The sequence below is a fragment of the Mustelus asterias genome, chromosome X, assembly GCF_964213995.1.
Source record: "Mustelus asterias chromosome X, sMusAst1.hap1.1, whole genome shotgun sequence".
Classification (NCBI taxonomy): Eukaryota; Metazoa; Chordata; class Chondrichthyes; order Carcharhiniformes; family Triakidae; genus Mustelus; species Mustelus asterias.
This window is the reverse complement of record NC_135834.1, coordinates 17,554,487-17,698,665: the sequence shown is the minus strand read 5'-3', so window position 1 is coordinate 17,698,665 and position 144,179 is coordinate 17,554,487. Positions and strand designations below refer to the sequence as shown.

General features: G+C 46.4%; 3 protein-coding genes across 3 annotated transcripts; 1 reads left to right on the top strand and 2 right to left on the bottom strand.

Annotated features, from left to right (window-relative positions):
* Positions 1 to 88: 88 nt before the first annotated feature.
* On the bottom strand, positions 89 to 5,421 carry LOC144481929 (uncharacterized). The gene is made up of 2 exons (XM_078201098.1): positions 5,347 to 5,421; positions 89 to 2,078 (listed from the first exon to the last, which is right to left on the bottom strand). Exon 2 carries the CDS (start codon positions 1,720 to 1,722, stop codon positions 628 to 630), a length of 1,095 nt encoding a protein of 364 aa, XP_078057224.1. The 5' UTR covers positions 1,723 to 2,078; positions 5,347 to 5,421; the 3' UTR covers positions 89 to 627.
* A 21,366-nt stretch (positions 5,422 to 26,787) lies between these two features.
* Positions 26,788 to 35,525, bottom strand: LOC144481932 (uncharacterized). Its single transcript, XM_078201101.1, has 2 exons — positions 35,367 to 35,525; positions 26,788 to 31,361 (listed from the first exon to the last, which is right to left on the bottom strand). Exon 2 carries the CDS (start codon positions 31,000 to 31,002, stop codon positions 30,496 to 30,498), a length of 507 nt encoding a protein of 168 aa, XP_078057227.1. The 5' UTR covers positions 31,003 to 31,361; positions 35,367 to 35,525; the 3' UTR covers positions 26,788 to 30,495.
* A 26,257-nt stretch (positions 35,526 to 61,782) lies between these two features.
* On the top strand, positions 61,783 to 123,256 carry LOC144481864 (uncharacterized). The gene is given in 7 exon segments (XM_078201011.1): positions 61,783 to 61,909; positions 62,016 to 62,364; positions 85,013 to 85,530; positions 101,964 to 102,396; positions 108,942 to 109,199; positions 119,654 to 119,809; positions 123,196 to 123,256. Coding segments are annotated over 7 exon segments (1,902 nt in total).
* Positions 123,257 to 144,179: the final 20,923 nt, after the last annotated feature.

The window sequence follows — 144,179 nt, the reverse complement described above, 5'->3', positions numbered from 1 at the left end:
GCCTGGTTCCTGCTTGTGAAAACCAGTAGTGATTCTCACCGGTGTGACACTGCATCAGAAACAGGGGTGGGGGGGGGGGGGTGGGGGGGGCGGCCTTCCCGGCTCACCGCACTGATCGAGCGGCGAGTCGAGCTGGTAAAATCGCCCCCTGTATCTTTCTTTCACACTCAGATTGAACAATCAGCTTTCGTCTTGAGGCAGATTTGACAGAATATAATGTCCTCCATTTGATCAAGGTGAAAGAAGAAATACTTATTTCAAACAATTCCTGCTAGCTACGCAGATTCCACAAGCATTTAGGTGAAGACAGTGTTCAGTTTTCAATAAGGCTCCAGTCACAATCGAGTTGTGGAATACCTCCGCTCAGTCCACAAGAATGACTCTGACCTTCCGCCTGCTTGCCATTAGAATTCACCACCTTGCTCTCACGCTCACATTTCTGTCCTTGGCCTGCTGCAATGTTCCGGAGAAGCCCAACACAAGCTGGGTGAACAGCCACTGGAAGCAAAGTTGTGAGACTGGCCAGTCCAGCAGAAAGAAACCTTCCGAGCCTCCCACTTCACCAACTGTCAGAATCAACATGGTTCCTTCCTGGATGTGATTAACAGTAGAATCCAACCCCTGTGTTCATTTGTGAACTTGCTGGTGTCTCCGCAGGTTGGATGAATCATTGAATCCCTTCCCACACTGAGAGCAGGTGAATGGCTTCTCCCCGGTGTGAACTCGCTGGTGACTCTTCAAGAAGGTTAAAACAGTGAATCCCTTCCCACACACAGAGCAGGTGAATGGTCTTTCTCCGGTGTGCATTCGCTGGTGCGTCATCAGGCGGGATGACCGAGTGAATCCCTTCCCACACACAGCGCAGGTGAATGGCCTCTCGCCAGTGTGAACTCGCTGGTGTGCCCCCAAGTAGGATGATGTTCGAAACCTCATTGAGCAGTGCGAGCAGCTGAACGGTCTCTCCCCGGTGTGAATGCGCTGGTGGTCCCTCAGAACCGCAGCACGATTGAAGCCGCTCCCACAGTCAGAGCATTTAAAGGGTCTCTCATTGCTGTGAGTGCCTTTGTGTTTCCTCAGGCTGGATGAAGCAGTGAATCCCATCCCACACAGAGAGCAAGTGAATGGTCTCTCCCCGGTGTGAACTCGCTGGTGGCTCCGTAGTGCGGATGACCATTTAAATCTCTTTGTACAGTGAGAGCAGCTGAACGGTCTCTCCTCGGTGTGAATGCGCTGGTGGGACATCAGATCCTGAGAGCTTTTGAAGTCACTCCCACAGACAGAGCATTTAAAGGGTCTCTCCTGGGTGTGAGTGACTTTGTGATTCAGCAGGTTGGACAACTGAGTAAATCCCTTCCCACACTCAGAGCAGGTGAACGGTTTCTCCCCAGTGTGAACTCGCTGGTGTGACTGCAGTTGGGATGACCATTTAAATCTCTTTGTGCAGTGAGAGCAGCTGAACGGTCTCTCCTCAGTGTGAATGCGCTGGTGGGACAAGAGATAACGAGCGCTTTTGAATCCGCTCCCACAGACAGAGCATTTAAAGGGTCTCTCCTTGGTATGTGTGCCTTGGTGTCTCTGCAGGTTGGATGACTGAGTGAATCCCTTCCCACACTCAGAGCAGGTGAACGGTCTCTCCCCAGTGTGGCTGCGTTGATGATTTGCCACCGCAGATGGGGATATGAATCCCTTCCCACAGTCCCCACATTTCCAAGGTTTCGCCATGGTGCCGGTGTCCTTGTGACTCTCCGGGTTAAACAATCAGTTAAATCTCACACAGAAAACTGGAACAGTCTCTCCCTGCTGTGAATGCTGCGATGTAGTTTCAGGCTGTGTAACTGGTTAAAGCTCTTTCCACACCCAGTGCACTGGAACACTCTCACTCAGGTGTGTGTGTGTCTCGGTGCTTTTCCAGTCACCATGCTTTAAATATGCAGAAGCAGACAGAACAGAGAAACATTTCTCCTTCTAGATTCAAAGGCCGATGATATTCAGGTCCTGATGAATTGAGTGACTCTGTCAGATGTTGCTGTGACCTTTGTTTCGAGATTTCTGTCTGTAAACCCTCAGCTCCTGATATTCTGAAAAGGAGTTTACAAGATTCATCAGAGTCAGTACAGATTAGAAATTCAGAACAGACAATTCTATTTTCTATGGAACACTCTTTCCTCTCTCATTCCTGCAAAGCTGTAAAGCACCATCCCATATACTCTCCCTCCATTCTCACTCTGCTGTATCTAATATTCACCCTCCCAATTCTCCTGAAGGTGCTGATTCAGGCTGATTGACAGATCCATGCTCACTGCTTCCTGTCCTGGACACAGAGAACTGAAAATCTCCATGCAGGCTGCCAGCTTAACAGAAATATGGCTATATTCCTCGACTAAAAATATTTTAAATGGTTTGTTTCAGTTAGTGGAGATACAGGGGGTTGTGATGGATGACGATGATCTTGAACTTGCTGCCGATGAGGGTGGTCAAAGTTTCACAGCACAGAAAGAGGCCCTTCGGCCCATTGTGTTTGTGCCGGCCATTAAGCATCTTTCTTTTCTAATCCCATTTTCCACACTTGGTCTGAAGCCTTGTGTACTATGGCATTTCAAGAGCTCATCTAAATACTTCTTAAATGTTGTGCAGGTTCCCACCTCTGCCATTCTTTTAGGCAGTGAGTTCCAGATTTCCGCCACCCTCTGGGTGAAAAAGGTTTTTCCTCATATCTTCCATCAACCTTCTGCCCTTGAACCTAAATCCATGCCCCTGGTAATTGACCGCTCTACTAAAGAGAAAAGTTCCTTCCTACCCCCCCTATCTGTGCCCCTCAGAATTTCATACACCTCAATCAGGTCCCCCTAACCCTTCTCTGCTCCAAGAATAACAACTCCAGCCTATCCAGTCTCCCTTGATAGCTGAAACACTCCAGCCCAGGCAACACCCTGGTGAATTTCTACTGCACCTTTTCCAGTGTATTTACATCCTTCCTATAATGTGGCAACCAGAACTGCACACAGTACTCCACCCTGTGGCCTAACCAGTCTTTTATACAGCTCCATTATATCCTCCCTGCCCTTTTATTCAATGCCTCAGTTAATAAAGGCAAGTATCCCATTTGCCTTCTGAACCACCTTATGTACCTGTCCTTTTGCCTTCAGAGACCTCTGCACACCAAGGTTCCTCTGATCCTCTGTATTTGCTAGGATCTGACCATTCAATGAGCATTCCGTTGCCTTGTTTGTCCTCTCAAAATGCATTACTTCAAACTTTTCAGGGTTGAATTCCAATTGCCACTATTTTGCTCATCTAACTAAAGTTTTAAATTTTATTTATTAGTGTCGCAAGTAGGCTTACATTAACACTGCAATGAAGTTACTGTGAAAATCCCCTAGTCGCTACACTTCAGCGGCACCTGTTCGGGTACACTGAGGGAGAATTTAGCAGGGCCAATGCACCTAACCAGCTTTCAGACTGTGGGAGGAAACTGGAGCATCTGGAGGTAACCCACACAGACACGGTGAGAATGTGCAGACTCTGCACAGGCAGTGACCTGAGCTGGGAATTGAACCCGGTTCCCTGGCACTGTGAGGCAGCAGTGCCACCCCGTTGATATCAAAGAACAAGGACAAAGAACGAAGAAAATTACAGCACAGGAACAGGCCCTTCGGCCCTCCAAGCCTGCACCAACCATGCTGCCCGACTGAACTAAAATCCTCTACCCTTCCAGGGACCATATCCCTCCATTCCCATCCTATTCATGTATTTGTCAAGATGCCCCTTAAAAGTCACTATTGTATCTGCAAAATCGACAATGGTTTCATGGTCATCATTTGATTTTTTTGTTTAATTCCACAATTTTGGTGAATTCAAATTTCACCTTCTGCCATGGTAAGATTCGAACACAGGCCCTTGGATACCTGGATTACTAGTCCAGTGACAATACTACACCACCACCTCCCCTGTCCTGTCATCTAAGGCTTTGCTCCTCAGTATTTACCACAGCACCAATTTTTGTGTCATCTGCAAACCTACATTCACACCCAGATCATTAATGTACACGACAAACAAGGGGCCCAGCACTGATCCCTCCGGAACACGATTGGACAGGGGAATCTAGTCACAAAAACAACCTTCAACCATCACCCTCTGCCTCCTGCCACTCAGCCAATTTTAGATCCAGTTTAGCAAATTGCCCTGGATCCCATGGGCCCTTACCTTCTTCATCAGCCTCCCATATGGGACCTTGTCAAAAACCTTACTGAAATCCATGTAGACAACATCAACTGTACTACCCTCACCTACACAACCAGTCACCTCCTCAAAAATTCAATTGAAATTGTCAGACATTATCTCCCTTTGCCAGAACCATGCTGCCTATCCTTGATTAATCCTTACCTCCTCAAGTGCAGATTAATTCTATCCCTTAGAATTTTGCCCAATACTTTCCCTGCTGCTGAATTAGACTCACTGGCTTGTAATATGCAGGATTTTCCTGACTTCCCATCTTGGCTAATTGTACCACATCATCTCCAGTCCTCTGGCACCTCTCCTGTGGTAGTCACGGGCATTCAGCCTCTGATCTTCAGGTAAGCGTTCTCCAAGGCGGCCTTACGACACACGACAGCGCAGAGTCGCTGAGCAGAAACTGATAGCCAAGTTCCGCACACATGAGGACGGCCTAAACCGGGATGTTGGATTTATGTCACATTATCAGTAACCCCCACAGCTTGCCTCCTGGGCTTGCAGAATCTCACTAGCTGTTCTGTCTGGAGACAATACACATCTCTTTAACCTGTGTTTAATGTTCCCTCCACCCACATTGTCTGTACATTTAAGACCTGGCTGGTTGTAGGATTCGCATTCTAATCAGTATTCTGTAACTTGATGTTGTGTCGCTGTGCACTGTTTGAGAGCACATTTCCACTCCATCTGACGAAGGAGCAGCACTCCGAAAGCTTATGGTATTTGCTACCAAATAAACCTGTTGGACTTTAACCTGGTGTTGTGAGACTCCTTACTGACCTCTCCCATGGCCAGAGATTTGAAAATTGTCAAGTGTCGCTACAATCTCCTCCCTTGCCTCCCACGGAAGCCTGGGATACATCCCATTTGGAGTTAGGGATTTATACAATTTTAGGCCCATTAAAAACGTTATTACATCCTCTCTCTCAATGTTAACCCCCCCGCGCGCCCGTTTCTACACCTAAATCATCCTGCCCCACAGTGAATATAGATGCAAAATATTCGTTTAAAACCCTCCAATGTCTCCTAGCTCCACACACAATTTACCACATTAGTCCCTAATGAACACTACTCTTTCCCTGGTCACCTCCTGCCCACAATATACTTATAAAACACCTTTGGATTTCCTCACAGATGCTGCAGAGTCGGAAGCTTAGTCTGAAGCTCATTGGCCAACTTCCGCATCCAAACAATGGGGGAGCTCTGATTGGCTGGGAGGACAAGAGTCCTTCCGGTCCTCCAACTCTTCCCATTGGCCAACATCTCAGCATGAGGGTCAAGGGGGTCGGCGCTCTACCGCACATGCGCAGAATCCCCTTTCACTTGGACATGCGCAGTCCCGGGCTGGAGGGAGAGAGAAATCACCGAACGGTTTCTCGCTCTGGCCGGAGCCGCCAGCCGGTTGCCTGGAAACCTGGGCTGGAGGAGGTGCAGGGGGAGGGGAACAATGGGTGGGGGCGGGGCTCCCGTGCGCTGGGCCTGTGCACTGGACGTCACCGTGGAGCAAAATGATTGCTATTGGCTGCTTCAGGCAGGGCGCCATTGTGCCATAACAGTGATTCCTTAAAGCGCCAGGGACCCGGGTTCGATTCCCGGCTCGGGTCACTGTCTGTGTGGAGTCTGCACATTCTCCCCGTGTCTGCGTGGGTTTCCTCCGGGTACTCTGGTTTCCTCCCACAGGTTAGGTGAATTGGCCGTACCAAATTGACCCTAGTGTCAGGGGATTAGCAGCGTAAATATGTAGGGTTACCGGAATAGGGCCTGGGTGGGATTGTGGTCGGTGCAGACTCGATGGGCCGAACTGTGGGGATTCTATGATTCAATGAAAGCCCAGTGAACTATTGTTCTATTCCAAGTGCAGGTCAGTGGGACTAGGCATAAAATGGTTCAGCACAGACAAGAAGGGCCAAAAGGCCTGTTTCTGAGCTGTAATTTTCTATGGTTCTAACTTCAGACTGAATAAAAGCAAATTACTGCAGATGCTGGAACCAAAAGACAAAATCTGAAACCAAAAGAGAAAATGCTGGAAAATCTCAGCAGGTCTGGCAGCATCTGTAAGGAGAGAAAAGAGCTGACGTTTCGATTCCACATGACCCTTTGTCAAAGTGAAAAGATTTTGAAAGTGTGAGATGTTTATACTGTCGGGTGAGGAATGAAAGATGAGCCATAGCCACAAAAACGAGGGGAAAGGCTGCCAATGGCAGTCCATAGAGAGAATAGAAGGTGTAAAAGGCCAAACGGCAGAGAAGCTGAAATCCGAGGGTAAGTTAAAGTTTATTTATTAGTCACAAGTAGGCTGACATTCACACTGCAACGAAGTTACTGTGAAATTCCCCTAGTCGCCACACTCTGGCGCCTGTTCGGGTACATTGAGGGAGAATTTAACATGGCCAATTCACCTAGCCTGCACATCTTGGACTGTGGGAGGAAACCCATGCCGACACGGGGAGAATGTGCAAACTCCACACAGACAGTGACTGAAGTCAGGAATTGAACCTGGGTCCCTGGCGCTGTGAGGCAGCAGTGCTAACCCACTGTGCCACCCTGTGCTGTGTGACAGATGATGAGGGGGGAGATGGGTGCGAGAGAGTTAAAATTGAGAAAAAGGGGGAAAGGGAAGCAAATGTAAGAAAAGGGGATAAAATAGGGGGAAAGAATGAGGGGAAGAAAAATAAAGAAAGGAAATAAAAGGTTGAGAACAGTTAAAAATTAAATAAAATGAAAATAAAAGGGTCAGGGTGGGGTGGAGCTAATCAGCGGAAGTTGTTGAATTCGATGTTGAGACCGGAAGGTTGCAATAAGCCCAGCCAGAAGATAACGTGCTGTTCCTCCAGTTTGCATTGAGCTTCACTGGAACATTGCAGCAGGCCAAGGACAGACATGTGGGCATGGGAGCAGGATCGCAAGCAACGGGAAGATCGGGGTCCTGATTGTGCACAGGCCGAAGGTACTCAGCAAAGCGGTCACCCAGTCAACGTTTGGTCTCTCCGATATAGAGGAGAGCGCATTGGGAGCAGCGAGTGCAATAGACCAAATTGAAAGAGGTGCAAGTGAAACGCTGCTTAACCTGGACCTGTTTTTGACTCGTATTTAGTTTTCTGTCCATCCTGTACTTTCCCATTGTAGACGGGGGCTTCCTCTTGAGGCTATGTATAGCTACTAAAGCTAATACAAAGACTCAAAATGCAGTGTACTGATATTGAAGATGTGATTTTATTTAACCAAATGATCGAACGGGAGAATGATATGAGGAAGCCCTGAACTCAAGGTATAGAACGTGGGCAGCCAGATATCAGTCTGAAGAACAATGCCACCGTGAAGGCAATTATAGATTCCCAAAATCATATTGCCCACCTTTCCGGTGGGCATTATCCAGTTAACATTAATACAAAGCAGTCAATATTCATCCTGTCATTAACTCCAGCCAATAACAATACACATGACCTAATGGGATTTCATTTGTTATTAATTACGGACGTTACCTCCCTTCTGTTGCTCAGCAATATGGGACACTGGACAGTGAAATGGAAGAATGATTCCCATTAGGAATGAAAAATAATTTTAAAAATTAAAAAAAAAATTCCTATTAGACAGAGGGAGAGAGAGACACACAGAGAGAGAGAGAGACAGACAGTCAAACAGGCTGCGATCTGGCAGCCTGTGGAGAGGACTGAGGAGAGAGAGCTAGAGTTAATAGAGAGAGAAAAACCCAGTGAGAAATTCTCAGAGAGGGAAGTAAGGGGTTAAAATATGAGAGCAGAGAGGGATCTGGTTTGGAGAGAGAGAGAAAGGTTGATAGGCTGTGGGTGAGAGCGAGAACACCATTGTGTGGATGCTTGGGAATTGCAGGTGACAGCAGAATTAAGACGAATGCAGACACTTTAAAATCAAAGTAAGATACTAAAGTCTTGAATTCCTCATTTTTGGGGGCTGATCAATGGCCAAGATCATTCTTTAAAAAAGAAGAATTTAACAGAGATTTGGCTCTTTGTGTCTGCATTGGTCTAAAAATGGCAAAATGTTGCGTCTGAAAAGTTGTAAGTCGGTGAAGAGAGTGTTATAGTCTTCAGCAGGAATGGTTGAGAATCAGGATATTGAAAAGTGATGATAAACCTCCACACAGAATGGATATTTATGTTTGAAAATTTTGTGGTAGTTTTCAAATAGTAAAATCATTAGCTTAAATCAAAGCATAGCAGAGGGGAGAGACAGCATTCGGGCATTTAATGAAGAGTTACAGAAGGTAGAATGGGAGTGCGAGTTTAATGATTGGTAGATTGGTGATAAGAAAGAGGTGAGAGAAATGATCGAGTGGAATAAATGAACACTCAAAGAAAAAGAACAGGTAAGCGAGGTACAGATGAGATGTGGGAAGTGAACAGGGTAATAAAAGAGACATTATGGAAGAGATGATAGTTGACAGAGTAGGACAGGATTCAAGGTGGGATTCATTTGGTGAATACAGAGAACAATATTGGGAATAAAAAGAGATATTTAGAGGGATTCTAAGAAGTAAAATACAGTTTAGATGATAGCTAAGGAAGAAGGAACAAGCTTTTCAAAAAAGAGATAAGATAAACACTAATGGACAGTTGAAAACTCACAACACTGTTTTCTGAGCTTGGGATCATTCTTAACAAATGATGGTGCTATTTAAGAAGATGAATGAGCAGCTAAATTAAGTTACTGCCCAGAATCAAATTGAAAGGTTTGATTTCTGTTTCAAGGATGTTATTATGTTGTAGAAGTCGCTAAGGAAAAGAGGAATTCCAGAGGACTGCAAGAAGGTCATATTTTATGGGCAAAGTCTTCTCATCAGGAAGGGGTAAGACAAATATTGGAGCCTTTTAACTACTGCAGAAATGTTGTGGTGGATTACGCTGTATTTGCCAAACCTTTACAGGACCTGATTAAGGGAGGAAAGGCGAGTGGTGAGGAAGTTGTATGGGGAGACAGGAAGCACAAGCCTTTTCAGATTTAAAACAAGCCATGGCAAGAGCCCCAGCTCTGGGTCTACTGGAACTTACCAAGCTATTTCACATTTTTTGGCAGGAGAGTGATGGAGCACAAGCTGCGGCAGTAACCCAACGGCATGGGGATAGATAGATTCAGTAGCCAGGGAAATGCATCAATTCGTAAGGGCTTTGGCATGTGTCCCCTGGGCTGTGAGAGTGTCCAAGCCACTTACCTTGATGGGAAAAATAATTCTCTACAGCCCACACATAATCATTCAGCTTTTAGAAGCAGGGAGGTTAAAAAGAGTTTCTGATGGAAGATTTTCAAAGTGGGAGGCAAATTTTTTGTCAGGAGACAAACTTGTAGAGGTCAGCAGAGATGTAAGAGGATGGGAAATAGATACAGGAACAGGCATCAAGAGGGTTAACAGTGCAAGGAACAGAGCATGAATGTATAGTGGAAGTGACAGAAGGAGTGAGCGAAGGGTTAGCAAAGGAACCACTCACCGGGGAGGGAGTGACTAATCTGTATGTAGATGGAGCCAGGAAGAATGTCAATGGCCAACCCCGCACGGCATGGGCGGTGGTGAATGACGAAGGAACAGTGATTGCAGGAGAACAAATCCCAGCGAGTAATTTAGCACAAGCAGCAGAGTTGTTAGCTTTGACCAATGCTTTCGAATGGGGTAAAGGAAAACAAGGAAATGTGTTCACAGACAGCCGATACGCCTTTGGTGTGGTCCATGACTACATGACAGCTTGGGAAAGAAGGGGATTTGTAAAATCTAGCTGGGGACATGTTCAGTATGAACATCTAATCAGCAATTTACTCCAGGCAGCTCACAGTTCCTTAGAAGCTGCAGTAATAAAAATACAGGCCCATCAGATGATTTCCACCCAGGCGCAAGAAGAAAACAGCAGAGCAGATAAGGCAGCTAAAAACCTGTTAGAACAGAATTTGGAAGAAATCCAAACAGTAAGTGTGGCAGCAGCACAAGCCAGGGAAGTCCCAGACATTGATGGGGAACAGATACAGGAACAGTCGTCAGAGGAAGAGAAACAGAAATGGGAAAAACATGGAGGACAGAGAGGTTGAGACAGCATATGGAGAAGGGAAGGCAGAATAGTCCCAGAAGTAATACAATGGGCCTCATTGGAAGCATATCATGGATTAGCACACACAGGCAGGGACTGCATGTACAATCTGATAAGGACATGTTGGTGGTGGAAGAATATGGGAAGAGATGTGGCAAGATATTGTCAATGGTGCCTGCAGTGTGCCGAGTGGAACCAGGTCATCCCTGCAAGGTCAAGATGGGTAATCAACCACGGCCTAAAGGACCATGGGAAAAGTAACAGATGGATTTTACAGGGCCCTTACCCAGAGTGCAAGGAAAGACCTGTTACCTGGTAATTATTGATCAATTTACCCGGTGGGTAGAGGCATTCCCATGCAGAGATGTTACAGTCAAAACAATGGCTTTGATATTAGTAAATGAGATAATACCCATGTGGGGTATGCCTCTTCAGTTAGATCAGATTAGAAAACCCACTTCATAGGGAAAGTTTTAAGTGAAGCCTGTAGAATATTGTGAATAAAGCAAATATTTCACATACCATACCACCCCAGAGATCAGGAATGGTAGAACGGGTGAACAGGACGTTAAAGAACAGTCTAGCCAAGGCTATTTTACAGGAAGGAGACAATTGGGTGTGGGCTTTGCCTGCATTATTGTTACGACAAAGAGCTACTCCTTCTCGAGGAACAGGGTTATCCCCTTTTGAACTGATGACGGGAAGAGCAATGCACCTCCCAGAGGATGCAATAACGGGTAGGGGGAACTTGAAATTAGCTGAAGCGCAGTGTTTCAGTGCATGAGAGAATTAATTAATCATTTACATCCTCTTAAAATACAGGTGGTTACCCTACTGCAGCACAGAGACTAGGCAAAACTAGCAGAGGGGAACATTCCTAAGTTACTTACACCAGGGATAAGGTAAAGGTGAAACTCATGACAGACAGAAAAGGGTTGGGGGTCAGGTGAGGAGGCCCTCATAATGTAATCACTGCATGACAAACATGTGCCCTTATTGATGAGAAGCCCAGCCCGCGATGGTGACACTGGACTCAGTTAAAACCTCATCTCAAGTAATCCTGAAGTGGTCAGTATCAGTAGATTGCCCCAGTGGATTTATAATCCTACTGAACAGAGGGTGATACTGGTTCTTGTAGTAGCTTGAGAACTTCGCTGGAGTAATTTGAATTTGTAGATTAGCAATTAGGTTAAGTCGGACAATAGTGCAAAATTATCAGGGTAATATTCGAGGGAAAGATTTAGGAATGATTGAATTGATAAGGAACTAACTTAATGCTGTGAGGCATCAGTCTTATGTTTTCTCGAGTTGTGAGAGCTCTTGAAAAAAGACGACAAACCAAGCCCAAGTCCACATCCCAGCGGCAGGACAACGGAACTACACCCAACATTGATTACAAGGAGACCACACCAAGTGTACCGTGATGTAATGCGAGATAGAATTGAATTTTGTTTGTTTAACATTGACTAATGTTCGAAACTTGTGTAAAGGGAGAATTACGGTAATTGTTATAATGAATGTATGTGTTTCCATTTTTCTAGTACTGAATATGCAGATATTGGCTCCAACAGGAGCAGCATCTAAGATCATTCAATATCTTCTTCAGGAAACAAAGGTTAATACTTATATTTGGCACGCACATTACATATTAGGATTTTTAAGTTAGGAGGTCAGGGAATAGTTTCACAACAGTGAGGCATGTGCAGGAAGGCTAACTGTATGTCGAGGTACACACTTGTTTATAATTTATTAGGATCAGCTCCTAGTCTAGATTTAAAGCAGCACCTACACCAAGAAAAATCTATTGCGCAGAGAAGTTCATAGAAAGATCCTAGAAACCCTACAATGCAGAAGGAGGCCATTCGGCCCATCGAGTCTGCACCGACAACAATCCCACCCAGGCCCTATCCCCGTCACCCCACATATTTACCCCGCTAATCCCTCTAATTCACACATCCTGGGACACTAAGGGGCAATTTAGCATGGCCAATCCACCTAACCTGCACATCTGTGGGAGGAAACCCGAGCACCCGGAGGAAACCCACACAGACACGGGGAAAATGTGCAAACTCCACACATACAGTGACCCAAGCCGGGAATCGAACCCTGGTTCCTGGAGCTGTGAGGCAGCAGTGCTAACCACTGCGCCACCATGCCACCGGTAAGTTGGGAGGTTCTGGGAAAACTTAGGGGTAACAGAAAGTGATTACACAGTAAGCCCAAGGAGTATGCAATGCCTGAACCCACCCAGTGATGACCAGCCATGTAATACATCGTATTGCTTCAGTGAACCATAATATCCAACTTTAAAATGGTACATTAGATTCATGGAGATAGAACCTACGCTTGGCTCCCTGTTGGATGGAAGGGATCCCTAAAGAAACTTCCGCATATATAAACTCCCTCGTCTGCCAAGATGCCGGCAAGCTATGACAGAAGGAGAACGGTTTTCGGCAGAATATTTGCCCAATATGGAGCGGTTAGAACAAAGTGAGAGATAATTGTGCGCTCCATTGGGAACAAGTTGCTAATACAAAAGCTGCCCTCGAGATGATCAATGGTGAGATGGTTGCCATGCATACAGAGGGACTATAATGGCATTGGATTGCGTCTTGGCAGCAAGGAGAGGGACATATGCAGTAATTGGATCAGCATGTTGCACTTACATACCAAACAGTTCAGTAAACATAACTAATCTGGTTATACACATCAAGAAGGAGGTGGAGAAACTCAAAGCCCCTGAACCATTTACCTTGGGTGGTTGGCTCTCAGGCTGGACAGGCTCTCCAGGAACATCAACCCTGGAAGAGATTATATTTTCATTGTGATCCTGGTGTTAGTAGTAATGTATACCTGATCAAATATGGAAGTGCACAACTTTCCAAGTCCACAGGAGGAACAGATTCTGAAGTTGAACCACTTAGTAAGGACTAAGATTAGTTACTTAGATACATCAATTTAATGGCCTTAGTTGGTCCTTGGCCAATGGCTAAAAGGGGGGACTGATGTAGGGGGGCTAATTAGGCTAATAAACACATAACCATAGATTTAGGAACACTAACACGATACTAACTTTAGAATGAACGATCTTGGACTATGGGAATGTAAGCCAGCCAGGGCTGTTGCCATGGAAGACAGCTCTGCATAATTAACAAATATTTCTCATTTAAAACATGTGTTTTGAATTTACAAGATGGATGTGTTTTGCTTTGGGTTACATTTTGCAAAACTTCAGTCAGTGACAAAATACAGGGAGAGGGAAGGAACAATAGATTCACTGAAAGCAGTAATGTTATCAGCAGTGGTTGGGAACAAGATGGCTACCAATGTTAGCCGTATGAATAAGGTTATACAACTCCGAGAGATAACACAGGTGGCGAGTAGACATAAGGGAGTTCTCAGGGTCAGACAAGAATCAACGTGGGTTCAATTCAGTGGGAATCATTCTCCCATTTCACTGTCCAGCGTCCCATATTGCTGGGCAACAGAAGGGAGGTAACGTCCATAATTAATGACAAATGAAATCCCATTAGGTCATGTGTATTGTTATTGGCTGGAGTTAATGACAGGATGAACATTGACTCATTTATATTAATGTTTACTGGATAATGCCCACCGGAAAGGTGGCCAATATGTTTTGGTAAATGTATAATTGCCTTCACAGGGGCATTGTTCTTTAGACTGATATCCGGCTGCCCCCATTCTATACCTTGAGTGGAGAGCTTCCTTATATCATTCTTCCATTCGATCGTTTGGTTAAATAAAGTCACATCTTCAACATCACTGCACTGCATTTTGAGTCTTTGTGTTAGCTTTAGTAGCGATACATAGCCTCGAGAGGAACCCCCCATCCTCCCTACCCCCCACCCCCCTGTCTACACCCACTAACTCACAGACAAAACAGCCCGGCCAGCTGTAACAGTACTGTGTATAAATGTATGTTATTGTAACTGCTCTTTGAGATGCTCCAGTTCACTGAAGCATTGCCCTGCATGTTTGTAATAAAGATTCCTAAACTTTCACCAACTCTGGACTCTGAGTGACATTTGTGCCACAGCAACCTGGCGTCAGGAACAGGATCCACTGATGGCTCTGATTAAAGGGAAGTCCCCGTGGACAGCAGACACCGGGGTGAGTACTCTTTGGTTCCTAACACCCGGGTTTAGTTGGGTCTGACTGAGCGCTGAAGTCTCATAGGGTCATAGAGGTTTACAGCATGGAAACAGGCCCTTCAACCAAACTTGTCCATGCTGCCCTTTTTTCAACCACTAATCTAGTCCCAGTTGCCTGTGTTTGGCCCATATCCCCCTATACCCATCTTACCCATGTAACTGTATAAACGCTTTCTAAAAGACAAAATTGTACCCGCCTCTACTACTACCTCTGACAGCTTGTTCCAGATACTCTCCACCCTCTGTGTGGAAAAAATGCCCACTCTGGACCCTTTTGTATCTCTTCCCTCTCACCTTAAACATATGCCCTCTAGTTTTAGACTCCCCTACCTTTGGGGAAAAGATATTGACTATCTAGCTAATCTATGCCCCTCATTATTTTATAGACCTCTATAAGATCACCCCCAAGCCTTCTACGCTCCAGAGAAAAAAGTCCCAGTCTATCCAGCCTCTCCTTATAACTCAAACCATCAAGTCCCAATAGCATCTCGTAAATCTTTTCTGCATTCTTTCTAGTATAATAATATCCTTTCTCTAATCGGGTGACCAGAACTGTACACAGTATTCCAAGTGTGGCCTTACCAATGTCTTGTACAACTTCAACAATTCGTCCCAACTCCTGTATTCAATGTTCTGACCAATGAAACCAAGCATGCTGAATGCCTTTTTCACATCTCTGTCCACCTGTGACTCCACTTTTAAGGAGCTATAAACTTGTACCCCGAGATCTCTTTGTTCTATACCTCTCCCCAACACCCTAGCATTAACTGAGTAAGTCCTGCCCTGGCTTGGAACCCCAGGGCTCTGTTTCTGGTCTGTCTCTTTGATGTCCATTCACTGTCAGTTCAATAATTGGAACATTGCAGACATGGAATTGTTGGTTTTACACTAAGGATGTGTCTGGGTGCGATGCTGAAGTCTCAGTGAACCAGAGGGTTTTGTAGCTGCTGACAAGTGAGGGGATAAAGCCGCACGGGAGGCTAAACAGAAACAGTGAGGCAGTTGGAGAGAGTTTGGCGTGTGTTCAGAGGGTCCAGATAGGGGCTCAGCCAGCATTATCGCATTGATGGATCGGCACAGAAAAAATCCAACCCGATGGAACCTATAAGGCCAAGGCTGGGTTAGTGTCCTAGGGATTTGAATAACCCACAGGAGATAAAGAGGTCAGAGTGGACTCGGCCACAGTGGGAAAAATCATTCTCATTTTTATTTGGCCATTTTAGTGACATTTTCTTGGGAATGTAAGTCAATATACATAAAAGCTGCTTTTGGGAAACAGTGACATACAAAGACACTTGGTGTTTATTTTATTATTTGTTTATTAGTCACAAGTAGGCTTACATTAACACTGCAATGAAATTACTGTGAAAATCCCCCAGTCGCCATACTCCGGCACCTGTTCAGGTCAATGCACCTAAACAGCACGTCTTTCAGACTGTGGGATGAAACCGGAGGAAACCGACGCAGACACGGGGAGAATGTGCAAACTCCACACAGACAGTGACCCAAGCCAGGAATCGAACCCTGGTCCCTGGCGCTGTGAGGAAGCAGTGCTAGCCACTGTGCCGTCCCCTCGTGTCTGGTATCTGGACTGGTGTCCTCGTACACCAGTCACTGAAAGCAAACATGCAGGTACAGCAAGCAGTTAGAAAGGAAAATGCTCTGTCGACCTTCATTGCAAGAGGACTTGCATACAGAAGCAAGGATGTCTTACCGCAGCTGTACAGTGGCTTTAGGAGGCCACACCTGGAATATTGTGCACAGTTTTGGTCTCCTTATCTAAGAAAAGATATACTTGCCACAGAGGGAGTGCAGTGAAGGTTCACCAGACTGATTCCTAGGATGGCAGGATGGACAGAGTGGACTCACCCACAGTGGGAAATTTGAAAATGACCCTTTTAGCAACATTTTCTGAGGAATGTCAGTCAAGAAACATAAAAACTGCATTTCTGTGAGGGATCACGTCCAGAGGGCAGTGTTGCTGCACCCTCCTAAGAAGGTGCCAGATGCAGAAGGAAGACTTTGGAAGTGCAATAAGTGTGTTGATGTTCTGAAATGTGCTTCCCGAAGGAATGGTACTTTTCAGTTAGAGCACTTCTGTTAAAATCAGGTTGTCTCCGCCCGTAGGCAGATGCTTCCATGCTGTATTGGTACCATGGTGTGAAAGTCTCGGGCATCTTTATGATGTATGTTGATGATTGCCAATGTGGTGGTATAATCAAGTTCCAAGACAATGATATTGACAGGATCAGAAAACCATTGAAGGTTGGGAGTCAGGCTTCAGGGCTCCTTAAATGAATTGGATTGGAAATCAGGTGGTTCTGAGATTTATGAGAATGGCAGCAGGAATGAGGGACTTCAGTGAGTTGGACAGATTGGAGCGGCTGAAATCGTTCTCTTTGTGTCAGAGTCATGAGGGTAGTGATGGCGGCCATTCAGCCCATTGATTCCCTGTTTGCTCTCTGGAGCAAACCTGTCAGTCTCAGTCTATCCTTTTATCTCTGCAGGTTTAGTTCCCTCAAATGCCCATCCAATTTCCTTTTCAAATCATTTATTGTCTTCAGTTACTCCCCACTCCTAAGCAGCGAGTTCCAGGTCATTACCACGAACTGTATCAATATATTCCTCCTCGCATTTCCCCACACTGCATCTCTGACCCAAAACCTGAGTCCCCCCTTGTCCTTGTCCCATCAGCTAATGGGAACAGCTTTTCTTTGTCCATCTTATCTAAACCTGTCAGAATCTTGTCCACCTCCATCAAATCTCCCATCAACCTCCTTTGCTCCATGGGGAACAACCCCAGCCTGACATCGACAATAAAGAACAAACTAACAGAATATGTTAATATGTGACATCAAATGGGAATGTTTAATTTCTGTTTTAAATATATTGTTAACATATTGTCCTGGACAATAAATGAATTGGGTTAACTCACCTTGAATGTATCAATCTGGTATCCAGCTACATTCTAGTGAAAGTCTGGAATGTGTCAATGGGATGAATAAGTTGATCACTTTCTCTTGGAGATATTTACATTCTTGTCCATGAAATTTATTTAAAAGAAATCCACATTTGAAAGCCCGGCCACTACATAAAATATCAGCACCATAACAGGGGGAGATAAGAAAGACAGACACTCACTTTGATCTTTTCATCAGCACATTTGAAAGTTAAGAATATGTGACATTGTGGGATATCAGAGTGAGTGTACAGATGTGATTTGTTACATGTGAAAAATAGCAACCCTGAATTCATGGTGAGATGGAGTGAAGAGCGGGTCCCAAACACACACAGCTACTTGAGACACAGCAGGAGATGAAATGGTTAATGTGGTCAGGGTATTGAGACAACATTGTGACTCCATCAAGGCATTGATACACACTCCAGGGAGAAACTGAGTTTAAAACAATCAGGATCCAATTAAACACACTGCACATGGACACAAAGTGAGGAAAATTAAAGGACAATTAAGATTTTGGGAAAAATAAAACTGAGTAAGAACAGTCCACAAGTTGGATAGGGGTAAAGAGAGAGCTGGAGAATCTTTTACATCCATGCTTGATCTGTTGCTTGAAGCATCTGTCCTTATGTATTCGTAACCTAGAACTCACGGTGCTCCTTCAGAAGAAGAAAAGTTCGAGTCGATGTTACCCCAGGCAGGGCCAGAATAGAACTGGAAAATAACAGAGTGAAATTGAGTGAGGGGTCAGAGAGAGAGTTCTCCTCCCCCTCAAGGTGCAGACTGTAAGAATCCTGGGGGGCCCCCGATTTCGGGTTTTCTTGCTAATTGGTGAACATTAAATTAAATTCTATGACTGGCTGTGCATTGATTTTGATTGTTGCACTTCTCCTGTTTTTATTCCTGTTGTGATGATGCTCTGGGTAAGGATGGTTGACAGGCGACAGGATGGGAAATTGTGGTTTTGGGGCTTCACTGATCAAATGTTTTATTGATCCAAAAAGTGTAAAAGGGGCCAAACCTCAGCCGAAATCTAGCAGAGCTGAGAGCAGACAACTTCCCGTGTGTGGACAAGGAGATAAACAGCTCCCAGAGGACAGAGAAAACAAGAGTGCCTCGAATGCTGGATAACACCTGGGTGTCAAGGCCACCATGTTTCCACTGCTTGGCATGGGAATGCTGACTTCCTGTACCAGGGACAGTGCATGGGAAGATGATTCTTTGAGAGTTTGATGTGGCTTGGGTGGGTACAGATGGTTCAATGGCAGGTTTTGTAATTGGTCCGTTCAAATGTTAGCTCGGCAATGATTGGGTTAATTCAATCTCCATAGTCTTTGTGATGTAAAAAAGTGTAAGAAGGGATTCCCCGAGCACAGAGATTTGTCGAGGTTTTATATATTGCATAGACTGGTGCCGTGGCATCTGGGACAGAGCAGGGAGCATTTCCGTGGAGGTAGTGCTTTTACCCAGAGTGCAAGAGTAATGCTGATGCACTTTGATATTACTGCTCAGATATTAACATGTGTCAGTTCTTATTGATACTGAATAAAATCTAACCACTGTCCCCAATAAGGGTTATCACTGTGAATCATTTCAGAGGAGTTTGGGAAAAGGGAAGAAAGGGTTAATTGACTCCCTGAACTCCATTTTCTAACATCGCTGTGTCAAAAATAAAATCACATCTCCTCCAGTGGTTCCTTTGCCAATGACCTTAGAGGGACTAACTTTCTGTTAAAGAGCCTACCAACCCCTCTCATCCACTTTCCCTAAAGTGCATCAATCTCATCAGGAAAAGTCCAGGAAAATGAAATATTTTTACTGATAAAAGTTTATTAATGAAACAGAACATGGTTAAAACAAACAGAAAATGACTTGAGGACCAAAGACAACCAGAGTAAAAGGATGTTCACAATATTCTGGACACAAATGGTTTCTATTCAGCTCCTCTGTACCCTGTTCCTGTGACTCCCCACTTTGGATGCAGGGACAGTGAACCCCGGGGGTCATGTTGCCATCAGCCCCGGTCACCCCCTCCTATGCCTCGATTGGTTGGGGGCCCATTTCCCAGTCTGTCCTCCAGCACTTTCCTGTCTCTCTATGGGTGTGATACCCAGGACAGTTTCCCAATTATGGCGCAGGCCCTGTTACTCTCAGCTAAATTCAGCCCTCAGCTCCGTCGCCTGGCTGTCATTGGCACGAGCAATAGAGACAGAAAGGTGCCCAAGGCTCAAATGGGAAGATGAAACTTGTGGCTCTAAACCGACACTTCAACATTTGTCAGTCAAATCCATGTTATTTATACTGGGGGGTTTTATGATGAGATTAATTGAAGTGTTTGGCTAGTCAGCAAGCTCGAGAAGCACTGATTCCAGGTTGTTCAATACTTCCACATTGAATCGCAAAAGCTTCTGACTTTATTCCCTTCCTGAACTGAATTCCATCATCCTTAGCAGCTGTGGGTGTCACCTATCTGTGTAAACTCCTGCCTCTTTTTATAAGGCTCTCGCATTCCTAATTGTGGGTCAATTCTTCAATAGTTGAGGATCGCTCTGCGATCTAGCGAGCGTTCATCTGGTCAATCAATGTTTCTGCTGTCAGTCGTAACGTCCATCATTACTTTTCACCTGTTTCTTACTCTCTGTTTTAACAAGATAAAGTTTTTAAACTTTTACAGACTGGTCAGTTTTAACGTTTCTTTAGTTCGTGTTGAGGTTATCCAAAGGTCAAAGGCTTTCTCCTTCCCGTTTAACTAAGGGTTGTGCGGAATATTCCATTCAGGAGGAGGTGGTGGGATAGCGGGAATGTCGCTGGCCGAGTAATGCAGAGACCCAGCAAAGGATCTAGAGACAGTCGGCTGGTGGGATTTGAATTCAGTGAATCAATCTGGAATTATATAAAGTTAGTTTCATGGTCACCGTCACTGAGACTATCATCAATTGTTGTAAAAACCCATCCGGTTCACCCTATTAATGCTCCCTGTTGGGGAAGGAAATCTGCCTTCCTTACCCAGTCTGGCCTACATGTGAATCCAGATCCACACAGCATTGTGGGTGATTCTTAACTGCTCCTCTGAAATTGCTGAGCAAGTCACTCTGTTCAAGGGCAATTTGGAGATGGGCAATGCATGCTGGGGCTTTGCCAGCAGTGTCCACATCCCAGGAAAGAATAAAGAATATTCCACAGAAAGCAATGGGTGATTTGAAATGAATTGAAAGGTCAGGAGGTGCTCGGATCGTCCAGAGCTGCTTTTCAATGGATCCTCCTGTTTAAAATAAAAACACATCAGTGTGTCCCTTTCCCACACACAGCTGACCTTGGAATATCACAATGCCGTTTTTAACATTCCTTTGTTAAAGAATCAGTCATTTAGAATTGTGAAACAGACAGAAATTAAATGTTGTGTTTTTCTTGGGCTCCTCCTGTGCCTGACACCGGTGTCCTGAACAAGGTTATTAACATTCTCTGGGTTAAAGGTTCCTCCTGGTTCTTGCTATCAGTTGTGGCCTTTGTCACAGTCGGTACCAGGACATTTCTATTGAAAGGTTGTTGAAAAATTCCAGTGAATTCCAGTCCCTTGTGTAACGTTCCATTTGGTGTGCGTCAGATTCAGAGATGTCCACGTGTGTGTGAAAAGGGTTCTGGGTAAGGGTTTTAGTCCTTCTTTATCTGTTCATAACACTGAGTCCTTTATTCAATTCTGAAGTATAAAGTCCTCATTCAATATCAATTATACTTGTAATCTACATTTCACCGAACCAGTCTATACTTTCATCACAAGACCACACTGGGAGTACTGTCAACATCTTACTAAGGGCACGGTGGCACAGTGGTTAGCACTACTGCTTCACAGCGCCAGGGACCTGGGTTCGGTTCCTGGCTTGGGTCACTGTGTGGAGTTTGCACATTCTTCCTGTGTCTGCGTGGGTTTGCTCCGGTTTCCTCCCACAGTCCAAAGATGTGTGGGTTAGGTTAATTGGCTATGCTAAATTACCCCTCAGTGTCCCGGGATGCGTAGGTTAGAGGGATTAGTGGGTAAATGTGGGGATCGGGCCTGGGTGGGATTGTGGTCGGTGCAGACTCGATGGGCCGAATGGCCTCTTTCTGCACTGTAGGGTTTCTATGAACTTGATTGATTTTATCGATGAAGGTGATCGATGAGGGTAGAACATGCCTTATGAGGATAGGTTGAGGGAGCTTGGTCTCTTCTCCCTGGAGAGACGAAGGATGAGAGGTGACCTGATAGAGGTTTACAAGATGTTGAGAGGTCTGGATAGGGTAGACTCTCAGAGGCTATTTCCAAGGGCTGAAATGGTTGCTACGAGAGGACACAGGTTTAAGGTGCTGGGGGGTAGGTACAGAGGAGATGTCAGGGGTAAGTTTTTCACTCAGAGGGTGGTGGGTGAGTGGAATCGGCTGACGTCGGTGGTGGTGGAGGCAAACTCGTTGGGGTCTTTTAAGAGACTTCTGGATGAGTACATGGGATTTAATGGGATTGAGGGCTATAGATAGGCCTAGAGGTGGGGATGTGATCGGCGCAACTTGTGGGCCGAAGGGCCTGTTTGTGCTGTGGCTTTCTATGTTCTATGTTCTAACAGTGGATGTTGTGTTGATGGATTTTAGTAAGGCTTTCGACAAAGTCCCTCGTGGTCAGTTCATCCAGAAGATTACGATGCAAGGGATCCACGGTGACTTGCCCCTGAGATTCAGAATTGGTTTGCCCGTAGAAGTCGGAGAGTAGTGGTGGAAGGGTGTTTTTTTGGCTGGAGGTCCGTGACTAGTGGTGTTCCCCAGGGATCCGTACTAGGACCACTGCTGCATGTGATATATATAAATGACTTTGATGTAACTGTGGATGGGTGGGTTAGTAAGTTTGCAGTCGACATAAAGCTAGGTGGAGTTGTGGACAGTGTCGAAGGTTGTCAAAGGATACGGTGGGATATAGATCAGCTGCAGTTATGGATGGAGAAATGGCAGATGGAGTTTAATCAGGGCAAGTGTGAGGCCGCACTTAGAATATTGCGTTCAATTCTGATTGCCACATTACAGGAAGAATATGGAAGCTTTGTTTACCAGGAAGCTGCCTGGATTAGAGGGTGTGAGCTATAAGGAGAGGCTGGACAAACTAGGGTTATTTCCTCTGGAGCAGCAGAGGCTGAGGAGAGACTTGATAGAAGTCTAGAAAATTATGAGACTTATAGAGTTGACAGTCAGAATCTTTTTCCCAGAGTTGATATATTTAATACTAGGGGGCATGCACTTAAGGTGAGACAGGGAAAGTTCAAAGGGGATGTGAGGGGCAAGTTTCTTTTTAAAACAGAGAGTGGTCGGTGTCTGAAACGTGCTGCCAGGGGTGGTGGTGGAGGCAGATACAATAGGGGCATTTAAGAGGTTTTTAGATAAACACATGAATATGGACCAGGAGTAGGCAGAAGGAATTCATGCTCGACACAACATTGTAGCCGCAGGGTCTGTTGCTGTGCTGTTCTATTTGTGATCTCTGTTTAGAAAAAGGAAACAGAGGCACTGGAGAAGGGGCAAGAAAGATTCACAAGAACAATCCCAGAACTGTAATCACTTGTGAACTCGCTGGTGTTTCACCAAGTTTGCTGACCGAGCGAATCCCTTCCCACAGTCAGAACAGTTGACCAGTCTCTGCCCAGTGTGAACTCACTGGCGGGACAGCAGTTCCTGAAGCCATGGTCAGAGAATTTAAAAAGATGTCTCCTGGGTGTGAGTGATGTTGTGTCTGCACAGGCTGAATAACCGAAAAAATCCTTTCGCACACACCAAACCGGTTAGTGGTCTCTCCCTGGTGTGAACTCACTGGTGTTTCAACAGTGCTGAAGATATTCTAAATCTCTTTGTACAGTGAGAGCAGCTGAACGGTCTCTCTCCTGTGTGAATGCGCTGGTGGATCATTAGTTTCTGAGAGCTTTTGAAGCCATTCCCACAGTCAGAACATTCAGAGGGTCTCTCTCCTTCATGTGAATTACTTTGTGTCAGCAGTTTAGATCACTGAGTGAAACTCTTCCCACACAAAGAGGTGAACGGTCTCTCCCCGGTGTGAACTCGCTGCTTTCTTTGCAGGTTGGATGACCATTTAAACGTCTTTGTGCAGTGAGAGCAGCTGAACGGTTTCTCCTCAGGTGTGAATGCACTGGTGGGACACCAGTTCCTGAGAGCTTTTGAATCTGCTTCCACAGTCAGAACAGGTGAATAGTCTCTCATTGGTTTGAGTGAGATTGTGACTCAGCAGACTGGATGACTGAGTGAATCCTTTCGCGCACACAGAGCAGGTGAATGGTTTCTCCCCAGTATGATTGCGTCAATGAGTTTCCAGCCGAGATGGGACCCTGAATCCCTTTCCACAGTCCCCACTTTCTCCATAGTGCAGATGCCCTTCTGATTCTCCAGGTTTGATGATCAGTTGAAGCCTCGTCCACACACACAACACGGGTACGGTGTCTCCCTGCTGTGAATGCTGCGATGTTTATTCAAGCTGTGTAACTGGTTAAAGCTCTTTCCACAGTCAGTGCACTGGAACACTCACTATTGTGTGTGTCGCAGTGCTTTTCCAGTCACACTGATACTTAAAATCTCCTGAGGCTAACAGAACAGAGAAACATATCTCCTTTTATATTCAAAATCCGATGAATCGAGTGAATCAGATTCTGATATGACGTTTGGATTGAGATTTCTGTCTGTAAATCTTTTGCAGTTGACATACCGATCAAATATTTCTCCTTCTGATTTGAAGGCTGATGATATTCAGTTTCGAAGGAATCGAGTGACTCCGTCAGATCTGGACGTGACATTTGAGATTTACTCTGCGATTCCTCCTCTTCTAATATACTGTACAAAATTTACAAACGTCATCACTGTCAGTACAGGATATTAGTTTAAAATAGAGAATTGTAGTTTCTATGGAACATTCTTTCCTCTCTCATTCCCCAAAGCTGTAAATCTCCATCCCACACACTCTCCCTCCATCCTCACTCTGCTGTATCTAATATTCACCCTCCCAATTCTCCTGAAGGTGCTGATTCAGGCTGATTGACAGATCCATGTTCACTGATTCCTGTCCTGGACAGAGAGAGCTGAAAATCTCCATGCAGGCTGCCAGACAGATATATGTCTATGTGATTAGACTAAATATGTGTGGAATATACAGACTGGATTCACTTCCTTTCCCTTCAGTTGCTGCAAGTGAGACAGAAATCCAAAGACTAACAACTCTGAGGGAAGTGATTACTGGAAATTTATTATGTAGTTATAGTACAATATTACAAATCTACAAATAATAAATGTAGTTTATTACAGAGCCATAAATCTGTACCACGTAACAGCACTAGATATATCTCTGTCCTATATTAATTTACAGTTCTGTTAAATGTCAGCCATCTTCTTTAATTGTGATTAGGAAAGAGACCATCCTTTTAGCCAGAAAAATAAATGTGTTAAGCTGAGGGAGCAAAGGAGGTCAATGCCTTTAAGAGAGAGAGACGTGGGCCAACCTTTCCAAAGTCTGCACCTTCTCTGGATTCACTTCCTTTCCCTTCAGTTGCTGCAAGTCCCCAATTTCCCCCAGAATGAGAAAAGAAATGGAAAGGGGGAGAAAAGAAAGTGTTTTACTCACAGATGTTGGAGACAGGAGGACGAAGAAATTTAAACTGTATCTTTCAAAAGGTTACTGGACAGATTCAAAATGAAACATGGGATTAATGGAAGAGCTTGTTCAAAGGGATATCATGAGTACAATGGGTGGAAGGGCCTCCTTCTCTGTTGAGTCTCATTTGCATTTGAAGAAAGTGGTAAATATCTGGAAACCACTTCCGATGGCGGGGGGGGGGGGGGGGGGGGGGGAAAGAGAGAGAGAGAGAGAGAGAGAGAAAAAGAGGAGGAGGAAAGAGAGAGAGAGAAGCAGAGATGATGGAATGTTTCCAAAAGGAAATTGGATGGGCACTTGAGGGAAATAAACCTCCAGGGATAGGGGAAAAAAACGGGGCCAACATGGACTCAATGATCCGAATGGAACCATTCCCAATCTTAATGCCTGACTGATCTAAAGAGAGTGTCACCTAATGAGTATATCCGTAAAGCAAATGTAGGCAGCAGCAAAGGCTGATGGTTAAAAGAGCTCACTCTGTATCAGACTGAGGGAGCAGCAGGCTGAAGGGCTTCTGCAGTGAAGACCAGGTACAAGAGCTGACTGGATGGTGGCTGTCGCTCTGCCTTGAACAGAGATTGAGTGAACACAGACCCCTCTGTGTCGTGCTCCTGAGACAAATATCACCCCTTGAGAGAGGCATGACTCCCTCAGCCTACATGACTAGAGAACAGTGATCGATTACTGCCTATTCTGTGAATGTGACTGAAAGCACATCTCAGTCAGCGAGACCCCGCAGAATAAGCCGACAAACGGGTTTTGCCAGCATTATACGTTGGTTGTTTATGCGAAGGTTAAAGAAAGGTTCCCCCGAGTCTGGCACTCAGAGATATTGGAAGAAAAGCCCATTGGCAGGGAGCCTGATCAACTCACCTCACCTTGCAATGGGTAGTATTTGAGTTCAAGCTGTCAGTTTTGTGTTTTGTTTAAATTAGTATTTTAGCAAGTGTTGAGTAAAAAGGCAGTTCAAGTGTTTATTGAATGTTTGAAGATAATCGGTATTCCAGCAAGTTAAAGGAAAGAATAGTTCATGTTCATCGAGTGTTTATCTTTAACCTTAATAAAGATCGAGTTATGCAAAATATTCTGTGTCAGTGTTTCGTTTTCCACCACATTGATTAATAGCCTAGTCCGAGGGTCAACAAGAGAAATTTCAGCTGCTCCAGTCTCTCCAACTCACCTGAATTCCCTCATCCCTGGAGCCATTCTCGTAAATCTCCTCTGCACCCTTTCCAAGAACTTTACATCTTTCCTAAAGTGTGGGGCCCATATATAGGGTTCCATTCTCGAGGGATAGAATTGTGTTCAATGTTCAATGTGTTTGGAACCAGGTTTAGACTACACTGAGAGCACTGTCAACATTTGTGATCTCTATTTAGAAAAAGGAAATAGAGGCACTGGAGAAAGTGCAACAAAGATTCACAAGAATAATCCCAGAACTGAGAGCATTTAACCCTCAGGAAAGGCTGGGGCTGCTTTTATCTGGAAAAAAGACTAAAGGGTGATCTGATGGATGTCTTTAAGATTATGACGGGGGTTCAATAACCCAATAGGGATTTCAGGAGAAACCTCTTTACCCAGCGAGTGGTGAGAATGTGGAACTCACTACCACAGCGAGTGGTTGAGGTGAATAGCATTAATACATTGGAGGGGAGGCTAGATACATCCATGAGGGAGAAAGGAATAGAAGGAGATGCTGATGGAGGGAGATGACGAGGGGTGGGTGGAGGCTCATGTGGGGCATAAATACTGACATAGACCAATTGAGCCGACTGGCCTGGCCCTGTGCTGTAAACTCAATGGAACAGAGACAAATATATTGATTTTAGCTCTACCTGTAGTGGTAGGAAAAGCACTATTTACTATCCAGGATAAAATAAATGTTCTTCATCAGCTTGTGGATCATTTCAGTGGAAATGTGTTCTCCCAGGCTCAAAGAGCATCAGCCCACTGGAAGCAAAGTCGTGAAACCGGCCAGAATACACCCATTGTATAGAACCTTGATTAGGCCACAGCTGGAATACTGTGTGCAGTTTTGGACCCTTACCTTAGGGAAGATATTACTGTCAGAGAGGGAGTTCAATAAAGGTTCACCAGACATGTTCCTGTCCTATGAAAAGAGATTGGGGAAACTGGGCCTGTGTTCTCTCGAGTTTTAAATAATGAGAGGTGATCTCATTGAAACTTATAAAATACTGAAAGGAATAGACAGGGTAGGAGCAGCTGAGATGTTTCCCCTGGGTGGGGAGTCTAGAACCTGGGGGCACAATTTCAAAAGAAGGGGGAAGCCACTTGGGAGCGGTGTCGGAGGAGACATTTCTTTACTCAGATGGTTGTGAATCTTTGGAATTCTCTACCCCAGAGGGCTGTGGAAGCTGAGTCATTGAGTGTGTTCAAAGCAGAGAGCGACAGATTTTTAAATACCAATAACACAAAGGGATGTAGGGATAGTGTGAGGAAAAAGGCACTGAAGTGGATGGTCAGCCACGATCATATTGAATGGTGGACCAGACTCGATGGGCTGAATGGCCACCTCCTGCTCCTATGTTACACAGATAAGTAGGGAAGTAGGTTGTGAAGAAATAGGGAGATACAAAGTGATTAGGGATAGGTCAAGTGAGTGGGAAAAGATCTGTCACATGGAGTGTGATGTGAGAAAATGTGCAATTGTACATTTTAGCAGAAAGTGCAAAGAAGCTCATTATCTAAATGGTGAGAGATTGCAGAACTCTGAGGTGAAGGGGGATCTGGGTGTCCTAATGCATGAATCACAAAAGGCTAGTATACAGGTACAGGAGGCAATTAGAAAAGCTAACAGGCTACATGAATAGGGAGGGATACGGACCGATGCAAGGTCAGAAGTCATTTTTAGTTTAGTTAGAGCATCATGATTGGCACAGGCTTGGAGGGACGAAGGGCCTGTCTCTGTGCTGTACATTTCTTTGTTCTGTTACTGTTTATTCTGATGAGAATTGAATACAAAAGTAGGGAGGTTATGCTTCAGTTATACAGTTCACGACACACGACAACGCAGAGTCGCTGAGCAGAAACTGATAGCCAAGTTCCGCACACACGAGGACGGCCTCAACTGGGATCTTGGGTTCATGCCATATTATCTGTAACCCTCACGACTTGCCTGGACTTGCAAAATCTCACTAACTGTCCTGTATTATCTGGAGACAATACACATCTCTTTAACCTGTGCTTAACCCTCTCTCCACTCACATTGTCTGCACCTGTAAAGACTTGATTACCTGGAAAGACTCGCATTCCAACCATTACCTTGTAAATTGAGTCTGTGTCTTTATATGTCCTGTTTATGAACACAACTCTTCACTCACCTGAAGGGGCAACACTCCGAAAGCTTGTGCTACCAAATAACCTGGTTTTGTGAGACTTCTCACTCAGTTATACAGGACAGTGGTGCTGGAGCACTGTGTACAGTATTACTCTCATTTAAGGAATGATGTAAAAGGATTGGAAGCAGTTCAGGAAGGTTTACTGGATTCATACTTGAAATTGGAGGGTGGTCTTATGAGGAATAATTGGACAGGCTGGGCTTGTGTTCGGCGGAGTTTAAGTGACTTGATTGAACCATATAAAGATCCTGAGGGACCTTGACAGGGTAGATGTGGAAAGGATGTTTTCCACTTGTGGGAGAGTCTAGAAATTGGAATCACTTTAAAAGGAATAGCTTGCTCATTTGAGACAGAGGAGAACTTCTTTCTCTCAGAGGTTGGTGGTGGAATTCTCTTCCTCAAAAGGGCAGTGGAAGCAGACTCTCTGAATATTTTGAAGGCAGAGCCGGATAGATTCTTGATAAGCAAGGGGGTGAAAGGTTATCAGGAGGTTAGCGGGAATGTGGAGTTGAGGTTACAATCAGATCGTATTGAATGGCGGAGCAGGCTCGAGGGGCCGAGTGGGCTACTCCTGCTCCTAATTTGTACGTGATCACATCCTTTATAATAGCTTGTAGCATTTTCCCTCCTACTGATGTCAGGCTAATGGGTCTGTAGTTCTCCCTCCTTAGACAGTGAAGTTACATTTACCACCTTCCAATCTGCAGCAACCATTCCAGAATCTATGGAATTGTGAAAGAATTACAAAGATATGTGGAGGGACAGGTAGTATCGAGGAAGCAGGGGGGCTGCAGAAGGACTTGGACAGGTTAGGAGAGTGAGCAAAGAAGTGGCAGATGGAATACAATGTGGAAAAGTGTGAGGTTATGCACTTTGGAAGGAGGAATGGAGGCATAGACTATTTTCAAAATGGAGAAATGCTTAGGAAATCAGAAACACAAAGGGACTTGGGAGTCATTGTTCAAGATTCTCTTAAGGTTAATGTGCAGGTTCAGTCGGCAGTTAGGAAGGCAAATGCAATGTTAGCATTCATGTCGAGAGGGCTAGAATACAAGAGCAGGGATGTACTTCTGAGGCTGTATAAGGCTCTGGTCAGACCCCATTTGGAGTATTGTGAACAGTTTTGGGCCCCATATCTAAGGACGGATGTGCTGGCCTTGGAAAGGGTTCAGAGGAGGTTCACAAGAATGATCCCTGGAATGGAGAGCTTGTCATATGAGGAACGGTTGAGGACTGTGGGTCTGTACCCATTGGAGTTTAGAAAGATTGGGGGGGGGGGGAAGAGATCTTATTGAAACTTACAGGATACTGCGAGGCCTGGATAGAGTGGACGTGGAGAGGATGTCTCCACTTGGAGGAAAAACTAGAACCAGAGGCACAACCTCAGGCTAAAGGGACGATCCTTTAAAACAGAGATGAGGAGGAATTTCTTCAGCCAGAGAGTGGTGAATCTGTGGAACTCTATGCCGCAGAAGTCTGTGGAGGCCGGGTCATTGAGTGTCGTCAAGACAGAGATAGATAGATTCTTGATTAATAAGGGGATCAGGGGTTATGGGGAAAAGGCAGGAGAATGGGGATGAGAAAAATATCAGCCATGATTGAATGGCGGAGCAGACTCGATGGGCCGAGTGGCCTAATTCTGCTCCTATGTCTTATGGAAAGATGACCATCTATGTATCCACTATTTCTATAGCCACCTCTTCCAACACTCTGGGGATTTATTAACTTTCAACCACATTAATTTCTCCATACTACTTTTTCACTAATACTAATCTCTTCCAGTTCCTAGTGCTCACTACTCCCTTTGCATGCTTTGCGAGGCTTCCAAACAGTACTGCCAACAAAATATCTTTTAACTTCTTCACATCCTTTCACTCTGTGATCCTTGAGAATTCCAAAGCCAGATATTGTAAACAAGGTTCAAAGATTATCAGTCCAAGTGAGGCAAAGTCATGAGTCCGACCAGTCCAGCATCAAGAAGCCCTCCAATTCTCCCCGTTGACCAACTGTAAGAATGAACAAAATGTAGTCCAACAACAGCAGAATCCAACCCCTGGAATCACTTGTGGACTTGTTGGTGTCTCCGCAGGTTAGATAACTGAGTGAATCCTTTCCCACACTGAGAGCAGCTGAATGGTCTCTCCCGAGTGTGAACTCGCTGGTGTGTCTGCAGGGTGGATAACTGAGCAAATCCCTTCTCACAGTGAGGGCAGGTGAATGGCCTCTCCCCAGTGTGAAACCGCTGGTGTGTCTGCAGGTGGGATAACTGAGTGAATCCCTTCCCACACTGAGGGCAGATGAATGGCCTCTCCCTCGTGTGAACTCGCTGGTGTGTCTGCAGGGTGGATAACTGAGTGAATCTCTTCCCACAATCAAAGCAAGTGAATGGCCTCTCCTCATTGTGAACTCGCTGGTGTGTCTGCAGGGTTGATAATCGACTGAATCCATTCCCACACTGAGAACAGGTGAACGGTCTCTCCCCAGTGTGGCTGCGGCGATGAGTTTCCAGGTGAGAAGGGTATCTAAATCCCTTCCCACAGTCCCCACATTTCCAACGTTTCTCCATGGTGCCGGTATCCTTGTGACTCTCCAGGTTAAACAATCGGTTAAATCCCACACACAACACGGGTACAGTCTCTCCCTGCTGTGAATGCTGCGATGTATTTTCAGGCTGTGTAACTGGTTAAAGCTCTTTCCACACTCAGTGCATTGGAACACTCTCACTCAGGTGTGTGTGTGTCCAGGTGCTTTTCCAGTCACACTGATGCTTAAAATCTCCTGAAGCAGACAGAACGGAGAAACATTTCTCCCTCGAGATTCAAAGGCTGATGATATTCAGGTCCCAATGAATTGAGTGACTCTGTCAGATGCTAACCTGATGTTTGGTTTGAGATTTCAGTCTGTAAAGCCTCAGCTCCTGATATTCTGAAAAGGAGATTACAAGATTCACCACTGTCAGAACAGGATAGAAATTCAGTACAGACAATTCTAGTTTCTATGAAACATTCTTTCTTTTCTCATTCCCCAAAAGCTGTAAATCTTCATCCCACACTCTCCCTCCATTCTCACTCTGCTGTATCTAATATTCACCATCTTCTCTTCCCCCCCACCCCTGGAGGTGCTGATTCAGCTGGATGCGAGATTCATGTTCATTGCTTCCTGTCCTGGACACAGAGCCCAGAATTTTACCAGCATGCCCGCCCTGTTTTGGGGCGAGGCTCGGAGAATGGCAGGATCCTATGAACCTCTGGTGGACATTCCAGTACAATTCCGCCCAAAGAGCGGTCTGCAGGCTGCCAGACAGATCTATGTCTATACAGTTGCTTAAGATCTAGGGGGTTCTGATTAGTCATGATCTTGATCTTGCTGCCTCTGAGGGAGGTCAAGCAGAAACGATCAATAATTTCTAAATGAAATTGAATGGTGCTGCAGGGTTACAGAACGGGACCCACTCGAGATTGACAGAATTACTCAGAGTCAGCATGGACTCGAGTTTCCAAATGGATTCCTTCTGTGCTGCAATGAGTCCATGACTGGAAATATATAACGTAGCTTCAGTACTATATTACAAAACTAGAAAGAATAATAAATAAATATAAATATTACAGAACCACAAATAATATATCTAATATGTGCCATAAAACAACACTCGACATATCTCTGTCCTATATTAATTTACTGTCCCCTTAAATGTCAGCCATCTCCTGGGGAAAGCAGCTCTTTAATTGGGAGCATTAGGAAAGAGACCATCCTTTTGGAAAGACAAATAAATCTGTCAAGCTGAGGGAGCAAAGGCAATGTCTGAAGAATACAGGGAAAGTAGAAAAGAGCTGGTGGCACGGTAGCACAGTGGTTAGCACTGCTGCTTCACAGCTCCAGGGACCTGGGTTCGATTCCCGGCTTGGGTCACTGTCTGTGTGGAGTTTGCACATTCTCCTCGTGTCTGCGTGGGTTTCCCCCGGGTGCTCCGGTTTCCTCCCACAGTCCAAAGATGTGCGGGTTAGGTTGATTGGCCATACTGAAATTGCCCCTAGTGTCCTGTGATGCATAGGTTAGAGGGATTAGTGGGTAAATATATGGGGGTAGGGCCTGGGTGGGATTGTGGTCGGTGCAGCCTCGATGGGCCGAATGGTCTCTTTCTGTACTGTAGGATTTCTATGATGTGTGGTTTCTAGCTCAAACAGGGAGTTAGGAAGGCAAGAAGGGGGTCACAAAATGTCCTTGGCAGACAGGATTAAGGAGGCATTTTATATGTATATTAGGAACAAAAGGGTGGCTAGAGAAAGAGTTGGTCCACTTAAGGACAAAGGAGGGAAATTATGTGTAGAACCAAAGGAAGTGGGTGAGATCCTTAAGGAGTACTTTGCATTGGTATTCACAAAGGAGAGGGACACGTCGATTGATCGTGTCTTGGAGAGGTGTGTAAACCCTTTAGAACAAGTCATCATTATGAGGGAGGAAGTGTTAGGTGAATTAAAAGGCAATAAGGTAGACAAATCCTCAGGGCCAGATGGCATTATCCCAGATTACTGAAGGAGACAAGGTGAAATTGCTCGAATAGAAATCTTTATTTCTTCATTGACCACTGGTGAGGTACCAGAGGATTGGAGGATAGCCAATGTTGTCCCAGTATTTAAGAAGGGTAGCAAGGATAACCCGGGTAATTATAGGCCAGTGAGTTTGGCATCAGTGATAGTGAAACTGTTGAAGAAGATTCTTAGGAATAGGATCGATACATATTTGGAACTGAATAGTCTTGTCAGCGACAAACAGCATGGTTTTGTACTTGGGAGGTCAGGTCTCACTAATTTAATTGAGCTTTTTGAGGTGGTGACAAAAATGATTGACAAGGGAAGGGCTGTAGTTGTCTACATGGACTTTAGTAAGGCATTTGACAAGGTCCCTCATGGCAGACTGGTGCAAAAGATTAAATCTCATGGGATCAGCGATGAACTAGCTGGATGGATTCAGAACTGGCTGGCCATAGAAGACAGAGTAGTGGTGGAAGGGTGGTTTCCTGAATGGAGGTCTGTAACTAATGGTGTTCCACAGGGATCAGTGCTGAGACCTCTGCTGTTTGTAATATTTATAAGTGACTTGGAAGAAAACATAGCTAGTTTGATTAGCAAGTTTGCGGATGATGCCAAGACTGGTGGAGTTGTGGTTAGTGATAAAGACTGTCAGAGAATACAGCAGGATATAGATAGGCCAGAAAATTGGGCAGAGAAATGGCAGATGGCATTTAATCCGGACAAATGCAAGGTGATGCATTTTGTAGATCCAATTCAGGTGAGAGTTATAAAATAAATGGCAGAACAATCTGGACCATAGACACAGATCTGGGAGTACAGGTCCACAGATCCTTAAAAGTGCACAGGTGGAAAAGGTGGTGAAGTATATGGCATGCTTGCCTTCATTGGACAGGGCATCAAGTATAAATACAATAATCTCTCCCTCAATGTCAACAAAATGAAGGAGATTGTCATCAAGTTAAGGAAGCATAAAGGAGAACATGCCCCTGTCTACGTCAACAGGGATGAAGTAGAAAGGGTCAAGAGATTCAGGTTTTTAAGTGTCAGGATCACCAACAACCTGTCCTGGTCCCCCAATGCCGACAATATAGTTAAGAAAGCCCATCAACGCCTCTACTTTCTCAGAAGACTAAGGAAATTTGGCATGTCAGCTACAACTCTCACCAACCTTTACAGGTGCACCATAGAAAGCATTCTTTCTGGTTGTATCACAGCTTGGTATGGCTCCTGCTCTACCCAAGACCACAAGAAACTACAAAAGGTCATGAATATAGCCCAATCCATCACGCAAACAAGCCTCCCATCCATTGACTCTGTCTACACTTCCTGCTGTCTTGGCAAAGCAGCCAGCATAACTAAGGACCCCATGCACCCCGGACATTCTCTCTTCCACCTTCTTCTGTCGGGAAAGAGATACAAAAGTCTGAGGTCACGTACCAACCGACTCAAGAACAGCTTCTTCCCTGCTGCCGTCAGACTTTTGAATGGACCTACCTTGCATTAAGTTGATCTTTCTCCACACCCTAGCTATGACTGTAACACTGCATTCTGCACTCTCTCCTTTCCTTCTCTATGAATGGCATGCTTTCTCTGTATAGCATGCAAAAAAACAATACTTTTCACTGAGTGCCAATACATATGACAATAATAAATCAAATCAAAATTTAAATAAAAGTTGGCAAATTATGTTATAATTGTATAAAATGTTGGTTCGGCCACATTTGGAATACTGTGTCCAATTCCGGTCACCACACTATCAGAAGGACTTGGAGGCTTTGGACAGAGTGCAGAAAAGGTTTACCAGGATGTTGCCTGGTCTGGAGGGTTTTAGCTATGAGGAGAGATTGAATAAACTGGGATTGTTCTTCCTGGAAAGACGGAGGCTGAGGGGGCGACCCGATAGAAGTTTATAAAATTATGACGGATATAGAGAAGGTGAACAGTTTGAAGCTTTTTCCCCAGGACAGAAATGACAATTACAAGGGGGCAGAAGTTCAAGATAAGGGGGGAAAGGTTCAGTGGAGATGTGCAGGTGAAGTTTTTTTTACACAGAGGATGGTGGGGGCCTGGAATGAACTGTCAAGTGAAGTGGCTGAGGCAGTTACATTAGCCACATTTAAGACTTATCTTGATAGACATATGAACAGGGGGGGAATAGAGGGATATAAGCAATTGGTCTAGATAGGTAAACGTGATCGGTGCAGGCTTGGAGGGCCGAAGGGCCTGTTCCTGTGCTGCACTGTTCTTTGTTCTTTAAGAGACAGACCTGGGCCAACCTTTCCAGAGTCTGCACCCTCCCTGGATTCACTTCCTTTCCCTTCAGTTGCTGCAAGTCCCCAATTCCCCCCAGAATGAGAAAAGAAATGGAAAGAGGGAGAAAAGAAAGTGTTTTACTCACAGATGTTGCCGACAGAAAGAAGTTTTCGTTTGTCCAAAGCTCAATCGCACAAAACCCGCGCTCTGATTGGCTGGAGGACCAGAGTCCTTCCGGTCCTCCAACTCTTTTTATTGGTTAACGCCCCAGCATGATGGTCAGGAGGTGGGCGCACATGCGCAGCTGCCCTCTCCCTTGGACATGCGCAGTCCCGGACCGGGGGGGGAGGGGGAGATGACCGAGTGGCTTCTCGCTCTGGCCAGAGCCGCCAGCCTGGAAACCTTGGCTCGAGGAGGTTCAGGGAGAGGGGAACAATGGGTGGGGGAGGGGAACAATGGGTGGGGGAGGGGAACAATGGGTGGGGAACAATGGGTGGGGAGGGAAACAATGGGTGGGGGCGGGGCCCCGTGTCCGCGCGCCGGACCTCGGAGACGTCACCGCGGAGCAGAGAGATTCCTGCTGACTGATTCAGACAGAGCTCCATTGTGACGTCACAATACGGAATTTGTCCAATCAGCTTCAGACTAAAACTTCCTCCTCTGGGAGGAATCACAGAAACCCTACAGTGCAGAAGGAGGCCATTCGGCCCATCATGTCTGCACTGACAACAATCCCACCCAGGCCCTATCCCCACATATTTACCCCGCTAATCCCTCTGACTGGGACACTATGGGCAATTTAGCATAGCCAATCAACCTAACCCGCATGTCTTTGGACTGTGGGAGGAAACCGGAGCATCCGGAGGAAACCCACGCAGACACGAGGAGAATGTGCAAACTCCACACAGATAGTGACCCAAGCCAGGAATTGAACCCAGGTTCCTGGAGCTGTGAAGCAGCAGTGCTAACCACTATGCCACCATGCCGTCCCACGCCCCCAGGAAATAAATGTTTCTCCCTTTCCATTTATTTTCTCATTCTGAGGGAAATTGGGGACTTGCAGCAACTGAATGGAAAGGAAGTGAATCCAGTCTGTATATTCCACACATTTTTAGTTCAGTCATAGAGACATCTGTCTGTCTGGCACCTTGCATGGAGTTTTTCAGCTCTCTTTGTCCAGGACAGGATTCAGTGAGCATGGATCTGTCAATCAACCTCAATCAGCACCTTCAGGAATTGGGAGGGTGAATATTAAACAGCACGATGGCACAGTGGTTAGCACTGCACCCTCACAGCGTCAGGGACCTGGGTTCGATTCCCGGTTTGGCTCACTGCCTGTGTGGAATTTGCACATTCTCCCTGTGTGCTCTGGGTGCTCCGATTTCCTCCCACAATCTGAAAGACATGCTGGTTAGGTGCATTGACCTGAACAGGTGCCGAATTTCACAGTAACTACATTGCAGTGTTAATATAAGCCTTACTTGTGACTAATAAATAAACTTTACTTTAAAAAATACAGCAGAGTGAGGATGAAGATTTGCAGCTTTTGGGGAACAAGAGAATAGTTCCATAGACACTACAATTGTCTGTTCTGAATTTCTATCCTGTACTGACAGTGATGACGTTTGGATATCAGGAGCTGAAGATTTACAGACTGAAATCTCAAACCAAGAGCTGACAGTGTCTTCAATTCATCTGGACCTGAATATCATCAGCCTTTGACTCTGGAAGGAGAAATGTTTCTCTGTTCTGTCTGCTTCTGAAGACTTTAAACATCAGTGTGACTGGAAAACACCGACATACACACACATACCCAAGTGAGAATGTTCCAGTGCACTGACTGTGGAAAGAGCTTTAACCTGTTACACAGCCTGAAAATACATCGCAGCATTCACAGCGGGGAGAGATCATACATTTATTCTGTGGGTGAATAAGGCTTTAACTGATCGTCAAACCTGGAGAATCACAAGGACAACCGCACCATGGAGAAGTAGTAGAAATGTGCAGACTGTGGGAAAGGATTCAGTCACACTGGAGAGAGGCTATTCACCTGCTCCACGTGTGGGAAAGGATTCAGTTTGACATCCAGCCTGCTGAGACACCAGCGAGTTCACACCGGGGAGAGACCATTCATCTGCTGTGTGTGCGGGAAGGGATTCACTGAGTTATCCCACCTACTGAGTCACAATGTCACTCACACCAATGAGAGACCCTTTAAATGCTCTGAGTGTGGGAGCGGATTCAAACGCTCTTAGCATCTGATGGTCCAGCAGCACATTCACACTGGGGAGAGAAAGTTCAACTGCTCTCATTGCACAAAAAGGGTTAAAAGGTCATCCAACCTGCGGGTACACGAGCGAATTCACACTGGGGAGAGACCATTCACCTGCTCTGTGTGTTCGAAGGGATTCACTCAGTCATCCACCCTGCAGACACATCAGCGAGTTCACTCTGGGGAGAGACCATTCACCTGCTCTGACCATGGAGTGGGCCATATTCAACTTGATATTGGGAAATGAGCTAGGTTAGGTGATTGATGTTTCAGTGGGGGAGCAGTTTGGGTTTCGCGACCATAATTCTATAAGATCTCAGATAGTCATGCGTAAGGACAAGGGTGGCCCTGGGGTGAGGGGGCTTAATTGGGTGAGGGCCAAATATATCCAAATTAGACAGGAACTGGGGAATGTGGATTGGAAGTGGCTATTTGATGGCAAATCCACGTCTGGCATTTGGGAGGCTTTTAAAGGCTAGTTGATTGAAGTGCAGGACATGCATATCCCCACAAAAATGAAGGATAGAAATGGCAGGATTTGGGAACCATGGATGATAAGGGAAATTGTAAGCTTAGTTAAAAGGAAAAAGGAAGCTTACGATAGGTCTAAGCATCCAACAACTGACGAAGCCCTTGAGGAGGACAGTGAAAGGAGGAAGGAACTTAAATGTGGAATTAGGAGGGCTAAACGGGGTCTTTAGCAAACAAGGTCAAGGAGAATCCCAAGGTCTTTTATGCATATATTAGGAGCAAGAGGATAGCAAGAGAAAGAGTCGGCCCACTCAAGGACAATGGAGCGAAGTTATGCATGTTGCCACAGGAAGTGGGTGAGATCTTTAATGAGTACTTTGTATCGGTATTCGCCAAGGAGAAGGACATGGCAGATGTTAAGGTCAGGGATGGGTGTGTGGACGCTCTAGAGAATGTCAATATATCAAAGGAGGAAATGTTGAGTATCCTAAATTGCATTAAGGTAGACAATTCCCCGGGGCCGGATGAGATCAATCCCAGGTTACTGTGGGAGGCAAGGGAAGAAATAGCTGGGGCCTCAATAGATATCTTCACATCCTCTTTCACAACAGGCGAGGTTCCAGAGGACTGGAGAATAGCCAAAGTTGTTTCCTTGTTTAAGAAAGGAAGCAGGGACAATTCAGGAAATTATAGGCCAGTGAGCCTGACGTCAGAGATGGGGAAGGTTTTGGAGAAGATTTTGAGGGACAGGATATCTGCACATTTGGAAGAAAATGGACAAGTTAGTGACAGGCAGCATGATTTTGTACGGGGAAGGTCATGTCTCACCAACTTGATTAAGTTTTTTGAAGAGGCGACAAAGATAATTGAGGGGAATATAGTGGGTATGGTTTATATGGACTTTTGTAAGGCATTTGACAAGGTCCCATATGGCAGACTGGTACAAAAATTAAAAGTGTATGGGATTCAGGGTGGGCTGGCTCGATGGATACAGAACTGGCTTGGTTATGGAGTAAGCGTTCTCCAAGGCGGCCTTCACAGCACACGACAACGCAGAGTCGCTGAACAGAGACTGATAGCCAAGTTCCGCACACATGAGAACGGCCTCAACCGGGATCTTGGGTTCATGTCACACTATCTGTAACCCCCACGATTTGCCTGGGCTTGCAAAATCTCACTAACTGTCCTGTCTGGAGACAATACACATCTCTTTAACTTGTGCTTAATGCTCCCTCCACTCACATTGTCTGTACCTTTAAGACTTGATTACCTGTAAAGACTCGCATTCCAACCATTATTTTGTAAATTGAGTTTGTGTCTTTATATGTCCTGTTTATGAACACCCACTCACCTGATGAAGGGGCAGTGCTCCGAAAGCTAGTGGCTTTTGCTACCAAATGAACCTGTTGGACTTTAACCTGGTGTTGTCAGACTTCTTACTTGGTTATAGAAGACAGAGAGTAGCGGTGGAAGGGTGTTTTTCAGAATTGAGATCTGGACCGAGTGGTGCTCCACAGGGATCTGTGCTGGGATCTCTGCTGTTTGTAGGAAATACAAATGATCTGGAGGAAAATGTAGGGGGTCTGATGACACGAACATTGGTGCAGTTGCTGATAGTGTCAAGGATTGTCAGAGGATAAAACAGATTATAGATAGATTGAAGATTTGGATACAGAAATGGCAGATGGAGTTTAATCCAGACAAATGCGAGATGATGCATTTTGAAGGATCGACTTTAGGTGTGAATTATACTGTAACTGGCAGAACCCTGAGGAACATTAACATGCAGAGGGATCTGAGTGTGCAGGTCCACAGTTCCCTAAAAGTGGACAAGGTGATTAAGAAGGCATATGGCATGCTTGCCTTCATCCGCCCGGGCATTGTGTACAGGAGTTGGGAAATTATGTTGCAACTATATAAAACCTTTGTTAGGCTGCATTTGGAGCATTGCATGCAGTTCTGGTCACCACATTAGGACATGGAAGCTTTGGAGAGAGTGCAAAGAAAGTTCACCAGAATGTTGCCTGGTCTCGAGGGTGTTGGCTATGAGGAGAGGTTGAATAAATTAAGGTTATTTTCTGGAAAGACAGAGGCTGAGGGGAGACCTGATAGAGGTCTACAAAATTATGAGAGGCATAGACAGGGTGGCTAGTCAGAGGCTTTTTCCCAGGTGGAAGTGTTAATTACAAGGGGCACAGGTTCAAGGTGAGAGGGGGCAAGTTTAAGGGGGATGTGCGGGGGAAGCTTTTCACGCAGAGAGTGGTGGGTGCCTGGAACGCGCTGCCAGAGGAGGTGGTGGAAGCAGGCACATTAGCAACATTTAAGAGGCATCTGAATGGGGATATGAATAGGGAGAGAGTAGAGGGATACGGAATGAATAAGGGCAGAAGGTTTTTTTTTAATTTAGTAAGGTTATCCTGATTGGCACAGGCTTGGAGGACCAGAGAGCCTGTTCATGTGCTGCAGTTTTCTTTGTCCTTTGAATGTGGGAAGGGATTCACTCGGTCAACAAACTTGGTGAAACACCAGCGAGTTCACAAGTGATTACAGTTCTGGGATTATTCTGTCAATCTCCTTCTGCTTGTTGCTCCTTCTCCAGTGCCTCTATTTCCTTCCTCTCAATGGAGATCACAAATGTTGACAGTACTCCCAGTGTGGTCTTGTGATGAAAGTATAGACTGGTTCGGTGAAATGTAAATTACAAGTATAATTGATATTGAATGAGGACTTTATACTTCAGAATTGAATAAAGGACTCAGTGTTATGAACAGATAAAGAAGGACTAAAACCCTTACCCAGAACCTTTTTCACACACACGTGGACATCTCTGAATCTGACGCACACCAAATGGAACGTTACACAAGGGACTGGAATTCACTGGAATTTTTCAACAACCTTTCAATAGAAATGTCCTGGTACCGACTGTGACAAAGGCCACAACTGATAGCAAGAACCAGGAGGAACCTTTAACACAGAGAATGTTAATAACCTTGTTCAGGACACCGGTGTCAGGCACAGGAAGATCCCAGGAAAAACACAACATTTAATTTCTGTCTGTTTCACAATTCTAAATGACTGATTCTTTAACAAAGGAATGTTAAAAAACGGCATTGTGATATTCCAAGGTCAGCTGTGTGTGGGAAAGGGACACACTGATGTGTTTTTATTTTAAACAGGAGGATCCATTGAAAAGCAGCTCTGGACGATCCGAGCACCTCCTGACCTACTTTCAATTCATTTCAAATCACCCATCGCTTTCTGTGGAATATTCTTTATTCTTTCCTGGGATGTGGACACTGCTGGCAAAGCCCCAGCATGCATTGCCCATCTCCAAATTGCCCTTGAACAGAGTGACTTGCTCAGCAATTTCAGAGGAGCAGTTAAGAGTCACCCACAATGCTGTGTGGATCTGGATTGGGTTTATGTCACACTATCAGTAACCCCCACAGCTTGCCTCCTGGACTTGCGGGCTGTCCTGTCTGGAGACAATACACATCTCTTTAACCTGTGCTTAATGCTCCCTCCACCCACATTGTCTGTATCTTTAAGACCTGGCTGGCTGTAGGGATTCGCATTCTAAGGATTTTGTGTCTCTGTGCCCTGTTTGAGAGCAGATTTACACTCCATCTGACGAAGGAGCAGTGCTCCGAAAGCTAATGGTATTTGCTACCAAATAAACCTGTTGGACTTTAACCTGGTGTTGTTAAAACTCTTACTGGATCTGGATTCACATGGAGACCAGACCGGGTAAGGATGGCAGACTTCCTTCCCTAACAGGGAGCATGAATAGGGTGAACCGGATGGGTTTTTACAACAATCAATGATAGTTTCATGGTCACCATCACTGAGACTAACTTTATATAATTCCAGATTGATTCACTGAGCTTCTTCACCTGTTCATTACTGCCCAGCAAAGCTGCTGCTCCTCTCTCTCTGAATGAAGATTGAGCTTCAGACAGACTCAAACTTCCTCCTGTCTGCAACATCTGTGAGTAAAACACGTTCTTTTCTCATTCTGGGGGAAATTGGGGACTTGCAGCAACTGAAGGGAAAGGAAGTGAATCCAGGGAGGGTGCAGACTCTGTAAAGGTTGGCCCAGGTTCCCTCTCTCTCTTAAAGGCCTTGACATCCTTCGCTCCCTCAGCTTGACACATTTATTTGTCTGGCTAAAAGGATGGTCGCTTTCCTAAAGTTCACAATTAAAGGGCTGCTTTTCCCAAGAGATTTAAAGTTTGTTTATTAGTCACATGTAAGGCTTACATTAATACTGCAATGAAGTTACTGTGAAAATCCCCTAGTCGCCACACTCCGGCCCCTGTTTGGGTCCGTGCACCTAACCAGCATGTCTTTCAGAATGTGAGAGGAAACCGGAGCATCCAGAGGAAACCCACGCAGACACGGGGAGAACGTGCAAACTCCACACAGACAGTGACCCAAGCCGGGAATCGAACCCGGGTCCCTGGCGCTGAGAGGTAGCAGTGCTAACGGCTGACATTTAAGAGAACAATAAATTAATGTAGGACTGACATATGTCTGGTGTTGTTATATTGTGATGTGGAGATGCCGGCGTTGGATTGGGGTGGACACACTCACCTGATGAAGGAGCAGCGCTCCAAAAGCTCATGATACCAAATAAACCTGTTGGACTTTAACCTGGTGTTGTGAGACCTCTTGTTATATTGTCGATGAGATATATTGTTTATGGTTCTGTAATAAAGTACATTTAGTATTATTTCTAGTCTGGTAATGTAGCACTGAAACTATGTTATACATCTCCAATTATAGAGTCATTACAGCACAGAAGGAGTCCATTTGGTCACTCGAGTCCATGCTGACTCTGTGTAGAACAATCCATCAGTCCCATTCCACTTCTATTTTCACATTCCCCTCCAGGTCTATTTCCTTCAGGTGCCCGTCTAATTTCTGAGATATATCAAAGGGGATAGTAAATTGATGTAGGACAGAAACATGTCTGATGTTGTTGTATGGTACAGATTAGATATATTATTTACGGCTCTGTGATAAAATGCATTTATTATATCTAGCTGTGTAATACTGGACTGTAGCTATGTTATATATTTCCAGTAATCTCTTCCCTCAGAGAATTGTTTGTATCTAGATTTATCTTCCAGAGGGACCAGTGGGGGCATTGAATATATTCAGGGATGAGTTACACAGATTTTTGAATGACAAGGGAGTCAAGAATTATTGGGAACAGGCTGGAAAATGGAGAGAAAGCTAAGATGAGGAGGGATTTCTTCACTCAAGGATGTCGTGAAGTTTTGGAATTCTTTACCCCAGAGGACTGTGGAGCCTCAGTCGTCAACAGAACCTGAATATTATCGACCTTTGAATATAGAAGGAGAAATGTTTCTCTGTTCTGTCTGCTACAGAAGATTTTAACCATTAATATGACTGGAAAAGCACCGAGACACACACACACCTGAGTGAGAGTGTTCCAGTGCACTAGGTGTGGAAAGAGCTTTAAGCAGTTACACAGCCTGAAAAAACATCAGAGCATTCACAGCGGGAAGTGACCGTACCCGTGTTCTGTCTGTGTTCACGGCTTCAACAGATTGTCTGAGCTGAAGAGAAACAAGGAGACTCAAAACATGGAGAAACTGTGGAAATGTGCAGACTGTGGGAAGGGATACAGCTCCCCATCTCAGCTGGAAGCTCATCAACGCATTCACACGGGAGAAAGGCCATTCACCTGCTCTCAATGTGGCAGCGGATTTACTCTGTTACCCAGCAGACACACCAGCAAATTTACACAGGGAAGTGGCTGTTCACTTGCTCTCAGTGTGGGAAGGAATTCACTCGGTTATCTGTCCTGCAGAGCCACCAGCGAGTTCACACTGGAGAGAGGCTGTCACTTGCTGTCAGTGTGGGAAGGGATTCTCTTGGTTATCTGTGCTGTGGACACATCAGTGAATTCACACTGGAGAGAGACCGTTCACCTGCTCTCAGTGTCGGAAGGGATTCACTCAGTTATCCAACCTGCAGTAACACCAGCGAGTTCACACTGGGGAGAAACTGTTCACTTGCTCTGTGTGTGGGAAGGGATGATGTGGAGATGCCGGCATTGGACTGGGGTAAACACAGTAAGAGTTTTAACAACACCAGGTTAAAGTCCAACAGGTTTATTTGGTAGCAAATACCATTAGCTTTTGGAGCGCTGCTCCTTCGTCTCCATCTGACGAAGGAGCAGCGCTCCGAAAGCTAATGGTATTTGCTACCAAATAAACCTGTTGGACTTTAACCTGGTGTTGTTAAAACTGTTACTGTGGGAAGGGATTCAGAGTTTCATCCCAGCTGCTGAGACACCAACAAGTTCACGAGTGATTCCAGGGGTTGGATTCTGCTGTTATTGTTTCTGCTCTCAGTTACATCCAGGACTGCATTTTGTTCATTCTCACAGCTGGTCAATGGGGAGGGGCAGTGGGTTTCTTTCTGCTGGACTGGCCGGTCTCACGACTTTGCCTCCAGTGGGCTGATGCTCTTTGAGTCTTGTTGCGAATACCTGGTTTCAGATTTCACAAGGATCACAGAGTGACAGGGTGTTAGGAAGTTCAGAGATATTTAGTCAGCATTTCTGTTTGAAACCCCCCAAATGCCCCTCCAGTCTCCTTTATAATTGTTTATTGTCTCCACTTCCTCCACCCTCATAGGCAGCGAGTTCCAGGTCATTACCATTCACTGCATCAAAATATTCTTCCTCACATCCCCCCCTGCATCTCTGACCCAAAACCTTGAATCTGTGACCCCCCTCGTCCTTGTCCCATCAGCTAATGGGACGCTTTTCTTTGTCCACCTTATCTAAAGCTGTCAGAATCTTGTCCACCTCTATCAAATCTCCCTTCAACCTCCTTTGCTCCAACGTGAACAACCCCAGTCTGACATCAGCAATAAAGAACAAACTGACATAATATGTTAATATGTAACTCAAATGGGAATGTTTAATTTCTATTTTCAAGATATTGTGAATATGTTATCCTGGACAATAACGCAATTGGAATAACTCACCTTGGGTGTGTTTGAATGGAATATATCAATCCAGTATCTACCGACATTCCAGTGAAAGTCTGGAATGTGTAACTGGAAATCCCTCCCTAACAGCACTGTGGTTGTACTTACATTTCATCTGGACACCACACAACCCTGCCACAGCAACCTCTGCAAGACGTGCCGGATCATCGACACAGATGCCATCATCTCACGTGAGAACACCATCCACCAGGTACACGGTACATACTCTTGCAACTCGGCCAACGTTGTCTACCTGATACGCTGCAAGAAAGGATGTCCCGAGGCATGGTACATTGGGGAAACTATGCAGACGCTGCGACAACGGATGAATGAACACCGCTCGACAATCACCAGGCAAGACTGTTCTCTTCCTGTTGGGGAGCACTTCAGCGGTCACGGGCATTCGGCCTCTGATATTCGGGTAAGCGTTCTCCAAGGCGGCCTTCGCGACACACGACAGCGCAGAGTCGCGGAGCAGAAACTGATAGCCAGGTTCCGCACACACAAGGACGGCCTCAACCGGGATATTGGGTTTATGTCACACTATTTCACATAAATATTTCTGCTTTTTTCCTCCTGAGTCTTTATCATGCGATCCTAGAATCAGAATTTATGTCACACTATTTGTAACTCCCACAGTTGCGTGGACCTGCAGAGTTTCACTGGCTGTCTTGTCTGGAGACAATACACATCTTTTTAGCCTGTCTTGATGCTCTCTCCACTCCCATTGTTTTGTTTCTTAAAGACTGGATTAGTTGTAAGTATTCGCATTCCAACCATTATTCATGTAAATTGAGTCTGTGTCTTATAAGTTCTGTTTGTGAACAGAATTCCCACTCACCTGAAGAAGGGGCTCAGAGCCTCGAAAGCTTGTGTGGCTTTTGCTACCAAATAAACCTGTTGGACTTTAACCTGGTGTTGTTAAACTTCTTGTTGTACTTACACCCCAGGCATTGCAGCTGTTCAAGAAGGCAGTGTTCAGTGTTCAGGGCCGAGGCAGCTACATACAGCCACATGTTCTGTTATAATTGAAGGACTGCAGGTTGAATGTGAGGCATTATGGGACTGGACTAACTTGACCACATTCCTGTGACTGCTCAGTTTCTGCAATCACGGACCATTAAAGCTGCTTAGCAGAGCCCCGACAGAGGACCTGGTGAGAATATTTACTCACAATGAGTTAGAATTAAACTTATTCCAGGACCGGCTGGTGTTCAGCGGCTGAGATAGCCGAATCTGTGAAAAGGGGGTCTGACCAATCACCAAACGGTGGTAAGTAGTTGGTTAAGAAGTTAAGAAGCGTTCTCAGGCATTTTGTAAATCATTTTACCATAAATTTGTGATAAGAACTGTGAGGGACTTGTGACCCGATAGTCGGTGAAGTGACGGTGTACTCCAAGTAGCACTGGACTGAAAACCGGACCTCTGAGAGTAGATTCTAATGGTTATAATCCTACCCAAGCGTGGCCAGTGAAAAATCAGAGCTCGAGTGGGGACCCGATAGGTCTCTTACCTGCCATTTGGAAACTAAGAACAAGAATCCTATCGCTAAAATGATTAGAGCCAATGTTTCAACCCTGGATGACACTTCGTAAGAGCTCTTATGAAACATCATCCAGTCTCGAAACATTGGCTCTATTCTCTCTCCACAGATGCTGTCAGACCTGCTGAGAGTTTCCAGCTGTTTCTGTTTTTGTTTCAGATTCCAGTGCCTGGAGTACTTTACATTTATGATAAAATGATTCGGTCTGATTGGAATCCCCAGGACCCTCCTGCAAAACAGAGGGAGTGGTGGCGAAAGGAGTAAAAGGATGAGGATGATAAAGTCTGGGTTCTGATTCTCCGAGGCCATGTAGAATTGACAAAACAAGTGAAACAGTTTATAAAGAACAGAAGTTACCCATCCCTAACAAAAACTGATCAAATTAAAATAATTAGATTGACGAATATAACAAAACAAATTAATAGATGAATTTTAAAATCAAGTTTGTTTTGTTGTTCTAGAAGTTTTTAAAAATTATGTAAACTGATGTAATTGTGTGCCAAGTTATTTCTGCTCACTCCACACCCCTTTCGGTTCTTGATTTGTTTTTAAATCATCCGTAACTCGTGTACCTATTTTAGTTTATAATTGAGGATTTATGGGAACCAGTTAAATGTGGAAATTTTAGGTATAGCCTGGAGGAATTTGGAATAACTGAGAATTTTATCATGTTCTCACCTCAACCCCAGAATAATGACAAAGATTTTGCAGGTGGTAATGTGTTTGGGATTTTAAATGAACAAAGACCAGATATAAAATCAAGCCTTTGAAGTTGACTTAAAAAAGGTTAAGTTATAATGAAGGAGAATGAAGTATTTTGTGTCTTATTTTAGTCAAGCCTGTAATACTTTCAGGTGCTATGCTGCAAGGGAGAAAGCTGAGGATTCATTGCTTGGAATTTATGAGCTGTGAGAACCTGTGGGCCCTATTTTACCATTTTGATTCCAAGTACTGGGCGGACATGAAATTGGGAGCGTTTCAGATCTGACTTTTAGACCCGTTCTCCGGCGCCCCCATACGCACTCTGCCTGAAACAATATCAGCGATTCTGAATCGCGCTGCACAGCCTGTGGGCGGGGCTTAACACGCCCGGAACCCTGCAGCACCGATCGGCGCCTCCAACACATGCGCAGGAAACAAAATGATAGAATGCGGCTCCCTGCCACATCCCTTCTGGGCCGGATAATGTCTCCCCCTGTCCCCACAGACACTGCCCCACCCCCACAACATTACTGACCCCCTATCCCCCACCCACCCATCACCCAGACCGATCGCGGCTCCCTCCCCTCTCTTCCCCCCACTGATCTCAGGCAGGGCGGCAGCGGACGACACCTTCCCTCAACCCATCACAGGCAGAGTGGCAGTGGACCCCCCCTTCCCCCCACTGATCTCAGGCAGAGTGGCAGCGGACCCCCCCTTCCCCCTCACTGATCTCAGGCAGAGTGGCAGCGGATCTCCCCTTCCCACCCCACTGATCTCAGGCAGAGTGGCAGCGGACCCCCCCTTCCCCCTCACTGATCTCAGGCAGAGTGGCAGCGGATCTCCCCTTCCCACCCCACTGATCTCAGACAGAGTGGCAGCGGACCCCCACTTCCCCCCCCCCCCCAACTCAGGGAGAGAGATCCACCCTCCCCCCTCCACCCTACAGATATCAGGCAGGGTGATCCCCCTCACCCCCACCCCGGACCCTCCCGCACAAGGCCCCATCTCCTCTGGACTCTGATAGCTGTGTGACACCTCCCTCTCTCTCCCCTGTCCCCAATCATTGAGGCATTGATCCACCCCCCGCCCCCTCTCCCCAGCACCACACCTGCAAGTGCTCACTTGTCTTCCCCTCAATGCGAACAAGCAAACTGCATGGAACTTGCTGGAATGTTCTGCCAAACTGCCTGTAGCTGATCTGCCCTAACGAGGGGCAGCACCATTAAAAACTCAAGAATGGACAGGCAGGCAGTGCAGGACAAAATGAGCGCACGCCCAGCCTCCCCAATTCTCTGAGGGCGACCTGGGGAGGCTGCTGGATGCAGCAGAGGTGAGGCGGGACACCCTCTTCCCCCCAGGAGGATGCAGACCCAGGGGGGCTGATGGAAATGCGGCCTGGGAGGCAGTCACTGCCTCAGTCAGTGCCAGGGCACTGCCCCCCCGCCCCCGAACCGGGAAGCAGTGCCGGAAAAAGGTCAATGACCTCATTGGTGCAGCGAGGGTGAGTGCTGAACCCCATCTTGTATCTTCCCCCAAATCTCCCCCAGACCCTCCCATCCCCAGCACCCTGCACACTTCCAGCTCCTGACCCCCAGCACCTCCTTCCTATCCCCCAATGAGCCCCACTGTGCTTGCCCTCCATGGGCCATCACCTGATACTCTGCAGGAGTCGCGCCACCATTTCTTTCATGGCTCCTTCTATCTCCACAGGAGAAGACCGACCAAAACACCCGTGAGAGGGCGGAGACAGGGGGTGGTGAGCCAGACCTCCGGGTCCTCACCCCCTTTGAGGAGTGGGCGCTGGAGCTCTCCAGAGAAGGGGAGATGTGGGCTGCCAGTGACAGCATGGTCCGACTGCCAGTGACAGCATGGTCCGACTGCCAGTGACAGCATGGTGGGGCTGCCAGTGACAGCATGGTCCGACTGCCAGTGACAGCATGGTCCGACTGCCAGTGACAGCATGGTGGGGCTGCCAGTGACAGCATGGTCCGACTGCCAGTGACAGCATGGTCCGACTGCCAGTGACAGCATGGTGGGGCTGCCAGTGACAGCATGGTCCGACTGCCAGTGACAGCATGGTCCGACTGCCAGTGACAGCATGGTGGGGCTGCCAGTGACAGCATGGTCCGACTGCCAGTGACAGCATGGTCCGGCTGCCAGTGACAGCATGGTCGGGCTGCCAGTGACAGCATGGTGGGGCTGCCAGTGACAGCATGGTCCGGCTGCCAGTGACAGCATGGTCGGGCTGCCAGTGACAGCATGGTCCGACTGCCAGTGACAGCATGGTCGGGCTGCCAGTGACAGCATGGTGGGGCTGCCAGTGACAGCATGGTGGGGCTGCCAGTGACAGCATGGTGGGGCTGCCAGTGACAGCATGGTGGGGCTGCCAGTGACAGCATGGTCCGACTGCCAGTGACAGCATGGTCCGACTGCCAGTGACAGCATGGTCCGACTGCCAGTGACAGCATGGTCGGGCTGCCAGTGACAGCATGGTGGGGCTGCCATCAAGACGTGAGCACCAGTCATTCCTCCACTCACTTTGAGGCAACTTCTCAGGGGCACGAGTTTCGGGTGCAAGGGGCAAGGTGTAAAGGAGATGTACGAGGCGTGTTTATTTGCACAGAGAGGGTAGTGGGTGCCTGGAACTCGCTGTCGGGGGAGGTCATGGAGGCAGATACGATAGTGACATTTAAGGGGCGTCTCTACAGCTATGTGAATGGGATGGGAATAGGGGCATATGGTCCCCGGAAGGGTAGGGGGTTACAATTCAGATGGGCAGTCTGGTCGCTACAGGCTTGGAGGGCCGAAGGGCCTGTTCCTGTGATGTAATTTTCTTGGTGCTTTGATCTATGTTCAATGGAGAAATGTGAATCATGTGTTTGGCATCCCGGATTCCTCTCCCTCACTTGCCCTTAACCTTGTGTGCTGTGTTGCAGGGACAGATCCGGACACCCTCGGGCCTTCTGGACTTCAGGCCCCTGCTGCAGCTCCCACCCCTCCTGGTCCAGGCAGCTCGGACGAGTCCTCGGAGAATATGAGTGAAGGGACCTCCGAAGGTGGCACCGTTTTGGCATCAGTTTCCACCTCACAACTCACCATCCCAGATACTGACATGTCAGTGGGTCCAGTTAGTGGTGAGGCTTCTGGGTCGCTCTCTGGTGAGCATGACACATCTGATAATGTACATCGGGTGGAGGAGGGAACGTCCGAGGCCTCTGGCACGCAGGGGCCTGCCGGAGGCGAGGACTCAGCTGGCCCCAGGCTGCATGCTGGGCCTCTGAGATCACTTCTCCCTCAGCTGCTGGAGATGCAGCAACAGAGCCAGCGAATGCAGGAGGGGCTGACGGCTACACTGGACTGACTGAGAGGCTGCTGGGAGGAGTCCCAAAGCTTTCAGGCGGACCAGCTATTGCCTGTCTTGCGTGGTTCCCAGGCCAACACTTCAAGGTGGCATCTGCAGTGGAAAGCCTGGGGCAGGGGAAACCTTCACCATGAGTGGCAGGCTCCAAGCGATGGCCGAGTCACAGCAGGCCACAGCAGAGTCCCAGAGGGCCGCGGCTGAGTCACAGTGGGCCACAGCTGAGGGACTGAACAGGCTTCTCGAGATTCTGTGGCCCATGGCTGAGAGGCTGAGAGAGCTTGCAGGAGACCCAGCGAGACAGCGCTGAGACACAGTAGGCTACGGCAGCAGCCCCAGTCGCAGAGGGTCATGGCTGAGGGGCTGCAGAATGCGGCCCAGTCTCAGAGGGCACTTGCTGCGGTCGATAAAAGGTGGCCCCTGACACAGGTGGCCATCGCAGAGGGCTCGACCACCATGGGTAGGACGCAGGTGGTCCTCCAGGACTGGCAGTGCCAGGTAACACCGGAGCTTCTGGAGCTCACTGCAGAAGCACTGCCGTCCCATGGAGTGACCCAGGGGCCCACAGGAACCCCAGGAGAGGAGGAAGGGCTCGAGCCCATGCCGGGGCCTTCCAGCCAGGAGACTGTGGCTGCGGCTACACCTTCTGACTCCCCCCTTCCTGACACCGGGGCATCTCAGGTGCAGCGGGATGAAGAGGGTGTCATGGAAATATCCCAGACACCTGGAAACAGGCCAAGGCCCTCAGGTCCCGGGCCTTCAAAGGACGCCCGCCAAGCGCATCACAGGCCACGGGGCGAGGTCGGCAGCTGGCCCCCTGCACCTCTGATGTACATTCTGGGGACTCACTGAGACGCAGTGGTAGGCCATGTAAGGTTAGGAAGTTGTAGTTGCTCTGAGATGGCACGGGTGAAGGGCAGCACAAGTTAGAAAGATATTTAAGCACCTTAACGTTCTCTGTTCACAAGTTTTTATGTTAGAACGTCTTATTTAAACACCTTTATTGCAATTAAATGTTTTTTCACCACCTACCTGTGACTAATTTGTCTCAGATTTGTCTCGAATAGGAATCCTCTTCCATTGATGAAGACCGGAGGGATGCTTCATGTTGTTGTCAGTTGGGGAGGCCCCTCAATGCTGTGTCACTGAGAAAAGGAAGCCATTGATTCCCCAGATCCCACGAGTGATTCCCTCCTGTTCCCCACCCCACCCGTCCCAGGGCCCTGTATGGGGCTTTCAGATCCCTGACCCACTACAGAGACGTGGGCCCAGGTGCCAGCGTGCATGCGGAGCTCAGGTAGGAGTCAGACTAGTTTGCACCAGGGCATCATCATAATGGTACTGAGCGAGTCGTCATCACCCTCCTGCCTGCCAAGAAACTCCCTGGCACGGAGTACCCAGGCCCACCACTCTGGTGTGACAATGTTGCAGGAGATAGAAGGAGTTTGGAGTGGGGGGAAATGGAACCCACAGACACAAGCCCCTAGTGACGGAACCGCCTGGTGATCAGGGCCTCCCTTGCCGCCTCGCATGCCTCATTCGAGCTGCCAGCTCTCCAGCGCCTGGGTGGTGTTCCTCGCCGGGCTCTTCCTCCTCTTCCTCCTCCTCCTGCTGGTCCTCCTCCCCAGCGACACCCAGCTGGTCAGCTTCCACGTCCTCCTCCTCCAATAGGTCACCTCTCTGCTGTGCCAGGTTGTGCAAGGCACAGCACATGACCACGATGTGGGAAGAGATCACAGGGCTGTATTGTAGCGCCAGATCGGTCCAGGCACCAGAAACGCATTTTGAGGAGCCCAATGCACCTCTCCACTATCGCGTGGGTGGCTACATGGGCCTCATTATAGCGGGTCTCAGCCTCAGTCACAGGCCTCCGCACAGGCGTCATCAGCCATGTCCGAAGCAGGTAACCCATATCACCCACAAGCCAACCTCGCAGGCTGGGTTCCTCCACAATTGCCTCCTGATGATGAAGCTGTCATGCACTCTGCCTGGCTGTCTTGCGCAGATGTGCATGATATTCATATTGTGGTCGCAAACGATTTGTACATTCAGGGAGTGGAACCCCTTTCCATTGACAAATCTCTGTGAATTCTGTATGGGGGACCTTGAGGGCAACGTGTGTGCAGTCGATGGCCCCTGCACATTAGGCATCCCCGCAATGGCTGCGAACCCTGCAGCCTGGGCTTCCTGATGGGCCTGGTCCAGGTTAAAGTTGATGAACTGCGCAACCCAGGCATACAGGGCTTCTGTGACCTGCCTCACACAGGTTTGCACGGCAGATTGGGAGATGCCACAGACATCTCCACTCGGGGTCTGGAAAGAGCCAGTAGCATAGAAGTTTAGAACGGGCGTCAATTTGACAGCCACCAAGAATGAGTGCCCCCCGCACCCCCCACCGCCCCCGACCCCGAGCTGCCAGGTCCTGCAACAGATTGGACAGGTGCTGCACTGTCTCCTTTCGGAGTCGGAGACATCGGCAGCACATAGTGTCCGACATCTGTTCAAATGACACTCGTGCACGGAACTGCCGGGGTCTCTGCTCCCTCCTTCTCCTACCCCCCGCTATCTCTGGGTGAATGGCGGCCACCTCCTGCCTCTGGTGGTCGTCTCCCTCTGGTCCTGCAAGCGGTTAGGCCCGGGCCTCCAGTGCCCGCAATCCTTCCTCCAGATCCTCCTCCTCAGCTCCAGCAGCAACCAAAAGAACATAGAACATGGAACATTACAGCGCAGTACAGGCCCTTCGGCCCTCGATGTTGCGCCGACCAGTGGAACCAATCTAAAGCCCCTCTAATCTACACGATTCCAATATCATCCATATGTTTATCCAATAACCATTTGAATGCTCTTAACGTTGACGAGTCCACCACTGCTGCAGGCAGGGCATTCCACGCCCTTACTACTCTCTGAGTGAAGAACCTACCTCTAACATCTGTCCTATATCTATCACCCCTCAATTTAAAGCTATGTCCCCTCGTGCTAGCCATCACCATCCGAGGAAAAAGGCTCTCACTATCCACCCTATCTAATCCTCTGATCATCTTGTATGCCTCTATTAAGTCACCTCTTAACCTTCTTCTCTCTAACGAAAACAACCTCAAGTCCCTCAGCCTTTCCTCATACGATTTTCCCACCATACCAGGCAACATCCTGGTAAATCTCCTCTGCACCCTTTCCAACACTTCCACATCTTTCCTATAATACGGCGACCAGAACTGTACGCAATACTCCAAACGCGGCCGCACCAGAACAGCAAGATCGATCGGTTGAATCGAAAAAGCCAATTTGTCACTCTGAAGGGGAGGGGAGGGGAGATGGAGAGGAACACATGTAGAGGTTATGGAATGCTGCTTGAATGCAGCACCGCAAGATCCGAGGTCAGTGCTGAGACCCGGGTCCGTGCTGCAAGTCAGACATCGGAGACCCTGCTGAGCAACAGTCCGCAACTCCCACACACTCACAGAGCCGCCTTCGACCCGAGACAACTAAAGGACACCCGTGAGCAGCAGAGAGCCGTCGGACACTACACACTTCCCTCCTCACTAACCCTCATTGATGGAGTGCCCGAATCGGACTTTTATTGACCATGTCTGTTTCGTGCCGATTCCAGATTGGCAAACGCAGTGGTAAAGGGGGATGTGCTGGTAAATTTGGGCGTGCAGCCCACTAATTCAATTTAAATGCATTCAAATACATTTAAATTGCTGTCGTGCCCGTTTTGGGCATGGTCCCGATGGCATCCATTTTCAGGCCTTGGTAAAGGGGGAACCAGCGCGGAGGCGGGTGCGGATCGCCCTACTCACCTCACGCCCGACTTTACCAAGTTTTTGCGCCCAAAAATGGGCGCAACTTGATGGTAAAATCGGGCCCTATGTGTTTTGTTTGTCTTCTGTGAATGTTTGCAGATATCATTGTTTTGGGCTCCATTTGATAAAGTTTATCTTTCTGGGAATTAACCTTATCTTAAATCTTAGTTAAAGATATTTCTGAACGTTTAAAAACAGAACCACAAGAACGCTTGAGGAATTAATTGTGGTTATTGTTGTTGTAAAGCACATGTAAATTTCTCTGCTTGTGTGTGGGTGATATTTTGGGTTGAACGCTTCAAACTTTGAGGTTTTCTGTTTGTGATTTAAATCAAACAGATTTTAAAAAAGGAATTGTAATTAATAAATTTTATTTTCAAAAGTTACGAACCTGCAGCCATATTTACTGGCCAGAGACATGATTCCAGGGTATTTTAGTTAACGGGTGGGAATTTTAATCCAGATACAATTCACACATGTGAGAATGAGAGTTTTAATTTGTAATGGTTATTTAAAATTTGGACATGTGAAATGATCCTGACCAATCCTGTGTTGGATTACTCTTGGGTTAAATTTCTTGTCCAATCCAAAGAATTATTCCTGACACAATTCACACAACGAAAAGGACAATACTGGAATTGGATACTGAAGAAGAGAGTTTAAAAAGAGAGGTTATTGAATCGAAATGATTCCCAGACCATGTGCTCGTTAAAGTATCACAAATGAAGGGTGCTGACATCCACCCCATTTCATACTAAGGGAGTCTACGTACAAGGAAAGCCCAAGGATGGTAGATAAGGGGTCTGGAAAATAGATGGGGGCACCTATCTGTTTGTGAGATTATCAGAAAGCCCCAAGATGCTCAGATATTAATTTCATTGGACCTGTATATAATGTATGTAATCTTTCACCATTCTGATTGGACTGTGTCCAGCTGGGATGGGCTGAGTAACTGGATAAGAATTGATGATTTTCTTTGGGTGGAGTTGTACACGGTTAGCCCCTGTGGCTTCTCCCTGCTGGTGTAACTCAATAAACTGTCGATTGAATCAGGCTTGAGTGTTGAATGATTCTTCTGAGTTCATTACCCCCATCACACTGGGTACATTCCCACTTCATCTTGGGAGTGGCCTGATAGGCCGTGGTCCAGACAACATGTGGTCTTTAGGGGACCTTTCATGAATCTCACGTGTTTGCTTGTTTTAGATGCGCATTCAAAATGGTTGGAAGCACCGATCATGAGTAATATTCCAGCTGCTGTGACAATAGAGAAGCTCTGTCAGATTTTCACAAGCCCTGGGTTACCAGATTGGCTTGTTTCAGATAACGACACTCTGTTTACTGGACAAAAAAGGAGAGGATGGTCTCTTCCCTAAAGTTCACAATTGAAGAGCTCTTTTCTCCAGGAAATGGCTGACATTTAAGGGGACAGTAAATTAATATAGGGCAGAGATATATCTAGTGTTGTTATATGGTAAAGATTAGATATATTATTTTTGGGGCTCGAATAAATGTTTATTAATATTTTAGTCTTGTAATATAATGATGTAACTACATTATATATTTCCACTCATAGAGTCATTACAGCACAGAAGGAATCTATTCCATAACTCAGATCCATGCCGACTCTCTCCAGTCAGTTCCATTCCCCATCTAAACCCCTGTTCCCCTGAAAATTTATTTCCTTCAAGTTTCGTTTTTAAATAGAATCCATAGTCTTGCAACATGGTACTGTAGCTCCGTTGCATATCTCCAGTCATCTCTTCCCTCAGAGGGTTGTTAGTCTTTTGGACAGGGACCAGTGGAGGCTGAGGATCATTGAATATATTCCAGGATGAGTTAGACAGATTTTTGATTGACAAGCGAGTCAATGGTTGTGGGGAACAGACAGGAAAATGAAGAGAAAGCTTAAGATGAGGAGGGATTTCTTAACTCATGGATGCGGCGAAGCTTTGTAATTCTCAGCTCCTGAGGACTGTGGAGCCTCAGTCATTAAGTATTCTCAAGAGAGATTTTTTGATTTCTAGATATAGAAGACATCAAGAGATATGGGTTTACTGTGGGGAGAATGATGCTGAGGTTGATGAGCCAATGATCAGGTTGAACAGGTTCAATGGGCCAAATGGCCAACTGCAGCTCCGATTTGTCATGATTTCTGAGTCCAGGACAGGAAGCAGTGAGCATGGATCTGTCAATCAGCCCGAATCAGCACCTTCAGGAGAATTGGGAGGGTGAACATTAGACACAGCAGAGTGAGAATGGGGGAAGAATGTGTGGGATGGAGATTTACAGCTTTGGGGGAATGAGAGAGGAAAGAATGTTCCATAGAAACTAGAATTGTCTGTTCTGAATTCCTTTCCTCTACTGACAGTGATGGCTTCTGTAAACTCATTTTACAGGATATTGAAAGAGGAATCACTGGCTGAAATCCCAAACGTCATGTCTAGATCTGACAGAGTCTTATTCCTTGGGACTTGAATATCATCGGCCTTTGAATCTAGAAGGAGAAATGATTGTCTAGTCTGTCGATTTGAAAATACACTGAACTTTTTGATTTTTAAAAATTTGATTTATTATTGTCACATGTATTGGGATACAGTGAAAAGTATTGTTTCTTGCGTGCTATACAGACAAAACATACCGTTCATAGAGAAGGAAACGAGAGAGTGCAGAATGTAGTGTTACAGTCATAGCTAGGGTGTAGAGAAAGATCAACTTAATGCAAGGTAGGTCCATTCAAAAGTCTGGCAGCAGCAGGGAAGGAGCTGTTCTTGAGTCGGTTGGTACGGAACCTCAGACTTTTGTATCTTTTTCCCGAAGGAAGAAGGTGGAAGAGAGAATGTCCGAGGTGTGTGGGGTACTTAATTATGCTGGCTGCTTTGCCGAGGCAGCAGGAAGTGTAGACAGAGTCAATGGATGGGAGGCTGATTTGCGTGATGGATTGGGCTACATTCACGACCTTTTGTAGTTCTTTGCAGTCTTGGGCAGAGCAGGAGTCATACCAAGCTGTGATACAACCAGAAAGAATGCTTTTTATGGTGCATCTGTAAATGTTGGTGAGAGTCGTAGCTGACATGCCAAATTTCAAGAACAAAGAACAATACAGCACAGGAACAGGCCCTTCGGCCCTCCAAGCCCGTGCCGCTCCCTGGTCCAAACGAGACCATTCTTTTGTATCCCTCCATTCCCACTCCGTTCTTATGGCTATCTATATAAGTCTTAAACGTTCCCAGTGTGTCCGCCTCCACCACCTTGCCTGGCAGCGCATTCCAGGCCCCCACCACCCTCTGTGTAAAATATGTCCTTCTGATATCTGTGTTCAACCTCCCCCCCTTCACCTTGAACCTATGACCCCTCGTGAACGACACCACCAACCTGGGGAAAAGCTTCCCACCGTTCACCCTATCTATGCCTTTCATAATTTTATACACCTCTATTAAGTCTCCCCTCATCCTCCGTCTTTCCAGGGAGAACAACCCCAGTTTGCCCAATCTCTCCTCATAACTAAGCCCCTCCATACCAGGCAACATCCTGGTAAACCTCATCTGTATTCTCTCCAAAGCCTCCACGTCCTTCTGGTCGTGTGGCGACCAGAACTGGACGCAGTATTCCAAATGCGGCCGAACCAACGTTCTATACATCTGCAACATCAGACCCCAACTTTTATACTCTATGCCCTGTCCTATAAAGGCAAGCATGCCATATGCCTTCTTCACCACCTTCTCCACCTGTGACGTCAGCTTCAAGGATCTGTGAACTTGCACACCCAGGTCCCTCTGCGTATCTACACCCTTTGTGGTTCTGCCATTTATTGTATAGCTCCTCCCTACATTATTTCTACCAAAATGCATCACTTTGCATTCATCAGGGTTGAACTCCATCTGCCATTTCTTTGCCCAAATTTCCAGCCTATCTATATCCTTCTGTAGCTTCTGACAATGCTCCTCACTATCTGCAAGTCCTGCCAATTTTGTGTCGTCCGCAAACTTACTGATCACCCCAATTACACCTTCTTCCAGATCGTTTATATAAATCACAAACAGCAGAGGTCCCAATACAGAGCCCTGCGGAACATCACTAGTCACAGGCCTCCAGCCGGAAAAAGACCCTTCCACTACCACCCTCTGTCTTCTGTGACCAAGCCAGTTCTCCACCCATCGAACCACCTCCCCCTTTATCCCATGAGATCCAACCTTTTTCACCAGCCGACCACGAGGGACTTTGTCAAACGCTTTACGAAAGTCCATATGGATGACATCCACGGCCCTTCCCTCGTCAACCATTCTGGTCACTTCTTCAAAAAACTCCACCAGGTTTGTGAGGCATGACCTCCCTCTCACAAAACCATGCTGACTATCGTTAATGAGTTTATTCCTTTCTAAATGCGCATACATCCTATCTCTAAGAATCTTCTCCAACAACTTCCCCACCACGGACGTCAAGCTCACCGGCCTATAATTATCCTGGTTATCCTTCCTACCCTTCTTAAATAACGGGACCACATTAGCTATCCTCCAATCCTCTGGGACCTCACCTGCGTCCAGTGACGAGACAAAGATTTGCGTCAGAGGCCCAGCGATTTCATCTCTCATCTCCCTGAGCAGCCTTGGATAGATTCCATCAGGCCCTGGGGATTTGTCAGTCTTTATATTCTCTAACAAACCTAACACTTCCTCCCTTGTAATGGAGATTTTCTCCAACGGTTCAACACTCCCCTCCGAGACACTCCCAGTCAACACATCCCTCTCCTTTGTGAATACCGACGCAAAGTATTCATTTAGGATCTCACCTACTTCTTTGGGCTCCAAGCATAATTCCCCACTTTTGTCCCTGAGAAGTCCGATTTTTTCCCTGACAACCCTTTTGTTCCGAACGTATGAATAAAATGCCTTGGGAATCTCCTTAATCCTGTCTGCCAAGGACATTTCGTGACCCCTTTTTGCCCTTCTAATTCCCCGTTTTTGTTCTTTCCTACTTTCTTCGTACTCCTGCAGAGCTCCCTCCGTTTTTAGCTGCCTGGATCTAACATACGTCTCTCTTTTCTTTTTGACCAGTCCCTCAATTTCCCTGGTTATCCACGGTTCTCTAATCCTACCCTTCCTATCCTTCTTTTTAACAGGCACATGCCTGTCCTGTAGCCCTAACAACTGTTCCTTAAAAGACTCCCACATGCCAGATGTGGATTTACCCTCAAACAGCCTCTCCCAATCAAGAGCTGCCAATTTCTGCCTAATCCCACTAAAGTTAGCCTTCCCCCAATCCAACACCTTACCCTTGGGACACCATTCATCCTTTTCCATCACTATCCTAAAGCTAACAGAATTGTGGTCACTATTTGCCACATGTTCCCCTACCGAAACTTTGAAGACCTGACCGGGCTCATTCCCCAGTACTAGGTCCAGTATAGCCCCCTCTCTAGTCGGGCTATCTACATATTGTTCCAAAGAACCCTCCTGTATGCATTTTACAAATTCCTCCTCATTCAGAGTCCCAGCTCTCAGTGATTTCCAGTCTATACCAGGGAAATTGAAGTCTCCCACTGCAACAACCCTATTTTTCCTGCACCTATCCAGTATCTCCTGACATATCCATTCTTCCACTTCCCTTGGGCTGTTGGGGGGCCTGTAGTACACCCCCAACATAGTGACTGCGCCCTTCCTGTTTCTAAGCTCCACCCAGAGTGACTCGTTACACGATCCCTCTGATTTGTCCTCCCTCTGCACCGCTGTAACAATATACTTGTTTTGGAGTGGGACAACCACAGGTGACCCCTCCATTAATTGCTCACTCCCCTCCCCTCTCACACCTGTCGCCGAGTCCTTCCTATTATGAGAGACAGCCACTGGAATACTCTCTGGTACGTTACCCTTCTGACCTTTACTCCCCCTAACTGTGACCCACGTGTCTTCCTCCCGATGCCCCGGTGTAACTCATGTCAATTATTCTCTCATTCTCCCTGACTCGACCAAGGTCAGCAGTCTGCAGCTCCAGTTCCGTGACGCGGCCCCTCAGGAGATGCAGTTCCACACACCTGGCACAAATGTGAACCTCTGGGAGGCTAGGTGTTTCCAGGAACTCCCACATCCCACACCGGAAGCACCGAACTGGCCTATCATTCATAGTTACCCTTATCCTATATATGTTTGGATAAAAATAACTTACCCTGCCTCGCCCTTTCTGCCTAAGCCCTGTGAGCCAAAGAGAACACCATCCACCAGGTACACGATACCTACTCTTGCAACTCGGCCAACGTTGTCTACCTGATACGCTGCAAGAAAGGATGTCCCGAGGCATGGTACATTGGGGAAACTATGCAGACGCTGCGACAACGGATGAATGAACACTGCTCGACAATCACCAGGCAAGACTGTTCTCTTCCTGTTGGGGAGCACTTCAGCGGTCACGGGCATTCGGCCTCTGATATTCGGGTAAGCGTTCTCCAAGGCGGCTTTCGCGACACACGACGGCGCAGAGTCGCTGAGCAGAAACTGATAGCCAAGTTCCGCACACATGAGGACGGCCTCAACCGGGATATTGGGTTCATGTCACACTATTTGTAACCCCCACAGAGTTTCACTGGCTGTCTTGTCTGGAGACAATACTCATCTTTTTAGCCTGTCTTGATGCTCTCTCCACTCACGTTGTTTTGTTTCTTAAGGACTTGATTAGTTGTAAGTATTCGCATTCCAACCATTATTCATGTAAATTGAGTTTGTGTCTTTATATGCTCTGTTTGTGAACAGAATTCCCACTCACCTGAAGAAGGGGCTTGCAGCTCCGAAAGCTTGTGTGGCTTTTGCTACCAAATAAACCTGTTGGACTTTAACCTGGTGTTGTTAAACTTCTTACTGTGTTTACCCCAGTCCAACGTCGGCATCTCCACATCAGCCAAAGCCCTGACAGCTTTCACTTACTCTTCTGAGAAAGTAGAGGCATTGGTGGGCTTTCTTAACTATAGTGTTGGCATGGGGGGACCAGGACAGGTTGTTGGTGATCAGGACACCTAAAAACTGAAGATCTCGACCCTTTCTACTTCGTCCCCGTTGATGTAGACAGGGGCATGTTCTCCTTTACACTTCCTGAAGTCGATGACAATCTCCTTCATTTTGTTGACATTGAGGGAGAGATTATTGTTGCCGCACCAGTTCACCAGATTCTCTATCTCATTCCTGTACGAACGTCAGTGTGATTGGAAAAGCACCAGCGCACTGCCACACACGAGGAGAGTGTCCCAGTGTACTGACTAAAGAGTGCTAACCAGTTACGCAGCCTGAATAAATATCACACCGTTCACAGTAGGGAGAGACTGTACTCATGTTCTGTGTGTGGCCGATGCTTCAATTGATTGAAGCCAACTAAGAGAGACACAAGGACATCTGCACCATGGAGAAACTATGGAAAAGTGGAGACTGTGGGAAGGGATTCAGAGCCCCATCTGCACTGGAAGTTCATCAGCGCAGCCACATTGGGGAGAGGCTGTTCAACTGCTCTGGATGTGGGAAGGGCTTCAGTGATTCATCCACCCTACAGACACACCAGCGAGTTCACACTGGAGAGAGGGTGTTCACCTGCTCTCAGTGTGGGAAGAGATTTCGTCATGAATCCACTCTGCAGAGATACCAGTAAGTTCACACAGTGGAGAGGCCAGTCTGAGCTACAGTGCTCAGGATGTGGAAGTAGATTCAGTGATTCCACCGGTCTGCCGAGACACCAGCGAATTCACACTGGGGACAGGCCATTCACATTATCTCACTGTGGGAAGAGATTCAGTTATGCATCCACCCTACAGAGGCACCAGCGCATTCACACTGCGGAGAGGCCATTCATTTGCTCCCAGTGTGGGAAGGGATTCACTCAGTTATCCCACCTGCAGAAACATCAGTGAGTTCACACTGGGGAGAGGCCATGCATCTGCTCTCAGTGTGGGAAGAGATTCAATGTTTCTTCACACCTGCTGAGACACCAACGGGTTCATAAGTGATTACAGGGGTTGGATTCTGCTGTTACTGTTTCTCCTGTTACAATGACTTCTCTCCTGTTACAGCCAGTACTGCATTTTGTTCATTATCACAGTTGGTCAACAGGGAGGGTCGGAGGGTTTCTTTCTGTTGGACTGGTCAGTCTCATGACTTTGCCCCAGTAGGCTGATGCTCTTTGGGCCCTGTTGCAACTAACTGGTTCAGATTTCAGAAGGATCACAGATGAGAGTGCTTGGAAGTTAAATGATACTGTGTTCGCAATTCTGTTTGTAAGCCTCCCAGAGCATGCCATGTTGCCATGAAGATGGGCTTTGGTGATTTACAATATTCTTTTGTTTAATTTATCTGTGTGTTTCTCACAGAAGAAAACCTTCAGCATATGAGAGGCAAGTTGTCCATGGAATATTGGAAGATTACTATAGAAGATCTGAGACTTTCAGGAATTATTACATTTTGACAAAATTTAGATTCCTTTAAGGAACAAAAATGCAACAGGAAAAGTGAAGCAAATGTGGCTAACAAGAAAAGTTGAAGGTTCCATTAGATCAAAGGAAGAGACTCATAAATTGGCCAAAATAATAGTAAGCCTGAGGATTGGGAACTTGTTTTAGAATTCACTAAATGAGGACCAGGAACCTGAGAAAGAAAGAGAAAATAGAATATGACAGCAAACTGGAAAGAAACATAAAAACCGACTGGAAAAGCTCCTGTAGGTATGTAGAAATGAAAAGATCAGCAAAGACAAATGTGGGTCCATTCCAGGCAGAGACAGGAGAATTTATAATGGGGAAATGGCAGAGAAATTAAACAATGTGTGTCTGTCTTCACAGGGGAAGAGACAGAAATCATCCCAAAAACACTAGGGAACTAAAGGAGTAGTGAGCATGAGGAACTGGAAGAGATTAGTATCAGTGAAAAAGTAGTACTGGAGAAATTAATGGGGTTGAAAGTGAATAAATCCCAAAAAGCTGATGATTTACATCCCAGAGTGCTGGAAGAGGTGGCTGTGGAGATAGTGGATACGTTGGTGGTTATCTTTCCAAATTCTATAGATTCTGGAATGGTTGTTGCAGATTGGAAGGTGGTAAATGTAACTCCACTGTCTAAGGAGGGAGAGAGAAAAGCAGGAAACAAAGAAACAAAGAACAGTACAGCACAGGAACAGGCCCTTCGGCCCTCCAAGCCCGTGCCGCTCCCTGGTCCAAACTAGACCATTCTTTTGTATCCCTCCATTCCCACTCCGTTCATATGGCTGTCTAGATAAGTCTTAAACGTTCCCAGTGTGTCCGCCTTCACCACCTTGCCTGGCAGCGCATTCCAGGCCCCCACCACCCTCTGTGTAAAATATGTCCTTCTGGTGTCTGTGTTCAACCTCCCCCCCTTCACCTTGAACCTATGACCCCTCGTGAACGTCACCACCGACCTGGGGAAAAGCTTCCCACCGTTCACCCTATCTATGCCTTTCATAATTTTATACACCTCTATTAAGTCTCCCCTCATCCTCCGTCTTTCCAGGGAGAACAACCCCAGTTTGCCCAATCTCTCCTCATAACTAAGCCCCTCCATACCAGGCAACATCCTGGTAAACCTCCTCTGTACTCTCTCCAAAGCCTCCACATCCTTCTGGTAGTGTGGCGACCAGAACTGGACGCAGTATTCCAAATGCGGCCGAACCAACGTTCTATGCAACCGCAACATCAGACCCCAACTTTTATACTCTATGCCCCGTCCTATAAAGGCAAGCATGCCATATTCCTCCTTCACCACCTTCTCCACCTGTGACGTCACATTCAAGGATCTGTGGACTTGCACACCCAGGTCCCTCTGCGTATCTACACCCTTTATGGTTCTGCCATTTATCGTATAGCTCCTCCCTACATTATTTCTACCAAAATGCATCACTTTGCATTTATCAGGATTTATCAGGAATCACAGACCCATTAGCCTGGCATCAGTAGGAGGGAAAATGCTGCATTCTATTATAAAGGATGTGATAATATATGAATTAGGATCAGGAGTAGGCCACTCGGCCCCTCGAGCCTGCTCCACCATTCAATACATACACAGCTGATCTGATTGTAACCTCAACTCTACATTCCCGCCGACCCCCCAATAACCTTTCACCTCCTTGCTTATCAAGAATCTATCCAGCTCTGCCTTCAAATTATTCAGAGACTCTGCTTCCACTGCCCTTTGAGGAAGAGAGTTACGCTGACTCACCAACCTCTGAGAGAAAGAAGTTCTCTCCTATCTTTCACAGGTGACCATTATTTTGAAACATTGGCCCCGAGTTCAAGATTCTCCAACCAGAGGAAACATCCTCTCCACATCCACCCAAAATCCCTCAGGATCCTATATTTTTCAGTCATGCTGCTTCTAACTCTTCTAAACTCCACCGGACACAAGCCCAGCCTGTCCAATCATTCCTCATAAGACCATCCTCCAATTCAGGTATGAGTCTAGTAAACCTTCATAGAAATCATAGAAATCATCATAGAAATCATAGAAACCCTACAGTGCAGAAGGAGGCCATTCGGCCCATCGAGTCTGCACCGACCACAATCCCACCCAGGCCCTACCCCCACATATTTTACCCACTAATCCCTCTAACCTACACATCCCAGGACTCTAAGGGGCAATTTTTTAACCTGGCCAATCAACCTAACCCGCACATCTTTAAACCTTCTCTGAACTGCTTCCAATGCATTTACGTCATTCCTTAAACAGGAGCAATACTGTGCATAGTACTCCAGATGTGGTCTCGCCAATGTTCTATATAAGTGAAGTATTACATTAGAAGTTAGTTTGAGCTGGGTTTACTTTCATGTTTTGTGCCTGAAAGAAAGCTATAGTTAGTTTTAATTCTGGACAAAGATGCTTGTTTGTGTGGGAGTTAGTTTCAATCCCACCTGGGATTCTACTGTGATAAAGAGAACTATGGTACGAAGAATAAATATTGTTGCTTCGCAACGAGGAGTGCTGTAAAGGAAAAGCAAAAAGCTTCCTTTGTTTCAACTGGAACCCAGAGGCAGTTGGAGATGGGTCATGGATCAGTGAACAGCTCTCTCTCTCTCAACTCAACCAGGAGTAGCTACACAAGGAAGGGAATTGTAAAGCTGCAGGCTTCCGAAGAAACACGGCAGTCCAGACACCCAGGGAACTGAGACAGAAAGAAGGTTTCAGAAAACTGCAGTTAAGTGAACAGATAAACTATTGTTCAGAAGAAACTGAAGGAAGAGTAAACAAATGGGCTCTGAGTTAAAGAGACAATTGCATTTGACTGGATTTAAAGTGGGGAGCAGACCTTCAGAGGTCGCTGAAACATTTGACGTAAGTTTAATAAGAATCTGGCACTTGAAAGTTAAAGTAATTCTTGCCATTTGAACAGCAGTCGAGACAAGAAGAACCTAAAGGGATTAGTACAAAATCCTGGTCTGGATTCCATTAAAAGTGGAGTGGAAGTTCTGGCCAAATTTTTCATTTGGAAAATGTGGAGTGGATCTGGAATGCAAACCACAAAATGAATGTATTACTGTGAGAGAAGATTTTAAAGTGTATTTTGGGAATAGAGTTTGGAAACTCTCAGTTGGCAATCAGCTGGGGGAATTCTGAGGAGAAATCCGCTGACACTGATCATCGGAGCTTCAAATACACTTTGTCATCCATGTTAATCTTAAAACCTGTGTGGAATTGTTAAACTAAAGGAGGCGTAAAGGAGTACTGTATTAAAATCCATGTTTTCATGTTTAAGAAATTGTTGAAACTAATTAGTGTTCCTGTGACTCTGTTCTTCCACATTTAATTAAAAATGTAAACGTTTTGGTCTTTTAAGCCAGGGTTCTATTCTGGGATCTTCCCATCCAGTTATAACGTCAACTGGGATTGTAACACTCCCCAAACAGGGGAAGCATCTCACCTGTGCCTACCTTGTCTATTCCTTTCAGTATTTTATAAGTTTCAATGAGATCACCTCTCATTATTTACAACTCAAGAGAACACAGGCCCAGTTTCCCCAATCTCTTTTCATAGGACAGGAACATGTCTGGTGAACCTTTGTTGAACTCCCTCTCTGACAGTAATATCTTCCCTAAGGTAAGGGCCCAACACTGCACACAGTATTCCAGCTCTGGCCTAACCAAGGTTCTATACAATGGGTGTATTCTGGCTGGTCTCACGACTTTGCTTCCAGTGGGCTGATGCTCTTTGAGCCTGGGAGAACACATTTCCACTGAAATGATCCACAAAAGTTGATGAAGGACGTTTATTTCATCCGAGATAGTAAATAGTGCTTTTCCTACCACTACAGGTAGATCTAAAATAAATACATTTGTCTCTGTTCCATTGAGGCTACAGCACAGGGCCAGGCCAGTCGGCTCAATTGGTCTATGTCAGTATTTATGCTCCACGTGAGCCTCCACCCACCCCTCGTCATCTCCTCCCATCACCATATCCTTCTATTCCTTTCTCCCTCATGGATGTATCTAGCCTCCCCTCCAATGTATTCATGCTATTCACCTCAACCACTCGCTGTGGTGGTGAGTTGCACATTCTCACCACTCGCTGTGGTAGTGAGTTCCACATTCTCACCACTCGCTGGGTAAAGAGGTTTCTCCTGAAATCCCTATTGGATTATTGAACCCCTTCATAATCTTAAAGACTTCCATCAGGTCACCCTTCAGTCTTCTCTTTTCGAGAGAAAAGCAGCCCCAGCCTTTCCTGAGGGTTAAATGCTCTCAGTTCTGGGATTATTCTTGTGAATCTTTGTTGAACCTTCTCCAGTGCCTCTATTTCCTTTTTCTAAATAGAGATCACAAATGTTGACAGTGTTCCCAGTGTAGTCTAAACCTGGTTCCAAACACATTGAACATTGAACACAATTCTATCCCTCGAGAATGGAACCCGATATGTGGGCCCCACACTTTAGGAAAGATGCAAATTTTTGGAAAGGGTGCAGAGGAGATTTACGAGAATGGCTCCAGGGATGAGGGAATTCAGTGAGTTGGAGAGACTGGAGCAGCTGAAATTTCTCTTGTTGACCCTCGGACTAGGCTATTAATCAATGTGGTGGAAAACGAAACACTGACACAGAATATTTTGTATAACTCGATCTTTATGAAGGTTAAAGATAAACACTCGATGAACATGAACTATTCTTTCCTTAACTTGCTGGAATACCGATTATCTTCAAACATTCAATAAACACTTGAACTGCCTTTTTACTCAACACTTGCTAAAATACTAATTTAAACAAAACACAAAACTGACAGCTTGAACTCAAATACTACCCATTGCAAGGTGAGGTGAGTTGATCAGGCTCCCTGCCAATGGGCTTTTCTTCCAATATCTCTGAGTGCCAGACTCAGGGGAACCTTTCTTTGTGCTTTGTTTCTGCAGGTCAACGCTGGCAAAACCCCTTTGTCGGCTTATTCTGCGAGGGATCTCACTGGCTGAGATGTGCTTTCAGTCACATATTCACAGAACAGGCAGTAATCGATCACTGTCAAAGAACAACGAACAATACAGCAGAGGAACAGGCCCTTTGGTCCTCCAAGCCTGCGCTGCTCATGTGTCCACTAGACCATTCTTTTGTATCCCTCTATTCCCAGTCTGTTCATCTGGTTATCTAGATAAGTCTTAAACGATCCCAGTGTCTCCGCCTCAATCACCCTGCTTGACAGTGCATTCCAGGCCCCCACCACCCTCTGTGTAAAATACGTCCCCCTGACATCTGTGTTGAACCTTGCCCCCCTCACCTTGAACCTGTGACCCCTTGTGTTCGTCACCTCCGACCTGGGAAAAAGCTTCCCACTGTTCACCCTATCTATGCCCTTCATAATTTTATACACCTCTATTAGGTCGCCCCTCATCCTCCGTCTTTCCAGGGAGAACATCCCCAGTTTACCCAATCTCTCCTCATAGCTAAGACCCTCCATACCAGGCAACATCCTGGTAAACCTTTTCTGTACTCTCTCCAAAGCCTCCACGTCCTTCTGGTAGTGTGGCGACCAGAACTGGATGCAGTATTCTAAATGTGGCCTAACCAACGTTCTATACAACCGCAACATCATATGCCAACTTTTATATTCTATGCCCCGTCCAATAAAGGCAAGCATGCCACATGCCTTCTTCACCACCCTCTCCACCTGTGCTGCCACCTTTAAGGATCTGTGGACTTGTACACCCAGGTCCCTCTGTGTGTCTATACTCCTGATGGTTCTGCCATTTACTGTACAGCTCCCCCTTACATTAGATCTACCGAAATGCATCACTTCGCATTTATCTGGATTAAATTCCATCTGCCATTTCTCCGCCCAATGTTCCAGCCTGTCTATATCCTGCTGTATTCTCTGACAATGTTCATCACTATCCGCAACTCCAGCAATCTTCGTGTCGTCCGCAAACTTACTGATCACACCAGCTACATCTTCCTCCAAATCATTTATATATATCACAAACAGCAGAGGTCCCAGTACAGAGCCTTGCGGAACTCCACTAGTCACAGACCTCCAGCCGGAAAAAGACCCCTCCACTGTTACCCTCTGTCTTCTATGGCTAAGCCAGTTCTCCACCCATCTAGCTAGCTCACCTTTTATCCCATGAGATTTAACCTTTTGCACCAGCCTGCCATGAGGGACCTTGTCAAACGCTTTACTAAAATCCATATAGACGACATCCATGGCCCTTCCCTTGTCAATCGTTTTTGTCACCTCCTCAAAAAACTCAACCAAATTTGTGAGGCATGACCTCCCTCGTACAAAACCATGCCGTCTATCGCTAATGAGTTTATTCCTTTCTAAATGCGCATATATCCTATCTCTAAGAATCTTCTCCAACAATTTCCCTACCACTGACGTCAAGCTCACCGGCCTATAATTACCCGGGTTATCCTTGCTACCCTTCTTAAATAACGGGACCACATTTGCTATCCTCCAATCCTCTGGGACCTCACCTGTGTCCAGTGAAGAGACAAAGATTTCTGTTCGAGGCCCAGCAATTGCATCTCTTGCCTCCCTGAGGATTCTAGGACAGATGCCATCCGGCCCTGGGGATTTGTCTGTCTTAATGTTTCCTAAAAAACCTAACACTTCCTCCCTTGTAATTGAGATTTTTTCTAACGGGTCTACACATCCCTCTGAGACACTACCAGTCAACATGTCTCTCTCCTTTGTGAATACTGATGCAAAGTATTCGTTTAGGATCTCACCTACTTCCTTTGGTTCTAAGCATAATTTCCCTCCTTTGTCCCTCAGAGGTCCGATTCTTTCCCTAACAACCCTCTTGTTCCGAACGAATGTATAAAATGCCTTAGGATTCTCCTTAATCCTGTCTGCCAAGGACATTTCGTGACCCCTTTTTGCCCTTTTAACTCCCTGTTTGAGTTCTTTTCTACTTTCTCTGTATTCCTCCAGTGCTTCATCTGTTTTTAGCTGCCTGGACCTCATGTATGCCTCTTTTTTCTTTTTGATTAGACCCACAATTTCACTGGTTATCCAAGGCTCTCGAATCCTACCTTTCCTATCCTTCCTCTTTACAGGCACATGCCTGTCCTGCAGTCCTATCAACTGCTCCTTAAAGGACTCCCACATGCCAGATGTGGATTTACCCTCGAACAGCCTCTCCCAATCAACAGCCACCAAATCCTGCCTAATCCGGCTGTAGTTAGCCTTCCCCCAATTCAGCACCTTACCCATAGGACAACACTCATCTTTTTCCATTACTATCCTAAAGTTTACAGAATTGTGGTCACTATTTGCCACATGTTCCCCTACTGAAACTTTGATGACCTGACCGGGCTCATTACCCAGTACTAGGCCAAGTATAGCCCCCTCTCTAGTTGGACTGTCAACATATTGTTCCAAAGAACCTTCCTGTACGCATTTTATAAATTCTTCCCCGTCCAGGCCCCCAGCCCTAAGCGATTTCCGGTCTATGTGAGGGAAATTGAAGTCTCCCACTACAACTACCCTATTTTTCTGCACCTGTCCAGAATCTCCTTACATACCCGTTCCTCAACTTCCCGTGGGCTGTTGGGAGGCCTGTAGTATACCCCCAGCATAGTGACTGCGCCCTTCCTGTTTCTGAGCTCCACCCACAGTGACTCGTTACCTGACCCTTCCAAATCGTCCACCCTCTGTACCGCTGTAATATGCTCCCTAACCAGCATTGCTACTCCCCCACCTCTCCTAGCCCCTCCTCTGTCGCACCGAAAACACTTATACCCTGGAATATTCAGCTGCCAGTCCTGTCCTTCTTTTAACCAAGTCTCCGTCACTGCAACCACATCCAAGTTCCGCGCAAGCATTAAGGCTCTAAGCTCGTCTGTCTTGTCCGTGACGCTCCTTGCATTGAAGCAGATGCACTCCAGACCTCTTGGCCCACTGAGGTCATCCTCCCCCAGAATGCTCTTCCTCTCAGAGAGCCTTGTCTTGGCCCCAACCTCGTCCCCAGCCTCTATGCTTATTGACCTATTGTTCTGATCCCCACCCCCCTGCCACATTAGTTTAAACCCACCTGACCCACACTAGCAAAACTCCCAGCTAGGATATTCGTACCCCTCCAGTTTAGGTGCAACCCGTCCTTCTTGTACAGGTGCCATCCTCTCTTGAAGACATCCCAGTGATCCACGAATTTGAAACCCTCCCTCCCGCACCAGTCCTTTAGCCATGCGTTCACGAATCTTTTAGTCATGGTGCCTCTCTCAGGGTGTGGTATTTCTCTCAGGAGCGCAACACACAGGGGTCTATGTTCACTCAATCTCTGTTCGAGGCAGAGCGACAGCCACCATGCAATCAGCTCCTGTGCCCATTCTCCACTGCAGAAGCCCTTCAGCCTGCTGCTCCCACAGTCCTCAGTCTGATACAGAGTTAGCTCTTTTAACCATCAGCCTTTGCTGCTGCCTTCATTTGCTTTATGGATACCCATCAAGTGACACTTTCTTTAGATCAGTCAGTAATTAGGGTTGGGAATGAGGCCATTCAGCCCATTAAATCCATGCTGGCTCCCTGTGAATCAAACCATTGCCCTGTTCTATCCCTGTAGGTTTATTTCCCCCAAGTACCCATCCAATTTCCTTTTGGAAACATTCCATTATCTCTGTTTCTCTCCCCCTTGTAGGAAGTGGGTTCCAGGTATTTACCACGTCTTTCAAATGCAAATGAGTCTCAGAGCAGAGAAGGAGGCCATTCCACCCATTGTGCCCATGATATCCCTTTGAACAAGCTCTTCCATTAACCCCATGTTTCATTTTGAATCTATCCAGTTACCTTTTGAAAGATACAATTTAATTTGCTTCCTGCAGCATTTTCAGGCAGTGAATTCCAAATCACAACAACTTGTTCTGTTTTAAAACAAATAATTCCACAATATATTGTGTATGGGTTTTTACAGGGGATTTGGAAATGGAGTGAAAGGCACGGTTGTTACTCAAAATTGAGACTCAGACTTTATTAATGATCTCCATGAGTGGACTGAGTGTGATATATCCAAGTTTGGGGAATATTTCTGAAAATAAATTACATTTCTACAGCTCCTTGCATGACCACAGGATCTTGGAAAGTATTTTACAGCCAAGTTCTTTTGAAGTGTGGTCACTGCTGTGATGTAGGAAACTGTAGGGGTCCCTCAGAAATGAAAATGACCACTTTCATCTGTATTCACAGTTCAAGGTACAAAGGTCAAGGAAGCCATGATAAACATGTGATGAGATTTTGAGACAATAAAGCTATAAGCCTCTAGACACTGCTGAGCAAGCAGAAGTTGTCCAAACTGAGGAATTCTTCAATCATTTTGATAAGCTAGAGGACATTATATCTGGCAAGCTAAAGGACATTATATTCTGTCAAAGTCTGCCTCAAGAATGAAGCGGATTGTTCAACCTGATCAAGATTAGTAAGAAAGAAATCTATTGTCTTTCACAAAGTATATTTTTGAATCATTATAGCTGGTATTAACTGTTGCGGGTTCTCTGGAGGCTAGGAATTGCCAAAAATTTCAGCCAATACAAAGACTCACGAAAGCCAGTGTCCCGGTTAAAGACGTATCTTTATGAACCAACGATTGGGCAGTCCATTGCCTTACAATAAGAGAAGACCTTGAGCATTCCAACACCACTCTGGAAGTTACAATACATCAAACAGGTCAATTATACCTTTATCAAGTTTACATTTCCCACCTTCTGTTGGCTATGAACAAGTCTGTTTCAATACAAATCAATCACAATTAATACCTGTCATATACTTCAGCCAATTGGATTTACCCTTTGACCTCATGGGGTTTCATTGCTCTGTAAAATCCGGATGCTTCCTCCCTCTGTTGCTCAGCAACCTCTGACACTTGGCCACAAAGGTCCAAGTTAAGGTTCCCACCAACTCTTGCTTATGTCAATGGCAAGCCAAACAGATGTATTTTCTTGTGTCTGAAAAGGCCTACCTTATCCGGACAATATGAACAATCCTATTCGTAAGGGACACTGAGAAGGCCTGCTTTATCTGCACAATATGAACTACCCTATTCATGAAGGGACTGAGAAGACCTTACTGCCAGTAACTGTTATTGATAAGAACTTAACACATTCTGTCGTTTCATTGTCCGAAAGGTTGTGATTCATCTCAATATGCCTCTTATCCCATTAGGCTGTGGCAACTTGCCTTTGGCTAAAGTGTACAGGTTTCTTTAACATACAGCTAAAATACATTTTTTAAGATCCAAAATACATGGTTAAATCAGAAATATTTGTCCAAATCTCATACTTAGCTAAATCTCTTACTGTGTTTATATGTGTTTATATCCTGTTGTACTACAGGATTGCGGCGGACTGAAAAGATTGAGTTTGTGGACATTAAGAAAGAGGATGTGTTGGAAATTTTGAATAGCATCAGGATAGATAAGTCGCCGGGACCGGATGGGATGTACCCCAGGTTACTGTGGGAGGCGAGGGAAGAGATTGCAGAGCCTCTGGCGATGATCTTTGCGTTGTCGATGGAGACGGGAGAGGTTCCGGAGGATTGGAGGATTGCGGATGTGGTTCCTATATTCAAGAAAGGGAACAGGGATTGCCCAGGAAATTACCGACCGGTGAGTCTAACCTCAGTGGTTGGAAAGTGGATGGAGAAGATCCTGAGGGACAGGATTTATGAACATTTAGAGAGGTTGAATATGCTCAAAAGTAATCAGCACGGCTTTGTCAAAGGCAAATCGTGCCTTACGAGACTGGTGGAGTTCTTTGAAAATGTGACTAAACACATTGACGAAGGAAAAGCGGTAGATGTGGTTTACATGGACTTCAGCAAGGCGTTCAATAAGGTCCCCCATGCAAGACTTCTCGAGAAAGTGAGAGGGCATGGGATCCAAGGGGCTGTTGCCTTGTGGATCCAGAACTGGCTTGCCTGCAGAAGGCAGAGAGTGGTTGTAGATGGGTCTTTTTCTGAATGGAGGTTGGTCACCAGTGGAGTGCCCCAGGGATCTGTTCTGGGACCCTTGATGTTTGTCATCTTCATAAATGACCTGGATGAGGAAGTGGAGGGATGGGTTGGCAAGTTTGCCGACGACACGAAAGTTGGTGGTGTTGTGGAAAGTTTGGAGGGATGTCAGAAGCTGCAGAGTGACATAGATAGGATGCAAGACTGGGCGGAGAAGTGGCAGATGGACTTCAACCCGGATAAATGTGTAGTGGTCCATTTTGGCAGGTCAAGTGGGATGAAGGAGTATAATATCAGGGGTAAGACTCTGAGCAGTGTAGAGGATCAGAAGGACCTTGGGGTCCGGGTCCATAGGACTCTTAAATCGGCCTTGCAGGTGGAGGAGGTGGTTCAGAAGGCGTATGGTGTGCTGGCCTTCATCAATCGAGGGATTGAGTTTAGGAGTCGGGGGACAATGATGCAGCTTTATAGGACCCTTGTCAGACCCCACCTGGGGTACTGTGCCCAGTTCTGGTCACCTCATTACAGAAAGGATGTGGAAGCCATAGAAAGGGTGCAGAGGAGATTTACAAGGATGTTGCCTGGATTGGGTGGCATGCCTTATGAGGATAGGTTGAGGGAGCTCGGTCTTTTCTCCTTGGAGAGACGAAGGATGAGAAGTGACCTGATAGAGGTTAACAAGATGTTGAGAGGTATAGATCGGGTGGATTCTCAGAGGCTTTTTCCCAGGGCTGAAATGGCTGCTACGAGAGGACACAGTTTAAGGTGCTGGGGAATAGGTACAGAGGAGATGTCAGGGGTAAGTTTTTCACTCAGAGGGTGGTGGGTGAGTGGAATCGGCTGCCGTCAGTGGTGGTGGAGGCAAACTCGGTAGGGTCTTTTAAGAGACTTCTGGATGAGTACATGGGACTTAATAGGATTGAGGGTTATAGGTAAGTCTATTTATAAGCCTAGGTAGATAGGGACACGACCGGCGCAACTTGTGGGCCGAAGGGCCTGTTTGTGCTGTAGTTTTTCTATGTTCTATGTTCTATGTGTCTTATGTGGACTGTTCCCCTGTTAGCTTGTAAATCTAATCTAAGGTCATTCCATTGTTGTTACTATTTGATGAGTAACTTAAACTCCTGTTTACTTGAAATTTCTCGAACCTACTAGGAATTTCCCCAACATTAAGCAAATGTATTAAAGATTACTGTAATAATAAGCTACCAATCAGTAACAGATGATTGAATAAGTGGTGAGCCTTAATTGAATTATAGTTAAAGGATCAATAATGAGTAGTTATAGTGAAAGACTGAGTTTTATTTCCTGTAAAAATGTAAAAGTTTAATTGTTGTGTATGTAAATAATGTGCAATGAAGATAAAATGTACTTCAAGCTCTGATTAGCCTCAACATTTGAAACTGTGTGAATAAGGGATTGCATAGAATCAGATGAAGGGATAGTATGGAACAATTCTATTGTATCCCTGATAATGGCAGGAAGTGGGGCAAGTAATTGGAGATACAATTAAAGTAATCTACTGACAAAATTGCTTTGTTTCTTTACAACAACCATTACCTCTCCCTTTGCCTTTTGTTCTGGGACATTTTTGACATTTAATCTCACCCGCCCTCTAACCAATCTCTGACTTTCCCTTTTGTTCCACCTGACCCTTTCTCACCATGATGTGGAAAGACACACGACAACGCAGAATTGCTGAGCAGAAACTGACAGCCAAGTTCCGCATGCCTGAGGACAGTCTCAACCAGGATCTTGGATTCATGTCACACTACACATAACTCCTACCATTTGGCCTGGATTTGCAAAATCCTACCAACTGTCCTGGCATAAGACAATTCACACCTCTTTAACCTGTGCTTAGCCCTATCTCCACTTGCACTATCTGTGCTTGCAAAGACTCGCATTCTAACCATTCTTCATATTCTAATCTGTAATTATCTTGCAATTATGTCTTGGCCTATACATGCCGAGTTTGTGAACCTACCTCTCCACTCAACTGATGAAGCAGCAGCGCTCCAAAAGCTTGCGATTCCAAATAAACCTGCTATACTTTAACCTGGTGTTGTGAGACTTCTTGCTGTGCCCTTTCTCACCAGCATCAAACCCATCACATTTCTCCCTCTCTTTACTTCTGAAGTAGAGTTACATTGGACGTGAAACGTCAACTCTGTTTCTTTCTCCACAGATGCTGCCAGACCTGCTGCAATTTTCCAGTTCTTTCTGTATTTATTTTAAATCGACATGTAGTGGTGAAAAACACTATTTACTATCTAGGATAAAATAATTGTCCTTCATCAGCTTTTAAACATAGACATAGACATAGAACAGTACAGCCCAGAACAGGCCCTTTGGCCCACGATGTTGTGCCGAGCTTTATCTGAAACCAAGATCAAGCTATCCCACTCCCTATCATCCTGGTGTGCTCCATGTGTCTATCCAATAACCGCTGAAATGTTCCTAAAGTGTCTGACTCCACCATCACTGCAGGCAGTCCATTCCACACCCCAAACACTCTCTGCGTAAAGAAGCTACCTCTGATATCCTTCCTATATCTCCCACCATGAACCCGATAGTTATGCCCCCTTGTAATAGCTCCATCCACCCGAGGAAATAGTCTTTGAACGTTCACTCTATCTATCCCCTTCATCATTTTATAAACCTCTATTAAGTCTCCCCTCAGCCTCCTCCACTCCAGAGAGAACAGCAGTAGCTCCCTCAACCTTTCCTCATAAGACCTACCCTCCAAACCAGGCAGCATCCTGGTAAATCTCCTCTGCACTCTTTCCAGTGCTTCCACATCCTTCTTATAGTGAGGTGACCAGAACTGCACACAATATTCCAAATGTGGTCTCACCAAGGTCCTGTACAGTTGCAGCATAACCCCACGGCTCTTAAACTCCAACCCCCTGTTAATAAAAGCTAACACACTATAGGCCTTCTTCACAGCTCTATCCACTTGAGTGGCAACCTTTAGAGATCTGTGGATGTGGACCCCAAGATCTCTCTGTTCCTCCACAGTCTTCAGAACCCTACCTTTGACCCTGTAATCCACATTTAAATTAGTCCTACCAAAATGAATCACCTCACATTTATCAGGGTTAAACTCCATTTGCCATTTTTCAGCCCAGCTTTGCATCCTATCTATGTCTCTTTGCAGCTTACAACAACCCTCCACCTCATAGTGGGAGACTTCAATTTCCCTGGTATAGACTGGAAATCGCTGAGGGCTGGGACTCTGGATGGTGAGGCATTTGTAAAATGTGTACAGGAGGGTTCGTTGGAACAATATGTGGACAGCCCAACTAGAGAGGGGGCTATACTGGACCTGGTGCTGGGGAATGAGCCCGGTCAGGTCTTCAAAGTTTTGGTTGGGGAACATGTGGCAAATAGTGACCACAATTCTGTTAGCTTTAGGATAGTGATGGAAAAGGATGAGTGGTGTCCCAAGGGTAAGGTGTTGGATTGGGGGAAGGCTAACTTTATTGGGATCAGGCAGAAATTGGCAGCTCTTGATTGGGAGAGGCTGTTTGAGGGTAAATCCACATCTGGTATGTGGCAGTCTTTTAAGGAACGGTTGTTAGGGCTACAGGACAAGCATGTGCCTGTAAAAAAGAAGGATAGGAAGGGTAGGATTAGAGAACCGTGGATAACCAGGGAAATTAAGGGACTGGTCAAAAGGAAAAGAGAGGCGTATGTTAGGTCCAAGCAGCTAAAAACGGAGGGAGCTCTGGAGGAGTATAATGAAAGTAGGAAAATACTCAAACGGGGAATTAGAAGAGCAAAAAGGGGTCACGAAATGTTCTTGGCAGACAGGAGTAAGGAGAATCCCAAGGCATTTTATTCATACGTTAGGAACAAAAGGGTTGTTAGGGAAAAAATCGGACCTCTCAGGGACAAAAGTGGGGACTTATGCTTGGAGCCTAAAGAGGTAGGGGAGATCCTAAATGAATACTTTGCGTCGGTATTCACTAAGGAGAGGGATGTGTTGACTGGGAGTGTCTCGGAGGGGAGTGTTGAACCGTTGGAGAAAATCTCCATTACAAAGGAGGAAGTGTTAGGTTTGTTAGAGAATATAAAGACTGACAAATCCCCAGGGCCTGATGGAATCTATCCAAGGCTGCTCAGGGAGACGAGAGGTGAAATCGTTGGGCCTCTGACGCAAATCTTTGTCTCGTCACTGGACACAGGTGAGGTCCCAGAGGATTGGAGGATAGCCAATGTGGTCCCGTTATTTAAGAAGGGTAGGAAGGATAACCCGGGTAATTATAGGCCGGTGAGCTTGACGTCCGTGGTGGGGAAGTTGTTGGAGAAGATTCTTAAAGATAGGATGTATGCGCATTTAGAAAGGAATAAACTCATTAACGATAGTCAACATGGTTTTGTGAGAGGGAGGTCATGCCTCACGAACCTGGTGGTGTTTTTTGAAGAAGTGACCAAAATGGTTGACGAAGGAAGGGCCGTGGATGTTGTCTATATGGACTTTAGTAAAGCATTTGACAAAGTCCCTCATGGTAGGCTAGTGAAAAAGGTTGGATCCCATGGGATAAAGGGGGAGGTGGCTAGATGGGTGGAGAACTGGCTTGGTCATAGAAGACAGAGGGTGGTAGTGGAAGGGTCTTTTTCCGGCTGGAGGCCTGTGACTAGTGGTGTACCGCAGGGCTCTGTATTGGGACCTCTGCTGTTTGTGATTTATATAAATGATCTGGAAGAAGGAGTAACTGGGGTGATCAGTAAGTTTGCGGACGACACAAAACTGGCAGGACTTGCAGATAGTGAGGAACATTGTCAGAGGCTACAGAAGGATATAGATAGGCTGGAAATTTGGGCAAGGAAATGGCAGATGGAGTTCAATCCTGATAAATGCGAAGTGATGCATTTTGGTGGGAATAATGTAGGGAGGAGCTACACGATAAATGGAAGAACCATAAAGGGTGTAGAGACGCAGAGGGACCTGGGTGTGCAAGTCCACAGATCTTTGAAGGTGACGTCACAGGTGGAGAAGGTGGTGAAGAAGGCATATGGCATGCTTGCCTTTATAGGACGGGGCATAGAGTATAAAAGTTGGGGTCTGATGTTGCAGATGTATAGAACGTTGGTTCGGCCGCATTTGGAATACTGCGTCCAGTTCTGGTCGCCACACTACCAGAAGGACGTGGAGGCTTTGGAGAGAGTACAGAGGAGGTTTACCAGGATGTTGCCTGGTATGGAGGGGCTTGGTTCTGAGGAGAGATTGGGGAAACTGGGGTTATTCTCCTTGGAAAGACGGAGGATGAGGGGAGACTTAATAGAGGTGTATAAAATTATGAAAGGCATAGATAAGGTGAACGGTGGGAAGCTTTTCCCCGGGTCGGTGGTGACGTTCACGAGGGGTCATAGGTTCAAGGTGAAGGGGGGGAGGTTTATCACAGATATCAGAAGGACATATTTCACACAGAGGGTGGTGGGGGCCTGGAATGCGCTGCCAGGCAAGGTGGTGGAGGCGGACACACTGGGAACGTTTAAGACTTATCTAGACAGCTATATGAACGGAGTGGGAATGGAGGGATACAAAAGAGTGGTCTAGTTTGGACCAGGGAGCGGGGCGGGCTAATTGTTCTTTGTTTCTCGTTTCAAGGCTTCATTCTATGATCATCTTGCTGGTGCCAGTACAGAGTGAGACTGCGGATAGTTGGGAACCTGTCTCGGGGGCAGGGAATTCATATGGTGTTCGTGGAAGTGGAAATGACTAGGGTTGGGAAGCATTTTCCGATCGGGGCCATTGTGATCTCCTGGACTCGTTTCGAGCGCCTCAGGGGGTCGGAGAGGAATTTCCCAGATTTTTTTTCCCCATATTGGCCCTGGGGTTTTTCACTCTGGGTTTTCGCCTCTCCCTGGAGATCACATGGTCTGGAATGGGGGGGTGGGGGTAAGTTAATAGGTTGTAATGAACAAAGCATCGTAGCTGTGAGGGACAGCTCGGTGGATAGGATATTGGTATGTAGATAGGCTGGAAAATTGGGCGGGGATCCTGGATTCAGGATTCAATCCTGGACCGGGGAGCGGCGCGGGCTTGGAGGGCCGAAGGGCCTGTTCCTGTGCTGTATTGTTCTTTGTTCTTTGTTCTTTGTTCATCCACTACTCCACCAATCTTGGTGTCATCAGCAAATTTACTGATCCACCCTTCAGCCCCCTCCTCTCAGTCATTAATAAAAATCACAAAGAGCAGAGGACCAAGCACTGATCCCTGTGGCACTTCGCTAGCAACCTACCTCCAATCTGAAAATTTTCCATCCACCACCACCCTCTGTCTTCGATCAGATAGCCAGTTACCTATCCACTCGGCCAACTTTCCCTCCATCCCTCCTTACTTTCATCATAAGCCGACCATGGGGGACCTTATCAAACGCCTTACTAAAATCCATGTATATGACATCAACTGCCCTACCTTCATCAACACACTTAGTTACCTCCTCAAAAAATTCAATCAAATTTGTGAGGCACGACTTGCCCTTCACAAATCCGTGCTGACGTTTGTGGATCATTTCAGTGGAAATATGCTCTCCCAGGCTCAAAGATCATCAGCCCACTGGAAGCAAAGTCGGGAGAACGGCCACACTAGCAGAAAGCAACCCTCTGACCCTCCCACTTCACCAACTGACAGAATGAACATGGTTCAGTCCTGGATGTGATTAACAGCAGAATCTAACCCCTGTAATCACTTGTGAATTCGATGATGCCTCAGCAAGTTGTGTGAATTACTGAATCCCATCCCACACACAGAGCAGGCGAATGGTCTCTCCCCGGTGTGAACTCACTGGTGTACCCGCAGGCGCGATGACCTTCTAAATCTCTTTGTGCAGTGAGAGCAGCTGAATGGTCTCTCCTCAGTGTGAATGCGCTGGTGGGACACCAGTTCTCCAGAACTTTTGAAACCACTTCCACAGTCAGAGCATTTAATGGGTCTCTCTTTGGTGTGGCTGACTTGGTGTGTTAGCAGGTGGCATAATCGAGTGAATCCCTTCCCACACACAGAGCAGGTGAATGGTCTCTCCCCAGTGTGAACTCGCTTGTGTCTTTGCAGGTTGGATGATGTTTTAAACCTCTTTGTGCAGTGAGAGCAGCTGAATGGCCTCTCCTTGTGTGAATGCGCTGGTGGGACACCAGATCCTGTGAGCTTTTGAATCTGAGCCCACAGTCAGAACATTTAAAGGGTCTCTCCTGGGTGTGAGTGACTTTGTGTGTACGCACGCTGGATAAATGAGTGACTCCCTTCCCACACTCAGAGCAGGTGAATGGTTTCTCCCCAGTGTGGCTGCGTCAATGAGTTTCCAGTGCAGATGGGGATATGAATCCCTTCCCACAATCCCCACATTTCCACCGTTTCGCCATGGTGCCGGTGTCCTTGTGACTCTCCAGGTTAAACAATCGGTTAAATCCCACACAGAACACGGGTACAGTCTCTCCCCGCTGTGAATGCTGCAATGTATTTTCAGGCTGTGTAACTGGTTAAAGCTCTTTCCACACTCAGTGCATTGGAACACTCAGTGCACAAAGCCCACACTCTGATTGGCTGGAGGACCAGAGTCCTTCCGGTCCTCCAACTCTTTCTATTGGTCAACACTTCAGCATGAAGGTCATGGGGTGGGCTCTCTGCACATGCACAGATTCCCCTCTCCCTTGGACATGTGCAGTCCCGGGCCTGGGGGGAGGGGGAGATCACCGAGTGGCTTCTCACTCTGGCTGGAGCCGCCAGCCGGTTGCCTGGAAACCTTGGCTTGAGGAGGTGCAGGGGGAACAATGGGTGGGAGTGGGCCTGACACAAAGTGTACATGGGTAGCTACTGGATTGGATTGAAACGTCCACTTAGCAAAACAGTTTGTTAACTTAAGGTGGAAAGTAACTCCTGTGACTTATTCCTTAAAATGACATATGCCCCCCCCACCCCCCGACCGTCCCCTTTCATTCTTCCCCTTCCTCCCCCACCCCACCTCCCTTAAACTCCTGGCCCCTCCACAAATTCCACCCCCGTCATCTTGCCCACCCCTCCCCGCTCCACCCTCCCCTTCCACTCCCACCTTCCCCCTCCCACCTCCTCTTCGACCTCCTCACCCTTATGCTCATTCCCATCCTTACCAGCCTCCCCATTTCCACACCTCCCCTCCCCACCAAACATCCTGCACATCCCCTTCCACCCCCACCATTCCCCCCCCCCCTCCCTTACACTTTGCTGCCTTCCCCCTCGCTTCTCCCTCCCTCCCTTCCAGAGCTTAGGAACCTGGCAGTGGAAGACTGAATGTGTCAGCCCTGCATTATGCGGGAGTTGAGTCTCTGGAGAGAGGACTTGAACCCAGAGATGAGAGTATGAGACTGACTGATCCATGGTGTTGGGGAAGTGGTGTGAAGTCTCAGGTACCTCATCCTTTCTCTCAAAACAAATTTCCACATTGTATCTGCCACTTCTTTGCCCACACTCTCCTAACCTGTCCAAGTCCTTCTGCAGCCCCCCTGCTTCCTCAATACTACCTGTCCCTCTACATATCTTTGTATCATCTGCAAACGTAGCAACAGTGCCTTCAGTTCCTTCCTCCAAATCATTAATGTATATTGTGAAAAGCTGTGGTCCCAGCACTGACCCCTGAGACACACCACTAGTCACCGGCTGCCATCCTGAAAAATACCCCTTTATCCCCACTCTCTGCCTTCTGCCAGTCAGCCAATCCTCTATCCATGGGCACTTAACACCATGGGCACTTAACATATTTAACAGTCTCCTATGCGGCACCTTGTCAAAGTCCTTCTGGAAATCTAAATAAATCACGTCCACTGGTTCTCTTTTATCCAACTTCCTTGTTTCCTCCTCAAAGAACTAAATGTGAATGAGATGGTTGATCAGACTGTCCATGATCAGGCTCTTGTTATGGGGAACTTTGGGGAAGTTCAAGTGACAGCCTTCAACAATCAAAAACCTGTAGTTATACAGCACATTTAATGTAACTTAATATCCTAAAGTGTTTCACAAGAACATTGTAAAACAGAATATGGCAACATTTGATGAAGTTTTACAATACATAATTCTCAGTGCAAAAATCCTACTTTCCCACAAACTATAAATCTCTGTCCCCACTCTCTCCCATCTTCCTATTGAGGGTCAGCCTCCGATTCCCCTCCTGAGTAATGGCGCTCCCCGAATCGAGATGGGGAAACGGCTCTGTCCACCGCGCAGTCGGGCGGCGCGGGACTGCGCATGTCCAAGGGAGCGGGGAAGCTGGGCATGTGCGAATGGTCTGCGCATGAGTTGGAGGCGATGAAATGCGCATGTGTAGAATTTCGGGTGGAATGCGCATCTGCGGGTGTGGAGCGGGGGCCGGGACAAAGCCAGCGCACTGACCATTGTCTGTCCGGGCCTTCCAGCCTTTCCCATTGGACAACAGCTCAGCGCGGCTGGAGGGCAAAGTCCCGCCCATCCCTACGTGGGGCTCCGCCCCTCATTGTCTGTCTGCGGGGGATTGACCAATGGGAACTCGAGAGGACCGGAAGGACTCCGCTCCTCCATCCAATCAGAGCCCCCCGCATTGTCTGAATGCGGAAGTTGGACAATGCGTTTCTTCACCTGTTCGTTGCTGCCCAGCAAAGATGCTGCTGCTCTGTCTCTGAATGAAGATGGAGCTTCAGACAGACACAAACGTTTTCCTCTCGCCACCATCTGTGAGTAAAACACTTTCTTTTCTCCCCCTTTCCATTTCTTTTCTCATTTTGGGGAGAATTGTTAACTTGCAGCAACTGAAGGGAAAGGAAGTGTATCGAATCTGTATACTCCAGACATTTTTAGTCCAGTCATAAAGACATTTATCTACCTGGCAGCTTGCAGGAAGATTTTCAGCTTTCTGTGTCCAGGACAGGAAACAGTGAGCATGGATCTGTTAATCAGCCTCAATCAGCACCTTTATGATAATTGGGAGGATGAATATTAGGTACAACAGAGTGAGAATGGAGGGAGTGTGTGGGATGGAGATTTACAGCTTTTGGGAAATGAGAGAGGAAAGAATGTTCCATAGAAGATGCACTTGGAATATAGTGTTCAATTCTGGTCGCCACACTGCCAGAAGGATGTGGAGGTTTGGAGAAGGTACAGAAAAGATTTACCAGGATGTTACCTAACATGGAGGGCATTAGCTATGAGGAGAGGTTGGAGAATTTTGGTTTGTTCTCACTGGAATGACGGAGGTTGAGGGATGACCTGATAGAAGTCTACAAGATTATGAGGGGCATGGACAGAGTGGATAGAAGCTTTTTCCCAGGGTGGATAGAAGCTTTTTCCCAGGGTGGAAGAGTCAATTACTAGAGGGCACAGGTTTAAGGTGCGAGGGGCAAGTTTTAAAGGAGATGTACGAGGCAAGTTTTTTACCCAGAGGGTGGTGGGTGCCTGGAACTCGCTGCCAGGGGAGGTCGTGGAAGCAGATGCGATTGTGACTTTTAAGGGACGTCTTGACAAATCCATGAATAGGATGGGAATGGAGGGATATGGTCCCCGGAAGGGTAGGGGGCTTTGGTTCAGTCGGGCAGCATGGTCAATGCAGGCTTGGAGGGCCGAAGGGCCTGTTCCCGTGCTGTAATTTTCTTTGTTCTTTGTACCAGAAGCTAGAATTGTCTGTTTTGAATTTCTATCCTGTACTAACACTGACCTCTGTAAATTGTTTGTGCAGGGTATTAGAAAATGAGGAATCGCAGAGTCAAATGTCACGTCCAGATCTGACAGAGTCACTCGATTCCTTCGAAACTGAATATCATCAGCCTTCAAATCAGAAGGAGAAATATTTGATCGGTATGTCAACTGCAAAAGATTTACAGACAGAAATCTCAATCCAAACGTCATATCAGAATCTGATTCACTCGATTCATCAGAACCTGAATATCATTGGATTTCGAATATAAAAGGAGATATGTTTCTCTGTTCTGTCAGCTTCATAAGATTGTAAACTTCAGTGTAACTGGAAAAGCACCGAAACACACACACAACAGAGTGAGAGGAGCACTGATTGTGGAAAGAGCTTTAACCAGGTACACAGCCCGAAAAACTATTGCAGAATTCACTGTGGGGAGAGACTGTAAATGAGTTGTGTGTGTGGATGAGGCTTCAACTGATAGTCACAAGGTCGCCCGCATCATGGAGAAACTGTGGAAATGTGTGGACTGTGGGAAGGGATTCAGGTGCCCATCTGTACTGGAAATTCATCTACGCATTCACACTGGGGAGAGACCGTTTAGCTGCTCTGTGTGTGGGAAGGGATTTACTCAGTCCTCCCATCTGCTGAGTCACAATCTTACTCACACCCAGGAGAGACCCTTTAAATGCTCTGAGTGTGGGAGTGGTTTCAAAAGCTCTCAGGATCTGTTGGACCACCAGCGCATTCACACTGATGAGAGACCGTTCAACTGCTCTGACTGCACAAAGAGATTTAGAACATCATCCAACCTGCGAAGACACCAGCGAGTTCACACTGGGGAGAAACCATTCACCTGCTCTGAGTGTGGGAAGGGATTCACTCAGTCATCCCACCTGCGGACACACCAGCGAGTTCACACCGGGGAGAGACCGTTCACCTGCTCTGAGTGTGGGAAGGGATTCACTCAGTTTTCCAGCCTGCAGACACACCAGCGACTTCACACTGGTGAGAAGCCATTCACTTGCTCTGTGTGTGGGAAGGGATTCACTCAGTCATCGCACTTGCAGAGTCACCAGCGAGTTCACAAGTGATCACAGGGGTTGGATTCTGCTGTTATTGCTGCTGTTAATCACATCCAGGACTGAACCATGTTCATTCTGACAGTTGGTGAAGTGGGAGGCTCGGAGGGTTTCTTTCTGCTGGACTGGCCGATCTCATGACTTTGCTTGTGGGCTGATGCTCTTTGAGTGTTGTTGCGGAACCCGAGTTTCATGTTTCACATGAATCACTGAACCAAATGGTTGTTTAGAGGGTAAAAGACATTTAGTTTGCATTTGAGTGGAATCTGCGAAAGAGAGCCACATTGCCACGGAGATGGGCTGTCAGAGATTTCATTTGTTGAATGTATCTGACTGTGTCTCTCAGAAGGCAGCTACGGATTTGGTCTTGTGTGGTCAGTATCTCACTCGGCGTTGGTGAGGGGGGAAGAATGCAGGTTGATTTACCTGGCTTGGAGCCAGAGGGAGAAATCTCCAGTGAACCTCAGAGTGAGAAGCAGTTGTGCTTGTGGCAGGAAGCAGTCAGCTTGAACAGTGAGGCTGGAAAGAGCTGAGGTGAAGCTGTGGGAACAGGCTGGGGAAAAGCAATGGGCCTATCCAACGTCAGGGCTGTGAGGCTCAGGCTGGAGCTGAGGATCCCACAGTCACGAGGTCTTAAAGCAATTCTGACTGGTCAAAATGACCCCAATTACCCATTAATGTAGATTTCATATTGGGTAATGATAGAGCGGGCAGTATCATGTTTCCTCAACCTGGGACAGTGGGCCATAGTTCGGAAGTTATCCCTGCGAGTAAAAACTCCTCCCCTATTTGTAATCCAGTTAAGCAAAGAATTGATTCAAGTAGAAATACTGATGTACCCACCCCAGTGATGGACAGGACAGAAGCAGCAAAACTGCCTGCAGAGACTCAAATTCAACATTCTCAACAGGAAGGACCAAGACCTCAAAGTGTTCTGAAGGCTTAATAACACTGAACATTGAATGAAGTGCCGCTGTCAGAGCTGGAACAATACTGGACACACCAGCAGGAGTTCAGTCAAATACACTCAGATTGAGGAGAATGGCACCAGGGGTGGGGAACTTCAGAGGGATTGGACAAACTGGAATTTTTCTGCTTTGATCATGGAGTGATCAGACAGAGAAAAAGGCCATTCAGCCCATTGATTGTGTCAAATCTCTGCAGAGGAAACCAACCAATCCCATTGCCCTGTTCTATCCCTTCAAATTTCTTCAAGTGCCCATTAAATTTCCTGTTGAAGTTGTTTATTGTTTCCACTTCCTTCAAGCTTTTCCAGGTCATTCCCACTCGCTGTGTAAAAATATTCTTCCTCACATCCCCACCTGCCCCCCTCAACCAAAATCTGCGTCCCCCTCGTCCTTTGTCCCATCAGCTAATGGGAACAGCTTTGCTTTGTCCACCTTATCTGAACCTGTCAGAACCTTGTCCACCTCTCATCAAATCTCCCCTCAGCCTCCCTTGCTCCAAGGGGAACAACTCCAGTTTCTCCAACCGAACCTTGTGATTCCTGGAACCATTCTGGGAAATCTCCTCAGGAGCCTCATATCCTTCCTAAAGTGTGGTGACCCAGAACTGGACTCAATACTCTTTGTGGCCTGACCAGAGCTTTAGAAATGTTCAGCATCACTTCCCTGCTTTTGTTCTCAATCCCTCTATTTCTGAAACCCAAGATGCCATTTGCTTTGCTAATTGCTCTCTTCCTCTGTCCTGCCACCTTTAATGATATGTGCACACGAGCCCCCAACTTCCTCTGTCCCTGCTCACTCTCTAGCACTGTGCCATTCAGTCTACATTGCCTCTCCCCATCCCTTCTGTCCAGACCCATCCCCTCTCACTTCTGTATTCAATTCCATTTGCCACTTCAGCGAATGTTAAGTGTTAAAGTGGACACACTGCTTTCTTTAATATGTCACCCACAATTGAAGATGATCCTCTCCCTTTAAATGCACACGGAGCTGATAGAGCACAGAAGGAGGCAGTTCAGCCCATCACACTGATGCTAGCTCATTCAAAAAGCTATCCAATTAATCCCATCGCCCTGCATTTTTCTTTTCCTTTCAAGAATCTGCCCAGTTCCTTTTTGAAAGATTCGGTTGAATTTGCATGTTTTCAGACAGTGAATTTCAAATCACAACTCGCTGTGTTTTTCAAACAAATTTGTATATATTGTGTTTCGATTTTGTCAGAGGATTGGGAAAGGTGTGACACCAGAGGTTATAATCCCATGGTTCAGAAAATGGAATGGGCGTCACACTAATAGACAGGAAGATGCTGGAGGACTGACTGGGAAATGGACCTCCAACCAATTGGGGCGCAGGAGGGGGTGACTGGAGCTGATGGTAATGTGACCCCTGGGGTTCAGTGTACCTGCGTCCAAAGTGGAGAGGAACAGGGTACAGAGGAGCTGAAGAGAAACCATTTGTGTCCAGAACATTGTGAACATCCTTTCACTCTGGTTGTCTTTGATCGTCGGGTCATTTCCTGTTTGTTTTAACTATGTTCTGTTTCATTAATAAACTTTTATCAGTAAAAATATTTGATTGTTCTGGACTTTTCCTGATGAGATTGATGCACTTAAGGGAAAGTGGATCAGAGGTGTTAGCAAGCTCTTTAACAGAGTGAGTCCCTCTAAGGTAATTGGCAAAGGAGCCAGAGGGGGAGATGAGATTTTATTTTTGACTCAGCGGTGTTAGAAAATGGGGTTCAGGGAGTCAATTAACCCTTTTTCCCCTTTTCCCAAACTCTGAAATGATTCACAGTGATCACCTTTATTGGGGACAGTGGTTAGATTTTATTCAGTATCAATAAGAGCTGACACAGTCTAATGTCTGAGCAGTCGTATCAAAGTGCATCAGCATTACCATTACACTCTGGGTAGAAGAATCATCTCCATGGAAATGCTCCCTGCTCTGTCCCAGATGCCATGGCACCAGTCAATGCAATATGTAAATAGAAACATAGAAAACTACAGCACAAAACAGGCCCTTCGGCCCCACAAGTTGTGCCGAACATATCCCCACCTTTTAGGCCTACCTATAACCCTCCATCCTATTAAGTCCCATGTACTCATCCAGGAGTCTCTTAAAAGACCCTATTGAGTTTGCCTCCACCACCACTGATGGCAGCCGATTCCACTCGCCCACCACCCTCTGTGTGAAAAACTTCCCCCTAACATTTCCCCTGTACCTACCCCCCAGGACCTTAAACCTGTGTCCTCTCGTAGCAGCCATTTCCACCCTGGGAAAAAGCCTCCGAGAGTCCACCTGATCTATGCCTCTCAACATCCCATACACCTCCATTAGGTCTCCTCTCATCCTACGTCTCTCCAAGGAGAAAAGACCTAATGGCCATGAATGCTCAAGAACAGCTTCTTCGCTGCTGCTGAATGGACCTACCTCATATTAAGTTGACCTTTCTCTACACCCTAGCTATGACTGTAACACTACATTCTGCACTCTCTCGTTTCCTTCTCTATGAACGGTATGCTTTGTATAGGGCGCAATAAACAATACTTTTCACTGTATACTAATACGTGTGACAATAATAAATCAAATCAAATCAAATCAAAAATCCAACATCTTCTTGTACAATTTCACCGGATTTAGGGTAAGACACTCAGCCACTTAAGAAATGTAAAATACTGGCCATGCGATTGAGGTAGAAGCTAAAATACCATGATTAAACCTTAAAAAGATAATTATTTTAAAAATCCAATTTAGAAAATCATAATGGAGACACTTAACAACATTTTGCAAATACAAATCAGGGTCAGGCCAGTTGTTCAGTAGATATGTGTCAGGTTTCTGTTAAAAACACAGATGCACCTCATTAAACATTACCTAACTTTTTAAGAGGTTTCCAAAAGTGATGTGAAATAGAAGAGTAGTTCTCACTCGCTCAATTGATTTTGCTAATTGTTGGCACTGGGGAATGATCCACAATGCAGTCTTTAGCGGAGCAATGAATGACAAACTGCATCTTTAAGATTTCTACAGTAATTTGCACTTGTGTGAAATCCTAAAGTTGTGGCCAGGTTCAGAGGAATAATAAGGGCAAACACTGACAGTTCATCATCAAAAACCCACAAATTCCGGATAAATGATGGGATAAAAAAAGCCCTCACTGTGAAAACCTTAAACATGCATCTTTTGGACAACGTTCACCATTATGACTTCACTGGCTTCAGGATCTTCAGGATTTTAGGAGTGAGAGGAATCTTGCAATTGCATTCTCTCGTTCACTGCTCTGCTACAGGTTGTGCTGTTGACCTCCAGACCCCCACCCACACCCCACCAGAGGGACAATTAGCGAAACCATTTGATCGAACAATCTTCCTTTCTTGTTTTCATCACACTGTTAGAAACCCCATAAAAAGTTATGCCTAAGAACATAGATAGAACATAGAACAGTACAGCACAGAACAGGCCCTTTGGCCCATGATGTTGTGCCGAGCTTTATCTGAAACCAAGATCAAGCTATCCCACTCCCTATCATCCTGGTGTGCTCCATGTCCCTATCCAATAACCGCTTAAATGTTCCTAAAGTGTCTGACTCCACTATCACTGCAGGCAGTCCATTCCACACCCCAACCACTCTCTGCGTAAAGAACCTACCTCTGATATCCTTCCTATATCTCCCACCATGAACCCTATAGTTATGCCCCCTTGTAATAGCTCCATCCACCCGAGGAAATAGTCTTTGAACGTTCACTCTATCTATCCCCTTCATCATTTTATAAACCTCTATTAAGTCTCCCCTCAGCCTCCTCCGCTCCAGAGAGAACAGCCCTAGCTCCCTCAACCTTTCCTCATAAGACCTACCCTCCAAACCAGGCAGCATCCTGGTAAATCTCCTCTGCACTCTTTCCAGCGCTTCCACATCTTTCTTATAGTGAGGTGACCAGAATACTCCAAATGTGGTCTCACCAAGGTCCTGTACAGTTGCAGCATAACCCCACGGCTCTTAAACTCCAACCCCCTGTTCATAAAAGCTAACACACTATAGGCCTTCTTCACAGCTCTATCCACTTGAGTGGCAACCTTTAGAGATCTGTGGATATGGATCCCAAGATCTCTCTGTTCCTCCACAGTCTTCAGAACCCTACCTTTGACCCTGTAATCCACATTTAAATTAGTCCTACCAAAATGAATCACCTCACATTTATCAGGGTTAAACTCCATTTGCCATTTTTCAGCCCAGCTTTGCATCCTATCTATGTCTCTTTGCAGCCTACAACAGCCCTCCACCTCATCCACTACTCCACCAATCTTGGTGTCATCAGCAAATTTACTGATCCACCCTTCAGCCCCCTCCTCTAAGTCATTAATAAAAATCACAAAGAGCAAAGGACCAAGCACCAGAGGACCAGATTTCCCCTGCGGCACTCCGCTAGCAACCTGCCTCCAATCCGAAAATTTTCCATCCACCACCACCCTTTGTCTTCGATCAGATAGCCAGTTACCTATCCAATCTGCCAACTTTCCCTCCATCCCACACCTCCTTACTTTCAAAGAACAAAGAACAATACAGCACAGGAACAGGCCCTTCGGCCCTCCAAGCCCGCGCCGCTCCCCGGTCCATGATTGAATCCTGAATCCAGGATCCCCGCCCAATTTTCCAGCCTATCTACATACCAATATCCTATCCACCGAGCTGTACCTCACAGCTACGATGCTTTGTTCATCACAACCTATTAACTTACCCCCACCCCCCCATTCCAGACCATGTGATCTCCAGGGAGAGGCGAAAACCCAGAGTGAAAAACCCCAGGGCCAATATGGGGAAAAAAAATCTGGGAAATTCCTCTCCGACCCCCTGAGGCGATCGAAACGAGTCCAGGAGATCACAATGGCCCCGATCGGAAAATGCTTCCCAACCCTAGTCATTTCCACTTCCACGAACACCATATGAATTTCCTGCCCCCGAGACAGGTTCCCAACTATCCGCAGTCTCACTCTGTACTGGCACCAGCAAGATGATCATAGAATGAAGCCTTGAAACGAGAAACCAGGAACAATTAGCCCGCGCCGCTCCCTGGTCCAAACTAGACCACTCTTTTGTATCCCTCCATTCCCACTCCGTTCATATAGCTGTCTAGATAAGTCTTAAACGTTCCCAGTGTGTCCGCCTCCACCACCTTGCCCGGCAACACATTCCAGGCCCCCACGACCCTCTGTGTGAAATATGTCCTTCTGATATCTGTGTTAAACCTCCCCCCCTTCACATTGAACCTATGACCCCTCGTGAACGTCACCACCGACCCGGGGAAAAGCTTCCCACCGTTCACCCTATCTATGCCTTTCATAATTTTATACACCTCTATTAAGTCTCCCCTCATCCTCCGTCTTTCCAAGGAGAACAACCCCAGTTTCCCCAATCTCTCCTCATAACCAAGCCCCTCCATACCAGGCAACATCCTGGTAAACCTCCTCTGTACTCTCTCCAAAGCCTCCACGTCCTTCTGGTAGTGTGGCGACCAGAACTGGACGCAGTATTCCAAATGCGGCCGAACCAACGTTCTATACATCTGCAACATCAGACCCCAACTTTTATACTCTATGCCCCGTCCTATAAAGGCAAGCATGCCATATGCCTTCTTCACCACCTTCTCCACCTGTGACGTCACCTTCAAAGATCTGTGGACTTGCACACCCAGGTCCCTCTGCGTCTCTACACCCTTTATGGTTCTTCCATTTATCGTGTAGCTCCTCCCTACATTATTCCCACCAAAATGCATCACTTCGCATTTATCAGGATTGAACTCCATCTGCCATTTCCTTGCCCAAATTTCCAGCCTATCTATATCCTTCTGTAGCCTCTGACAATGTTCCTCACTATCTGCAAGTCCTGCCAGTTTTGTGTCGTCCGCAAACTTACTGATCACCCCAGTTACTCCTTCTTCCAGATCATTTATATAAATCACAAACAGCAGAGGTCCCAATACAGAGCCCTGCGGTACACCACTAGTCACAGGCCTCCAGCCGGAAAAAGACCCTTCCACTACCACCCTCTGTCTTCTATGACCAAGCCAGTTCTCCACCCATCTAGCCACCTCCCCCTTTATCCCATGGGATCCAACCTTTTTCACTAGCCTACCATGAGGGACTTTGTCAAATGCTTTACTAAAATCTCGACAAATCTCTGTGCTCGGGGAACCCCTTCTTATACTTTTTTAGATCACAAAGTCGATGTAGACTGATTTAACCCAATCATTGTCAAGCCAACATTTAAAAGAACCAATTACAGAATCATAGAACATAGAACAGTACAGCACAGAACAGGCCCTTCGGCCCACGATGTTGTGCCGAGCTTTATCTGAAACCAAGATCAAGCTATCCCACTCCCTATCATCCTGGTGTGTTCCATGTGCCTATCCAATAACCGCTTAAATGTTTCTAAAGTGTCTGACTCCACTATCACTGCAGGCAGTCCATTCCACACCCCAACCACTCTCTGCGTAAAGAACCTACCTCTGATATCCTTCCTATATCTCCCACCATGAACCCTATAGTTATGCCCCCTTGTAATAGCTCCATCCACCCGAGGAAATAGTCTTTGAATCATTGAACCATTGGTACCCGCCCAGCCCACGTCAAACTCTCAAACAATTGTCTTCCCATGCTCTGTCCCGGGACAGGGAGTCACATTCCCATGCCAAGTAGTGAAAACATGGTGGCTTTGACACCCATGTGTCGTCTAGGATTCAAGGCACTCCTTGTTATCTCTGTCCTCTGGGAGCTGTTTATCTTTGTGTTCCCACAAGTCGTCTGTTCTCAGTTCTGATAGATTTCTGCTGAAATCTGGCCCCTTTTACACCTTTTCGATTAATAAAACATTTGATCAATTCAGATCCAAACCACAATTTCCCATCCTGTCGCCTGTCAACCATCCTTACCCAGAGCGTGATCACAACAGGAATAAAAACAGGAGAAGTGTAAAAATCAAATGCAAAATCAATGCACAGCCAGTCATAGAATTTAATTTAATGTTCACCAATTAGCAAGAAAACACGAAATCGGGGGTCCCGCAGGATTATTACAGTCCACACCTTGAGGGGGAGGAGAACTCTCTGACCCTTCACTGAATTTCACTCCGTTATTTTCCAGTTCTGTTCTAGCCCCGACTTGGGTGACATCTACTTGATCTTTTCTTCTCAAAGAACAAAGAAAATTACAGCACAGGAACAGGCCCTTCGGCCCTCCAAGCCTGCACCGACCATGCTACCCGACTGAACCAAAACCCCCTCCCCTTCTGGGAACCATATCCCTCCATTCCCATCCTATTCATGTATTTGTCCAGACGCCCCTTAAAAGTCACTGTTGTATCTGCTTCCACTACCTCCCCTGGCAGCGAGTTCCAGGCACCCACCACCCTCTGTGTAAAGAAACTTGCCTCATACATCTCCTTCAAACCTTGCCCCTCGCACCTTAAACCTATGCCCCATCGTAATTGACTCTTCCACCCTGGGAAAAAGTTTCTGACTATCCACTCTGTCCATGCCCCTCATAATCTTGTAGACTTCTATCAGGTCCCCCCTCAACCTCTGTCGTTCCAGTGAGAACAAACAAAGTTTCTTCAACCTCTCCTCATAGCTAATGCCCTCCATACCAAGGAATATCCTGGTAAATCTTTTCTGTACCCTCTCCAAAGCCTCCACATCCTTCTGGTAGTGTGGCGACCAGAATTGAACACTATATTCTAAGTGCGGCCTAACTAAGGTTCTATTAAGCTGCAACATGACTTGCCAATTTTTAAAATCAATGCCCCAGCCGATGAAGGCAAGCATGCCGTATGCCTTCTTAACTACCTTCTCTATCTGCGTTGCCACTTTCAGTGACCTGTGTACCTGAACATCTCTCTGCCTATCAATACTCTTCAGGGTTCTGCCATTTACTGTATATTTCCTATCTGTATTAGACCTTCCAAAATGCATTACCTCACACTTGTCCGGATTAAAGTCCATCTACCATCTCTCCGCCCAGTCTCCAACTGATCTATATCCTGCTGTATCCTCTGATGGTCCTCATCACTATCTGCAAATCCACCAACCTTTGTCATCCGCAAACGTACTAATCAAACCAGTTACATTTTCCTCCAAATCATTTATATATGTTACAAACAGCAAAGGTCCCAGCACTGATCCCTGAGGAATGCCACTAGTCACATCCCTCCATTCAGAAACGTACCCTTCCACTGCTACCTTCTGTCTTCTTTGACCAAGCCAGTTCTGTATCCACCTTGCCAGTTCACCTCTGATCCCATGCGACTTCACCACCTGCACCAGTCTGCCATGAGGGACCTTGTCAAAGGCCTTACTGAAGTCCATGTAGACAACACCCACTGCCCTACCCTCATCAATCATCTTTGTCACTTCCTCGAAAAACTCGATCAAGTTCTCCTTGAAGCAGCACTGTGAATTCTAGGTTACTAATACGTCAGGGCAGATACTTCAAGCAACAGACCAAGCATGGATGTTGAAGATTCTCCAGCCCTCTCTTTATTCCTAACCAACTTGTGAACAGTTCTTACTCAGTATTATTTCTCCCAAGCCCTTAATTGTCCCAATTTATAATATCTGTTTTACTTTAATTTTCCTCACTTTGTGAGCATATGCAGTGTGTTTATTTGGATCCTGATTGCTTTGAACTCAGTTTCTCTGGAGTGTGTATCAATGCCTTGATGGTGTCACAATGTTGTCTCAATCCCCTGGCCACATTAACCATTTCATCTCCTGCTGTGTCTCAAGTAGCTGTGTGTGTTTGGGACCCGCTCTTCACTCCATCTCATAACGAATTTAGGCTTGCTATTTTTCATATGCAGCAAATGCACACTCACTCTGGTGTCCCAAAATCATGTCACTTATTCTTAACTCTCAGATATTGCTGATGAAATGATCAAAGTGAGCGTCTGTCTTTCTTATCTTCCCCTGTTATGCTGCTGATATTTCATGTAATGGCCGGGCTTTCAAATGTGGATTTCTTTTGAACAAAGTTCATACACAAGGATGTAATTATCTCCAAGAGAAAGTGATCAACTTATTCACCCATCTACACATTCCAGACTTTCACTAGACTGTAGTTGGATTCCAGATTGATATATTCCATTCTACCACACCTAAGGTGAGTTATTCAAATCCTTTATTGTCCAGGACAAAATATTCACAATATATTTAAAACAGAAATTAAACATTCCCATTTGATTTCAGGTATTAACATTGTAGCAGTGTTTTCAGAGACTATGTATTAAGCTGGCTTTCGTGTGAGGGATTTCCGTTCTTAATTATGGCTCAGCTAACACAAAGACTCGCGGACTCAGTATTCTGGTAAAAGACGCATCTTTATTTTCCAAGCTTGGCCAATGTACAAGGGAGAGAGATTTGTGGCAGTTCCAAACCTGCTCTGAGATTGCATCACTCTCAGTTCTACAATTATACAATTTTCGAAAGTCATTTGCCAACCCCTTTCTCACCCCAGCTGGGTATGAGCCAATCATTATTGGTGTTGATTATTTACCTTGGCCAATAACATTTACCCTCTGACAGCATGGGACTACGTGACCAGTTTGTGGCTTTCTCACAGTCTCCTGACACTTTCCAGGCATCCTTATCTGGTGCAATGCGTATTCGATTCGTTGTCTGGGACTCCTGTTGTGTCCGTCGTTATCTGATTCATTAGGACTGTCTGGCCCTTGATAAGGGTTGTTATTTCCTTTGCTCAGTCGCTGTACTGTTCTTGGAAATGTGGTTCTTTTTACTTAGCTATGTCCCATCATGCCTGAAGTGCACTGTGTTGTTAGCCAAGGTATATGCTTTTAATACGGAATGCGTTTTCAAAAATACATGCCTAAGTTCTTTAACAGTGGCTATGGGTGCCCCTATGCAAGCAGTATTTTTGGGCACTTTGTAACTTCTCTATAATCTATTCATTCTGATCAAATCTACACTGATCTGTTAGTTTTTAATCCCAAGTTATTCTAAATTCCCTCTTACAAACATATTCTGTAAGTTTGTTCTTTCTTGTCAATGTTAGGCTGTGGTTGTTCTCCTTGGAGCAAGGGAGGTTGAGGGGAGATTTGATAGAGGTGAACAAGATTCTGACAGGCTTAGATAAGGTGGACAAAGAAAAGCGGTTCCCATTAGCTGATGGGACAAGGACGAGGGGGGTCACAGATTCAAGGTTTTGGGTCAGAGATGCAGGGGGGGATGTGAGGAAGAAGATTTTGATGCAGCGAATGGTAATGACCTGGAACTCGCTGCCTACAAGGGTGGAGGAAGTGGAGACAATAAACAATTAGAAAGGAGACTGGAGGGGCATTTAGAGAGTTCCAAACAGAAATGCTGACTAAATATCTCTGAAGTTTCTCACACCCTGTCACTCTGTGACCCTTGTGGAATTTGAAACCAGGTATTTGCAAAAAGGCTCAAAGAGCATCAGCCCACTGGAAGCAAAGTCATGGGACCAGACAGTCCAGCAGAAACAAACCCTCTGCCCCTCCCCATTGACCAACTGTGAGAATGAACAAAATGCGGTCCTGGATGTAATTGAGAGCAGAAACAATAACAGCAGAATCCAACCCCTGGGATCACTCGTGAACTCACTGGTGTCTCAGAAGGTGAGATGAAACTCTGAATCCCTCCCCACATTGAGAGCAGGTGAATGGCCTCTCCCTGGTGTGTCCGCAGGTGGGATGACTGAGTGAATCTCTTCTCACACTGAGAGCAGGTGAATGACCTCTCCCTAATGTGAACTGGTGTCTCTGCAGACTGGATAACTGATTGAATCCCTTCTCACACTGAGAGCAGGTGAACGGTCGCTCACTAGTGTGAAGTCACTGGTGTGAGCACAGACTGGATACGTGAGTGAATTCCTCCCCGCACTGAGAGCAGGTGAAAGGCCTTTCCCCAGTGTGAATTCGCTGGTGCCTCGACAGACTGAACAACTGATTGAATCCCTTCCCACACTGAGAGCAGCTGAATGGTCTCTTCCCAGTGTGAACTCGCTGGTATGTCCACAAGTGGGATAACTGAGTGAATCCCGTCTCACACTGAGAGCAGGTGAACGGTCGCTCACTAGTGTGAAGTCACTGGTGTGAGCACAGACTGGATACGTGAGTGAATTCCTCCCCGCACTGAGAGCAGGTGAAAGGCCTTTCCCCAGTGTGAATTCGCTGGTGCCTCGACAGACTGAACAACTGATTGAATCCCTTCCCACACTGAGAGCAGCTGAATGGTCTCTTCCCAGTGTGAACTCGCTGGTATGTCCACAAGTGGGATAACTGAGTGAATCCCGTCTCATACTGAGAGCAGGTGAATGGCTCTCGCCAGTGTGAACTCGCTGGTGTGTCCACAAGCTGGATAGATCAGTGAATCCCTTCCCACACTGAGAGCAGGTGGACAGCCTCTCCTCTGTGTGAACTCGCTGGAGAGACAGCAAGTTGGATGCCTGAGTGAATCCCTCCCCACACTGAGAGCAGTTGAATGGTCTCTCCCCTGTGTAATCTCGCTGGTGTCTCTACAGGTCGGATAACTGAGTGACTCCCTCCCCACACTGAGAGCAGAATACACGCCGCTCCCCAATGTGGCTGTGCCAATGAGCTTCCAGCAGAGATGGGTATCTGTATCTCTTCCCACAGTCTGCACATTTCCATAGTTTCTCCATGGTGCAGGTTTCCTTGCCTCTCTCTTGGGTGGACAATCAGTTGAAGCCTTGTCCACACATAGAACACGAGTACAATCTCTCCCACTGTGAATGGTGGAATATTTATTCAGGATGTGTAGTTGATTAAAAATCTTTAGTCAGTGCACTGGAACACTGTCCCTCGAGTGCGGCAGTGTGCTATTGCTTTTCCAGTCACACTGACATTTGAAATCTTTTCAAATTGACAAACCGGACAATGATTTCTCCTTCTGGATTCAAAGGCTGATGACATTCATGTCCAAAGGAATATGACTCTGTCAGATCTAGACAAGATGTGGAGATGCCGGCGTTGGACTGGGGTAAACACAGTAAGAAGTTTAACAACACCAGGTTAAAGTCCAACAGGTTTATTTGGTAGCAAAAGCCACACAAGCTTTCGGAGCCTTAAGCCTCCGAAAGCTTGTGTGGCTTTTGCTACCAAATAAACCTGTTGGACTTTAGCCTGGTGTTGTTAAAGATCTCGACAAGACATTTGAGATTTCGGCCTGTGATTTGTTTTTCAATGTCCTGTAAAACGAGTTTACAAAAGTCATCACTACATGATAGAAATTTAGAACAAACAATTCTAGTTTCTGTGGAACATTCTTTCCTCGCTCATTCCCCCAAAGCTGTAAATCTCCATCCCACACACTCTCCCTCCATTTTCACTCTGCTGTAACTAATATTCACCCTCCCAATTCTCCTGAAGGTGCTGAATCAGGCAGATTGACAGATCCACGCTCACTGCTCTTTGTTCTGGACACAGAGACCATAACAAATAGGAACTGCAGTTGCCCATTTGGCCCATAGAGCCTTTTAAACAATTTAGCATGATTATTGGCTCATCTACCTCAGCATCATTCTCCCCACACTAAACCCATATCCCTTGATATCTTCAATATTTAGAAACCAATCAATCTCTCTCCTGAAAATAATTGATGACTGAGGCTCCACAGTCCTCAGGAGTTGAGAATTCCAAAGCTTCACCACATCCTTGAGTTAAGAAATCTCTCCTCATGTTAGCTTTGTTTTCATTTTCCTGTCTGTTCCTCACAACCCTTGACACCCTTGTCAGTTAAAAATCTGTCTAACTCATCCTGGAATATATTCAATGATCCTCAGCTTCAATTGGTAACTGTGGAAGAGAAATCCAAAAGACTAATAGCCCTTTGAGGGAAGAGATCTCGGGAAATATATAATGTAGCTAAAGTACCATGCTGTAAGTCTATAGATTCTATTTCAAATGACATGGATGGGCACTTGAAGGAAATCAACTTTCAGGGGAACGCGGTATAGAAGAGGAATGGGACTGGATTGTTCTACAGAGAGTTGGCATGGACTCGAGTCCGAATAAGGTTCCTTCTGTGCTATAATGACTCTCTGACGGGAAATGTATAACACAGCTACAGCATGATATTACAAGACTAGAAATGATAATTGTACTTTATTACAGAACCATAAATAATATAATTAATCTGTACCGTACAGCAACACTAGACATATCTCTGTCCTATATTAATTTCCTGTTCCCTCAAATGTCAGCCATTTCCTGGGGAAACCAGCCCTTTAATTGTGAACTTTAGGAAAGCGACCATCCTTTTAGCCAGACAAATAAATGTGTCAAGCTGAGGGAGCGAAGGAGGTCAATGTCTTAAAGAGAGAGAGGGAGAGACCTGCACACTGGAACCCGGAGACGTCACCACGGAGCAGTGTGATTCCTATTGGCTGATTCAGTTAGGGCTCCATTGTGACGTCACAATTCCGAGGTTGGCCAATGAGCGTCAGACAAAAACTTCCTCCTCTGTGCAACATCTGGGGGGCCTGGTGAAACGCGCCATTTACCGGTCCAGGCAGCGGGCGATCGAGGGGGCCGTCCATCCTGACTGTCTTCCCCTCTACCGCGGCTACGTTCGCGGCCAGGTGTCCCTGGAGAGGGAGCATGCGGTGTCCACGGGCGCGGTTGACGCCTTCCGCGCCCGCTGGGCACCGCAGGGGTTGGGGTGCATCATTGACCCTAATAATCACATTTTAATTTGATGTTTTTAAGTTTCCTTTGTACTTTGATTTCTGTTCGGGCTGTTCCCCCTCCTTTTTGGGGAGCTGCCCCTTTTACTTTGTCCTGATTTAATCTGAGTTCGTTTATTTGGTTTGACCTCAAAAGAGGGCAACATCTGGGGGAAAATCAGTGTTTCTCTCTTTCCATTTCTTTTCTCATTCTGGGGGAAATTGGGGACTTGCAGCAACTGAAGGGAAAGGAAGTGAATCTAGGCAGGGTGCAGACTCTGGAAAGGTTGGCCTCTGGCTTCTCCTCTTAAAGACATTGGCATCCTTTGCTCCCTCAGCTTAACACATTTATTTATCTGACTTGAAAGGATGGTCTCTTTCCTAATGTTCACAATTAAAGGGCTGGTTTCCCCAAGAGATGGCTGACATTTAAGGGGACAGTAAATTAATATAGGACGGAGATATGTTTAGCGTTATTATGTGATACAGATTAGCTATATTATTTATGGTTTTGTAATAAAGTGCATTTATTATTATTTCTAGTCTTGCAATATAATGCTGTAGCTGTGTTATGCATTTCCAGTCATAGAGTCATTACAGCACAGAAGGAATCTATTCAGTAACTTGAGTCCATGCCAACTCTGTAGAACAATCCAATCCCATTCCCCTTCTCTACCCCCGTTCCCCTAAAAGTTGATTTCCTTCAAGTGCCCATCAAGTTTCATTTTTAAATGGAATCCTTGGACTTATAATATGGTACTGTAGCTACGTTATGTATTTCCAGATATCACTTCCCTCAGAGGGTTGTTTGTCTTTTGGATTTCTCTTGCACAGGGACCACTGGAGGCTGAGGATCACTGAATATATTCCAGGATGAGTTGGTCAGATTTTTGACTGACAAGGGTGTCGAGAGTTATGGGGAACAGACAGGAAAATGAAAACAAAACTAAGATGAGGAGAGATTCCTTCACTCAAGGATGTGGTGAAGCTTTGGAATTCTCAAAGCCTGAGGCCTATGGAGCTTCAGACATCGAGTATTTTCAGGAGAGAGATTGATTGGTTTCGAGATGTTGAAGATATCAAGGGATATGGGTTTAGTGTGGGGAGAATGATGCTGAGGTAAATGAGCCAATGATCACATTGAATGATTTAAAAGGCTCTATGGGCCAAATTGCTGACTGCAGCTCCTATTTGTTATGGACTCTGTATCCAGGACAGGAAGCAGTGAGCATGGATCTGTCAACCAGCCTGAATCAGCACCTTCAGGAGGATTGGGAGGGTGAATATTAGATACAGCAGAGTGAGGATGGAGGGAGCGTGTGTGGGATTTACAGCTTTTGGGGAATGAGAGAGGAGAGAATGTTCCATAGAAACTAGAATTGTCTGTTTTTATTTCTTTCCTGGATTGACTGTGATGACTTTTGTAAGCTTGTTTTACAGGATATTGAAAGAGGAATCACAGGCAGAAATCTCAAACATCACGTTTAGATCTGAGAGAGTCATGTTCCTTGGGACCTGAATATTACCGGACTTTGAATCTAGAAAGATAAATGATTGTCCAGTCTGTCGATTTAAAAAGATTTCGAACATCAGTGTGACTGGAGAAGCACTAACACACTGCCACACGCGAGTGAGAGTGTTCCAGCGCACTGACTAAAGAGCTTAGACAATTACACAGCCTGAAAAAATATAACACCATTCAGAGGAGGGAGAGACTGTACTCGTGTTCTGTGTGTGGACGAGGTTTCAACTGATTGTCCACCAGGGAGAGGCAAGGACATCTGCACCATGGAGAATCCAAGGAAATGTGCGGATTGTGGGAAGAGATACAAATCCACATCTCTGCTGGACGCTCATCGGCGCAGACACGCTGGGGAGAGGCCGTTCCTCTGTTTTCAGTGTGGGAAGGGATTTAGTCGGTTATCCAGTCTGCAGACACTCCAGCAAGTTCACACTGGAGAGAGACCATTCACCTGCTCTCAGTCTGGGAAGAGATTCTGTGATTCATCCCACCTGCAGCGACACCAGCGAGTCAACACTGGGGAGAAACCATTCATCTACTCCCAGTGTGGGATGAGATTTGGTCATGAATCCACTCTGCAGAGACACCAGCGAGTTCACACTGCGGAGAAGCCATTCACCTGCCCTCAGTGTGGAAAGGGATTCAGAGGAGTTTTATCCCAACTGCAAAATCACCGGTGAGTTCACGAGTGATTCCAGGGGTTGGATTCTGCTGTTATTGTTTCTGCTCTCGGTTACATCCAGGACTGCATTTTGTTCATTCTGACAGCTGGTCAATGGGGAGGGTCGGAGGGTTTCTTTCTGCTGGACTGGCCGGTCTCACGACTTTGCCTCCAGTGGCCTGATTCTCTTCGAAGCTTGTTGTGAATACCTGGTTTCAAATTTCACAAGGATCACAGAGTGACAGGGTGTGAGGAAGTTGAGAGATATTTAGTCAGCATTTCTGTTTGGAACCCTCCAAGTGACCAGCCAATTTCCTTTGTAATTGTTTATTGTCTCCGCTTCCTCCACCCTCGTAGGCAGCGAGTTCCAGGTCAGTACCATTCACTGCATCAAAATATTCAGCCTCACATTCCCCCCGCCCCCACGCTGCTCCCCACTACATCTCTGACCCAAAACCTTAAACCTGTGTCTCCCTCGTCCTTGTCCCATCAGCTAATGGGACGCTTTTCTTTGTCCACCTTATCTAAACCTGTCAGAATCTTGTCCACCTCTATCAAATCTCCCCTCAACCTTCTTTGCTCCAAGGTGCACAACCCCAGCCTGACATCGACAATAAAGAACAAACTTACAGAAGATGTCAGTACCTGATATCCAATGGGAATGTTGAATTACTGTTTTCAATATATTGTCCTGGACAATAAAGGAATTGGAATAACTCATCTTGGGTGTGGTTGAATGGAACAGAACAATCCACCTACGTTTCAGTGAAAGACTGGAATATGTAGATGGAATGAATAAGTTGATCGATTTCTCTTGGAAATATTTACATCCTTGTCCATGAAATTTGTTTAGAAGGAATCCACATTTGAAAGCCCGGTCACTACATGAAATATCAGCATCATAACAGGGGGAGATAAGAAAGACAGACACTCACTTTGATCTTTTCATCAGCACATCTGAGAGTTAAGAATATGTGACATTGTGGGATATCAGAGTGAGTGTACAGATGTGATTTGTTACATGTGAAAAATAGCAAGCCTGAATTCATGGTGAGATGGAGTGAAGAGCGGGTCCCAAACATGCACAGCTACTTGAGACACAGCAGGAGATGAAATGGTTAATGTGGCCAGGGGAATGAGACAACATTGTGACTCCATCAAGGCATTGATACACACTCCAGAGAGAAACTGAGTTCAAAACAATCAGGATCCAATTAAATACACTGCACATGGACACAAATTGAGGACAATGAAGGTAAAATGTGGAATGTTATAGTTAGGGACAAGTAAGGTCTTGGGGGAAATAATACTGAGTAAGAATTGCCCACAAGGGGTAAAAAGAAAGCTGGAGAATCTTTCACATCCATGCTTTATCTGTTCCTTGAAGCATCTGTCCTTATGTACTCGTAGCCTAGAAGTCATGGCGCTCCTTCAGGAGAAGAAAAGATCGAGTCGATGTTACCCCAGGAGGGGCCAGAACAGAACTGGAAAGTAACGGAGTGAAATTGAGTGAGGGGTCAGAGAGAGAGTTGTCCTCCCTCCCAAGGTGTGGACTGTAAGACCCCCTACTTTGGGTTGTTTTTTTCAGACTATTGTTGCTGAAAATAGCAGATTAATTAAAAAGATGGGTTGCAAAAGGATATAATCCAAACGCTTCTGAGAATAATCAAAAGATATAGTGGAGGAATCAGAATAAGCACAAATCAGAGATGGCTATGGTTGTTTTAGCCGCGACCATGAGGAATTAGAAACCATAGAAAATTACAGCTCAGAAACAGGCCTTTTGGCCCTTCTTGTCTGTGCCGAACCATTTTTTGCCTAGTCCCACTGACCTGCACTTGGACCATATCCCTCCACACCCCTCTCATCCATGCACCCATCCAAGTTTTTCTTAAATGTTAAAAGTGACCCCGCATTTACCACTTTAGCCGGCAGCTCATTCCACACTCCCACCACTCTCTGCGTGAAGATGCCCCCCCTAATATTCCCTTTAAACTTTTCTCCTTTCACCCTTAACCCATGCCCTCTGGTTTTTTTCTCCCCTAGCCTCAGCGGAAAAAGCCTGCTTGCATTCACTCTATCTATACCCATCAAAATCTTATACATCTCTATCAAATCTCCCCTCAATCTTCTACGCTCCAGGGAATAAAGTCCCAACCTATTCAATCTCTCTCTGTAACTCAGCTTCTCAAGTCCCGGCAACATCCTTGTGAACCTTCCTGTAACTAGGTGACCAAAACTGTACACAATACTCCAAATTCGGCCTCACCAATGCCTTATATAACCTTGATGTGGAGATGCCGGCGTTGGACTGGGGTAAACACAGTAAGAAGTTTAACAACACCAGGTTAAAGTCCAACAGGTTTATTTGGTAGCAAAAGCCACACAAGCTTTCGGAGCTCTAAGCCCCTTCTTCAGGTGAGTGGGAATTCTGTTCACAAACAGAGCTTATAAAGACACAGACTCAATTTACATGAATAATGGTTGGAATGCGAATACTTACAACTAATCAAGTCTTTAAGAAACAAAACAATGTGAGTGGAGAGAGCATCAAGACAGGCTAAAAAGATGTGTATTGTCTCCAGACAAGACAGCCAGTGAAACTCTGCAGGTCCACGCAACTGTGGGAGTTACAAATAGTGTGACATGTCACACTATTTGTAACTCCCACAGTTGCGTGGACCTGCAGAGTTTCACTGGCTGTCTTGTCTGGAGACAATACACATCTTTTTAGCCTGTCTTGATGCTCTCTCCACTCACATTGTTTTGTTTCTTAAAGACTTGATTAGTTGTAAGTATTCGCATTCCAACCATTATTCATGTAAATTGAGTCTGTGTCTTTATAAGCTCTGTTTGTGAACAGAATTCCCACTCACCTGAAGAAGGGGCTTAGAGCTCCGAAAGCTTGTGTGGCTTTTGCTACCAAATAAACCTGTTGGACTTTAACCTGGTGTTGTTAAACTTCTTATTATATAACCTTACCATAACACTCCAACTTTTATACTCGATACTCCGATTTATAAAGGCCAATGTACCAAAGGCACTCTTTACGACCCTATCCAGCTGTGACGTCACTTTTAGGGAATTCTGTACCTGTATTCCCTGATCCCTCTGTTCAACTGCACTCTTCAGAGTCCTACCATTTACCCTGTACGTTCTTCTTTGGTTTGTCCTTCTAAAGTGCAATATCTCACACTTGTCTGCGTTAAATTCCATTTGCCATTTTTCAGCCCATTTTTCTAGTTGGTCCAAATCCCTCTGCAAGCTTTGAAAACCTTCCTCACTGTCCACTACACCTCCAATCTTTGTATCATCAGCAAACTTGCTGATCCAATTGACCACATTATCATCCAGATCATTGATATAGATGACAAACAACAATGGACCCAACACCGATCCCTGCGGCACACCACTAGTCACAGGCCTCCACTCAGAGAAGCAATCCTCCACAACCACTCTCTGGCTTCTTCCATTGAGCCAGTGTCTGATCCAATTTACTACCTCCCCATGTATACCTAGCGACTGAACCTTCCTAACTAACCTCCCATGAGGGACCTTGTCAAAGGCCTTGCTGAAATCCAGGTAGACAACATCCACCGCCTTCCCTTCATCCACTTTCCTGGTAACCTCCTCGAAAAACTCTAATAGATTGGTCAAACATGACCTACCACGCACAAAGCCATGTTGACTCTCCCTAATAAGTCCCTGTCTATCCAAATATTTGTAGATCCTATCCCTTATCACACCTTCCAATAACTTGCCCACCACCGACGTCAAACTTACTGGCCAATAATTTCCCGGATTTCTTTTGGAACCTTTTTTAAACAACGGAACAACATGAGCCACCCTCCAATCATCCGGCACCTCCCCCGTGAATGCTGACATTTTAAATATGTCTGCCAGGGCCCCTGCAAGTTCAACACTAGCTTCCCTCAAGGTCCGTGGGAATACCCTGTCCGGTCCTGGGGATTTATCCACTCTGATTTGCCTCAAGACAGTGAGCACCTCCTCCCCTTTAATCTGTAAAGGTTCCATGGCCTCCCTACCAGTTTGCCCTATTTCTGTAGACTCCATGCCCGTTTCCTCAGTAAATACGGATGCAAAAAACCCATTTAGTATCTCCCCCATCTCTTTTGGTTCCATACACAGTCTGCCACTCTGGTCTTCAAGAGGACCAATTTTATCCCTCACTATCCTTTTGCTCCTAACATACCTATAGAAGCTCTTTGGATTTTCCTTCACTCTGTCTGCCAAAGCAACCTCATGTCTTCTTTTAGCCCTCCTGATTTCCCTCTTAAGTAGCTGGTGTTAAAAGATGAAAAAGAGACAAAAGTGAATTGAGGGGGAAAGGATGAGGAAACCCCTGAGCAAGAAACGCTTGAGCGGGAAATCAATCGGAAGAAGAAGTTTTTAAATTCACAGCAGAGGAACTTCATAAATTGTTAGGTTCAAATTGTCAATTAGCACCTGAGAGTCTGATGGTGATATGGATGCTCCGATCTATGTCGAGGCAGAACTCGGAGGACAGAACTGTATCATGTTAATTGATACAGAGGCAACTATATCACAAACATACTTGAAGTTACCAACTACTGATCAAACAATAGAATTACATTGAGTTACTGGCAGAGATAAAATCGCACTGCTCAGTATACCAACAATTTTAGAGATAGAAGGAAGGGAGGAAAAAATTCAAATTTGAATATGTCCAAACAGAGAGGGGAATATTTTGGGAATGGATTTATTAGAACAATTGGGTGCAGTAATTGACACTAAAGCTGGAAACATTACGTGGTGCGAGACATACAAACAGAGTAGATGGGGACAGAAAAAGAGTTGTAATATCTCTTGGGTGGCAACCCTCAATGTAAATTGGGAAGAAGGAACAATTTGGGAAAAGCTAGCCACACGATATCCTCAGGTCTGGCCTAGAACTAAACGTGACTGTGGAAGATTAGATGTACAACCAGTAGAAATCCCAGGGGAAGTCCATTTCCCCTCACATTCCCCTTCCCAGGGGAAGTCCGTCCCCCTTTAAAACCAGAAGTCATGGAGGCAGTCAAGGATATTGTGGCCCAGTTAGAAATGCAAAAGGTGGTCACAAAGACATCATCATCAACAAATTCACCTGTGTGGCCAGTAAGGAAAATAGATGGAAACTACAGGTTGATGATGGACTATACCTCTTTAAATAGGTATGGAAATCAGGAGCACCCTATTGTAGCAAATCCAGCGAACATTTTGAACACAATAGGCACAAAACAAGCAATTTTCACTGTACTGGACATTGCAAATGAATTCTGATCAATCCCTATAGCAAGGAAACTTCAATTCAAGTTTTCTTTCGCAATCGTCAGCCAACAGTATACCTGGACCCGTTTGCCACAAGGATTTCATAACAGTCCAGCCATTTTTCACAAACATATGTAGATGACATCTTAATTGCATCGGACAGTCCTAGGACACATTATCTGGCACTACACACAGTGATCCAGGTAATACAAGAAGCAGGTCTCATGGTTAACCCTAGTGAGGCTCAGTTAAGACAGGAACAAGTGGCATACTTGGGACACATGATTTCAGAGGGAAGAAAATAAATCCCTGAAGACTGGAAAAGAGCTATGCTGAATATGCCAAGTCCAGTAACTGTGAAAGGAGTGAGACATGTATTGGGATTGTTCAATTATTGCAGTAATTTTGTAGACGACTATGCAGTGCTGGCACAGTCATTACAGGATAGTCAAATGAGGTAGTATTAGTAGAGAGAAAGTGGGGTGGGGAGAAAAGGAAACCCAAGCTTATCAGATTTAAGATCAGCTATGGTCAAAAGCCTCAGCTTTAGGTCTACCTGACCTGAGCAAACCCTTTCAAATCTTTTGTCAAGAAAATGATGGAATTCAAGCAGCGGTAGTGACTCAGAGGCATGGAGGTAAGTTGAGACCAGTGGGATATTATTCAGCACATCTAGACTCAATGGTTAGAAGCATGCATCGATGTCTGAAAGCTTTAGTCTGTACCTCACGGGCAATAAGTGTCTCTGAACCTCTGACACTGATGGGGAAAATAATTCTCCATAGTCCTCACAGTATAATACTGGAGGCAGGCAGATTGAAAGGGGTATCAGATGGCAGAAGTTCAAACTGGGAGGCAAATCTTTTACCTGGAGACAGACATGTAGAAATAAGTAGGGATGTGAGGGAGAATCCAGCAGGAGGACAAATAGTGCCAGGAACTGAACACGAGTGTGTAGCGGAAATTAATGAGGAAGCAAGTGAATATATATCGCAGGAACAACTGACAGGTGAGGGAGTGATCAATCTCTATGTGGATGAAGCTAGGAAAATCACAGATGGCACACTCCGCGCAGCATGGGCAGTGGTAAATGATGAAGGAACAGTAGTAGTAGGTGAACAGATTCCAGGGAGAATATCAGCACAGGTCGCAGAGCTAATAACTTTAACTAAAGTGTTAACAGGGAGTGCAGGGAAGAGAGTTAACATCTGTACAGATAGCAGATAAGCATTTGATGTGATCCATGATTGTATGAGTGCATGGAAAAGGCGGGGATTCATTTCCTCAACTGGGAGACACATACAACATGAAAACCTAAAGAAAGATCTGATTCAGGCAGCACACATCCCCGCAGAAGCAGCAGTCATTAAAATACAGGCCCACAAAAGAATTTGCACAAAGGCACAAGAAGGGAATAGCAGAGCAGATAAAGTGGCAAAGAAACCATTGGAACAAAATTTGGCAGGAAAGCAGACAGCAGACATAGCAGTAATACAAACCGAAGAAAGTTCTGGCATAGATGTAAGGTGAGTGCAGGCACAGGCCTCAGAAGAAGAGAAGCAACAGTGGAAAAGGTTTGAAGGTCAGAACGGGCGAGATGGGGTATGGTGAAGAGACGGGAAAAGAATAGCTCCAGAGGCCATTCAAACAGACCCCAATGAAAATATACTATGGAGCAGCCCAAACCACAGAGACACGATGATCAAATTAGTTGGAAACTGCTGGCGGTGGAATGGGATGGGAAGAATGATTGTCAAATTCTGCCAAAGATGTCTTCAATGTGCTCAAGTAAAACCAGGGCACCATTGTAATGTTAAGATGGGAAATCAACCGAGGCCTGAAGGACCGTGGGAGAATTTACAGATGGACTTTACCGGGCCTCTACCAAGAGTGATAGAGAAAAGTTATTTTCTGGTAATCATAGATCAATTCACTAGATGGGTAGAAGCATTATCCTTCAGGGAAACCAAAGCTCAAACTGTACCTTTAATATTGACAAATGGAATAATCCCACGATGGGGTATGCCCCTCCAATTAGACTCAGATCAAGGAACTCATTTCACGGGAGAAGTACTGAAAGCAGTGTGCAGAATTTTCAGGATCAAACAGAAATTTCACGTACTCTATCATCCACAAAGTTCAAGAATGGTAGAACGCATGAACAAAACATTATAAAACAGTCTAGCCAAAGCCATCCTGGATGAGGGAAATAATTGGGTACAAGCTTTACCTACAATATTGTTACGACAGAGAGCCGCCCCATCTCGGGGGTCAGTGTTAACTGCATTTGAATTGATGACAGGAAGGGTCTCGCAGAAGGTGTTATTACGAGGAGTGGGAAATTAGTGATAGGGAGAGAAGCAGTATTCAGGTGCATGAGGGTCTTAGTACCTCGTTTGCATTCCCTCAAAAAGCAATTAATTACGCAGTAACTGCACAAGGATTGGATGAAATTAGCAGAAGAAGGCAATCTCAAACTGGCTGTGCCAAGAAATAAAGTAATGGTTCAGTTAATGTCAGACTAAAAGGGACTAAGTACCAAATGGGAGGGGCCATTTGAAGCAATCATAGCCGGGGAAACATGTGCACTTAACAGTACGGCCCTAACTGGAGACACTGGACACAGCTAAAACCTTATCTGGGAGAGCATGCAACCAAAGCAGAAGGAACTCAGACAGCTGCTGAACCTTAAGCAAGAACTGCAATAGCATTAGGTTAAGAAGAAATGAATTGGACCGATGACAAAATTATCATGTGGAAATATAAGAGAAGCTGTAGTTAAATTAACGTTATAATCAATATGTAAACAAATAATTTATTGAGTTCCTAAAGAGGCCTTAGGGCCTTGTTGCTGACAATTATAGGACCGTATGCACACAAGAATAAGAAGAAAATATGAAGAATGAATTTGAAGAGAGAAAAACAAGATTGACAACCAACAATCAAGCCGTCACAGGGTGCCAAGCCGGAACTATTAAAAGATAAATATGCAGGATTGTAGCGCGGTTGTGTAAAGTATATATTTTTGTTCAACACTTAACAAGCAGTACAGGACACATATCGATAAAGTGGCTGTGTTTCATTCTCACTCTTTGTTAAAGAACCTGCCAACCCCTCTCACACACTTTTCCTAAAGTGCAGGAGGGGAGGGAGGAGGGTCGGGGAGAGGAGGGAGGGGGAGAGGGGAGGGGGAGGGGAGGGGGAGGGGAGGGGGAGGGGAGGGGGAGGGGAGGGGAGGGGGAGGGGAGGGGGAGGGGAGGGGAGGGGGAGGGGAGGGGGAGGGGAGGGGGAGGGGAGGGGGAGGGGAGAGGAGGGAGAGGGGAGGGAGGGAGGGAGGGAGGGAGAGGGGAGGGGAGGGGGTGGAGGGAGAGGGGAGGGGGGGAGGGAGGGAGAGGGGAGGGAGAGGGGAGGGGGAGAGGGGAGGGGAGGGGGAGGGGAGGGAGAGGGCTGGGAGGAAAAGGAGAGGGGGTGGAAAGGGAGAGGGGTGAGAGTGGAGGGGGGGGTGGGGGAGGCGAGGAAGAGACGTGGAGGGGGGGGGCGGAGGGCGGAACCTCTGTTTCTCTCTGTATTTTCCTCTCTCATCATTTCCCTCTCTCTGTCCCTCAGCATGTCACTCTTTCTCTGTCACTGCTTTTTTTCTCCCCCCCTCTCTCTCTCCCTTCTTTCTCGCTTTCATACACTCTGCAACTGTTTTGGTCCTTCTGTCTCTCTACTTCTCTATATTTTTCTTCCTCTTTCCCTTTCTTTCTCTCTCTCTGTCTTTCTCCATCTCTTAAACCTGCCTCTGTCACTCTCTCTCTCTCTCTTTCTCTTTGTTTCGCTATACCCGTGTCTCTGTCAATCTCTTTCCTGCTGTGTCTCTCCCACAATTGCTGTTTCTATTAATCTGTCTGTCCTCCATCTTTCTATTTGCATCTCCTCCAATAGTTGCCTCTCTCTCATTCTCTGTGTTTTCTCTTTGCCTGTCTCACTATCTCTCGGTCTCTTACAACTGTCTCTTTTTCTCCTTCCTCACTAGCTGTTTCCTGTATTTCTCTCTCTTTCTTTCTTCCTCACACAGTCTCTCCCCCTCTCCTGTCTTTCTCTATCCCTCTCTCCCTGTTTTGCTGACTGACTGGATCTGTGTGTGTATGTGTGTGTGTGTGTGTGTGTGTGCGCGTGTGTGTGTCTGTCTGTCTCTCTCCCCAGCCCGCTCTTTGGCCCCATCAATGATGCCCTCTCTAGCTGTCTTTCTCCCTCTTCCCTCCCTCCGCTCTCCCTCTGACTCTCTCTCTCTCTCTGTCTGTCTCTCCCACTTTCCCCGAATCTCTGTCTGTCTCCATCCCTCCTAAAATTCTGGTTCCCCAACCTCGTCTCTGGTGACCCCTCCCTCTCTGGTCTCACTCCTCTTATCCCCACTCCTCCCTCTCTGATCCCTGCAGCACCCTCCCTCTCTGATCCCTGAAGTAGCCTCCCTCTCCCCACCCCCTCACTCACTCCTCCACCCCTCCCTCTCTGGTCCCCTGTCTTTCTATGTCCTTCTCTGTTTCGTTCAGCCTGGAGTCCCAAGGAGATTGAAGGTTAATCTCTCAGTGCCCCTGATCAGGAGGAGGAGGGAGTGTCGGCTAAAGATTAAAGCCTTTTAACTGACATTTAAGAATCCTCCAATGAGTTTGCTGGAAGGTGTGCCCCTGTCCAATCAATATGAAGGAGCAGGATAATGAACATGCCTGACCAATGGAACCTGAGTGGTGTCAGGGGTACACTCAGTGATCATTTGCCATGTTTGAGAAGGATGATGGACAGGTGAACTGAACAATTGGATGGAAAAGTTGCCCGGGGAGCCAGGGGATGGTGTGTTATTTCTATCAAATCACTTCCCCCAGTGATATGGCCTCACCTGTCGATAGAAATGTGAAATAAAAGGAAAGGAAAGTTTGGAAACTCTGTGATTCAATTCTCTCCACCATTTAGACAATTGAAGAATTGGTGTAAAGGGATACTTCAGCATTTCTTCGACTGCTCTATGAACTTAGTCTGGGTCATGGCATAAATAACAATGTTTGTGCAGCAAATCAGGAGCTGCAGCAGGAAGACAAATTCCTCATAGAATCCCTACAGTGCAGAAGGAGGCCATCTGGCCCATCGAGTCTGCACCGACCACAATCCCACCCAGGCCCTACCCCCTTATCCCAAAGCATTTACCCGCTAATCCCTCTGACCTACGCATCTCAGGACACTAAGGGGCAATTTTAGCATGGCCAATCAACCTAACCTGCACATCTTTAGACTGTGGGAGGAAACCGGATCACCCAGAGGAAACCCATGCAGACACGAGGAGAATGTGCAAACTCCACACAGACAGTGACCCAAGCCGGGAATCGAACCCAGGTCCCTGGCGCTGTGAAGCAGCATTGCTAACCACTGTGCTACCGTGCTGCCCAAAATCCTGCACAAAATTCTCCAGATATACAGGTAACGAGGCAACGAGTGACACATTTGAAGAGGCTACAGTTTTGTTCAACATGAGGAAAGGAAAAATAGGCAATGAAATTGCCAATCACTGGGGACTCATAGTTACGAATTTGATTGAGGAGTTATTGAGATTTTTAAATGTGTTACTTCTCATTTGTAACTCAGACCCTCTGACATCCACAAGTCCTGTCTGAATACTTTCCCTTTCAGAACCAAAGTGGAAAACAAAACATTCGCTGCTCAAAAACATACACACACACAAATAGGAAAAGATGTCTGGAAATTTAATGCATAGTTAGATTATTTGAAGCATAGAACAGAAAAAAGTCACTTCTTTACAATCCTTACAGTGGACCATAAGACCATAAGGCATAGGAGCAGAATTAGGCCACTTGGCCCATCATGGAAAACGGCTAATGTTACGCCGCTGTTTAAAAAAGGAAATAGACAAAAGGCGGGTAATTACAGGCTGGTTAGCTCAACGTCTGTAGTTGGGAAAATGCTGGAATCCATCATTAAAGAAGTAATAGCAGGCCATCTGGATAAGAATGTTTCGATTAAGCAGACACAGCATGGATTCATGAGGGGAAAGTCGTGCTTGACGAACTTGTTGGATTTTTATGAAGATGTGACTGGTGCGGTTGACGGAGGGGAACCGGTGGATGTGGTGTTTTTGGATTTCCAAAAGGCGTTTGATAAGGTGCCTCACAACAGGTTGCTGAAGAAGATTGGGTCACACGGAGTTGGGGGTAGGGTGTTAGCGTGGATTGGGGATTGGCTATCTGACAGAAAGCAGAGAGTCAGAATAAATGGGTGCTTTTCTGGTTGGTGGATGGTAACTCGTAGCGTGCCGCAGGGATCGGTACTGGGGCCTCAACTTTTTACCATTTATATAGACGATCTGGAGGGGGGACTGAGTGTAGGGCAACAAAGTTTGCTGACGACACAAAGATAAGTGGAAAAGTGAATCGTGTGGAGGGCGTAGAAGGTCTGCAGAGAGATTTGGACAGGCTGAGTGAGTGGGCGAGGATCTGGCAGATGGAGTATAACGGTGACAAATGCGAGGTTATTCACTTTGGAGGAAATAATAGCAAATTGGATTATTATCTAAATGGAAAAAAATTACAACATGCTACTGTGCAAAGGGACCTGGGGGTCCTTGTGCATGAGACGCAAAAACCCAGTCTGCAGGTGCAACAGGTGATCAAGAAGGCAAATGGGATGTTGGCCTATATCGCAAGGGGGATAGAATATAAAAGCAGAGATGTCTTGCTGCATCTGTACAGGGCATTGGTGAGGCCGCAGCTGGAATACTGTGTGCAGTATTGGTCCCCTTATTTGCGGAAGGATATATTGGCCTTGGAGGGAGTGCAGAGAAGGTTCACCAGGTTGATACCAGAGATGAGGGGTGTTGATTATGAAGAGAGACTGAGCAGATTGGGTTTGGCTGAGGGGGGATCTTATGGAGACCTATAAGATAATGAGGGGGCTGGATAGGGTAGAGGTGGAGAGACTCTTTCCACTAAGAAAGGAAGCTAGAACTAGAGGGCACAGCCTCAAAATAAAGGGGGGTCAGTTTAGGACAGAGTTGAGGAGGAACTTCTTCTCTCAGAGGGTGGTGAATGTCTGGAATTCTCTGCCCACTGAAGTGGTGGAGGCTACCTCGTTGAATATGTTTAAATCATGGACAGATGGATTCCTGATCGGTAAGGGAATTAGGGGTGAGAGGGATCAGGCGGGTAAGTGGAACTGATCCACTTCAGATCAGCCATGATCTTATTGAATGGCGGGGCAGGCTCGAGGGGCTAGATGGCCTACTCCTGCTCCTATTTCTTATGTTCTTATGAGTCTGCTCCGCTATTTAATCATGGCTGATATTTTTCTCATCCCCCATTCTCCTGCCTTTTCCCCATAACCTCTCATACCCTTGTTAATCAAGAACCTATCTATCTCTATCTTAAAGACACTCAATGACCTGGCCTCCACAGAACTTCTGCGGCAAAGAGTTCCACAGATTCACCGCTCTCTGGCTGAAGAAATTCCTCCTCATCTCTGTTTTAAAGGATCGTCCCTTTAGCCTGAGGTTGTGCCCTCTGGTTCTAGTTTTTCCTACTCGTGAAAACATCCTCTCCATGTCCACTCTACCCAGGCCTGTAAGTTTCAATAAGATCCCCCCTCATCCTTCTAAACTCCAACGAGTACAGACACAGAGTTCTTAACCGTTCCTCATACGACAAGCTCTTCATTCCAGGGATCATTCTTGTGAACCTGCTCTGGACCCTTTCCAAGGCCAGCACATCCTTCCTTAGGTATGGGACCCAAAACTGCTCACAATACTCCAAATGGGGTCTGACCAGAGCCTTATACATCCTCAGAAGTACATCCCTGCTCTTGTATTCTAGCCTTCTCGACATGAATGCTAACATTGCATTTGCCTTCCTAACTGCCGACTGAACCTGCACGTTAACCTTAAGAGAATCTTGAACAAGGACTCCCAAGTCCCTTTCTGCTTCTGTTTTCCTAAGCATTTCCACATTTCGACAATGGTCTCTGCCTCCATTCCTCATTCCAAAGTGCATAACCTCACACTTTTCCGCATTGTATTCCATCTGCCACTTCTTTGCCCACTCTCCTAACCTGTCCAAGTCCTTCTGCAGCCCCCTCCCCATGCCCCCCCTCCGCTTCCTTAATACTACCTATTATATCTACATATCTTTGTATCATCTGCAAACTTAGCAACAGTGCCTTCAGTTCCTTCTTCCAAATCGTTAATGTATATTGTGAAAAGTTGTGGTCCCAGCACCGACCCCTGAGGCACAGGGGAGGATGAGGGATTCTATCCCAGCTTGTTGAAGATAGATGTCGGTTGGCAATTTCTGTTTTTAGTGAAAACAGCGGCTGAGGCTTTGATGAGGAAATGTAACAGTAGGTAAAACATATTCGCCCCTTTCGTTGCCCAAGGTGTCTTCTAAACAGAGTAATTCTTTTTGATGGTCTCTTCCTTCTGGATTTTCTTGTTTTTATCAATTTATTGATTTCCAGACATTCCAGTATAGAATGTTTAATCAAATGTCATCTCTATAATGTCAGCTATATAATGTCAGCTATATAATGTAAGCTATATAGAACATAGAACATAGAACAGTACAGCACAGAACAGGCCCTTCGGCCCGCGATGTTGTGCCGAGCTTTATCTGAAACCAAGATCAAGCTATCCCACTCCCTATCATCCTGGTGTGCTCCATGTGCCTATCCAATAACCGCTTAAATGTTCCTAAAGTGTCTGACTCCACTATCACTGCAGGCAGTCCATTCCACACCCCAACCACTCTCTGCGTAAAGAACCTACCTCTGATATCCTTCCTATATCTCCCACCATGAACCCTATAGTTATGCCCCCTTGTAGTAGCTCCATCCACCCGAGGAAATAGTCTTTGAACGTTCACTCTATCTATCCCTTTCATCATTTTATAAACCTCTATTAAGTCTCCCCTCAGCCTCCTCCGCTCCAGAGAGAACAGCCCTAGCTCCCTCACCCTTTCCTCATAAGACCTACCCTCCAAACCAGGCAGCATCCATATAATGTCACCTATATAATGTCATCTATATAATGTCAGCTATATAATGTCATCTCTTTAATGTCAGCTATATAATGTCATCTATATAATGTCATCTATATAATGTCAGCTATATAATGTCAGCTATATAATACTGTCAGTTATCAAGTTTTCCTTTTCATGATGAACTACCTCCCTGTCTGTGACCATAATGTCGGAGTTCCATCATTCACATATTAACATTCGAATTAGGAACAGCCTCTGAGTCTTTCCGGCCACCTCCATCATCCCAGGAACCTTCACTGATTATGACCTTGCAGTAATAGCGCTGACACGAGAGGGGATGACGGTGGCAACAGGAGTGACAGGGTGAAGCTGGGTTGAGGATTGTCCCCGACACATACACACACGCACGCACGCACACACATACATATACGCACACACACACACAACCTGCTTCTCAGAGTGTGTACACTGTTCCAGAGGATGGACAGGAGGAAGACTGATACTCCCAGAAAGATGTGTGTGCGAGAGAGGAAGAGAAAAAGAGACAGGTAGAGAAAGAGGGACAAAGGGAGAGAGTGTGGAAGAGAGAATGTGAGAGTGTGCGAGATAGATTGTGCGTCTGAGAGAAAAAACGTGAGAGAGAGAGAGAGAGAGAGATAACAAGGAACAAAGAAAAGTGCATCTTCGGAACGGGTCCTTAAATTCCTTCTGCTCTTTCTGTGCCCAAGTCCCCAATCTATCTATATCCTGTTGTATTCTCTGACAATCCCCAGCCCTATCAGCAACTCCACCAATCTTTGTGTCATCCGCAAACTTACTAATCAGACCCCCTACATTTTCCTCCAGATCACATATGTACTACAAACAGCAGAGGTCCCAGCACTGATCCCTGTGGAACAGCACTAGCTACAGATCTCCATTCTGAAAAACATTGTTGTAACATTCCACCCTGTTGTTCTCAGATTCTGATCCATTGTTGTAATATTCTAATTTGTTGCTCTCAGATTCTGATGTCGCCTCCCCCTCTCTCTCTTGGGCCTCTGACCCCTGTTTGTGTCAGAGATGGTGCTCCCATTGACAAAATGGGATAAAACATTGAAAGGATAACCTTATTAGTAGAAGAGGTAAACCGTCCAGTGACACAGTTAGGGTCCATAGAGACTGACGTTAATTACAGTTACTGAACAAACAATCTCAGTTAAACTCTTTCAATCCAACACTTCTTTTCGATACCTCAATGAAATAGAACATTTATGTAGTCTGGATGGGAGGTATGGAAACATAGAAACATAGATGATAGCAGCAGGAAGACGGCATTTGGCCCTTAGAGCCTGCTCCGCAGCAGTGCTAACAACTGTACCACCGTGCCGCCCTTATCTTACTACTGTCCTCCTCAATGTTTACATTTCCAAGCTCATGTTATCTGAAAATGTTGAAATTAAGCCCTTTATATAGAGTCATAAGTTTTACAGCATAGAAAGAGGCCCTTCGGCCCATCGTGCCTGCATCAATTCTAATCCCATTTTCCATCATTATGTCCGTAGCCTTGCATGCTATGTGGTTTTAAGTGCTCATCTCAATGCTTCTTAAATTTAGCGAGGTTTCCCATCTCTAGATTCCCACACCCTCTGGGTGAAAAAATGTTTCCTCAAGCCACCTCTAAATCTCCTGCCCATTAACATATATCTGTGACCCCTGGTTATTGGCCCGTCTACAAAGGAGAAACGTTTGTTCTATCTATGTTCTTCATAATTTTGTACACCTCAATCAGGTCCCCCTCAGCATTCTCTGCTCTCAGAAAACAATTCCAGACTATCAAGCCTCTCTTCATAGCTGAAACGCTCCCGTCCAGGCAACATCCTGATGAATTTCCTCTGCACCCGTTCCAGTGCAATCACATCCTTCCATTAATGTGGTGACCAGATATTACGCTATATATGTTTATCATGAAGAGCAATGGTTTTATTTCAATAGCAATCCATGGGGAACATTACTGTATAGTCCCCTCCAATCTGAGTAACCATCGTTCCCCACGTCTCTCTGCTTTCTGTCTCTCAGTCACCCTCTATATCTATATTGTCATCATCCCTGTAATCCAAGGGTTTCAATTTCCATAATAATTTCACTAAAATGGATTGGTCACATTTTGTTCAGATACACAACCTCAATTTTTTAATCATAGTTTGATTTCCCATTAGCACTCCTGGTCATTTATCAGCCATTTCTAACTGCTCTGTAGTTTCAGGATTGATCCCTCTGTCCCTTTGTAAACAAGTGGAGCATTTACAACGCTGCAGTGCTCAGGAACTACTCCCATATTCAAGGAGGATAGAAAGCTTGTGGTCTATCCCCCATTACATCCACCATTCCTCCCCTAAGCGACTCTAATACCTTCCATCCAGACTGTGTAAGTGTTATATTTTATTATGATAACGAAAAGAAGCATTGGATTGAAAGGGGTTAACTGAGATTGTTTGTTCAGTGGCTGTAATTAATGTCAGTCTCCATGGACTCCAAGTGTCACTTGAGGGTTTCCCTATTCTATTAAAAAGGCGCTCCGTTCAGTGTATTATCCCATAGTATCAATGGGAGCATCACTTCTGACACTAACAAGGATCAGAGGCCCCACAGAGAGAGAGAGGGTGGGGGGAGGAGAGATCAGAATCTGAAAGCAACAGATTGGAATATTGCAACAATGGATCAGGATCTGAGAGCAACAGAGTGGAATGTTACAACAATGGACAAGGGTCTATCTTTGGCCCTTTCCTGGCTTTCTCTAGTAAGGATACCTTTTGCATGGCGGATCAAATTCACACTTCATGTCATTCAAGCAGGTTATTATCCCATCCTAGCTATTATTGGTGTCCCTGGTAAGTCTCTGGTTATTTGTTCCATAAACCATCCTGTACTGCATTACTGATCTTGTCACTTAAATTTGGAAAGAATTAAGCTCTTTTCTTCAGTTCCAGTCACGAACTCCATTTCCTAACCACCAATGTCAGCCTGTGTTGCAATGGAGGTTCAGTCAATCTCAACCAGCCACTGGATCACAGCTGGTTCACTGGTGCCATCATGGTGTTAGTGACCTCTTCAACAGACCCCAGAAATGATCATACCATGTCAGTTCTGTGTATCATAACTCATTTGTGATCTTGCTCTCTGATGAGCTGGCACACAGGCTGTGTTCCCCCCCCCCCCCTCCTCCCCCCAGCCTGGCTGTAGCTCACTGGTACTCGTGGTGATTCACCACATACAGATTCCAACTCTGTACTAGCTTTTAATGTGCACACATTTTAAGTGGGTTAGCTGGTAGCTATGCCAGAACAAGTGACAGAGCTTTGTCATCAGTTCACTCAGTCTCACTCTATCTCTATCTCACTCTGTCTTTCTCTCTCTTCCTTTCTCTCTCTCTCTCTCTCTCTGCCTCATTCTGTCTCTGTCACTCTGTCTAACTCTGTCTTTCTCCCTCTTTCTGTCTTAGTGTGACACTCTCCCTCTTTCTGTCTGTCACTCTCACTGTCTCACTCTGTCCTTCTCCCTCTCTCTGTTTCACTCTGCTTTCTCCCTCTTTCGGTCGTTCTCACTCTGTCTCTCCCTCTTTCTGTTTCTCCGTCTTTCTCTATCTCTCACTCTTTCTGCCTCTCTCTCTGCCTTTCTCCCTCTGTCTATCTATCTCTCTCTCTGTCTCACTCTCTCTTTCTCCCTCTTTCTGTCTCTCTCTCTCTCTCTGTCTCACACTGTTGATTTTCCTCTTTCTAACTCTCATAGAATCCCGACAGTGTAGGGATTGCCTCTTGGCCATTCGGCCCATCAAGTCTGCAGTGACACACCAGCAGAGCATCTTACCCAGGCCCTATCCCCATAACCCCAAGTATTTACCCCGCTATTATCCCTATGGTTTTATGAAGGGTAAGTCATGCTCGACTAACTTTCTTGAGTTCTTTGAGGACATAACTAGAAAGTTGGATAATGGGGAACTTGTGGATGTGGTATATCTAGACTTCAAGAAGGTGTTTGAAAAGCTACCATAAAAAAGACTGATCCAGAAATTGAGATCGCAGGGGATTGGGGGTAGAGTACTAGGTTGGATTGAGGATTGGCTGACTGACAAAAACAGAGGGTTGAGATGAATGAGTCCTTCTCTGGCTGACAAACTGTAACTAGCGGGGTGCCACAGGGGTCAATCCTCAGACCAGAACTGTTTACAAACTATATAAATGATTTGCAAGTAGGGAAAGAATGTAGCATAGCAAAATTGGTGGATGATACTAAAATAGGCGGGAAAGAGCTCCTGAAGAGGAAATAAAGATTCTACAGACAGATATAGGTAGGCTGGAGAATAGGCCAAAATCTGGCAGGTGGAGTTTAATGTGGATAAGTGTGAGGTTATCCATTTTGGCCGAAAAAATAGGAAGTCAAACTATTACCTGGATGGAAAGCAGATTCAAAATATGTCCGGGCAGAGGGATCTGGGTGTCTATGTTCATGGGCGGCACGGTAGCACAGTGGTTAGCACTGCTGCTTCACAGCTCCAGGGTCCCGGGTTCGATTCCCGGCTTGGGACACTGTCTGTGTGGAGTTTGCACATTCTCCTCGTGTTTGCGTGGGTTTCCTCCGGGTGCTCCGGTTTCCTCCCACAGTCCAAATATGTGCGGGTTAGGTTGATTGGCCAGGTTAAAATTGCCCCTGAGATGTGTAGATTAGCGGGTAAATATGTGGGGGTAGGGCCTGGGTGGGATTGTGGTCGGTGCAGACTCGATGGGCCAAATGGCCTCCTTCTGCACTGTAGGGTTTCTATGATTTCATGAATCGCAAAAAAGTTGGAATGCAGATGCAGCATGAAATAAAAAAGGCAAATGGGATGTTGGCATTTATTGCAAAAGGACTGGAGTATAAAAGTAGAAAAGAGTTGTTGCAATTGTATAGGGTGTTGGTGAGACCACATCTGGAGTATTGTGTCCAGTTTTTGTCTCCTTATTTGAAGATAGATGTGGTGGCATTGGAGGCAGTTCAGAGGAGGCTCACCAGATTGATTCCAGGGATAAAAGAGCTGACACATGAGGAGAGAAAACACAGTTTGGGCTTGTAGGATTTTTTTCAGAGACCTATGTATTTTTCTGGCTTCTTACGGGAGATTTCTCTTTATTCTCCAACTAGGGAAGGGGCAGTACTGGACATGGTATTGGGGAATGAGCCCGGCCAGGTGGTCGACGTTTCAGTCGGGGAGCAGTTCGGCAGCAATGAGCACAATACTGATGGATAAAGACAAGTGTAGTCCTCAAGTGAAGGTGCTAAATTGGGGGAAGGCTAATTATAACAATATTAGGCAGCAACTGAAGAATGTAGATTGGTGGCAGATGTTTGAGAGCAAATCAACATTTGGCATGTGGAAGGCTTTCAAGTGCAAGTTGATAGAAATTCAGGACCAGCACATTCCTGTAAGGATGAAGGATAAGTATGGCAAGTTTTGGGAACCTTGGATAACTAGAGATATTGTGAACCCAGTCAAAAAGAAAAAGGAAGCATTTGTCAAGGCGAGGAGGCTGGGAACACACGCAAGTGTGGAAGACAAGGAAAGTAGAAAGAAACTTACGCAAGGAGTCAGGAGGACAAAAGGGCGTCACAAAAGTCATTGGCCAGCAAGATTGAGGAAAATCCCAAACTTTTATGCATTTATAAAGAGCAGGAGGGTAGCCAGGAACAGGCTTGGCTCAATCAAGGACAGGAGAGGGAATCTATGCATGGAGCCAGAGGAAATGGGCGTGGTATTAAATGAATACTTTGAGTTAGTATTCACCAAAGATAAGGATTTGGCAGATGAGGAGTCTGGGGAAGGGTGCGTAGATAGTTTGGGTCATGTCGAGATCAAATAGGAGGAGGTATTCGGGGTCTTGAGAAACATTAAGGTAGACAAGTCCCCTGGACCTGATGGGATAAACCCCAGAATAATGAGAGACGCAAGGGAAGAAAATGCTAGGGCCTTGAGAGAAATCTTTGTATCCTCACTGGCTACAGGGGAGGTCCCAGATGATTGGAGAATAGCCAACGGTGTTCCTTTGTTCAAGAAGGGTAACAAGGATAATCCAGGTAATTGCAGGCCGGTGAACCTTATGTCAATCTGATAGAAGTCTACAAGATTATGATGGGCATGGACAGAGTGGAAAGTTAGAAGTTTTTTCCGAGGGTGGAAGAGTCAACTATTGGTGGGCATATGTTTAAGGTGCAACGGGCAAGGTTTAAAGGAGATGTACAAGGCAAGCGTTTTACAGAGAGGGTGGTGGGTGCCTGGAACTCGCTGCCAGGGGGGGTAGTGCAAGCATATACGATAGTGACTTTCAAGGGGCGTCTTGACAAATATATGAATAGGATGGGAAGAGAGGGATATGGTCCCCGGAAGGGTAGGAGGTTTTAGTTCAGTCGGGCAGCATGGTCGGTGCAGGCTTGGAGGGCCGATGGGCTTGTTCTTGTGCTGTAATTTTCTTTGTTCTTTGTTCTATTAATACAGCTCAGCAAGTACAAAGAACTCGCCGGACACAATAGATCTGGTTGAAGACATACTTTGTTGACCCAGTAAGAAGTCTCACAACAGTAACTAAGTGTGTAGATGAAGGTAAAGCAGTTGATGTCATATACATGGATTTTAGTAAGGCGTTTGATAAGGTTCCCCATGGTCGGCTCATGAAGAAAGTAAGGAGGTGTGGGATAGAGGGAAATTTGGCCGATTGGATAAGTAACTGGCTATCTCATAGAAGACAGAGGGTAGTGGTGGATGGAAAATTTTCAGACTGGAGACCAGTTACCAGTGGTGTACCACAGGGATCAGTGCTGCGTCCTCTGCTATTTGTGATTTTTATCAATGACTTGGAGGAGGGGGCTGAAGGGTGGATCAGTAAATTTGCTGATGACAACAAGATTGGTGGAGTAGTGGATGAGGTGGAGGGTTGTCGTAAGCTGCAAAGAGACATTGATAGGATGTAGAGCTGGGCCGAAAAATGGCAGATGGAGTTTAACCCTGATAAGTGCGAGGTGATTCATTTTGGTAGGACAAATTTGAATGCGGATTACAGGGTCAACTGCAGGGTTCTGAGGAATGTGGAGGAACAGAGAGATCTTGGGGTTCATATCCACAGATCTCTGAAGGTTGCCACTCAAGTGTATAGAGCCGTGAAGAAGGCCTATAGTGTGTTAGCGTTTATTAACAGGGGGTTGGAGTTTAAGAGCCGTGGGGTTATGCTGCAACTGTACAGGACCTTGGTGAGACCACATTTGGAATATTGTGTGCAGTTCTGGTCACCTCACTATAAGAAGGATGTGGAAGCGCTGGAAAGAGTGCAGAGGAGATTTACCAGGATGCTGCCTGGTTTGGATGGTAGGTCTTATGAGGAAAGGTTGAGGGATCTAGGGCTTTTCTCTTTAGAGCGGAGGTGGATGAGAGGCGACTTAATAGAGGTTTATAAGATGATGAGGGGGATAGATAGAGTGGATGTTAAGAGACTATTTCCTCGGGTGGATGTAGCTATTACTGGGGGAGCATCACTATAAGGTTCATGGTGGGAGATATAGGAGGGATGTCCAAGGGCGGTTCTTTACTCAGAGAGTGGTTGGGGTGTGGAATGGACTGCCTGCAGTGATAGTGGAGTCAGACACTTTAGGAACATTTAAGCGGTTATTGGATAGGCACATGGACCACACCAGAATGATAGGGAGTGGGATAGCTTGATCTTGGTTTCGGACAAAGCTCGGCACAACATCGAGGGCCGAAGGGCCTGTACTGTGCTGTACTGTTCTATGTTCTATGTTCTAACACCAGAATAAAGTCCAACAGGTTTATTTGGAATCGTGAGCTTTCAGAGCGCTGCTCCTTCATCAGGTGAGTGGTGGTTGGAACATGAGTCTTTAAGACATTCGAATCTGTAATTATCTTGGAATTGTGTCTTTGCCTATAGAACATAGAACAGTACAGCACAGAACAGGCCCTTCGGCCCACGATGTTGTGCCGAGCTTTATCTGAAACCAAGATCAAGCTATCCCACTCCCTACCATCCTGGTGTGCTCCATGTGCCGATCCAATAACCGCTTAAATGTTCCTAAAGTGTCTGACTCCACTATCACTGCAGGCACTCCATTCCACACCCCAACCACTCTCTGCGTAAAGAACCTACCTCTGATATCCTTCCTATATCTCCCACCATGAACCCTATAGTTGTTGTGTTTGTGCACTAACCTCCACTCACCTGATTAAGGAGCAGCACTCTGAAAGCTCTGATTCAAAATAAACCTGTTGGACTTTAACCTGGTGTTGTGAGACTTCTTACTGTGCCAACCCCAGTCCAACGCCAGCATCTTCACATCATGGCTTTATTGACCCAGGACGTGTTCCACCACTTGAGGTAGAACAACTTGGGATCAGTCCAAACTACTCTAAATCACGTTATCAAGATATACTGCAATTATACTTTTTCAGAAATCATCTGCCCACCTACTCTGTCCATATTAACAAGATGGACTAATCATATAACTATGAATTATTTATCTTGGCCAATAACATCCTACTCTCTGGCAGCATGAAAATTCATTGGTCCGTAGAATCCGGAAGCTCCTGCCCACTGACTTTTCACAACTTCGATTACATAGGTCATAGATTTCAAAGGCACTTTTCCCACTGTCTCTCAATTATGTAGGTCATAGAGCTCAAAAGTTCTCATTCCCACTGTCTGCTGAACGCTTCTAATCAGTAGAAATTGAATTGTTCCGTTCATGCTAGTGTCTGGGAACTTGTAAACCATACTGATAAAAATTGTGCTCTTTGGCTGTATTGTTCTTAAAGTATGTGGTTCATCTTACAAACAAAGAACAAAGAACAATACAGCACAGGAACAGGCCCTTCGGCCCTCCAAGCCCACGCCACTCCCTGGTCCAAGCTAGACTATTCTTTTGTATCCCTCCATTCCCACTCCATTCATGTGGCTATCTAGATAAGTCTTAAACATTCCCAGTGTGGCCGCCTCCACCACCTTGCCTGGCAGCGCATTCCAGGCCCCCACCACCCTCTGTGTAAAATACGTCCTTCTGATATCCGTGTTAAACCTCCCCCCGCCTCACCTTGAACCTATGACCCCTCGTGAACGTCACCACCGATCTGGGAAAAAGCTTCCCACCGTTCACCCTATCTATGCCTTTCATAATTTTATACACCTCTCTTAGGTCATCCCTCATCCTCCGTCTTTCCAGTGAGAACAACCCCAGTTTACCCAATCTCTCCTCATAAGTAAGCCCTTCCATACCAGGCAACATCCTGGTAAACCTCGTCTGCACTCCCTCTAAAGCCTCCACGTCCTTCTGGTAGGGTGGCGACCAGAACTGGGCGCAGTATTCCAAATGCGGCCGAACCAACGTTCTATACAACTGCAACATCAGACCCCAACTTTTATACTCTATGCCCCATCCTATAAAGGCAAGCATGCCATATGCCTTATTCACTACCTTCTCCACCTGTGACGTCACCTTCAAGGATCTGTGGACTTGCACACCCAGGTCCCACTGTGTATCTACACCCTTTATGGTTCTGCCATTTATCGTATAGCTCCCCCCTACGTTAGTTCTACCAAAATGCATCACTTCGCATTTATCTGGATTGAACTCCATCTGCCATTTCTTTGCCCAAATTTCCAGCCTATCTATATTCTTCTGTAGCCTCTGACAATGTTCCTCACTATCTGCAAGTCCTGCCATTTTCATGTCGTCCGCAAACTTACTGATCACCCCAGTTACACCTTCTTCCAGATCGTTTATATAAATCACAAACAGCAGAGGTCCCAATACAGAGCCCTGCGGAACACCACTAGTCACAGGCATCCAGCCGGAAAAAGACCCTTCCACTACCACCCTCTGTCTTCTGTGACCAAGCAAGTTTTCCACCCATCTAGCCACCTCCCCCTTTATCCCATGAGATCCAACCTTTTGCACCAACCTACCATGAGGGACTTTGTCAAACGCTTTACTAAAGTCCATATAGACGACATCCACGGCCCTTCCCTCGTCAACCATTTTGGTCACTTCTTCAAAAAACTCCACCAGGTTAGTGAGGCATGACCTCCCTCTCACAAAACCATGCTGACTATCATTAATGAGTTTATTCCTTTCTAAATGCGCATACATCCTATCTCTAAGAATCCTCTCCAACAACTTCCCTACCACGGACGTCAAGCTCACCGGCCTATAATTTCCCGGGTTATCCTTCCTACCCTTCTTAAATAACGGGACCACATTAGCTATCCTCCAATCCTCTGGGACCTCACCTGTGTCCAGTGACGAGACAAAGATTTGCGTCAGAGGCCCAGCGATTTCATCTCTCATCTCCCTGAGCAGCCTTGGATAGATTCCCTCAGGCCCTGGGGATTTGTCAGTCTTTATATTCCCTAAAAAACCTAACACTTCCTCCCTTGTAATGGAGATTTTCTCTAACGGGTCAACACTCCCCTCCGAGACACTCCCAGTCAACACATCCCTCTCCTTTGTGAATACCGACGCAAAGTATTCATTTCGGATTTCCCCTACTTCTTTGGGCTCTGAGCATGATTCCCCACTTTTGTCCCTGAGAAGTCCGATTTTTCCCCTGACAATCCTTTTGTTCCTAACGTATGAATAAAATGCCTTGGGATTCTCCTTAATCCTGTCTGCCAAGGACATTTTATTCAGCTTTCATCCCGTTATGCCTTGGGACAGTCTGTATTTGGCCAAGGTGCACAGAATATTTCAAAAATACATATTTAAATTCTCTAACTGTGGTTATATGTGTTTCTACCTTTGTAATTGCAGGTATTTTGTACTTTCTCTACACTATATTCATTTCAAGATTCGTCTTTTAGTGCCATGTTATTGTAATTTCCTCTAACAGGGCTTATACTCGCTGAAGTTTAGAAGAATGAGAGGGGATCTGATCAAGGTATATAACATTCTAAAAGGGATTGACAATATAAACGTAGACCAAATATTTCCTCTTATGAGTCAATCTCGAACAAGAGGTCACAGGTATAGGTTGAGAGGCGGTAGATTTAAAACTGAGATGAGGAGGAACTACTCCTCGCAGAGGGTGGTGAATTTGTGGAACTCACTGCCCCATTGCACGGTGAAGTCTGAATCATTGAATGGTTTCAAGAAGGTGATAGATATATTTCTGGTACAACACTGGTTAAAGAGAGAAGGGGAACAGGTGGGGAGGTGGATTTGAGACCATGGAGAGATCAGTCATGATTTGATTGAATGGCGGAGCAGGCTCAAAGAGCTAAATTTGTCTACTTCTACTCCGAATTACTATGTTCTCTAACCTACACATCTTGGATCATTAAGGGGCAATTTAGCATTCCCAAACCATCGAACCTGTACTTTGAACTGTGGGAGGAAACCAGAGCACCCAGAGAAAAGCCATGCAGTCATGGGGAAGAGGTACAAACTCCGCATCGTCACTCTCGGCTGGAATTGAACCCGGGTCCTTGGCACTGTGAGGCAGCAGTGCTAACCATTGTGCCACCACATTGCTCTGTTTTGCCCTGCCTTTATCTCTCTTTCCGCTCTCTCTTTCTCTTTCTCTCTGTCTTTCTCCTGCTTTCTCTGTCCCTCTCTGTCTCTGACTCACTGTGCCTTTCTGCCTCTCTGTCTCCATTTCTCTGTCTCACTTCCTTTCTCTCTCTCTCTCGCTTTGCCTCTCTTGCTTTATCTCTCTTGCTTTCTCTCTCTCGCTTTCTCTCTCCCACTTTCTCACTCTCGCTTGTCAGGCTATAAACACGAGAAGAACATTCTATCACTGCTGCCTCTGAGTGAGAGCCATTTCACTCAATCTAGTTAATTCCACCTCATCCCCTCACTTTCCAAGTGTGTGTTAAGTTACCATTTGAAAGATCTCAGTGAAAATGATTCTGACATATTTTCAGACAATGAATTTTGGATCCCAAAAACTTGTTAATCTTCCTAATTTTTTTTCCTGTTTTTTGTCAATTACCTTCATATCTGTGTCTCCCTATTCCTGAAATTTCATCCAGCTGAATCAGTTCTAAGTTATTTTTTGTGACAAACCCATTCATGAATTTGAAATTCTCCATTAAATCGCTCCTTACCCTTCACAGTGCAAATGAAAACAATCATAGCTTGCTCAATATTTCTTTTATCCAACTTCCAGATCCCTTGAACCATTCTTGTAAATTACCCCTGCATCTTCACGAAGTAGCAACAAATCCCCATTTCCCTGTCACCCCTGTATTTATTGACCTACACTGGTCCCAGTCAAGCAATGCCCATCCTCCATCTTTCTGAGATTATCAATCCCACACTGGGGGAGTTTTCCTTTTAGCTGTCCCTCCTATGATACAGTCTACGCACTCCAAGAGACAGGTTTTGTCGTATCTGAGTGTGTGGGTGTTGGGGAAAACATCAACCCAGATTCACTCTTTCTCTCCTGGTTCCACCATCACCCCCTGCTTCCACTCCTGACAACCCTATTACTGCCAGGTCAAAATCCAGTGGAAGTTGCTGGGAGGATGGAGGTGGCTGAAGAGACTGTTCCTAATGGGAATGTCAATGTGTGAATGATGGAACTCTCTCCCCATGCTGACAGACAGGAAGATGGTTCATGGTGAAAAGAAAAACTTCATCAGTGGCATTATATGGCTGACATTATATAACTGACATTATATAGCTGACATTATGTAGCTGACACTTTATAGCTGACACTATATAGCTGACACTATGCAGCTGACATTATGTAGCTGACATTATATAGCTGACATTATATAGCTGATGAAACATTCTATACCGGAATGTCTGGAAATCAGTTCATCGATGAAAACAAGAAAATCCAGAAGGAAAAGTCCATAAAATGGAAGAAATCTGTTTAGAAGTCACCTTGGGCAGTGAAAGGGGTGAATATGTTTTACCTGCTGTTACATTTCTTCATCAGAGTCTAAGCCACTATTTTCACTAAAAGCCAGAACTTTCCACTCAACATCTATCTTCAACAAACAAGGATAGAATCCCTCAGACCCACAGAATTTTTAACCTCCATCGTAAGAATTGTAAAGAAGTGACTTGTTTCTGTTCTATGCTTTGAATAATCTAACTACATTAATTTTACAGATGTCTTTTCCTATTTGTGTGTGTGTATGTGTTTGAGCAGCGAATATTTTGTTTTGTACTTTGGATCTGAAAGGGAAAATATTCAGACAGGTCTTGTGGATGTCAGAGGGTCTGAGTTGAAAATGAGAAATAACACATTTAAAAATCTCAATAACTCCTCAATCAAATTCGTAACTATGGGCTCGATTCTCCCATCGTGACCCACAACTTTTCTGGCGGGTCAGGCCAGGAGATGCATGTGTTGGCCATTTCGTCGGTTCCCCGTGAGCTTTTACGACCCAACTGGAGAAAAATGGTGCCACCGGTAGCGTGCAGAAAACCATCCGGCCACTGATATGCATGACTTTACATACCTTTGCATGCCATTATCGGGATCGACACAACAATCTCCGCCCATGTTAGCGTCTCCCACCTCTTTGACGTGATATCACTTTGATGTGAATCCAAATAGGTATTTAAAAGTCTCAACCTGGAGCGGCAGCCTTGAACTGGCGTGAGGAGGTAAGTACTGCTAGCAGACCACGGGGGATGTTGCAGGCAGGCCCTGGTGGCCTTCCTCCTGCTGTCTTCTGGTGTTGGCCCATGGACCAGTGATATCTGGGGTGCGGGGGGGGGGGGGGGGGGGGGGGGAGGGCTTCTATTTTATCACAGCTCTCCGGGTGAGGTTCCATGAAGGAGTCCTGCTGACCCCTCCCCTCCAGGGCAGCGCTGTAGCTCTGTGTGGAAGGCCCCATCAAGGAGTCCTGCTCAGCCTTCCCCTCCAGGGCACTTTGCAGTGGTATTGTCTTGCTGCGGGGTGCGGTCAGGGACTCGACTGAGTGCTGGTGTTCCGGGGTGGGGGAGGAGTGTACCATGTGCTGACTGAGGCCTAACCAGCAGCTGCTGCTCCGGGCCGGGGTGCAGAGGTTCAGACATGGACTGCATGGAATCTGCTGTCACTGGGCACACATCTGGGGCTGCTTTGCAGTCTGTCCCTGCCCTGTGACACAGACCAGCAACACACGCCTGTAACGGATGCTGCAGTTACACACACAGCAATGGCTCAAGGGTGCGCATTGCCCATGGCTGCACATCGACCTGCATAATCTGTGCCAGCATTTGTCATGATGGGAACCTCACACAACCCTAATTGGGCCACGCTTGGCACCATGGATTGTGTGGGGTTGCCAGCTCTCACAAGTGGGGGTTTGGGCCCAAGCGAGGGATTGGGGTGGTGCTGGGTCTATGCAGCCAATGATAATAATCTGTCATTCTATGCTCTTTCCAAACCCCACTGTGCAGATGGATGTTGGTTTGCTCGATCTGGAGCTGGCCATGTTGGTGGCAGCAGGGGCAGAGGAGGAGGAGAAGGCAGCTCAGGAGGTGGCGGGCATGGAGAGACCACCGCAAGAGCAGCCACTACCAGTCTCTCAGGAAGGAGGGCAGGGGGCTGCCACTGAGGGCCGCCGCTGAGGGCCAGGAGGTGGGTGAGCGGGCTCCCAAGAGGGTGCACAGAAGGCAGAGGGTGCCGAGGCCAAGGAGGTACAGGCCCCACAATTCCTTCGAGGCCCTCTCGGAGGAGATGTGCCATCACCGGCTGCACCTCTCCAAGATCACGGTGTGACACATTTGTGAGGTGCTCTCACATCTGGCACCTAGAGGGAGCGGCGGCCACCCGCTCCCGGTGGATGTGAAGGTGACGGCAGCCCTCAATTTCTATGCCTCCGGGTCATTCCAGGCTCCCAGTGGCGACCGAGCTGGGATCTCCCAGGCCTCCGTGCACAGATGTGTGCGGCAGGTCACAGATGCCCTGTGTGCCCGGGCAGAGCAGTTCATTAACTTTGATGTGGGCCGTGCACAGCAGGAGGCCTGGGCTCTCAGTTCGCATCCATCGCCGGGATCCCGAATGTGCAGGGCGCAGTGGATGGGACATACATCACCTTGTGGGCCCCACATGCAGGACCACAGCAATCTGTGAACAGGAAGGGGTTCCACTCCCTGAACGTCCATATTGTCTGCGACCATCAAATGAAGATCATGCAGGTCGATGCACGCCACCCAGGGAGTGTCCATGAAAGGTTTGTGTTCAGGCAGTCGGACATCCCTGGGCTCTTTGAAGACCAGCTCAGGCTCCCGGGAAGGCTACTGGGTGACAAGGGTTATCCACTAAGGTCATGGCTGATGACGCCTGTGTGGAGGCCCGAGACCGAGGTGGAGATCTGCTACAGTGAGGCCCATGCAGCCACCCGGTCCATCATAGAGCGGTGCATCGGCCTTCTGAAGATGCAGTTCCGCTGCTTGGATCGCTCTGGGGGGGCCCTCCAGGACGACCCTGTGCGAGCTTCATGCATCATCGCCCAGCAGTGAGGAGACCAGCTGGAGCAGGAGGAGGAGAAGGAGGAGGAGGAGGTGGAGGAGGAGGTGCCCCACCACATGATGAGCCGGAGGAAAGAGGGCGGGCGGTGATGGCAGGTGTCTGGCAGGGAAGGGCAGCGAGGGACGCCTTGATTGCAGCCCGCTTCACATAGCTGGTGCTGTGCAGTGAGGGGGTGCAACCACCACACATTCACCACACCCCAGGAGCAAGTGCAGCCGCTATTCCCCCTCCAAACCACCCTGGGCCCTCAAACCACATCACCCTTCCCCTGCTCCTGTCCTCCCATCACCATATCCCCCAGAAACATCCGACCCCTATTAATGTGCCTGGGCTGGCAATGGTTGTGAGTCTTGGTTGGAGGCTGGAGGATGATGACGACTCGCTGTTGTGCTCACTGGGATCCTGCCCCTGATGCCACTCAAGTCTGACTCCTACCTGTACTCCGAATGCACGCTGCCACCCTGGCCCACGTAGCTGTAAGGGTTGGGGACACATGTTCTTTGGCTAATCAGGGGCATTTGCACCAAGGGTCTGGTGGATGTTGGGGAAGGTAGGGAAGGCAACATGGGCTGAGTCTGCAAGGCTCAACAGGCAGCGCCTCTATGTTTGGGAATCGGGAACACTCAGCTCTGTGGGGGGGTGGGGGGCAGTGGAATCATTTGTCAAAGCTGTGAGGTGCAATTAATAGTTTGTGTTCTTAACATTATTGATTAATAAACCCTGACTACTGGTGACCTTCACCCGTGCCCTCTTAGTGAACTACAACTTCCATACTTTGTGCAGTCTACTGCTTCTTCGAGGTGCTACCCCGGCTGACTTGTGGATGGCACTGTTCCGGGGCCACCGTGTTCATCCCGCTGGCCCCGAGATGCCCCAGTGTGAGGAAGGGGGGAATCAGAAGTTCTCGGGACTTCCGGGATCTCCTGGGTGGAAGGCCCCGGCACGGGCTCAAACTTTTCCTCCTCCCTTAGGGTGCCCAGAGGCCCTGGGGAAACACCATGGGACGCCAGGGTAGCTGGACTGAGCTCCAGAAGCTCCGGCGTCACCTGGCTCTGCCAGTCCTGGAGGCCCGGATGCGTCTGCCCCATGATGTGTGATCCCTCAGCCCTGGCCCCATGAGACTCAGCCAAGCTCTGGAGCCCCTCTGTACAGCATTCTGTGAGCGAACCAGGCTCTGTGACCCCTCAGCAGTAGTCCTTTGAGCCTGGGCTAAGTTATGGAGGCTCACAGCCACTGCCTGCTGTGTCTCCAGAATGCCAGCGAGAGTCCCAGCCATGACCAGCAGTGTCACGCACATGCCCTCAACACCCATGGCCATCAAACGCTGTGCCTCCTGGATGCTGGAAACACACTTGCCCATGGCCCATTGTGTCTCCAGGATGGCCTGGACCCTGTCACCCATGGGGACAGAGCCCTGAGCCAGACTTTCCACTGTGGTCACCACCCTTGCAGTGTTGGCCTGGGTCTCACATTGTGTCGGCACCACCTCCTGCAACAGCACTCTGTTGGACTCCCCTAAACAGCCTTGCAGTCGCAGCATGGTTGCTGACAGCCCTTCCACAACTCCCCGGGTTTCCTGGTGCATCTCCACCAGCCTTGGGAGGAACAAACCCAGAGGCCCAGCAGCTGGCTTGGGGACAGCTGAATCCTGGCCTCCAGCAGACCTCCATGTGCCCGAGCCCTCTGATGTGCCCGCCTCCACCCGATGTGCATCAGTGTCTGTGATATGCTCACCAGTTCGTGATCCAGAAGCCTCACGATGGGAGGCACCAACCGAGGTGATCATCTCCGTGTTGGTGGGTTGTGTGGTAAATGCCGGTGCCGCTTCAGTGGTGCTGCCCTCGGAGGATTCCTCAGTGCCTCCCTCCGAGGTATAGTCCAGAGGGTCGTGGGCAGTTTGCTGCAGAGCAGCGGGGGCAGCAACAATACCCGAAGGGCCGGGTTCCTCTGTGTCCAGAGCTGCAATAAAGAACACACATTAGGGGACGGGAGGCAAAACATTCTCTGCGGCATCGCACTTACTTCGAGGAGGACCCAGGTTGAGGGTGCGTTTCTGCTCACTTGCATGCTGTACGCCGACCTGGCTGTCGGTGACCAATCGGGAAGGCCCATCACCCCCTGCCAGTTCCATGGCACGCTCCTCCATGCTGGTCAGCTGCCGCGGGTCAGGCTCACCACCACCAGTCTGTGTCATCTCACGTACATTATGAATATTCTTTTCCTGTGGAAACATAAGGTGGATAGCAAGCATTAATATATTGCACTGGATGGTGCGAAATGTGTGCCTATGTCTCGGGCGTTGTGCTGGCAGTTTCGGGGAAACCGATCACCACTGAAGGGTGCGCGTTGAGGGCTGAGGGGAAGGGGTTAGATTCTGTTCCTGGGGAAAGAGTAGCTTGCTGCATGCCCTTCAGGTGTCTAAGCAGGGTTTGAACTCCGTGCCAAGCACGTACGGGGTTCCAAGTGGATGCTCACTCACCCTTGCTGCTCAAAGAAGGTCGTACATTTCTTTCCGACACTGCCTGCCAGAGCGCAGTGTCAGGCTCCTGGCATTCACCACTTCTACCACCTCCTCCCACAATGCAGTGGCAGATGCACCCCTTGGGTGAGGGCCTGGCCGGGGAACTTCCACTCACGCCTCTCCCCCATGGCACCGAGCAGGTGCTCCTGGTCAGCCTCTGTGAATCTGGGTGCAGGTTTGCGTGCAGACATCTTTTGTGGTGTGACTGGCTGTGTGTCCATTCCTGCAGCTTATACACAGCTCTGGCGTATTGGGGGAGTGCAGGTGCATTGAGTGTAGCCAGTCAAGGGCAACAAATATTTGTGAGAAATTTTGAAGGCTGCATTCAGTTGAGTGTCATGCATCTCTCGGGTTGCTGATTGGCTGCCATTCAATAGGCTGCAGTGTCCAGGAGGGTGTAATATTCAGGGCTCCTAATCGATAGGCTGCTATGTCCAGGGGTGGCGGGGGAGGGGGGGGTTGCGGGGAGGCGGGGTGGTACAATATTCAAGGTTCCAAGTCAAGAGAGGGAATGCTCGCAAGCTGGGGTTGTGAATGTCAGCACAATGCAAGTTCTCTGCGTGGCCAGCAGTGAGGACTGTATTTTCAAGGGATGGAGGGACTGGGTACCCACATTATTCAGATTCATGAGGGCATGAGGTGAACAAACAGCCATGTCTGTGTGTGGGGGGGAGATAGGGGGGGGGGGGCGGTGGGGTGAGGGGGGGGGGATAGGCTGCTATGTCCAGATTCACAGAGGCTGACCAGGAGCACCTGCTCGGTGCCATGGGGGAGAGGCGTGAGTGGAAGTTCCCCGGCCAGGCCCTCACCCAAGGGGTGCATCTGCCACTGCACTGTGGGAGGAGGTGGTAGAAGTGGTGAATGCCAGGAGCCTGACACTGCGCTCTGGCAGGCAGTGTCGGAAAGAAATGTACGACCTTCTTTGAGCAGCAAGGGTGAGTGAGCATCCACTTGGAACCCCGTACGTGCTTGGCACGGAGTTCAAACCCTGCTTAGACACCTGAAGGGCATGCAGCAAGCTACTCTTTCCCCAGGAACAGAATCTAACCCCTTCCCCTCAGCCCTCAACGTGCACCCTTCAGTGGTGATCGGTTTCCCCGAAACTGCCAGCACAACGCCCGAGACATAGGCACACATTTCGCACCATCCATATTAATGCTTGCTATCCATCTTATGTTTCCACAGGAAAAGAATATTCATAATGTACGTGAGATGACACAGACTGGTGATGGTGTGCCTGACCTGCGGCAGCGGACCAGCATGGAGGAGCGTGCCATGGAGCTGGCAGGGGGTGATGGGGCATCCCGATTGGTTACCGACAGCCAGGTCGGCGTCCAGCATGCAAGTGAGCAGAAACGCACCCTCAACCTGGGTCCTCCTCGAAGTAAGTGTGATGCTGCAGAGAATGTTTTGCCTCCCGTCCCCTAATGTGTGTTCTTTATTGCAGCTCTGGACACAGATGTCTGTGTGGACGCAGCGATGTCTGTATGGGGGAGGGGGGCCATTGCTCTATGTGAGGGGGGGGGGGGAGTTTGGAGGCCAGCGATGTCTGTGGGGGTGTTGTGCAGGCCAGCAATGAGGCCAATGATATCTGTGGGAGGGTTGTGGGGGCCAGCGATGAAGCCAGCGATGTCTATAGGGATGTTGGGGGGGGTGGGTGGTCAGTTATGAGTCTAGCGGTGTCTGTGGGGGGGTGGTTGTGGAGGCCAATGATGAGGCCAGTGATGTCTGTGGGGTGGGTTATGGGGGCCAGCGATGAGGCTAGCGATGACTGTGGGGGGGTTGTGGGGGCCAGCGATGAGGCCAGCGATGTTTGTGGGGGTTGGATGGCAGTGATCTGGATGCTGGGAGGTCTTTTCAGAAATCTCCCAGCCATGTGTACATGCGCGGGTTCCCGCTCATCCTGCCAATTCCAGGCTTCTTGGCGTGAATAGGCCCCGCCCCCTGGGTTTTTAATGATATTCGCGATTGTGACCTCTGCAGTGCACAGAGTGCGGAGATTTGGGTCTGAAGTTGCACTGAAAAAAACAGTTGTGATCGAGAACAGTTTTCCCACTAATTCAGCACTTTTGGGAGAATCCTCCCCTATGTTTCCACTCTGATGTGTAATTTAATTGTCTATTTTCCTTTCTTCGCAGTGAACGTAGTGACGACTGTTATCCTATCTCGCCAAAACTGTGGCCTTTCCAAATGTGTCACTCGTTACCTGGTGGCCATGGTAGTGGCTGATCTACTGGTCATTATCCTTGACTTGATAATGAGACACATTCCAATTGTTTATCGAGATCAGTTTATGTTCCTGTGGTACATCCCTGTGTGTAATATTCACGCTGTCCTGCTTTATTCTGTCACTGACTGTTCTGTCTGGTTCACCGTCACTTTCACCTTTGATCGATTTGTGGCCATCTGTTGCCAGAAGCTGAAGAGCAAATATTGCAACGAGAAAACGGCAGCCGTGGTTCTGGGCACAGTGACTGTGCTGAGCTGTGTTAAGAATGTTTTCTGGTATTTTATGTTAACAGATCGTTATTGGCTGGGGAACATCCCCTGGTTTTGTGAGACAACAAGGGATATTCAGGAATCTCTGATCTGGGTAACAATCGATTTCATCCACATCCTTCTCACCCCCTGTGTTCCATTCATCATGATCCTGCTGCTCAATGTTTTTACCGTCAGACATATTGAAGTGACCAGCAGAGTCCGCAAGAGACTCCGGGCTCAGAGTAGTGGAGAAAGTTCCAAAGACCCCGAGATGGAGGGCCGAAGGAAATCCATCGTTTTACTCTTTGTTATCTCAGCCAATTTCATCTTGCTATGGTCAATGTTCATGTTTTATTCAATCTGGGTGCGGATGTGGTGGCTTGGGTATAAGTCTATACATGTGGAGGATTTCATGCTGGAATTTGCCTTCATGCTGCAGCTTCTGAGTTGCTGCACAAACACCGTCATTTATGCCATGACCCAGACTAAGTTCAGAGAGCAGTTGAAGAATGTGCTGAAATATCCCTTTACTCCAATTTGTCAATTAATTAAATGATGGGAAGAACTAAATCTTTTCATACAACGACTTCTTGAACTGTAATAGAAGCACACTTGTAACTAACCAAAATCCCACACATACAAACACCTCGAATGTTCCCAATCTGTCACCCAGGTGTCTAAATCTTTCCACCTGGAGTGAACAAACTGCTTTGCTCAGGGCTCAACATGATGGCGCAGTGGTTAGCACAGCTGCCTTCACAGCACCAGGGGCCCGGGTTCACATTCCCAGCTTGGGTCACTGTCTGTGTGGAATCTGCACGTTCTCCCCGTGTCCGCTGGTTCGAGCATTCCTGTTTTCTTTTGTTTACCATGGGTTTCTTAAACTTTATTTATTTATATGAAGAACATCCTGCTTTTAACAATGCATTTGACCACGTTATTTGTGGACTGAAGTTACCATAATTGGAAAGCAGCCAGTTAAATAGACAACCTTAACTATGAGACAATTAAAGAATAAATGATTCATTAAAATATATGTTAGAAATGCTAGAAATGTAAATTTGAACACAAAATCTTATCACATTTAGAATTCTAAACGCATTAAGAATGGGTAAAATGCTGCGGGAACTATAAGATTCTCCCCTCTCAGGCCAACAAAATAACAAAAGATAACAGGACTTGTTAACCTTGACTGTAGAGAAAGAATAGGCTCCTGTTCAAGATGTCTCAACATTGAATGACTGATTAAAACCAATTACTGGTCGACACTCAGGCTACCCCAATCTAAGTCATTTAGTTTGAGAGAAAGAATTGTCTTAACATAAAGACAATGTGCGCAATTAGCCAGATACCAAACCAATTCCATTATTGATAAGTTATAGACCAATTGGCTACTTTCCAACAATTGGCTAATCATAGAAACCCTACAGTGCAGAATAAGGTCATTCAGCCCATCGAGTCTGCATTGACAACAATCCCACCTCGGCCCTATCTCCGTAAGCTCATACATGTCTGCTAATCCCACTAAACTACGCATCCCGGGACACTAAGGGGGCAACTTAGCATAGCCAATGCACATACATCAGTCCCACCATCCCCAAAATCAGCCTGGTAAACCTTTGCTGCACTCCCTCGAGAGCAAGAGCTTCTAACCTCAGAAAAGGAGACCAAAACTGCACACAATACTCTAGGTGTGGCATCACCAAGACCCTGCATAATTGCAACAACACATCCCTGCTCCTGTACTCGAAATCTCTCGCAATGATGGTCAACATGCCATTTGCCTTCTTTGCCACCTGCTGCATCTGCATGTTTACCTTCAGCGATTGGTGCACAAGGACACTCAGGTCACGTTGCACACTCCCCTCTCCCAATTTAAATCCATTCAGGTAGTAATCTGCCTTTTTGTTTTTGCCTCCACGGTGAATAACCTCACATTTATCCAAATTATACTGCATCTGCCATTGATTTGCCGACTCACCCAATCTGTCCAAATCATTCTGAAGGATCTCTGCATCCTCGTCACAGTTCACGCTCCCACCCAATCAATTGACATTTGAAGGACTCCCACAGGTTGGATGTTGATTTACCCTCAAACAGCCTCCGGGAATCTACACTCTCCAGATCCTGCTTAATGTTGTTGTAGTTAGTCTTCCACCAATTTAACACCTTTACCTGAGGACCACTCTTGTCCTTATCCACAAGCACCTTAAAACTTATGGAATTATGATCACTGCTCCCGAAATGTTCTCCTACTGAAACTTTGATCACCTGGCCGGGCTCATTCCCCAGCACCACGTCTAATATGACTCCTTCCTGAGTTGGACTGTTCACATACTGTTTCAAGAAACCCTCCTGGATAATCCTTACAAATCCTGCCCCATCCAAGCCCCGAGCAGTAAGTGAGTCCCAAATTAGGGAAAGTTAAAATCATGCACCACGCCAACCCTGTTGTTTTTGCATCTTTCCAAAATCTGTCTGCATATCTACTCCTCTATCTCCCGCTGGCTGTTTGGAGGCCTATAGTAAACCCCCAACATTGTGACTGCACCTTTCCTATTCCTAAGCTCTACCCATATAGTCTCGCTGCCTGGACCCTCCGAGGTGCCCTCCCTCAGTACAGCTGTGATATTCTCCTCAATCAGTAATGCCACTTCTGCACCCCTTTTATATCCCCCTCTAACCTACCTGAAGCATCTAAACCCTGGAATGTTTAGCTGTCCCTCTTTCAACCAAGTCTCTGTAATAGCAAAAACAGCATAGTTCCAAGCACTGACCCAAGCTCTAAGTTCATCTGTCTTACCTGTTATACTCCTCGCGTTGAAACAAATGCACTTTCCGCTGTGTCCAACAACTACTCCCTGCCTGCTCTTGCTCTTAACCTTACTGGCCTTAGTCTGTAGCTGTCCCTCAGTTATTTCTCCTGCTGACCTACTGCTCTGGCTTCCACTACCCCCACCCCCTCACCCCCGCCCCCACACCATACTAGTTTAAACCCTCCAGAGTGACTCTGGCAAATCTACCTGCCAGGATATTGGTGCCCCTCCAGTTTAGGTGTAACCTGTCCTTCTTGTGCAGGTCCCTCCTGTCCCGGAAGAGATCCCAATGATCAAGATATCTGAACCCCTCCCTCCTACACCAGCTCTTTAGCCACGTGTTTAGTTGCACTATTTTCCTATTCCGAGCCTCACTGGCACGTGGCACATAAAGTAATCCTGAGATCCTAGAGGTCTCTTTTTAAACTTGCTACCTAACTCCCTGAACTCCCCTTGCAGGACTTTGTCACTTTCCCTGCCAATGTCATTAGTACCAATGTGTACCACGACCTCTGGCTGTTTGCCCTCCCCTTTCAGAATGTCCCATGCGCGTTCAGAGACATCCTTGGCCCTGGCACCAGGGAGGCAACATACCATCCTGGAGTCTCTTTCCTGGCCACGGAAACGCCTGTCTGTGCCCCTGACTATAGAATCCCCTATAACTATCACTCTTCTGCGCCTTGACCCTCCCTGCTGAACAACAGAGCCAGTCGTGGTGCCACTGCCCTGGCTGCTGCTGTTTTCCCCTGATAGGCCATCCCACCAACAGTATCCAAAACGGTATACCTGTTAGAGAAGGGGATAGTCACAGGGGATTCCTGCTTTGACTGCCTGCCCTTTCTAGTGGTCACCCATCTATCTGCCTGCATTTTGGGTGTGATGACGTCTCTAAAGCTCTTGTCTATAATGCTTTCTGCCAACTTTCATGCTCCGAAGTGCGTCCAACTGCTGCTCCAACCGATCCATGTGGGCTGTGAGGAGCAGCAATCGGGTGCACTGCCTGCAGGTTTAGTCATCCAGAACACTTAGTAACATCGGGTAATTTCGATTTTAAATATTTGAAATCGCAACTCATGTCAGATATTCATCAATTCCAATATCCAAAGCAGGTTTGGTGGTTTTCTGAAAGGTAAAGTCTTTTATTCTCTGCTTTAATTCTCAAAACTGCTGACTTCATTCGGAGCTGGAAACCATCATCACCTGTTCAGAAAAACACAAACAATCCATCTGGCTCTGGCCAAGATCCCAGGGAGTTAATATGTCCAATCATAGGTTACATTAAAAAACAAAGGCTGTGTGTAGATTTATAAAAATCAACTGTCTGCTGAAAGGGTTAACTTTTCTGCAGAGCCAAGGGAGGCAAGGCATAGCCAGAGGAAACTTGGCATGCAATTGTGTCAACTTATGTAATTTAAAAAACTTCTCTCATGTTATTTTCTTCAATTTTGCTCAAATTTCATTTCCTTTGTCAATTTCAATTTCCAATACTTGTTACTGAATCAAAGTTGAAAGAAATACTTTGTGAAATGTGTTGTTAACTGAATCTCGACAATTTTAACTCAAATGGTTTGGAAAATTGGAATTGCATTGCTGCCAAACTGCAACGTTATCTTTGTGTTTTGGGAGCAAATTGGCCTTCGCAATTCTAACCTTGAACAACTTTATTTCAAACCCAAATACATTCCTTTCAAATTTTAGTACAGTTTGAATTTATTTCAAACAGAAACGCATGGCAGTTCAGATTAAATTAATTTTTATTACCTTCCTAAACTAATTCTTCAAATCTATTGTGAAGTTAGTGTTTGTAAAATTATAAACATTACAAATACTGGTAAAATGCTAAGAGTTGTAAAAATTGTCTGCTTCAAATGTGGTTTAGTGTTGCCTGTGTGCTGGGAAGCTGCAGGTGCAACAATCCAGTCCAGATTGAAACAGTATATTGAGAGGCAAAACAACAGAGTTGCTGTGGTAACAGGCTTTAGCATTTGACCCTTGCTGTTTGTCATTTTCATAAATGACCTGGATGAGGAAGTGGAGGGATGGGTTGGTAAGTTTGCTGACGACACCAAGGTAGGTGGTGTTGTGGATAGTTTGGAGGGATGTCAGAAGTTGCAGCGAGACATAGATAGAATGCAAGACTGGGCGGAGAAGTGGCAGATGGACTTCAACCCGGATAAGTGTGTGGTGATCCATTTTGGCAGATCCAATGGGATGAAGCAGCAATATAATATGAAGGGTACCATTCTTAGCAGTGTAGAGGATCAGAAGGACCTTGGGGTCCGGGTCCATAGGACTCTTAAATCGGCCTCGCAGGTGGAGGATGCGGTCAAGAAGGCGTACGGCGTACTGGCCTTCATTAATCGAGGGATTGAGTTTAGGAGTCGGGAGATAATGCTGCAGCTTTATAGGACCCTGGTTAGACCCCACTTGGAGTACTGCGCGCAGTTCTGGTCACCTCATTACAGGAAAGATGTTGAAGCCATTGAAAGGGTGCAGAGGAGATTTACAAGGATGTTGCCTGGATTGGGGGGCATGCCTTATGAGGATAGGTTGAGGGAGCTTGGTCTCTTCTCCCTGGAGAGACGAAGGATGAGAGGTGACCTGATAGAGGTTTACAAGATGTTGAGAGGTCTGGATAGGGTAGACTCTCAGAGGCTATTTCCAAGGGCTGAAATGGTTGCTACGAGAGGACACAGGTTTAAGGTGCTGGGGGGTAGGTACAGAGGAGATGTCAGGGGTAAGTTTTTCACTCAGAGGGTGGTGGGTGAGTGGAATCGGCTGACGTCGGTGGTGGTGGAGGCAAACTCGTTGGGGTCTTTTAAGAGACTTCTGGATGAGTACATGGGATTTAATGGGATTGAGGGCTATAGATAGGCCTAGAGGTGGGGATGTGATCGGCGCAACTTGTGGGCCGAAGGGCCTGTTTGTGCTGTGGCTTTCTATGTTCTATGTTCTATGAATCAAAACATGTTTTTTAATGTGAACCAATGAATGTAAAATAAGCATTTGAATTGCATCAGCCTATCGGGTTTGAGTTTGGTGCTTTGATATCCTGTGAACCAATCCTATTGTGTGAATTTTGCTGTCATCGGGGGTATAAAGGCCACCGCTCCCAGCTCCGAAGGGCCAGAGGCCACAAGAGGACTGCCTGCCAGCAGCCTGCCACAGCTCTCACCTAGAGGGAGACACAGACAGCAACTGTTCTCTAACAGTGTAAAAGTCACATTTTATGTCGTGAGAGAAAGCCTCATTTAATCGCAGACCAGCAGAAGTAGAGATGGAGTGAAGTGCAGATCCCAAACACACACAGCTACTTGAGACATGGCAGGAGATGAAATGGTGAATGTGGTCAGGGAATTGAAACAACATTGTGACACCATCAACCATTGATACACACTCCAGAGAGAAACTGAGTTCAAAACAATCCAGATCCAATTAAACACACTGCACATGGACACAAAGTGAGGAAAATTAAAGTAAATGAATAATCTTATAGATTCGGATAATTAAGGGGTTGGGAGAGATAATACTAAGTAAGAACAGTCCACAAGTTGGATAGGGGTAAATAGAGAGCTGGAGAATCTTTTACATCCATGCTTGACCTGTTGCTTGAAGCATCTGTCCTTATGTACGAGTAACCTAGAATTCACGGTGCTCCTTCAGGAGAAGAAAAGATCAAGTAGATCTTACCTTAGCAGGGCCAGAACAGAACTGGAAAATAATGGAGTGAAATTGAGTGAGGGGTCAGAGGAAGAGTTCTCCTCCCCCTCAAGGTGCGGACTGTTAGAATCCTAAGGTCCCCCTACTTCGGGTTTTCTTGCTCATTGGTGAACATTAAGTTAAATTCTATGACTGGCTGTGCATTGGTTTTGATTTTGATTGTTGCACTTCTCCTGTTTTTATTCCTGTTGTGATGACGCTCTGGGTAAGGATGGTTGACAGGCGACAGGATGGGAAATTGTGGTTTTGGGGCTTCACTGATCAAATGTTTTATTGATCCATAAGGTGTAAAAGGGGCCAAACCTCAGCCGAAATCTAGCAGAGCTGAGAGCAGACGACTTCCCGTGTGTGGACAAGGAGATAAACAGCTCCCAGAGGACAGAGAAAACAAGAGTGCCTCGAATGCTGGATAACACCTGGGTGTCAAGGCCACCATGTTTTCACTGCTTGGCATGGGAATGCTGACT

Excerpts from the sequence above, each read along its gene's own strand:
- LOC144481929 (XM_078201098.1), bottom strand. The coding sequence starts at position 1,722 with ATGGCGAAACCTTGGAAATGTGGGGACTGTGGGAAGGGATTCATATCC.
- LOC144481932 (XM_078201101.1), bottom strand. The coding sequence starts at position 31,002 with ATGGAGAAACGTTGGAAATGTGGGGACTGTGGGAAGGGATTTAGATAC.